Genomic DNA, 144,179 nt, shown 5'->3' with positions numbered 1-144,179 from the left:
ATGACATTAACAGGAGATCCTTCACTATCCGCTAGTTCATCATTCCTCTACAACACACACACACACACGGACAGCATATTTACGTGTAGTAATGTTGTTATGTACAGTCCACAGTTTACACCTAATAGGAATAATTACATAATAGGGATCAATTCTATTTATTAATGTTTTTAATCGTCTTATTGTTCATAGACGATCATGAAGAAAAATCATACTACATATTAATTAAAATCTTCATACGGAAACCAAACGTAACTAAACGCAACCAAATTTAACGTAACGTACCAAACATGCTTTAGATATGATTTGGCTCTCTTATGACGGATACATTGGATAATGACGTCTTAAATGAAACAACAAATTTTACCAAATACGAATTACTGTAATTTAGTTTAAGTTGTAAAGTAAGAAAAAGGTTATCGCTATTTGGCAAATACATTAGTTGTGTTTTAAAGCCCAATCGCCGACAAGCCCTATTTAGAGTGACACACACACACACACACACACACACACACACACACACACACACACACACACACACACACACACGGGTATATGTGTAATAATATAACGTCATTATATCGGGTCAACAGATGATGGTGAATATGTTGACAATGGGTCAGTAAGGGTCAGGTCATGCGACAGTGTTGACAGACTCGCGTGGTGCGGTACATCAGCACAGCAGGACAACAATTTGGTGATGGCCCACAGGGCCACAGCTATGGCCACCTGTACACTGTGGCCGTCCACGTGATGGTGTAGCGAGCGCCTGCCTCCCTAACGCTACCTGATGGTGAACCCTAGAACTACCTCTCATCCCTCACTGTCCTCTCTTTCAGTTTGTACTACAACAACTACTACTACTACTACTACTACTACTACTACTATTAATAATAATAATAATAATAAAGTTTGTTTCCAAGCACTAGATACATATATCATTAAATCTCATCTTACGGCATATAAGACAATATATAGCGGACTTCATCTCGCATAATTTACAATCATTTTTGGCTCGCTGTCATATAAAGGGTGGGGAGGTCAATGTTTGATAGACGAGCAACTTTGTTAATACTTGTAGTGTCAGTTCCTTACAACAGAAGACACGGGTAAGTAGTTTGCCTTAGGCCTGAGGGTCATAATACTCAGTGCTGTAGAGACGACCCACCTTATCCCATCTCTAAGGACACGGCCATGACCTGCTGGCTCACGGTTATTTAGGCTGACGTTATCGACCTCGGGTCACCGGGTGTCACTGCTTATCATAATCATGACTTTACTACCCATACGTCACCTCGGCCTTCACTCCCATAGTGGTGGTGGGGATGTGTGCAGGTTCACCCCAAGACTCGCTCTCATACCACTGTGGTTGTGCCCTGATCCAAGGACGCTTAAATGCGCTACTGTAGAGGGTTGGCAGGAGAGCCACTGTAAGCCTGTGTCCTGGCTGACATTGGTCGCCTTTGTAAGTAACGGGTTTAATTGTTTGTTGGGAGGGACAAGAAGTAAAATTTCTGGACACAACTCGTGGGAAGAAAAAAATCCGGGACGCCGCTGACCCACACCAAGCCACTGGCGCCCACAAGACGACTGAGCAAAAATGATATCGAATAGATACGCTGTGCTCGGTCAAATGACGTGTGTGTTGTGTGCATTAAACAATAAAGATATAAAGTGATTATTGTAAAATTTCAAAACTCTTCATTGCAGTGTGTTGAGCGGCTGTTATCTGCTGTGCCGGACTGTCAGCACAATATCCATCTCTAAGTCCTATAAAAATAATTTGACCAATTTTTAAAATATTCAATAATTAACGACTTAATAGATTCAGAAGTCTATCTTAAATTAGTTTTTGTTCTCCTATTTCAAATAAATGTTGTGTTTTGTTATTATAGTGAGACTGATCCTTATTGTGAGAGTTATTTTGAATAATGAAACGACATAAAAGTTTCAAAATTCGACTGAGATTTTGACTACGAAAGAAGATTGACCAGTCCAGGGCTGAGACACCACAGGCGCCTGATAGGTTTCACTGACGCTCGTGGCAGTTCCATTTTATTTTAGATAAATAACAATTAATGATTTAAACTTCAATCTGTTTTTGCTCAATGAACCACCAGAACAAGGAGACTCACACACACAGTAGTTGTGGCCGGGGTAACTCTCATAACCCAGCAAAGTGGTGCGGCCTTATATTGTTCTCTGTATAATTGGTGGAACTTACCCCAAGATATGAAGCTCTTTGCCTTTGACTTACAAAATAAATAATAACTCCCACGTACACTGATAATGGAACGAACTTCTCGAATTACCTTAAAAAAACAGTTAATAATTTATGATCAACATGAGAAGACAAATTTCGGAGTGTTATTATTTATACTTCAGAAATGAATTACGGAGATCGCAATGTATATATATATATATATTTTTTTCTTAGTACAACATGTGACAATATTAACAAGTTCCGGTGCATGCCCATACTGTATACTGTGTCGACCAACTGTCCAGGGGTGAGCGGGTATCTGCAGGTCATTGTGAGAGGAAATATAATAATGTTATTAATTTTGGATTTGATAAACGTAGTGAGAATGGAAGGTAATGAGAAATGAGCGGTCGGGTGTGAGAAAGCATGGTGTCGGCAGGCGAGTCTGTGTTGGAGTGGTGGCGTCAATTCTTGGAATACTTGTCGCATCTCACATACTGGATGGCGGACGTAAATCTCTTGCATGGAGCGTGTACGCCTGCTCAGGTTACAGCTCCCTCGGCTCTAGCGAAGGCCACACCATCAACACCATCATGACTCGCATGGCATGCACAATAAATTATTCAATCGCAGATAAAAATGGTGTGGCAAACATGACTGTGACGCCAAGGTCAGGGCGGACAGCACGCCGTCCATCACTGGCGCGGTCACCTGCGGGGTAACTCAAGACAGAGACAACTGACACTGGCCCTGGACGCCCTGGCCTGGCGCCACGCATCACACACCATAATCGGCTCCTCCCGACCCTCACATGCACCACTAATTCACTCACTAGAAGTCAACGTGAAAAATAATAAACTCAGACGTCTAGTTAACGTACTTCATAAAACAAAAATATTTCACTGTGTGTCCCGATGTTTTGTACAGAATAATGACACCGCGCCACATACTCACACAGGAAGTCGGGGAGTTAGTCATCGTGTCACTGTACTCAGGTGGAAACAAGGACATGAATATTATTTTTTCATCTTTTACAGTTCACAGCGTCACCAGAGTTATGTATTTAGTCTGTTAATTGTTAGTTCTTCACACTGCTGTAAGACAAACACAAACCTTGTTATTTTAGCAGAAACATTTAATACACAGAAAAACTTTATTCTTATACTAAATGTGTAAGTCTTGGTCAGCTGCTGCCGGACCACAGGCTGTGACCGGAGTCATGACAATAAATCTATCTTAATATGATGGTTTGTTGTGACCTTCACACTACCGGTATGTTGTTACTCTTACACCAGATATAACAGAAGTATGACACATAACTCCTGTTTGACGACACCTGAGGCAGTGGCTACACGTGCGTACATTTTGTCGCCAACATGTGATCAACAAGAAGAAACACTGATGTAGTGCACGTGGCTGCACCCTACAAGAGTCGGAACCCTGTGCCTCATTTCGTCTTGTCAATTACATGTTGGCGACAAAATGAACGCTCATGTGGCCGCACCCTTACGGACTGGGACTGATGGAGCCATGGGTCACGGGGACTGGTTCTAAAGGAACAAGTGTGTCATGCAAGAGCATCTAGAATCATATAAGAGCGTTTTGGGTAACGCCGCGGCAGTGTGTCACCGAGAAGCAGCCTGGGTCACCCTGTTACTATGTATAGAAAGGTTACGTTCACTGGTCCCTTGTGAAACATGTTCCTCGCCGTCCCTTTAGCTCAAGATGGAGGCCCCCAGGGTTCTTGCACTACGTAAGACTCGCCCTCACTTGTTGGTTACTATTCATATATTCTCTGTTGCTCTTGACGCTGGAAAATTACTTGTCCTGGCTAAGGGAACTCGTTCAGAACAGCGGGGGGGATTATTATACAGGAAGGTGTAAGAGGAGGAGCAAGAGGTAGGAGGTAGGGCGAGGGAGGGAGGGGAATATGCAGGTATCGCTAGGGTGTGTCCAGCGCCGTCCCCAGCGGAGGTTGTGGCGCCACGCAGCCGACAAGACCATCTATCCCTGACCAAACTGGATCAGAGAACCGGCCAGTTTGACGACCCGTTGTAGGACAACCTGGCACCGGACGACCCTCACACCCTGATTACTCGCTGCCTACGTGCCCTGTCCACCGTGCAGGAGTGCGCGTGAGCCCTCGGGGGTTCCTGCGCAGGACCCCGAACACTAATAACAAAGTAGCGGTCGCTGGCCTGCGGAGGTGAAGCCTCGTGACACTTGTGTACTAGAGAATGACCAGTTTGTCTAAACGACTGAACAGTTAGTTATATAACACTGTTTTACCTTCTGTTTAACATTCATGAATATAACTGAAATAAATTTCATTCTACAAAGGCCAGTATAATACTACTACTAATAATAATATTAATAATAATAAAAATACTATTTATAATATCAATAATAGCAACAATAACATTAACAATAACAACATTACTACTACTACTAATAATAATAACATACCACAACAATCTAGATTATCATTATCTTGATAGCCACATTTAGACGAAATATTAATATGTATCAGTTCGTACTCCCCCTCTTAGCCTTACAGCACCCGGCTGTTGACGTAATAAACCTCACACCATATCTGTCCTACTTTACTGTTTACGTGAAACATCGGTGGTAGCAAAAAACAATCTTGTCTTACTCCGTCTTTAACAAATATTAGGTAGTTAGCCCACTGTTAACTTCTGCTTTAGCCTTGTTTACTGCCTCTTTCTCTCTCTAATGGTCGTAGTGAAGAACATGGAGGGCAGGGTATCCCTATAGGTAATGCCTGCGGTTAGTATTCAAGAAGCGTAATGATAACCCCAGGGCGTGGTAAATGCTTACGGATATTCATAGGGATTCCCGATGGATTAGTGAAATGTTCATGAGAAGGGAGAGAGCGCCCTAAGAGCAAGACATGTGAAAAAATACGTTCATAATTTATACATATACATGCATCTATATGTAGCACGTGTTAGAACAAATCGATTTTTTTTTAGAAATTTTGCTAGGAACATCAATGAGTTTAAAAAACTATTATTTACCGAAGCGATTTCGCTCACAACTCTCCTAATGGGGCATTCAGGTGATCGTTTGCTGCTTTAAGACTGATTACTGTATGCTTTAGGTGAAATATACGGTACTGTATTAAACTTATATTTAGGGAAATAATTAAATTTCTCTAGGCATGAACGAGTCGAAATGATTCAGCATTACTCTAGTACACCAGGAAATATGCTGAGGCTTTTAGTTCCCCAAACTCCAAAATGATGAACGAGAATTTCCTTTCTTCACCAGAATGGTTGTGTACACCAGTTAATTGAATTGCAAGGGGCTACTTAACCGGGAATTCTCGGCTAGGCAGACTGAAGGTTACGTAGCCGGATGTTAAGTTAGGTTGGAAAAGTCATGTATCTTGATATATGTGTCGTTAGGTTTGGTTCCAAAGGTTCTTTTGTTTTTTTGTTTTTTGGTTATATTAAGTTTGGTAAAAAATAATTCGCCCACAATATTTGGGATGTTCTTGAGAAAAAATGAAAACAAGTTTTCTTCTATTGAAAAGTTTCTCAATGTTGTTCATTAACCCACTCACGCCTTCCAAAGTTTTACCTGGCATCTCTTTAAAAAATGTCAGTAGTCGTTGGGGTTTTCTTCTATAGTATTTCTGCTACAAACTGATATTAACGGATATACATGTATAGTGGGAAAGACCGCCACTTTTCACATGTTGGCAGCCCTCTAGCACGATGCGCGGGTAAGTGGAATACTCGTACACACTACTGTACATCGACGGTGTAAACATTCCCTACCAGTTGAGACTTCTTTTACGGATACCTGCCGCTCCACGTTCTTGAATACAACCCTAACCCTCATTATCTTAACTCTCACTTCCTTACTTTCACCTCTTCTTCACTCTCTCACCACATTACTTTCACCGTCTCTGAATACTTTATTTTCATTGACTTTCTCTTCAATTCCCATCACTTGAATTTCACAGCCTCTCCCTGTACACACACACACACACACACACACACACACACACACACACACACACACACACACACACTCAAGATGAAATATATACAGAAGGTTGGAGGCAAAACTATGATCAATAAGTTTAGTTTCTTCTTGGTGGTATGGTAGAGGTCACGGTCACACGTCACCACTGGTAAACATGGTCACTGCAGGAAGAGGCGAGGGACGAGTGTTGTTATTATCTTACCGCTTTGAAATAGATGAATTAATATTAGTTAGATGTATTTTCTGGTATTATTATTGTTCATTTTATCTCTCCTGTGTCGTCCGATGTTAGCGGTCATCGAGAATACATTAAGACTTTTTTTTAGTTTAATTATGTGAAAGTTTCTCGGCTAAGTTGAAGCTTAAAAAATATTTTATACGATAATTATTGTAATATAAAAACGACTTATAATCAGTCCAGCAGATAAACATAATACAAATTTTGAGTAAAATACATCAATGATAATTTAATTAACCTCACCTGATCCAAGTAAACATAAAGTACTTTAACTCAGGTATGGTATGTTAGAGAATAACGTTCTATAGTAACTAAGTCAATTTTACCACGCGTGCACTAATTGCCACGGATTTATAACAACACAATAAATAACAAAATATCCTTAGCAAGACGACCAATGTTTCGGGTCATGATCGGAAAATTATCCCCAAAACACACGATATGTATATGAGTGTGACGTCAGTTGTTGGTGTGGGTGGAGGGCGTCAACACAGGGAGCAGAAGCTCTCGTCACCAGCAGCTGCTACACCACTTGTCGCTGGTCATGAACAAACATCACAACAGTCATGAGAGATATACAAGACTGTCACAGCTAAGAAGAACAAGATTTAAATAAACAAATACTGAACGTGGCTGAGTAAATCCTTTTTCATTATCGTAATTATCGTAAAAAAACAAAATCAAGTCTACCAAATAAGCGCTTCTAGCGATCCGAAACTGAAGAAATGATCAAATGAAATATAAAATATAAATATTTGTTGGTTTCTTAATAGGGAACGATAACGGAAACGGAGATCGGGCGAGTGAGAGGAGAGTCGGAAGACCTGACGGAGACAGAACGACCCTACAGGTGTACCCGGTCTGGCTGCCGCTAGGTAATGGTAACTGAAGGAAGTGTGTGAACTAAACTCTACGGTAAAGTAACTCAGTGTTTCATCAGTTAAGTCGTGCGCGTATTTCCTTTTTATACTAAGCTAGAAATATTTGTAATGTAGAAAATATAAACTATAGAAATAAGTAAATTGTTATATAAACCAGAAGGAAGTTAAGCTCCCCGACCTATTATGATGTAACACAAACCCAACTAAACCTAACTGATCCTTGAGAATAAAGATTGAAAGGTGAAAATAAACCTTGGTAATGGACGGAAGTGTGAAGGGCATAGTAAGGGTTTGGTCATTTCAAGATTGAGCCCTAACAGCTAAAACGTTTGTCGTGCTCCTTGACTCCTCAGTCCAGGGGAGGTGACGTGTGGAAGAAAGAAGGACTTCCCGTGAGTGACAGACTTGGAAATAATATTCATTCACCTGACGATGCCTGTCCTTGCTTAGAAATCATATTATGATATCCGTCGCTCTGGGGTTAATATCTGACTATCCGGTCGAATAAAATAATATATATCATGAAATATTTTAAAGTTCGTTTGCTCTTGTATAACTCCTTCTACTCACAGCAAACTATCTAATGACTCAGTTAGTTCTAACTGTTAACTAATGATTCAGATGCTTAGTTTTATCAAAGAATATAAGTGCTGCCTAAATTATCCCTTTCTGTTATTGTTTACATATTCGTACACAGGACAAGCTATAGTGGTTCCGCAAACCTCTTTCACCGCTCACCCTTGGACCCTTGTCTACGGGTATCAGGAAAGCTTTCTTACGCTTCACCGAGCCGCGTCATGTCACAAGTGTGTTCGTATTTACCGGGAATGTTTATACAGCACCTCACAAATATATTAAAATAAAAGGTAATATGAGAATAGGTAACTAAAATTGTTTCTGATATCGCTTGTCCGAGTCACTTCAATGTGGTCACCTCTCAGGTCTACAAATGATTCTTTTTAAGATCACACCACCTTCAAGTTATTTAATATAGCACTTGGGTCTTACACAGTCGTTTATAGAACACAAAACTGAGCGAACTTTCGAAAACTCTGCCAGAAAGAAGTTTTAAAAGGTGTTTCAGAAGTCTATGTCAGTGTACTGGAAGAAGATTATATCTTCAACACAAAGTTCATTGAACTATGAGACAACATCAAGACCTGTCCAGGAACGCCAGACAGACTCACCACCACCTTCCATGGACTTAGAAATGTGTCCGTGTAACTTTAACCTTTTATATAACGTGACCGGAATATTGGTTCTTACCTCAATTTCAAGGTGGGTCGTTGTATATTACCTGCCGCATTGTCGGAGCGTGACGGTGGCACCAGACGGGGGCGGCACTCCAGACTAGACGGGGTCACATGCCACGACCCATCTCACAGAAAAGGTTCTTGAGGAAGGTCAGTGGCAGGTCAACGTGACTCATAACATCTCTAAGTCATCCCCCTACAATAGTCTCAAGCCAGCTACCGCATCACGAGTCACCAGCAACACGTGATCACCCCCCCCTTAACTTTACACTAAATATTCACACAAGCTAACGAAGGAGTTTGCGTTACAGGGATACGTTCAATTCATTTTTTTTCGGAAATCTGAATCTCAATACATTGAGGAGCAACTCTTTATTAGACACTATGGACAGCATCAGTACTAATGTAACGTAATCTAACCGAACGAAATTTATTTTAAGTTTGGTTAGGGTGAAGAAAAATGTCATAAATGAAATAGAGACAATTTCACATTATAATGTTTTATATTTATGGTTTATGAAAACAATTCTAAAACTTTATTCCTGATTACAAGAATCCTACAAGACCTACAGTAGTTTGATGATCATCGCTAAAACTCTTGACGTGTACAATCAAAAATGTTCACGACTGTACAGTACCATTGTTAGTTACGGTCTTTTCTTTATAAGTTCACGCTAACACGATGAAACATTTGACTATCGAGGTGAGATTCATCCATAACTAAAATATTTCTATAAACAAGCACAATAGAACTGAATCTCTTGTTTTAATAATAATCTCTGTAAAAAAAAAAATTATATATATATATATATTCTGAATTTTTCCCTGACAATATCTCACGCTGGTTTATGTTTTTGATTTGGTATATTTTCAATCTTAGGATTTTTCTTAGTTCAGCTGTTGCATGCTTCTTTCTATCATGTCTAACGCATATCTATCATGCGTTAGCAAACAAATAAAGAGGGTTTCAGTTTATGACAATTCAAACCGGTTTCATTCTAAGAGTGACATAACCATCTACCAACACCGACGCTGTAAACACTGGTGGAAGAATGACGGAACACGGATACATTCTTCTGTGATATATGAACAACTTTACCATCTATATTTAAGTCAGTAATTATGTCAGTGTTAAGTTTATTCAACCTCTTGACTCTTCCGATATAACAATGCATTGGCTGAGACTAGATCCTACATAATGTATGGATCCCAAGCATGAGAACTCTTACACCCTTTCACTCCTACACCCTTCCACTCCTACGCTCTTTCACTCCTACGCTCTTTCACTCCTACACCATTTCACTCCTACACCCTTCCACTCCTACACCCTTCCACTCCTACACCCTTCCACTCCTACACCCTTCCACTCCTACGCTCTTTTCACCCCACACCCTCTTCCACCCCTACACCATTTCACTCCTACACCTTCCACTCCACACCCCTTCCACCCTACACCTTCCACTCCTCACCCCTTCACTCCTACACCATTTCCTCCTGCCCTTCCCCTCCCTACGCCCTTCCTCCTGCCCTTACCTCCTACGCCCTTCCACTCCTACGCTCTTTCACTCCCTACGCTCTTTCCTCCCTACGCTCTTTCCTCCTACACCCTTCCTCCTACCTTCCACTCGCCCTTCCACCCTACGCCCTTCCCTCCACCGCCCTTTCACTCTACGCCCTTTCCTCCTACACCCTTCCTCCTACGCTCTTTCACTCCCTACACCCTTCCACCCTACACCCCTTCCACTCTTACACCCCTTCCACCCTACACACCCTTCCCTCCTACGCCCTTCCCTCCTACGCCTTCCCTCCCTACGCTCTTTCCTCCCCACCCTTCCCTCCCTACACCTTCCCTCCCTACACCCTTCCCTCCCCTACGCTCTTTCCTCTCACCCTTCCACTCCTACCTTCCCTCTACACCCTTCCTCCTACCCTTCCCTCCTACACCCTTCCCTCTCTGCCCTTCCACTCCCACACCCTTCCACTCCCTACACCTTCCCTCCTACGCTCTTTCACTCCTACCCTTCCCTCCTCCTCCCTTCCCTCTTCCCTTCCTTCCCTCCCTACGCCCTTCCACTCCTACATTCCCTCCTGCCCTTCCACTCCCTACGCCCTTCCTCCTACGCTCTTTTCCACTCCTACACCCTTCCACTCCTACACCCTTCCACTCTTACACCCTTCCCTCCCTACACCTTTCCCTCCCTACACCTTTCACTCCTACCTCTTCCCTCCTACACCTTCCCTCCTACCCTTCCTCCCTACACCTTCACTCCTACACCTTTCCACTCCTACACCCTTTCACTCCTACACCTTTCACTCCTACACCCTTCCCTCCTACACTCTTTCACTTCAGGCCAAAAGACATCCTGGATAAACCTAGAAGCAATCGCCATCTCCTCTGACCGATGATTCTGTAGCTGACAACAGGGCAGGCCTTTTTACCAGTGATATAAATTGAAAAAAAATGGTTAAAATTGGATTCAAAGTTAACGTTGTGAGATAGATGTGTTGTTTATATGTGAATTCAAACAATTCGTCAGATAAACAAACTCTGGTACTTTTACTATAACCGCCCCCCCGCTTCCTTCCTTCCTTCCTTCCTTCCCCCTTTCCTTCCCTCCCTCCCCTTCCACCCTTCCTCCCCCCGCCTTTTCCTTCCTTCCTTTCCACCTTCCTCTCCTCAATGTCACTATTCTGTCCAAATTTTAGCTTCCTAATCACGTTTATAAAGTGTCTGAGATATCGCCTGGACACCTAACACCCACCTGGACATTGAACTAATATTTACAAAACCAAGTCATATATAAGATATTTAGAGGTGAAATGATGGAGAGGTTAGTTGATAAAATAAGAAGAGAGAAGGGGGGTTGAGGAACAGGAGAAGAGGGGTCGATTGGATCAGTCAACCCCGATAAACATTTTGTGTGGTGGGCCGTGTTCGCCAACCCTCAGATATTGTTTCTATTTTGTTAATAAATTCATCTCTCTTCTGGCAAGTACCTTAACTTGTAACTTGAGTCTTGGTCTTTACATTCGGACACAATTTATGAGTATATTCTAGGCATAATAAGGTTACATTAGTGACGTGTAAACAGGTAAAGATGTCGTAAGAACTGTACAGGTGTATGGGAGTAGAGGAGTGGAGTACTGTACACACACACACACACACACACACACACACACACACACACCACACCACACTTTGAAGCGATCGGGCTGGAAGTGAACGAATGAATGTGCAATTATAAATGAAAGAATTAAAGAAATAATTCCTAGTATATAAAATCATATCTCTAACTATATCGGGAATCTTGATTTTTATCTTGGTGAGGGTAGAAGAGACGACGAGTATTCAGACAGACACCAAGACACAACCCTGACGCCACACACACACACACACACACTTGAGACTGGTGGTGCCTGAACGCTACCAACTACTCCAGATAATTCGTCCTTAATCAGCCCAGGTAGTAATTTGTGTGGCACTATTACAGGTCCGAGCAGTGCCTGGTATGCGTGTCTTGACATTCTTTTTTTTTCAGCTGGAGTCCCTTTGAGGATCTGAGGCTACAGGTTAATGACTGTCTGACTCAGACAACTGAACGACTTGCTGACTTATCAAGAGACACTAAGTAATAAAATGACTTATTGTATCTATTGCCTAACTGATTCAGTAACTACTTTCTTCACTTACTGAATGGTAAAATAAAAATGAGAAAATTGACAAGTTTTATTGACTGTCTCATTCATTTGTTGATTCATTGTGTCCCTGACGACATAACTTACTAATTAACCCATGAAAAGACTAATACTTTATCTTACACACCTTTCTGATGCTCTAACACACCGTCCTAATGTCCAGGGATCAGTGGCTCACCTTCCACACCGCCCACTTCTCACACCTCCTCCCTCACACGCCTTGGAGAAATTTATCTGTGCAATTATAAAGCTTCTTTTTTTTATTATTTTATTATTATTATTATTTAGTAAGATAGTGAGTACCAAACTGCGTGGGCGAAGAGAGTGGGTGGGGAGGGGGGGAGGGGGGATATGGCTGTAATGTGAGGAGAGATGTGGCTGTCATGGGGAAGGGAAGGAGAGGAGGGGAGGGGAGGGTGATATTACCGTCATGTGGGGGAAGGAGGCGGCCAGGTAGGTAGGCAATCATTTTTTTTTTAGATTGAAGAAAGTCAGTTTGTGTCGAGTGTGTAGTGAGGAACATTTTGTGTTCTCTCACTCAAATTATGTCTTTCCTGTCTAGTCTCTTTTTGATGGCGAGAAGTGAAGGTCATTATGCCTGCAGTGTTTTTCTGACACGTGTGAACATTATGCTACTTTTGGTCGTAAGATTTGATAAATATAGTTAAGTTTTCATTCCTGTTCTACATAACGAGAGTCATGTGTGGCTTATTGGGGTTCCTTAATGTGTTAGAGACAATTTTTGTCCTTCGGATATGATGTTGGTCACCTTGAGGGATGGTGAGGCACCTGTAATTACTGGGTCATTGATCGCCTGTGACGAAGAATTGTTGGAAGGGTCATCTGTTGGTGTGATAACGACCTGTACTATACAGTACATGTTGGTAAAGTCGTCATCACCCAGTATGGCGATGAATACTGATGATGCTTTGACTACTCCCAGTGGTTCACATGACAGCGTGATGCGGAGTTGTCAACCAGCTTGTTGTATTTAGGTGTGTCACAGGTACTGTACGTAAGTCACAAATAGTCAGGTGGATTGGAGGAGTTAAACTACTGTTCCTTGGCTCCACCTCCTACGGCTGGCAGGGAGGTATTGTTTATAGGGTGAGGACGAGTGTTCACTACTTGGGCGAATAACACTTCACTATTAACTAGACAATGTGGTGGTTCTTGAAGGTCTCATGTGTTTAGTGCCTTAATTTAAACCATTAATTAACTCATGTACAGTACTATGGTAACTTGTATAGAAATTTACTAATCAAAGTTAAGAACGCTATTAATTAGATTTTCAGAGTAGGTCATACAAACTCACGTATGATGTGAAGTTTAATAACAGGGAAAAACAACACGGTACTCAGCGCCATTCCACATTTTAACAGGTGTTGTTTTCCCGTTTGTCAAATAGGCCTAAAAGTCAGGACTATAGGGGAGGGAGGAGGAAGAGGAAGAGGACGAGGCAAAGGAGGAGAGAAGGAGGTAGGAAGGAAGGAAGGGAAGGGAGGGGGTTGAGAGGAGGAAGGAAGGGAAGGGAGAGGGGGTAGGAAGGTAGGGAGGAGGACGGAGGCAGGTAGGTAGGGAGGCAGGTAGGTAGGAAATTAACGGTTAACAAATTTATTGACAAAGCTTTGAGTACAGTTTGTCTATTCTGAGTAATTCAGTCAGGTCTTGACACTGAGGGTGGTATCACTTCTCACTGCCACACAGGACAGAGGTTCATACACAAAGACATACATCATATAGGTAGGGAGTGAGGAGGGAGGAGGTAGGGAGTGAGTTAGGTAGGGAGTGAGGTAGATAGGAAGGGAGAGACGGAGGTAGGGAGAGAGAGAGAGAGAGAGAGAGAGAGAGAGAGAGAGAGAGAGAGAGACGGAGGTGGTAGGTAGGGAGAGAGGGAGAGAGAGAGGAGAGAGAGGGATGAGAGGGAGGAGAGGAGGGGGAACAGGCCTACACAACAATAGTAAGGGGGAGGAGAAGGAGTCAGTGGCTGTGGGACCCAGGAACACAACAGCCTCACGTTACAATGCAACTAAAGGAATATAAGTCTTCAGTAATCGGAGAGACCATCGATTTGGTTTGTTAGTAAAAATAGAGACAGAGGATCGGTGGGAGGAGCACCTGATAGCCTAGGACTATTGTGTTAGGTCAGTCGGGAGGGGGTGTAGAGGGGTGAGGGGTGTGAGGGGTGAGGGGGTGTTGAGGGGTGAGGGGTGGGGGTGAGGGGTGAGGAGGGGTGAGGGGTGTAGAGGGTGAGGGGTGTGGATGGGTGAGGGGTAGAGGAGTGAGGGGGTGTTGAGGGGTGAGGGGTGTAGAGGGGTGGAGGGGGTGTGTGGGGAGGGGGTGGGGAGGTGAAGGTGTAGAGGGGTAGGGGTGTAGAGGGGTGAGGGGGGTGGGAGAGGGGTGAGGGGTGTAGAGGGGTGAGGGGTGTTGGAGGGGTGAGGGGGGGTGTAGATGGGTGTGAAGGGGTGTAGAGGGGTGAGGGGTAGACGGGTAGGGGTAGGGGTGAGGGGTGTAGAGGGGTGAGGGGTGTAGAGGGGTGAGGGGGAGGGGAGAGGGGGTAGATGGGTGAAGGGGTAGAGGGTGAGGTGACGGGTGAGGGGGTAGAGGGGTGAGGGGGTGTAGACGGGTGTAGAGGGGAGGGGTGTTGAGGGGGAGGGGTAGACGGTGAGGGGCGTAGAGGGGTGAGGGGTGTAGAGGGGTGAGGGGGAGGGGTGAGGGGTAGAGGGGGTGAGGGGTGAGGGGTGTAGAGGGGTGAGGGGGGTGTTGAGGGGTGTGAGGGGTGTAGAGGGGTGAGGGGGGTGTAGATGGTGTGGGGGGGGGAGGGGGTGTAGGGGAGGTGAGGGGGTGTTGAGGGGGTGAGGGGGTGTAGAGGGGTGAGGGGTGTAGAGGGGTGGGGTAGAGGGTGAGGGGTGTAGAGGGGTGGGGAGGGGTGTAGAGGTGAGGGGGTGAGGGGTAGAGGTGAGGGGTGTTGAGGGTGAGGGGTGAGAGGGGTGAGGGGTGTAGAGGGGTGAGGGGGTGTAGAGGGTGAGGGGGTGTAAAGGGGTGAGTGTAGAGGTGAGGGGTGTAGAGGAGGAGGGGGTGTAGAGGGGAGGGGTAGAGGTGAGGTGAGGGAGGGTGTAGAGGGTGAGGTGAGAGGGTGAGGGGTGTAGAGGGAGGGGTGGGGGGGTGAGGAGCATAGATGGGAAGGAAGTGGAAAGGCGAGAAGGAGAGAGAAGAGAGGGAAGGAACGTTGTTTATCTTGTACTTTCCTTCTTGTACAACGCCTTCAAAATAACTTTCTTTATATACAACACACGCATCGTCAATATATAATATATAACAAGTATAATCAAACCGTACATATATATATATATGTAAAGTTATGTAAATTAAACATACATAACTCTATACGCACGTGAAACACACATATGTACACCACACACATATTATATATACAGTATATATTGAATCATAAGGGGCACGACTGGAGATAGAGGCTATATCGTGTGGTGAGGATCAAGGAGGGCAGGCGTGGTGGTGAACAGCAGGGCAGTGGGAACAAGGAGGACAGGGCAGTGTGGTGGGAACAAGGAGGATAGGGCAGAGTTCTGGTGAGGAAGGTTTCAGTGTGCAGTAACAGTCGTCAGTCAACAAGGTGAGGTTATCAGGGAGCCCATCACTGCTACCAAGACCAAGGCAGTGTTTCCCAAGCGAGCACATGATGACGTCACGGCTCACTTGACACGACGTCCCCCACACCTGACCGTACACAACCATACGGCGTCCAGGAACCTGTCTTGACTTCTCCACTTATATATTCTCTCAAAATATTCCCCAATTAACCCACTCACAAAATATATATTTGATTTTACGATTTAAAACTGATAGGATCTGAATATTAGAATTTTTAAGACTAAGGTTATACAAGGTGAAAGCTCTGTTCTAGGTCACTATGGTTGAGCAGGAGCTAGTTTACACTCTCGGTGGATGTGATAACAATACATTCACGGTTGGACAAGGTAGACCAGGTAAACTGTGTCCTTTGTTTGCTCCCAGGTACAACATTACATTCACAACTATGGTATGTGAGGCTGAACTTCAAACCAAGAACGGCAGTGAAAATAGTGAGGCCAAGCATGATACAGTGTCGCCAAGCTTGACACAGTGTCGCCAAGCTTGACACAGTGTCGCCAAGCTTGATACAGTATTGCCAAGCTTAACAAGGTGTCGCCAAGCTTGATACGGTGTGGCCAAGCTTGATACAGTATCGCCAAGCTTAATACAGTATCGCCAAGCTTAATACAGTATCGCCAAGCTTAATACAGTATCGCCAAGCTTAATACAGTGTCGCCAAACTTGATACAGTGTCGCCAAGTTTAATACAGTGTCGCCAAGCTTAATACAGTGTCGCCAAGCTTGATACATTGCTGCCAAACTTGACACAGTGTCACCAAGCTTGATACAGTGTCGCCAAGCTTGATACATTGCTTCCAAGCTTGATACAGTGTTGTTAAGCTTGATACAGTGTCGCCAAGCTGGGGCACAGTGCCGCCAAGCTTGATACAGTGACGCAAGCTTAATACAGTGTCGCCAAGCTTGATACATTGCTGGAAAGCTTTGCACAGTTTTGCCAAGAATGATACAGTATCGCCAGGCTTGATACAGTGTCGCCAGGCTTCATGCAGTGTCACTAAGCTTGATACAGTGTCGCTAAGCTTGATACAGTGTTGCTAAGATTGATTCAGTGTCGCTAAGCTTAATACAGTGTCGCTAAGCTTAATACAGTTTCGCCAAGCTTGACACAGTGTCGCCAAGCTTAATACAGTGTCGCCAAGTTTAATACAGTGTCGCCAAACTTGACACACTGTCGTCTCCCTGTTCATTGTTAACATTTCCTGTACACTGATAAGCCTCCCTGTACACTGTTAACCCTCCCTGTACACTGTTAACCCTCCCTGTACACTGTTAACCCTCCCTGTACACTGTTAACCCTCCCTGTACACTGTTAACCCTCCCTGTACACTGTTAACCCTCCATGTACACTGTTAACCCTCCCTGTACACTGTTAACCCTCCCTGTACACTGTTAACCCTCCCTGTACACTGATAACTCTCCATGTACACTGTTAACCATCCAAGTACACTGTTAACCCTCCCTGTACACTGTTAACCATCCATGCACACTGTTAACTGTACATCCCTCCATGTACACTGTTAACCATCCATGTACACTGTTAACCCTCCCTGTACACTGTTAACCATCCATGTACACTGTTAACCATCCATGTACACTGTTAACCCTCCCTGTACACTGTTAACCCTCCCTGTACACTGTTAACCCTCCCTGTACACTGTTATCCCTCCCTGTACACTGTTATCCCTCCCTGTACACTGTTAACCCTCCCTGTACACTGTTGACCCTCCCTGTACACTGTTAACCCTCCCTGTGAAGACGAGAAATAAAATAAGAAGGAATAGTGAAGCAGAGAAATAAGAATGAGTAGTAAAGCAGAGAAATAAGAATGAATAGTGAATGGGAGTAATGTTAATATGAATGGTGTTATTTACAGTAAGGGATAAAATTGCCGAAGAAAACAAGCATATGTCTAAACAGTTATTACGAAATTGAAGAAACGTCGACCAACGAGAGGCAGCATTATGGGGAGTGGTTATGTGGAGGACCGTCTGGATCGTTGGACATTGTTGTGTTGCTAGGAGCAAACTCAGAAGAGGAAGATAAGGAGGAGGAGGAGGAGGAAGAGGAGTGAGGTCAAGCTCAGAAGAGGAAGATAAGGAGGAGGAGGAGGAGGAATAGGAGGAGGAACGAGAGGCATCTCAGAAGAGGAAGAAAGGGAGGAGGAGAGGCCGGCTTAGAAGAGTAGGAAGCGTGGGAGGGGCAAATTTTGAAGAAGACAGAAGAAGAACCTAATTCTCAGCCGTTTTCTTTGATCATCTTGAAATTAATAGCTGGCAGGAGAGAGACGCTTTGTTTGTAAACATTAAGTCACCATCTGTAGGTAATGTGAATATCGCAGACTTACTTGAGACGAGTGACAGCTGGTAAGTACAACAATTTAGATAAACAATATTATTACTGTGGTTATGAGGGGTCACATTATTATACCTTGATGTCACCTCTTTGTCAAACATTCTGGGGTTTACCGACACTATTTAAAATACAGTGTGTGTGTGTGTGTGTGTGTGTGTGTTACAGTAGACAGGGTGCCACCATCATGTTGTTATGACCGTCACATAATATCTCAAGGGCCAAGTTCACTGTACGCTGACTCCTTTGTTCCTCCGTGATCGTTTTGTTTGTTTATTTCTCGAACACATATCTCGACCATCTGTTGGTGACTGAACCTCAATACTCGGAGAAATGTAAAGGAAATTAGAAAATTGACTTCATATTTAAGACTAATAATATTTTATTCAGTCTGGTAGGTCATACAGGCTACCTGGTGGTCCAGACTGACAAGCTACTGTTCTAAAAGGTTTACTCCAACATGGAAGCCGCTTCATCATCCTTCAGTAATCACCAAAATCAACATCCTGTATCATCCTATGTAAGTTACATTGGGATCAAATTACTATAACGTGAATGGTGTCCTGAAGTGACAATAGTCTGTGTGTGAGTTTCGTTGACTGTTCAGGTTATCCTCAGTATAGCTTCTAGTAAGGAAACAGCTTTATAAATTGGAGTTGTCGTATCTCTCACACTGCTGGACCCTCATTCAAGACATCCACAAGTTTACAAGATGATACACAATAACCACACCTTACAATGACCCTGATAGAATATATTTCCTAGATTGTAAAAGATGTTGTCTAGTGTGCAGGCTAACAAGAGCTGGCGAACGCTGCTGGAAGACTCTGGTCCCCTGCACCACAACAAAGAACCGGTCAGCCCACCTGTTGATGACCTTACACAAGTAAACATTTCTTGCGATTTTTATATCGTTTGGGTCTTTTTATAAGGTTTCATTGTCCTATCACGTGTTATGATCTCGTGGGGAAAAAAAAGAGACAAGTTTGTGTTTTTTATTTTGTGGTAAATGTTAATGGCAGTAGCCAGCAAGAGAGTCTGGTTAATTAGCACCAATAAACTCATAAGATAGAGACGAGAAGAAGGTTTTATCAAGCTCAATCAGTAAGATCAAAATTTTACAATGGGTCTTAATTTTTTCTTATGAATTAATGTTTTTGCCTAAATTTAAAGTGTACTAATTCTACCACACCTATAAGATGTGTTATACAACTATGATAATCATAATGTACAGCACTTTAAGATATGTGGTGAAGTACAGTGTTACCCTGTACTCATCCATGTTGACACTTGGATCCCTTCATTCACCACTTATTATGTTTATTAGGGAGATATGACACACACACACACACACACACACACACACACACACACACACACACACACACACACACACACATGCAGAGGACAGCCATGATAAACGTGTAGCCGAGCGGGTCATGTGTGGTGAAGGTGGCGCTCGCTCGGCCACCAGTTCCGTGACAATATCCGTGAGGACAATACCAACAGCTGTAATTCCCAGATCACAAGATGTAGTCCACGTGAGGAAGAGCTGGAGGTAGTGGACGTGTCAGTGGAGGTTATCCTTGAGGCCAGGCACCACCACCACTACTTAAGTCAAGATATAACTGGTTCACCCTGGACAACGCGTGCCAGACGGCCTTAACTAGCGATGCGGGTATTGTGGCTTGCCCAGACATACCCAGGGTGTCTCCCAACTACTGCTACCCCCTCCCTCATGACCCTCCTCCACCACTACTAGCCTCTCCCTCATGACCCTCCTCCACCACTACTACCCCCTCCCTCATGACCCTCCTCCACCACTACTACCCCCTCCCTCATGACTCTCCTCCACCACCCACTACCCTCATGCTCCTCATGACACTCCTCCACCACTCACCCCCTCCCTCATGACCCTCCTCCACCACTACTACCCCTCCTCATGACCCTCCTCCACCACTCCCTCCTACCCCTCCCCACTCACTCCACCACCCTCCTCCACCACTACTACCCCTCATGACCTCCTCCAGACCTCCCTCAAGACCCTCCTCCACCACTACTACCCTCATGCCTCCCCCCTCCCTGACCTCCTCCACCACTACCCCCCTCCGACCTCCCCACCTACCCTCCCCACATGACCTCCTCCACCACTCCTACCCCTCCTCATGACCCTCCTCCACCACTACTACCCCTCCTCATGACCCTCCTCCACCACTACACACCCCCCTCACGACCCTCCTCCACCACTACTATCCCTCCCTCATGACCCTCCTCCACCCACTACTACCCCCCCTCATGACTCCTCCACCACTACTACCCCCTCCTCATGACCCCTCCTCCACCACTACTACCCCTCCCTCATGACCTCCTCCACCACTACCCCCTCCTCAGACCCTCCTCCACCACTACCCCTCCATCATGACCCTCCTCCACCACTACTACCCTCCCTCATGACCCTCCTCCACCACTACTACCCCTCCATCATGACCCTCCTCCACCACTACACCTCCTCATGACTCCTCCACCCACTCACTACCCTCCCTCATGACCCTCCTCCACCACTACCCCTCCCTCCGACCCTCCTCCACCACTCCCTCACTACTCCCCTCTCATGACCCTCCTCCACACCACTACCCTCCACCACTACTACCCTCCCTCACGACCCTCCCCACCACTCACACCCCCTCCTCATGACCTCCCCACCACTACTACCCTCCCTCACGGCCCTCCCCACCACTACTACCCTCATGACCCTTCCCCACTATGAGCCTTCTTCACCCCCTCTGAACACACTGTCTGACTCCTAACGCCTTCTCTCCCTCATTCCTCATTCCTCTCCTGTCCTGTCATCCCATCCCCCTCGATTGTTTCTTAGCAGTAGTGATATTTTACCTCTCAACAGTGTCAGTAGCAACGACCTTGTCTAGACTACTTTTGTCCATCACTCCTGTAAACGTCATCCCACCCTACCCCCCCAACCCTACCCATCCACCTCCTCACTCTGTTCACCTCACACTCCTTCCAGACACGACCAAGAGAGTGTGAGAGAAGGTGACTGACCAAGAGAGTGTGAGAGAAGGTGACTGACGAGTGACGTGTGAGAGAAGTGACTAACTGGATACAGACGTGTGAGAGAAGGTGACTGACCGAGTGACGTGTAAGAGAAGGTGACTGACCTAGAGTGACGTGTAAGAGAAGGTGACTGACCGAGAGTGATGTAAGAGAGAAGGTGACTGACCGAGACAGACGTGTGAGAGAAGGTGACTGACCGAGTGACGTAAGAGAAGGTGACTGACCAAGACAGAAATGTGGAAAAGGGAAACATTAAAAGAGTGAAGGAAAATGAAACCTTAGTTAACCTGCCAAGGGGTCAGGTCACATCCTGTTGACCTAACCTAACCTGCCGAGGGGTCAGGTCACATCCTGTTGACCTAACCTAACCTGCCGAGGGGTCAGGTCACATCCTGTTGACCTAACCTAACCTGCCAAGGGGTCAGGTCACATCCTGTTGACCTAACCTAACCTGCCAAGGGGTCAGGTCACATCCTGTTGACCTAACCTAACCTAACTCACATTTAACAACAGTAAAAATAGCATATTAACAACAGGTAACAAATAACAGAGGTACAAAGATCAACAACAAAATGTATCATCTGGATAACAATATGTAAACAACAACAGCAACAACAATATATCCACAAGAACAACAATAACAGTGATAGCAACAAAAACAACAGTAACACAAAAACAATGGAACATCAGCAAATAACAAAACAAAAAGTACAACAATAGCAACAAAAACAACAACAACATGCAAAAACAATAAAAATAAATACAACAATAGCAGCAAGAACAATAACAACAATAACAAGTACAACATTAATGAGAACAAAAGCAACAAAAGCAGCAGTAACAGCAGTAATACCTCAAGTAACAGCACAAGTAACAGGTCAGTCCCCAAGAACTCTTATACCACGTCTAGGATCAGAGAGTCAAGTCAGTATTCATGGTAATCTTTTGGGTTATATTATAATGTATGCTGTTTATACCCTGGCTTGTTACCTCCTTGTGTCGTCCTGTGTGTGTGTGTGTGTGTGTGTGTGTGTGTTTGTGTGTGCGTATTTGAATATAAATCTACTTGTGTAAAATGTTCGGTAAATTGTGAAATATGTGAAAGTGACGTGTTAGAATATATCTTGTTATGGGATTTACTTCAGGATAAATACTAAAGTAACTCCTATATGCCCTTGATTAAGGTGGTGGCCGTGGTAGAAGGCAGATGAACACTGGGGTTGCGCTAAGTTCCACTGGGTTCAAGTTATCATGAAACACAAAAGCTCCGTTTATTGATTTACAAGTCGCTGTAAACAACAATAGTATTTCAGCCAACTGTAAAAAATCACTGAAGTAAACAGTGAGAGACGTAAAAAAGGTCCAAACTAACCAAGAAACAGCTGATGGATGTCCAGTATGTCAGGACACTACAATATATCATTGGGTGAAATGTCCGACCAAAAGCTGGAGACAATATAGCAAAGAAGAAGGACCTGATGATGGTTGTGGTCAATAAATATTAAAAGAACGCAATAGACCAACGAGATACTTGACTTTATCACGAGAAAGTAATGTGAAAAAAGTGAAAGTGGGTCCCATTGGCGTGACTGTCCGTAGGGACAGTGTGAACACAACACAGGGTAAACTAAGCCTTCAGTACACAATTTGCTTACTACTAACAGGAATGTAATTAATAGCCAACGTGGTGATGTATTACACTAGAAACTATTAACAGTCACATAGCGAGTATTAAATCAAGTGAATGTTATGCTTTTACTGATGGTTCTGTGCAGACAAACACAGGTAGAACAGGCTGTGCTTATGTAACATACAAAGAAAAGGAGATGATAGTATCAAACAAGCAAAGGCTGAACAACTGGGCCAGCACAACACAAACTGAACTAATGGGAATCTACTTAGCTACAGGCTACCTTAAAGAAAGTGGAGGTGGGGTGATATTCTGTGAATCCCAAAGTGTTTTGAAATCAATGAACAGACCGCAAGGTTCCGTGTCTAAAGATGTCTGTGATATTAAAAGAAATGTGATAACTGCTAAGAAGAACTAATTTCGTATTAAATTTGTGTGGATTTCATCCCATGTTGGAATTAGGTATCATGAACGTGCTGATAGACTGGCCAATGAGGCATGTACTGTACGAAAGAAAATGTTGACCGTGACCTTGGCCTGTCCAATGTTGTACTTAAAAACATTCAAGTCAGAATCATGAACTCTGATCTAGAAGAAGTGAGACATGCAGAGAGACCTGGCAGTTGTAGCATTAGTAAATATGACAAATTTTGTGACAAGAGGTACCGGTATGGCCAGCATAAGGACAGAACCAGACAATGTGATGTAGTCTTGGCCAGAATTAAGCTAGGATACAGACACATCTGGCAAGTTAGTAACGCTGTACCCATACCGGAACACTCAGCATGTAAACTTTGTGATAAACCTTTAAAGCATACACTTGAACACTATATTATTGAATGGAACATTGTCAAAGACTTCAGGCCACCTGGCTTATTGTATCATGAACTTTGTAATTACTACTTTGAATCGGGGGTGCTTGAGGACATTCCTGCTGTCTATCCAAATTTTGCTAGGCCACACTGATTAGTCCTCAAATAGAATATGACTACTGTATATGAGCCACTATCCTGCGTGGCAATGAACAGTGACATCACCCACATGACTCTGACATACGTATGCTACTAATGAATTCGGTCTATTTCTTTGTGTATGAACCCCTCTCCTGCGTAGCAGTGAGAAGTGATACCACCCTCACTGTCAAGACCTGACTGAATTACTCAGAATGGGCAAACTGTATTCCAAGCTTTATCAATAAATATGTTAACCGTTAACCGTTCGGTACTCAAAGAGGCAGCATGGCCAGTACTGCTCTCAACTCAATTCTCTTCCCCAAGTTGTAAACATAGGTAACCATTTACAGCTGGCTGAACTGAGAGTACTCGGGAATCGAACCACTGACTCATTGAACAGGAGGCGAGTGCTGTATCCACTCAATACAAGCTGTTAAATAAAGAGAACATGAGGAAGTGGGTGGTGGCTGGTGAGTGAAGAGCCAGGAAGCAGACCGTGCGCGAGAGAGACCTTCACCCAGTAGCGAACTGAGATAAACAAATAACAAAATTATGCTCTACACCTAAAAGAAGTTGTTATAAATGTACTCAAATATATTTTCTTTAGTTAATTAACCGAGAGCAATTTTGTCTGATATTTTAGTAGTGACCAGATTTATTAAGATATGCATGTTATTTACCTTTGCCAGCCTGTGTCTGTCTGTCTGTTTGTAAGATATCTCGAGACTAGGTAAATTGATTCTAATGAAAACTCGAAAATTAATCATAATTGGATAAAGTGACGATAGTTATAGAAATTGTTTACATAATTTATGCAAATAAAAAACCCGCTTATTATTATCATTATTATTGTTGTTAGTACTGCAGTGAATGTAAGTGTCCGTCTTTCTTTTCTCCAGCAAAACATATGTAAAAGTGTAAATATACGAACTCAAACTGAAGTGTAGTCAATAAGTATGTTTTTCCCGCCATTGCTGTGAAGTTTCATAGCTTTGCTACTAGGGGTCACAGAGCCATGGCAATCAACATGGCGTATGATAACAACACAGTGTCAATGCGGCTAAACAAGCGAGTAATAATTGAGTTTCTTACTATGGAAAACAGTATCTATTGGCATTCACCGGCAAATGAAAATTGTGTACGGTGATGATTGTGTGGACGAGAGTTTCCTGTTCGTCCTTGGGTTATGCGTGTGGCTGCTGCAGGCTTGGTCATGCCGAACTGCTTGATGAACCACAAGACGGAAGACCACAAACAGGGCCGATGAGATAATCAAACACCGCCGCCTCTCTCAGCAAACACTCGCTACCAATTTTGGCATTACACGTGGGCGGGTACAGACAATGTTGCTAATCTTGGCTATCGAACAGTGTATTCATGATGGGTTCCCAGAATATTGACTGATGGAATGAAGGAGAGGCGGATGAAGATGAGAGCTGGGTGCACCATCACGACCCAGCAGGCAGAAGACAGTCGGTGGAATACCGTCACAAAGGCTCACCAGGTACAACACTTGTTCAAAACCCAGGAATCTCGCGGTACGATGTCGGACGGTAATGGTGTTGTAATTCACGCCAACTGGTATCACCATTAACCCTTGAAAGGATGAAGGCATAATTTCGAAGAGTTGACATTCAGATCAGGTCCTCTAGCCTAACAATGTGCGACCTCCACCAGATTTCCACTTATTCCCTAAATTTAAGGAACATCTTCGAGGATGACATTTCTCTTGGGACGCTGAGGTAAGACTAATTGTGTGGATCTGGTTCTGTCAACACGATTCAGATTTACCGTGAAAGCATCAAGTCACTGCCACGGTATTTTATGTTTTATATTGAAATGATTTATTTTTTATTTTTTATTATTTCCTGTTTGAGACATAAGATCTGTTGGAAATAATACTATTTTCTTTGACTAAGTTCAATACGAACATACAGTAATATCTAGTTTTGTAAACGGGACTTATTTTATCCCTCTGAGGTTAGATTTGGGCAGTGTTCACGAGTCACTGCCTCCAACACGTCTGGAGAAGATAATATGTGACAGTATAGTGCTCAAGATGACACACATCCCATCACTCCTACGTTGTTTTTACTGTATCTTACAACCTTCAGTTAAGCTTGGACACACCTTCAGGAGTCAGGCGCTGTATTACCTATAAAAAGTTGACAAACATATATGTAAACTATGAGCGCTCCTAGAACACTGCTGTCATCTGTGGGCTGGGTGTAGTGTGGGGCACTGGGCTGGGTGTAGTGTGGGGGACTGTGGGCTGGGTGTGGTGCACTGTGGGCTGGGTGTGGTGTGGGGGACTGTAGGCTGAGTGTGGTGTGGGGCACTGTGGGCTGGGTGTGGTGTGAGGCACTGTGGGCTGGGTGTGGTGTGGGGAACTGTAGGCTGGGTGTGGTGTGGGGCACTGTAGGCTGGGTGGTGTGGGCACTGTGGGCTGGGTGTGTGTGGGCACTGTGGGCTGGGTGTGGTGTGGGGCAGTGTAGGCTGGGTGTGGTGTGGGGGCACTGTGGGCTGGGTGTGTGTGGTGTGGGGACTGTGGGCTGGGTGTGGTGTGGGGCAGTGTAGGCTGGGTGTAGTGTGGGGCACAGCACTGGGTGTGGTGTGGGCAGTGCTGGGTGTGGTGTGGGGCACTGTGGGCTGGGTGTGGTGTGAGGCACTGTGGGCTGGGTGTGGTGTGGGGCACTGTGGGCTGGGTGTGGTGTGGGGCAGTGTAGGCTGGGTGTGGTGTGGGGCACTGTGGGCTGGGTGTGGTGTGGGCACTGTGGGCTGGGTGTGGTGTGGGGACTGTAGGCTGGGTGTGGTGTGGGGCAGTGTGGGCTGGGTGTGGTGTGGGGCACTGTGGCTGGGTGTGGTGTGGGCACTGTGGGCTGGGTGTAGTGTGGGGCACTGGGCTGGGTGTAGTGTGGGGGACTGTGGGCTGGGTGTGGTGCACTGTGGGCTGGGTGTGGTGTGGGGGACTGTAGGCTGAGTGTGGTGTGGGGCACTGTGGGCTGGGTGTGGTGTGAGGCACTGTGGGCTGGGTGTGGTGTGGGGAACTGTAGGCTGGGTGTGGTGTGGGGCACTGTAGGCTGGGTATGGTGTTGGGGCGATGTGCGCAAGGTTCCATCTCAAGGTACTTCTGCCTACCCAAATCTTTTCCCTAGACTTGTTCTCTGTGGGAACCCTTGCCACAGTGTTATTGCTCCCTAAAACAACTTCCAGTACTTCAAAACATCTAACTTTAATTATCACTACTACTGTGGGACGACTCTGCCAATAGGCTTAATAATGCAATCTGTCTGATCTCTTCCTATGGCATTCATATAGATAAAAGATGCAGAAATATAACCACAAACAGTGAACTAAAGTAAACCAGATATATATTATGTGGAAACAACTGACAAACAGAAACACAAGAGGCAGGCAGGGTGTGAGTGAGGGAGGGAGGAGTAGGTCAAGGAGAAGGCTGCTGGTGGTGGGAGTCTTACACACAGTTAGTGTCAGATCAGCCTGGAGGGTTAGAGGGAGGGAAGGGGGTAGGGAGGGCAGGTGAGGGAGAAGTAAGGGAGCGAGAGAGGGAGTTATGGTGAGAGAACTATAGGTCGGGGGAAAGGAAGCTTGAGAAACGTGGGAAGAAGAAAAAGAAAGTAAGGGAGAGGCGAGAAAGGAGGGAGGAAGTCGGGAGTCGGGAGGGAGGGAGGGTGTTGTTATAACTGACAACACTAGTATCTGGTCGAGGCAGCTGGGATATAGTCTATATTTAGCTGTATGATGCTTGTATACTTGCACGACCAGAGTATTTATATCTCAAGTGTTCATGCGGGAGGTAGCTATCGTGCATTACTTCCCTGGCCTCTTTAAGCAAACATCTCGTAGGCCGCCAGGGATGCGTGTTCTGTTAGATCTAAACACAACTAACACATAGGACGTATATTATGATTCAGTAGTGCCTGTGGTGTCTCCTTAACATGGATTATAATGACGTGTATAGACAAGACACATACACGATCACACACACGGAGGCATAGAATCTCTCTCTCTCTCTCTCTCTCTCTCTCTCTCTCTCTCTGTGCTTCATCTGTTAATAGAACGTGAACCGGAAACTCATGATAAACAAATAATGTCTTTCTTTTTTGATTACCACCTTCGGAAACACACACACACGAACGTACACACTCACACGTACACCCTCTATACTTACATTATGCAAGAGTAGAGGTTAAACAAAACAGGTTCCTTCATGGAGTTGAGATCAAGCCTTCATCTGTTGGCGGTTGACCCTTGTATATACTGAGGGTGAGGAGAGGTTAGGGGTTAGGGTCGAGGACGTTGACCCGCGTGTTGGAGGAACAAGGAGAGGAGGAATTGGTAGAGGGAAAGGAGGTGGGGGGGTGGAAGGAGAGAAAGAATTGGGGAAGGGGTAATGTAGTTATGACGTGAGGGTGGATGTGTGGGGAAAGGGTAAAGGGGTACGGTCCACTTACTATTAGTAGCCAGGCAAGACGATGGAGAGAGGTGATATAGGGATGGAAGGAATGAGATGATGGCGGGAAGGACATGTTGGGGTAGAGGAGGTGAGTGACAAGAAGCTCTAGTCAACAGGTTTTGATGAAAAAGGTGGAGATTGAGTGAAGACAAGAGTGAGGTGAAGTTAACTGTGGTGGCCTGTAGTGGTGATAGCGATGTGGTGGTGTGGTAGTGGTGGTGTGGTGGTGGTTGTGATAAAATTATGTGTTTGGTTATTATTTTCTTCCGTTTCAGCTACATGAGGTGGGGGGTAGGGAAGGCAGGCGAGTGGCCGTCGTGGTTACGCCCAGGAGCTGTCAACACTATACCTCAAATACCAATTGATTTTAACCAAACTTATTTATAGACGAGTTCGATGATCAGTAATTCATGTCATCAATATCCTGAGTTATGACCTCTTGACCTCTTGGATTTGTTTATGTTTGGGAACTTCAGCCTGGGTGATGTACAGTCCCCTTCACTAGTGTGTTTACAGGGGCTCGCCATGTTTTGTGCAGTGTGGCAACCCTGTGTTTGTTTACATTGGACAGAAGGAAACTCGCAATAGTAAACACACTATGGAATCAATGTAAAACAATATAACAACAAATCTCAATGTAATGATTTGTGGAATGTTTATTTGACGAGCCCCTGTAAACGCACTAGTGAAGGGGACTGTACATAATAGCATCAATCCACAACATAACTATTTACAAAGTTTTAATATTCATTTCCAACTAAAATCATTCACAACTCTTCGTGAACAATACGAGTAGTGGTTGATTAAAAATAAGCATCACTGGAACACGAAACGAATGACTCAACTGAACACACTTCAAACACGGATATAGAAATACTTCTCTAACAGACATCACAACGCCCACACAGAACCATTAATAAGAGTCTCAGGGTAGATCATCCACGCTACAGTAGTGAAGGGAGTGGCTGAATCACGCTACAGTAGTGAGGGGAGTTGCTGATTCACGCTACAGTAGTGAGGGGAGTTGCTGAATCACGCTACAGTAGTGAAGGGAGTTGCTGATTCACGCTACAGTAGTGAGGGGAGTGGCTGAATCACGCTACAGTAGTGAGGGGAGTTGCTGAATCACGCTACAGTAGTAAAGGGAGTTGCTGAATCACGCTACAGTAGTGAGGGGAGTTGCTGATTCACGCTACAGTAGTGAGGGGAGTTGCTGAATCACGCTAAAGTAGTAAAGGGAGTTGCTGAATCACGCTACAGTAGTGAGGGGAGTTGCTGAATCACGCTACAGTAGTGAGGGGAGTTGCTGAATCACGCTACAGTAGTGAAGGGAGTTGCTGAATCACGCTACAGTAGTCAAGATCTTTATCTTTATGTCCAGGAAGGAAGTCACTGTCAAGAAATTGTATATCGCGTAAGGACGTATAACTTCCCCTTGACAGAGTAACTGGGAGCAAGACCTGTGAATTGATATATAACTTATTCAAATTATGATGATGAATGATAACTAATTTTGGAGTCATTGTTTTGTCTGTGTGTGAGTGGGCGGTGGGGTGGGATAGGTTGTGTGTGGGGATCTGTCTGCAGGATAAAACTTTAACGCACTCTGTAATTGATATTTTAAGTATGGAAGTAACTGTTAGGTGAAGTGAAAGGTCAATAGTGATAGTCACAATCTCCTGAATGAGGAAGAGGGTTTAGAGCAGTAAGGTATCCTAAAAGCCTTCTCACAGCGGCATTGTAGCTTGAGGCAGCGGGGGTGGATCCGGTGTTTAAAATAACTTGGGATGTATCATACGAGGAACTGCTGGCTATTGGTGTCACAGGAGTTACGACCAGCCAGATGTATGTCAGTGTGAAGTGCTGTTGCTTGATGGTCACAGGAACTGGTTATGTCATATATAAAAAAAAAAATGAAATGTGAAATCAGGAGTGACCAACGACAGGGAGTGAAGGAGAAGGACGGAAACTCCAAGACAATAAATAGTTCGCTAGTTTTCAGCGCTAGTGTGTACGAGTTCCTATTGGTAAAGACTATTATTTGAGACACAGTAATATTGTATAAAATTAAATACTATTATTTTTAGCAGAGAGAAGGAGATCATGAGAGTAGACATGTGTTAAGAAAGATTAGTTATTTACCCTCAAGGAGCCAAGGTTATATACCAACCATGATGGAAGACATTAGTGTGTTCAGTAACTTGTATACTTGGTCATGTCTGCCCCCCACCTCCTGCACTGTAGCCATCTCTGCCTCCCGGCACTGTAGTCATCTCTGCCTCCCGGCACTGTAGTCATCTCTGCCCCTCCGGCACTGTAGCCATCTCTGCCCTCCCGGCACTGTAGTCATCTCTGCCCCTCCGGCACTGTAGCCATCTCTGCCCTCCCGGCACTGTAGTCATCTCTGCCCTCCCGGCACTGTAGTCATCTCTGCCCCTCCGGCACTGTAGCCATCTCTGCCCTCCCCGGCACTGTAGTCATCTCTGTCCCTCCGGCACTGTAGTCATCTCTGCCTCAGCTGCCTCCGGCACTGTAGCCATCTCTGCCCTCCCGGCACTGTAGTCAATCATCTCTGCCCCGGCACTGTAGTCATCTCTGCCTCCCGGCACTGTAGTCATCTCTGCCCTCCGGCACTGTAGCCACTCTGCCCTCCCCGGCACTAGTCATCTCTGCCCTCCGGCACTGTAGTCATCTGTGCCTCCCTCCTGTAGTCACTGCCCCTACTGGCATCTCTGCCTCCCCCGGCACTGGTCATCTCTGCCCTCCCGGCACTGTAGTCATCTCTGCCCCTCCGGCACTGTAGCCATCTCTGCCCTCCCTGCACAGTCATCTCTGCCCCCCAGCACTGTAGTCATGTGCCCTCCCGGCACTGTAGTCATCTCTGCCTCCCCAGCACTGTAGTCATTCTCTTAGTCATCTCTGCCCCTCCGGCACTGTTGTCATCTCTGCCCCTCCTGCACTGTGGTCATCTCTGCCCCAGCACTGTAGTCATGTCTGTCTGCCTCCCGGCACTGTAGTCATCTCTGCCTCCCTCCCGGCACTGTAGTCATCTCCTGTCACTGTGGTCCCTCTCCAGCACTGTAGTCAGCACTGTAGTCATCTCTGCCTCCCCGGCACTGTAGTCGTCTCTGCCCTCCCCGGCACTGTAGTCACTTCCCTCCTGCACTGTAGTCATCTCTGCCAACCGGCATTGTAGTCATCTCTGCCCCATCCCCCCGGCACTGTAGTCATCTCTGCCCCATCCCCGGCACTGTAGTCATCTCTGCCCTCCCCCGGCACTGTAGTCGTCTCTGCCAACCGGCACTGTAGCCCATAATTGTAGTCATCTCTGTAGTCATCTCTGCCCCATCCCCGGCACTGTAGTCATCTCTGCCCATCCCCGGCACTGTAGTCATCTCTGCCAACCAGCACTGTAGTCATCTCTCTGTCCCATCCCCGGCACTGTATTCTCTGCCAACCGGCACTGTAGTCATCTCTGCCCCATCCTCTGCCCCCCCGGCACTGTAGTCATCTCTGCCAACCGGCACTGTAGTCAGTCCCAGCACTGTAGTCATCTCACAACCGGCACTGTAGTCATCTCCCCCCCGGCACTGTGGTCATGTCGCATTGGCTTCCTCCCCACTTAGTATCTCATCACCTTAACTGTTTACTCTGTCCCACACCCTTCAGGTTATGGGAGAAACACGTGACATCTGATTTCTTCGTTTGAGGATTTATAATGAATCTATATATTACTCAATGTTTATCATGTCGAGAAGATTCCCATGAAAGAAGACCGCGCTATTTACTTTTATAATGACGTCAAATAAACAGAATATATCTATCTCAAAATATGATGACCATGTTTGACCAAGGTGTAGTTATCTTCGTGGACCAAAATATCACAACTGTTTACGTTAAAACAAAAAAGATGTTGCCTTCCATGAGAGAGATGTAAATAACTCTCCTTAGATTTGTGCTAAACTTCTCTTCATCGTCAGCAAGGATCACAACAACCTGCTGTGCTTCAAGGCGGGATATCACATAAATCTTTGTTTTATTGCAAGGAGCATACGAGTGTTCCCGGCCGGTCGACAACCCCAGCCTGCCTGCGCCTCTAACGGTGTAACCCAACCCTTATTTTGTCCTGACTTATTTTAATAGTTCTTCCTCCTCCCTCTCTTCTGTTGCTTCCTTAAGCCATTACCACGGATAGGGGTGAGGTAGGTATGTGTTACAGCCACAACTGATCTACCTGTATGTATATGACAATTATGAGTGAGCTAAGTTATACGCAAGCGACAACTTTGACTGACCTAAGTAAATAGGACAGCTATAACTGACCTAGATAGATGTGAGAGCTATGACTGACCTACAGTAGGTACACCCGGTAAAAAGTATCTTTCAGGAGGAGTCCGAAGAATTTGGAACTGAACAATTGTGTTGTCTCGCTAGGGTTGGTAGGCGTGATTGTGAGACATTTCCTACTTAATATGGTAGGCCTAATTTAGTTATTTAATTCTTAATATAAAATAAGTTCGTTCCAATGTGATAGGTGAATAACAGTTTGCCTGAGGGGCCTTTATCAAAAACTTTCGTTCGTGGTGTCATTTTGTTTCGAACGAAAATTGTAAAGATAATTTTTTTGTACGGAGTGTTACATGTGACAGGTGAATCTAGGAACGGGTCATTGTGCCAAGCCGGAAGAGTTAGAGGGCATCAACAGCCAGTCAAGTAGTATCTGATGACCCTCATGTGTATATTATATTATATTATATTATATTATATAAGTTTATTTAGTTATTATTTTATTAGTGTGTCAACCCAAGACATTTATATGAGAGATTTAAGAGGCGGGATTAGCCGGGTTCTTTGCCAAGGCACCGAGTTATGTGTAAACAAAGAACTCCAACACCTACAGCCCGACCTTGTGTCACCTCCACCACTCACGTGAGTCTTAAACGGTGCTTTTGCCAAGGCACCGAGTTATGTGTAAACAAAGAACTCCAACACCTACAGCCCGACCTTGTGTCACCTCCACCACTCACGTGAGTCTTAAACGGTGCTTGACCTACATCACTCATTGGCTTAGATATCAGATCAAAACAACCTTGTAACTTATTGTACATCTCTTTAAAGGTCTTTAAACTGTTCTTTCAAGATTATTTACATCCATACACGTGCAAATACGAAACATTTACTTCTAATTGGAATTTGATGTATTTTGACAATTAATTGAAACACATCAACAGTATATATATATATATATATATATATATATATATATATATATATATATATATATATATATATATATATATATATATAATATAATATAATGTTCCTTCACTATTTTCCTTCATAAGTTCGTTCACCCAGCAAAGTTCATCTGTACGATTGCCAAGCAACTGTCCATTCATAATGTGTGGGAGTGGCCAGGTCTTTTATCTGATAAGGTGCAGCTCCCACCTGGTGAAGTGTGGTGACCCCTGCACCATCTGCCACCCGCCTACTACCTACATGTCACCCACCAACCTGCCATCCGCCACCCACCTGACACCAGCTACGCACTTGTCATCCGCTACCCACCTGCCATCCGCCACCCACCTGCCATCCGCCACCCACTTTTCATCAGCCACCCTCCTGTCATCCGTCACCAACCTTCCACCAGCTACCCACTTCTCATCCTGTCACCACCCACCCACCTACCACCCACCGTTCCACCTGTCACCCACCCACCAGAACTATCACTAAACGCAACACACCCATAACCAAATGCCCTGCATCCACCACCTACCACTACCATCCACCACCACCCACCACACTCACCACCCATCTCCACCACCACCAGCACCCACCACCCACCCCCACCACCCACACCCACCACCCCTCATCCACCACCCCTCATCCACCAGTCCTCATCCACCACCGAGTATCACTCCACGTCATTGTTAGGGTCGAACTTTGAAATGAACAAATGTACTTAACTGAAGGTCAGACAGACAGAATAAGAGGTATTGGAAGTTAATTGGTACTTAGCATATACCATAATTAAATAAAAAGGTATTGGGCAACAGTGACGCGGTATGATGATTGCCGCCATGAGAGCATAACTGCGGCTGACTGACTGACCAACATTACTGAGTAGACACACATATGAAAACATTCACCGCAATGAAGTGTGAATATGAAAATAAAACAGTTTTTAATAGGGTTCGAGTTGTCCCGATTATAGGAACAGTGTGACTGCAGCTTTTAGTACACAGGGAGCCCGATACAGCACTTGACCTTCTTCACTTCCTAAACTGTAAAGTTAGGTGTACTCCCTTAAAGCTGGGCGAGCCTAATACCCCGGAATCGAGCCAGCGTCACTTAAGACCAGAGGTGAGAACTCTATCCACTTGGCTACCGCGCCCTTAATTGAAAGTACATTTACCTAAATGAAGCATCAGTAAGACATCAAAATTGTAAGTCATGATGGCGCCCTACAGAGAGTATTGCCAAACTCTCTCTGTTCCTGCTAAAACCAGACACGACACAGTGATAGTTTGTTTTGGTTCGGGTAAGCCTGTCGTGGCCACTCGATAAAATCTCAACCTGTTAAGCTCATGGTAGATTTTATTTTGTCTATATTCAAACAACCGTCTTCTAAGTTTCTCCAATTAAAATGTGTATATTACATGTGTGTGTATCTGTCATAGAGGACTGATGAGTAAAGAGGAGCCACATTGCCCTAACAACATGGTCCTTAACAGTAAATAATAAAAATCAAGCCAGGCCGTGAGCCACGTGAGTCAGGCGTCACCTGTCGTACACAAGATGAGAAAGAACAGGTTTACATCCTCCTACCTGTGAACGAGCTGGAGACTATAAATTACAGTTTAGCTCATAACGCCTGTTCTAACTAGTAATAAAAAGATAAATCATTAAATACAATGCTCATGTGATTTTTTTCTAAACAATTCAGACTGGGTTTATATAGATGTGAAATAGATAATCATAAAACAAATTATATATATGGTATTATTAAACCGAACATCATATATATATATATATATATATATATATATATATATATATATATATATATATATATATATATATATATATATATATATATATATATATATATATATATATAAGCAGGAGGACGCCGCCAAGGTAGGTGTGCGTGTGAGGTAGAGCGCGGCGTCGCCCGACCTTCCCCAGTCATGTCATCATTCCATGGTACAACGCCGCTAATCAATAAGTAATTGTCATTGCATGCCGCCGCCTCATTTAGTAATGATTAACTCAGGTAAATAGTGTTGTCTTATCTAGATAAGATAATCATTACAAGATTAACTCCATGGTCAAGTTTTCCTCACCCGAGGCGCTGGCTTGATCCACAGTTTAAGTCTAATGAACCTATTGGATGTTGTAGACGTTTTTTGCCTCTATATTGGCTAACTCTTTGATCCAATGCCTGATGTGTACAGAAAGCAGTGTGTAGTGAAGGTACAGCAGGGTGTAGTGAAGATACAGCAGGGTGTAGTGAAGATACAGCAGGGTGTAGTGAAGGTACAGCAGGGTGTAGTGAGGGTACAGCAGGGTGTAGTGAAGATACAGCAGGGTGTAGTGGTACAGCAGGTAGGAAGGTACAGCAGGGTGTAGTGAAGGTACAGCAGGGTGTAGTGAGGGTACAGCAGGGTGTAGTGAAGATACAGCAGGGTGTAGTGAAGGTACAGCAGGGTGTAGTGAAGGTACAGCAGGGTGTAGTGAAGATACAGCAGGGTGGAGGTACAACAGGCAGGGTGTAGCGAGAGTGGAGGTATAACAGGCAGGGTGTAGCCAGGGTGGAGGTACAACAGGCAGGGTGTAGCGAGAGTGGAGGTATAACAGGCAGGGTGTAGCCAGGGTGGAGGTACAACAGGCAGGGTGTAGCGAGGGTGGAGGAGGGTGACGACTGAATCTAAGGGCAGGCATCACTACTCTGCTTCAATGTGTTGCTGTACACCCTACCCGCCACCTCCTTGGTCCCGCCCACTTCACCCCTCGCTCCGCCCATCGCAAGCCCCGCCCACCACTGCCCTCTTCACTCCTCCCATCTTCCACCACCTCCTCCTCCTCCTCCTCCGTTCTTTAATTCACTCCACTTCCCTTGTAATGGTTGTTAGTGTGTTTTTAATTATCATCACACGTCAACCAGCATCACACGTCAACCAGCATCACACGTCAACCAGCATCACACGTCAACCACTCTCCATCTTAACAATTCAAAAAAGATTATTATTCCCACCAATGTCATCACTAATACTATCGACAAGACGTGACCACTTACTTTACTACTACTACTACTACCACTACTAATTACACTACTACTACCTAACAATATCATGCAGTTCATAGTCACTACCACACCACAACCACTACTATACAGCCAGCACCATAGACTATACCACTACCACTCCCACCACCACCACCACCACCACCACTATATCACCATCTTTCCCACAAACACTATTCCACCATCACTATACCACCACAGCCAGTACCACCACACAGCCATCACCTCCACACAGCCACTATCACCACCACACAGCCACCACCACCCCACAGCCACTACTACCACACAGACATCACCACCACCATCACACAGCCATCACAAACCACACAGTCATCAACACCACCACACAGCCACAGTCATCACCACCACCACCTCACAGCCATCACCACCACCACCTCACAGCCATCACCACCACCACCATACAGCCATCACCACCACCACCATACAGCCACCACCACCACTACCACAGCATCATAATGAACACATTAAGTAGCTTTAGTACCCCACCGTCACCCTCAAGTGTCAGCTCATCAGCATCCCCTAAGTGGTGCCTCGTGTCGGCCACTCGAGGACCACCACAAGGAAACATCACTATGAGTATCACCAATAATAACACCAACTCTCCTTCACTACTACACACTCTTATTATAACTCAGATCCATAAAAAGCTCAGAGTGCTATAAATAGTAGTGGCCCGGTAGGCGTGGTGACCATGTGGGTTTAGCGCCGAAGGAAGCAGATTTGCAGATCGAACAGTTCCACATTTGTTCGTCGGCAGCTCAGCGGTGGGGCTGCCCTCCCTCGCTCTCGGTTACCTAACAGTTGACACAGCGACAAACGCGTGCGTGTGTCTCCTGCATACCGTGAGCATGGAAAAGGGGAAAATGTAATTGTGTGTGTTAGGGACAGGCTGTGTGTTGTTGGTATACGCAGGATTCCCCGGAACGAGTAAGGAGGGAGAGCTCCTTCATGAGAGGATCACCCGTGGTCAGGTAGCAGCAACCTACGCCAGCACGACACCCGTGACCACGCCCACGACGGGCTCTGAGTGGCTCGGAGCCTTCCTTCAAGTACCTCAACAGCCAATAGCAGAGAGAGTTAACGCACTTGAAAAGTTAATTGGTTCGACTATCAACAAAGACACGCCCCTTGTACTGGTAGCGATTAACTCCCAGACCTAATGTATAAAAGCGCTTGTCAATCTTGAAACGGGTCTTATGGGTGTGCCGTGAAGTAGTGTGTGAGACGCTAGCTAACTTTGCAAACATGCAGTGGACGCGCTACCTTCTACTGACCCTGGTGCTACTGCAGGCGCTGACGGAAGCCAAACGCAGGAAGAATAACAACAGAGCGAGAGAAAATAGAAGAAATCAACTTCAATCCGATAGAACACGCAATACTGAAACAGGGATGATGGATGAACCACAGCCGCCACGGGAGGTAACTGAGGTTCCTCACCACCGTGGGGAGCACCAGCGTTCTAACCACCACCATCGTTCATCACAGCAGCAACAGGAGCAGCACCATCAATCGAATTTCCAACTTCCTCTCGAGGAGGAATACGACCCGCTGCCCTCAGAACAAATATATTGTCAAAGCTGTTATCAGTTACAAATGCGTAAGAACTTGAGGTTAGCACAGATAAAAGACAGAGTGTTGACAGCTACGGGCCTATTGACCCCTCCCAACATGACCGGAGTAGTGATATCTCAAAATCCAAACATCCAGGGGATTATAGAAGAAATGCGGACGTCGGTACCTCAGACAGCCTACATGCAGGAGCCTCCGTACAATGACGACGAGCCAGAGAGCAAGACAGAGAAGATGTTCTCCCCCGTAGAACCAGGTAACAACTACTCCTCACATTCAGGTAACTCTTAGTCCACAGAGGTTTGTCCCCCTGAGGGCCGGCGACCAACCCATACACTTGAATTAGACTAAAACACCCCCTGGCGCCCTCCATTATTGTATTATGAGGTATTGGATCTTGTTGACATATAGTGTTGTCTGTTGTTTGAAGTGTTTATAATAAATGTTTTGAAGTTTCCATTTGGCTACTAAACCTTCCTTCAAAGAAAAAAAAAATATTTCACATATAAACATATAATTAATTCGAGTGTATGAAGGCCCAGCCTACTTTTTAACTTTTGACATAGCTTCATATTGCTTCTGGCGACCAACTGTTCAGTTTCACGCGAGGACAGCCTGTAACTACCACCCCTCCTCCTCCCCCTCCTCCCTCCCTCCCTCACACACACACACACACACACACACACACAAACACACACACCTCCAGCCCCCACCCCTCCCCTTCTCCCCTCCCACCTCAACGCCAGTGTAAAATCCAGAATTATTGACCAGCTTCAGACGTGGGCAACAAGCGGGCTTACGCACGCCACCAACTCACTGTATTGACCATTTATAAGGCACTATATTGATCACACTGTGCATCTGTACTGCGCGTGCCAGGGCTCTTGTGGGGATTTAATGCTCAACGTAGTCTTCTGTTTTTCTCAATATGCACTTAGTAAAAAACACACAAATACATACAAAACAATCTCTCTCTACCACAGCAAGTGACTACACACCTGCAGCTAATACACCTGCATCTAAAAACACACTTGCAGCTAACAACACAGCTGCAGCTAACAAGACATTTACAGGTAACAACACAGCTGTAACTAATAATAGAGCAGCAGCTAGACCAGTAAAGCGTAACAATAACAACCAAATGCCCGAGCTTGTGTACACCTGCAAGACTCACGTTCTTATATGTGTATACGTTACGCTAAATATATAATGATATATCAATAATTATATGAAACTTGGCAGATCTTACCTTATATAATTCAGTATAATGTTATTTTATGAGAGCAGATGAGGTGTTAAATGGAGAAGAGCAGTTTTAGTGATACATTAACTAATTCCCAATAAGTTTTAACAAGAGAAACGTTTTTGCCTTACAAGAATAACTCTTATGTTTATGAATATTGAAAATTAGTTAATAATATTATATTGTAAAGTAAGTTCTCTTCCATTTAATGTTATTGAGTATCGTAATATAACAAAAGTATACTTAATTTAGTTAGGTTAGGTTAGTAATCATGGTATTCCTATATAGTTTGTGTTATGATTATACTGTATATTCGTTCGTCATTTGTTTAGATGTCTCCAATTATTCGCCAAATGCATCTCGTGTATCGCCACATCACATACCAGGAGATAAAGTTATTTTCAATAGAGTTAAACAACATAATACTGAATATCACTAATGATCTTTCTTCCATTGATTTTTTTTTAATATATCACTATTAACTATTTCTTTATTCTCTTATAAATATCTAAATGTAGAGTAAATGACTACAACAATTACTGAACCGAGCCAACACATCACACAGAAGCTCCTAAGACGGTGTTGTAGATTGTTTTTACATATACTACCACTATCTTAAAGGTCCTTCTGTCAGCCACCACACTACTCCCCCCACTACTACACTTGTCTGCCTTTTAGTTCATGTCTCTCATTCCAGACGCATTATATCATCTTAATCACACTGTTAACTTAGCACACACACACACACACACACACACACACACACACACACACACACACACACACACACACACACACACACACACACACACACACACACATATACACACACACACACACATCTCTTATACCCCTAATCACATTATCAATCTCGACCGCCAAAGAAACTTGTATTCTTCTAACACACTCTCTCTCTCTCTCTCTCTCCAGACTTTTGCCATTACAGTTTTACCTCTCCAGGCACTCTGCTCTCCACTCTAGTATACTTTGGTACTGCCAATAGTACTCTTTATCTCATTACCTAAACTCTTACATTCTTTTCAAAACGATGTTTTATGTTAAAACGTCCACACCCCTGACCTATGCACTGTACACTTCCATTCTCCCAAGTGATGTACAGTCCCCTTCACTAGTGCGTTTACAGGGGCTCGTCATATAAACATTCCACAAATCATTATTTTTGAGATATTTATTTTAATATTGTTTTGATTTGACTCCATAGCATATTTACTGTTGCGAGTTTTCTTCCGTCGAATGTAAACAAACACAGGGCTCCCACACTGCACAAAACCTGACGAGCCCCTGTAAACACACTAGTGAAGGAGACTGTATATACTTGAATGTATTTATATCTTTCCAAACACACATTTCATATCGTGCCAAATGTCCACGAAAATAGATGACGTCAACCTTAGACTGCACTCCTCCACACTAGATTCACCTCCACACTGAGACACACACTTCCACACTAAGACACACACCTCCACACTAAGAAACGCACCTCCATACTAAGACACACACACGTCCACACACACCTCCACACGAAGACACACCTCCACACCAAGACACACGTCCACACTAAGACACACACCTCCACACTAAGACACACACCTCCGCACTAAAAACACACACCTCCACACTAAGACACACACCTCCACACTAAGACACACCTCCATACTAAGACACACGTCCACACTAAGACACACCCCACACTAAGACACACACACCCTCCACACTAAGACACACACCTCCATACTAAGACACACGTCCACACTAAGACTCACACATCCACACCAGACACACACCCACACTAAGACGCACCTCCATACTAAGACACACGTCCACACTAAACACACACCCACACGAAGACACACACCTCCACACTAAGACACACACACACCTCCACACACACCTCCACAAGCACAACACCACACACACCTCCACACTCAAAACACCTCCACACTAAGACACACACCTCCACACTAAGACACACACCTCCACACTAGAACACCTCCACTCTAAGACACACACTCCACTCTAAGACACACACCTCCACTCTAAGACACACACACCTCCACACTAAGACACTCCACACTCAAGACACACCTCCACCTAAGACACACCTCCACTCTAAGACACACCTCCTGCCTCTAGACACACCTCCACTCTAAGACACACCTCCACACTAAGACACACACCTCAATTATAAGACACACCTCCACTCTCTAAGACACACCTCCACTCTAAGACACACACTCCACACTAAGACACACACCTCCACTCTAAGACACACCTTCACTCTAAGACACACCTCCACCTCTAAGACACACACCTCCACTCTCTAAGACACACCCCACACTAAGACACACACCTCCACTCTAAGACACACCTTCACCTAAGAAACACCTCCACCTAAGACACACACCTCCACTCTAAGACACACACCTCCACTCTAAGACACACACCCTCCACTCTAAGACACACCTCCACACTCAAGACACACCTCCACACTAAGAAACACCTCCACTCTAAGACACACACCTCCACTCTAAGACACACACCTCCACTCTAAGACACACACCCACTCTAAGACACACCTCCACACTAAGACACACCTCCACACTAAGACACACCTCCACTCTAAGACACACACCCACATTCTAAGACACACACCTCCACACTAAGACACACACCTCCACTCTAAGACACACCTCCACCTAAGACACACACTCCACTCTAAGACACACACCTCCACTCTAAGACACACCTCCACCTAAGCACACCTCCACACTAAGACACACACTCACACTAAGACACACACCTCCACCTAAGACACACACCTCCACCTCTAAGACACACACCTCCACTCTAAGACACACTCCACTCTAAGACACACCTCCACACTAAGACACACACCTCCATACTAAGACACACCTCCACTCTAAGACACACACCTCCACACAGACACACACCTCCACTCTAAGACACACCTCCACACTAAGACACACACCTCCACTCTAAGACACACCTCCACTCTAAGACACACCTCCACTCTAAGACACACCTCCACACTAAGACACACCTCCACACTAAGACACACACTCCACCTAAGACACACCTCCACTCTAAGGACACACCTCCACACTAAGACACACACCTCCACACTAAGACACACCTCCACACCAGACACACCCCACAATAAGACACACCTCCACACTAAGACACACACCTCCACACCAAGACACACCCACACTAGACACACCTCCACAATAAGACACACTCCACACTAAGACACACACCTCCACACCAAGACACACCTCCACACTAAGACACACACCTCCACACTAAGACACACCTCCACACTAGACACACCTCCACCAAAGACACACCTCCACACTAAGACACACACCTCCACACTAAGACACACCTTCCCACTAGACACACCTCCACAATAAGACACACCTAACACTAAGACACACACTAAGACACACCTCCACACAGACTCTCTAAGACACACACCTCCACTCACACACCTCCACTCTAAGACACACACCTCCACACTAAGACACACACTCCACTCTAAGACACACCTCCACACTAAGACACACCTGCACTTAAGACACACACCTCCACTCTAAGACACACCTCCACACTACACACACACCTCCACTCTAAGACACACCTCCACTCTAAGACACACCTCCACACTAAGACACACACCCACTCTAAGACACACCTCCACACTAAGACACACACCTCCACTCTAACACACACCTCCACACTCAAGACACACACCTCCACACTAAGACACACCTCCACTCTAAGACACACACCTCCACACTAAGACACACCTCCACACTAAGACACACACTCCACACTAAGACACACCTCCACCCACACACACCTCCACACACATACACCCACACTAAGACACACCTCCACACCAAGACACACACCTCCACACTAAGACACACACCTCCACACTAAGACACACACCCACTCCCCAACACACACCTCCACACTAAGACACACACCTCCACACTACACACACCTCCACTCTAAGACACACTCCACACCACACACACTCCACACCAAGACACACACCTCCACACTAAGACACACTCCACCCTAAGACACACCTCCACACTAAGACACACCTCCACACTAAACACACCTCCACACTAAGACACACACTCCACACCAAACACACACCTCCACACTAAGACACACACCTCCACACCACACACACCTCCACACCAAGACACACCTCCACTCTAAGACACACCTCCACACTAAGACACACACCTCACACTAAGACACACCTCCACACTAAGACACACACCTCCACACTAAGACACACACCTCCCACACTAAGACACACACCTCCACACTAAGACACACACCTCCACACTAAGACACACCTCCACACTCAAGACACACCTCCACACTCAAGACACACACCTCCACACTAAGACACACACCTCCACACTAAGACACACACCTCCACACTAAGACACACCTCCACTCTAAGACACACCTCCACACTAAGACACACACCTCCACACCTAAGACACACTCCACACACCTCCACACTAAGACACACCTCCACACTAAGACACACACCTCCACACTAAGACACACCTCCACACTAAGACACACCTCCACACCAAGACACACACCTCCACACTAAGACACACACCCCACACTAAGACACACACCTCCACACTAAGACACACCTCCACTCTAAGACACACCCCACACTACACACACACCTCCACACTAAGACACACCTCCACACTAAGACACACCTCCACACTAAGACACACCCACACTAAGACACACACCTCCACACCACACACACACCTCCACTCTAAGACACACACTCCACTCACACACACCTCCACTCTAAGACACACCTCCACACAGACACACTCCACACAAGACACACCTCCACACTAAGACGCACCTCCACAATAAGACACACCTCCACACTAAGACGCACCTCCACTCTAAGACACACACTTCCACACTAAGACACACCCCACACTAAGACACACCTCCACACTAAGACACACACCTCCACTCTAAGACACACCTCCACACTAAGACACACCTCCACACCAAGACACACACCTCCACTCTAAGACACACCTCCACAATAAGACACACCTCCACACTAAGACACACCTCCACCCTAAGACACACCTCCACACTAAGACACACCTCCACACCAAGACACACACACCTCCACCTAAGACACACCTCCACACACACACACTCCACACTAAGACACACCTCCACACCAAGACACACACACCTCCACTCTAAGACTCCACCTCCACTCTAGGACACACCTCCACACCAAGACACACCTCCACAATAAGACACACCTCCACACTAAGACACACACCTCCACAATAAGACACACCTCCACTCTAAGACACACACCTCCACTCTAAGACACACACCTCCACTCTAAGACACACACCTCCACTCTCAAGACACACCTCCACTCTAGGCACACTCCACACCAAGACACACCTCCACACCAAGACACACCTCCACACAGACACACCTCCACACTAAGACACACCTCCACTCTAAGACACACCTCCCACTTAAGACACACCCTCCACACACAAGACACACCCCCACACCAAGACACACCTCCACTCTAAGACACACCCCACACTAAGACACCTCCACACTAAGACACACACCTCCACACTAAGACACACCTCCACACTAAGACACACACCTCCACACTAAGACACACCCTCCACTCTAAGACACACACCTCACTCTAAGACACACACCTCCACTCTAAGACACACACCTCCACTCTAAGACACACACTCCACTCTAAGACACACACCTCCACTCTAAGACACACTCCACTCTAAGACACACACCTCCACACTAAGACACACACCTCCACCAAGACACACACCCCCACTCTAAGACACACCTCCACTTAAGACACACTCACACTAAGACACACCTCCACACTAAGAAACACTTCACTTAAGACACACACCTCCACACTAAGACACACACACACCTCCACTCTAAGACACACACCTCCACTCTAAGACACACCTCCACACCTACACACACCTCCACTCTAAGACACACACACCTCCACTCTAAGACACACCTCCACTCTAAGACACACCTCCACACTAAGACACACCTCCACTCTAAGACACACCTCCACACTAAGAAACACCTCCACTCTAAGACACACCTCCACTCTAAGACACACCCTCCACTCTAAAGACACACCTCCATCTCTAAGACACACCTCCACACTAAGACACACACCTCCACACTAAGAAACACCTCCACTCTAAGACACACACCTCCACACTAAGACACACGCCTCCACTCTCTACACACACCTCCACTCTAAGACACACCTCCACACTAAACACACCTCCACTCTAAGACACACACTCCACACTAAGACACACACCTCCACTCTAAGACACACCTCCACACTAAGAAACACCTCCACTCCAAGACACTCACCTCCACACTAAGACACACACCTCCACTCTAAGACACACCTCCACACCAAACACACCTCCACTTAAGACACACACTCCACTCTAAGACACACCTCCTCTCTAAGACACACACCTCCACTCTAAGACACACCTCCACCTTAAGACACACACCTCCACACTAAGACACACACCACTCTAAGACACACACCCCACTCTAAGACACACACCTCCACACTAAGACACACACCTCCACCTCTAAGACACACCTCCACACTAAGACACACACCCACACTAAACACACCTCCACACTAAGACACACCCACACTAAGACACACCTCCACACTAAGACACACACCTCCACACTAAGACACACCTCCACACTAAGACACACTTCCACACTAAGAGACACCTCCACACTAAAACACATCTCCACACTCAAGACACACCCACTCTAAGACACACCTCCACTCTAAGACACACCTCCACTCTAAGACACACCTCCACTTAGACACACACCACACCACGAACACTTCCAACTAAGACACACCTCCACACTAAACACACCCCCACACACGCACACTCCACACTAGACACACCCCCCACACTAAGACACACTTCCACACTAAGACATACCTCCACACTACACACACCTCCACACTAAGACACACCTCCACACTAGACACACCTCCACACCACGACACACCCCACACTACACACCTCCACACAAGACACACCCACACTAAGACACACCCCCACACTAAGACACACCTCCACACTAGACACACCTCCACACTAAGACACACCTCCACACTAAGACACACCCACACCAGACACACCCCCACACTAGACACACCTCCACACTAAGACACACCTCCACACCAAGACACACCCCCACACTAAGACACACCCACACTAAGACACACCCCCACACTAAGACACACCTCCACTCTAAGACACACCTCCACACTAGACACACCTCCAAAGACACCTCCACACTAAGACACACCTCCACACTAAGACACACCTCCGCACTAAGACACACCTCCACACTAGACACACTCCACATAAGACACACCCACACCAAAGACACACCTCCACACCAGACACACCTCCACACTAAGACACACCCCACACCACACACCCACACTAGACACACCCTCCACACTAGACACACCTCCACACTAAGACACACCTCCACACTAAGACACACCCCCACACTAAGACACACCTTCACACTAGACACACCTCTACACTTCCAATCTGTATTTTCACTTCTCAAGACACCCACTTCACAGATACATCCCTTACTTTTCTCATACAACTCTATATTACTTTCAACGTATGCTTATACCACCTGTGGCATTCGTCATTCATTCAGGCATACGTTATTTTTAGACATAGAGGGTGTCCCAGCAAAATGCCCTTGCCTCCTCTTCCCTGCCTTCTCCCTGAGACACTGTGAGTTGAGGGAGGAGGGGGATATTTTTCTCGGACGCCCTATATACTTGGGAGTCACAACGAAAACACTTCCTTACAGTACCTGATACAATACAACACTTAACTTATATGGTTATTCTCAGGTACACCTCTTACACTCCACCCATACACCCAATGCACCTTTACCTTACCAAATACACTTACAGCTCACCAAATTCACTTACAGCTCACCAAATACACTTACAGCTCACCAAATACACTTACAGCTCACCAAGTACACTTGCAGCTCACGAAATACACTTACAGCTCACAAAACATATCAACTACTCACAATATACCAACGACTCACAATATACCAACGACTCACAATATACCAACGACTCACAATATACCAACGACTCACAATATACCAACGACTCACAATATATCAACGGCTCACAATATACCAACGGCTCACAATATACCAACGACTCACAATATACCAACGACTCACAATATACCAACGACTCACAATATACCAACGACTCACAAACTATCCCACAACTCGCATTACACTCTTAAGTCATACACATTACTCAATATACTTTCAGTTCGCGCGCTATATTTATGGTATGTCAAGTAAATAAGAATAAGAGTGTGTCCGTTTGTGCTCCAGATCCAAATGAGTCATATACATCAGTTTATATATGTATGTACACTCCCAGCACCATATATATATTGTTTGTTATGCATAGATGGGAGCTCTCTCTCTCTCTCCAACAGTTCACGTGTTACTTTTACTCAGGTCAAAATATTAATTGTCGAAATAAACTCGTCATCCAACCCCTATACACGTGATATCCACCACTTATCCCCATAATTACACGTGATATCCACCTTTAATACCGGTGTTCAACCGTCACAATACACTCGTCAACCGTCACAACACACTCGTCAACCGTCACAACACACTCGTCAACCGTCACAACACACTCATCAACCGTCACAACACACTCGTGAACCGTCACAATACACTCATCAACCGTCACAACACACTCGTCAACCGTCACAGCACACTCATCAACCGTCACAACACACTCGTCAACCGTCACAGCACACTCCAGCAACCGTCACAACACACTCGTCAACCGTCACAACACACTCATCAACCGTCACAACACACTCATCAACCGTCACAACACACTCGTCAACCGTCACAACACACTCGTCAACCGTCACAACACACTGTCAACCGTCACAACACACTCGTCAACCTCCCCTCGTCAACCGTCACAACACTCATGAATGACAATAAGTGTCTCACCATTGCGGTTACCGGGCACATTACAAGGGTTAACCTCTCACACACCACATTAAACACACCTAACACCCGCCATCTCTCACTCAACACACTCCTCCTCACTCAACACACTCCTCCACACTCAACACACTCCTCCACGCTCAACACACTCCCTCCTCAGTCAACACACCTCCACACTCAACACACCTCCTCACCAACACACTCCCTCCACACCAACACACTCCTCCACACCTCAACACACTCCTCCACACTCAACACACTCCTCCACCTCAACACACTCCTCCACACTCAACACACTCCTCCATACTCAACACACTCCTCCTCCTCAACACACTCTTCATTCAACACACTCCTCACTCAACACACACTATTATTCACCACGAGAGTCATCGTCCACAACAACAGTACTATCATCCACCATAACAGTCATCATCCACCATAACAGTCATCATCCATCATAACAGTCATCATCCATCATAACAGTCATCATCCACCATAACAGTCATCATCCACCATAACAGTCATCATCCACCATAACAGTCATCATCCACCATAACAGTCATCATCCAACATAACAGTCATCATCCACCATAACAGCTATCCACCATCCATCCACTCACAGCCATCATCCACCAAACAGTCATCATCCACCATAACAGTCATCATCCACCATAACACGTCATCATCCACCATAACAGTCATCATCACCATCATAACAGTCATCATCCACCATAACAGTCATCATCCACCATAACAGTCATCATCCATCATAACAGTCATCATCCATCATAACAGTCATCATCCACCATAACAGTCATCATCCATTGTCATCATCCACCATAACAGTCATCATCCACCAACAGTCATCATCCACCATAGCCATCATCCACCATAACAGTCATCATCCACCATAACAGTATCATCCACCATAACAGTCATCATCCACCAAAGAACCATCATCCACCATAACAGTCATCATCCACCATAACAGTCATCATCCACCATAACAGTCATCATCCACCATAACAGTCATCATCCACCATACAATAGTCATCATCCACCATAGCGGTCATCATCCACCATTACAGTCATCATCCACCATAACAGTCATCATCCACCATGACAGTCATCATCCACCATAACACAGTCATCATCCACCATAACAGTCATCATCCACCATAACAGTCATCATCCACCATAACAGTCATCATCCACCATAACAGTCATCATCCACCATAACAGTCATCATCCACCATTACAGTCATCATCCACCACAAAAGACGTCATCCACAACAACCTAATTTTCACTAAAAAGGAAATGATTTCATACCCCGACCGTGTGTATATTTGACACATGCACACACTCACGCATACACATACATATGTACAATCAAAGACAAAAGTCGTGTCGCGGTTTTGTACAAAGATTAAATATAACTCGTGAAACATTATGACAGCCCCCTACCACATGGCAGAGCACCAAAAGTTTAGCTCTTCGGCATATGTTTTCACCAAATTTCACGACACGACCTATGTCTTTCATTGTACATACACACGCGCATACATACATACATATATACATACATACATACATACATACATACATACATACATACATACATACACTCAAACTTACTCACAGAAAGACAGAAAAACACACACACACACATGTAAGCACACAAACAGGCATACATGTACACAAGTGAGCACACAAACAGACATACATCCACATGTAAGCACACACACAGACATACATGCAAACATGTAAGCACACAGACAGACATACATGCACACTTGCAAGTACACACACACACACACACATGCACACTTGTAAGCACGCACACACACACATATAAGCAGACACACGCACACACACACACATACATGCACACATGTAAGCACGCACACACAGACTTACATGCACATATGTAAGCGCACACACACAGACATACATGCAAACATGTAAGCACACACACATCCATACATGCACACTTGTAAGCACACACACACACACGTCAACAAGCCCACATCTTCTACCATAAACACACTAACCCCCTCAACCTTCACACGAGATTCTAGTTGCATAAGAAACAACGTCACAACGAAGGCCCATTTCAACTTAAGCTGCTGATATACACGTTAAGTTACCCTAAGTAGAAACAAAGTGAGTCTTATCCTTGGAGGGGTGAAGGAAGGTAGTCGTGTGTGAAGCGACAATTTGCGCAGGACTTCACGTAAGGCAACACTCACCAATAACTGCGCCGCGCACTCCTCCCTCTCACTCTCTCGAGCTGCCGTTGCGTAATAGTCATGAGACATCATGTCATAATACACGACAACAATGCATCCACAACAGCTGATACACGGTGAGTGTGTGTGTGTGTGTGTGTGTGTACACGCACCGGTATGTGCACCTGTGGTTCCACGTGCTTGCTGCCTTGGAAAAAAGTCGACTTAAATATATAATAGGCGGGTGGGAGTGTTACCGGCGGAGCGTGTGCATCAAGGGGCATATGATCACCTTGGAGCCTGTATACCTAGGGGTGTGTGCACCCCGGGGCGCGTGCACATATGTAAGTGGCCACCACTTTATGGGTAGTCATTAAGCCTTTGGTGTGTGTATACGGGTAGTGGTGGGCGGCCTCCTTGGGTACAGATCTCTGGGTACGCGCTCTATTGCGTCGTCAGCCATACAACATATTACGGCGTTAATTGCTCCACAAAGGCGGGTGGAAGGGGGCCTCGGAGGCTTCGAGGGGGAGACAGGAATGCATTTTCTGAGTAGACCGTAGAGCCGTCCACCTCAACTCGATCCTTCATGAATCTAGCTCATTGATGTCTTCACCGCATAGCTCTCTCTGTCCCTCGTCCTTTTAATTAAATGATGCACGCGAACGTTGAAAGCACTTTCTTTCGTATTTTCAAATACCAAAAGTTCAATTGGGCGGGAGATGACGCGTGGCATGATAGGTCAAACGCAGAGTATTGAGCCAGGATTTACCCGGCAATCATTAAAGGCAGCTTCAAATTGAATGGCCTGGAAGGTGGAGCACGTTTGGCCTTCCAGTCTCTGCCTGTCTGCGAGGGCCCTTCTCTGTCTGGAGCCGAGTCATTAGGTATGCCGTCCTTGACCATTTATGTCGAGAGAGTATAGGAAGATAGGAAAAAGAGTTAATAAAAAATAGTGAAACAAATCACAAGACAAATGTAGGTAATGGTGTAAGTCAAGGAGAGACGATAGTGGCGAGGTTGTGAAGGGTCGATATGTTGTGTCATGTTGTCCGGGGCTATAGCCTGACTGCAACCAAATATTGATTTTCTTCACTATTCCTCCCCTTCCATGTATAGGTTTATCTATTGAGCGTGTGTGTGTGTGGGCGGGTGTGTGTGTGGGCGGGTGTGTGTGTGGTTGTGTAGGCGCGCGCGCGTGTGTGTGTGTGTGTGTGTGTGTGTGTGTGTGTGTGGGTGCAGTGTGTATGTGTGTGTGTGTGTGGGTGTGTGTGTGGTGTATGTGTGTGGTGTGTGTGTGGTGTATGTGTGTGTGTGTGTGGTGTATGTGTGTGTGTGTGTGTGTGGGCGGGCGGGTGGGTGTGTGTGGTTGTGTAGGTGCGTGTGTGTGTGTGTGTGTGTGTGTGTGTGTGGGGCGGGCGGGTGTGTGTGTGGTTGTGTAGGTGCGTGTGTGTGTGTGTGTGTGTGTGTGTGTGTGTGTGCAGTGTGTATGTGTGTGTGTATGTGTGTGGTGTATGTGTGGGTGTGTGTGGTGTGTGTGTGGTGTGTGTGTGGGTGTGTGGTGTATGTGTGGGTGTGTGTGTGTGTGTGTACGTTTTATACAGAGAATTTACTATTAATTCTATTTCTATATGGATTTTTCTCATGTTAGTCATAGCGTATTTGAGAAAATTATTTTATGTTAAAATTATATAATTTCCAGGCAAATATCGCATGACTCTTATATCACATGCTTAAGTTAGATAATACATCTGTCTGTTACGTAACATTGGCGTAATTTAGTGTCAAGAACGAGGATTGTCGTGCAAGACACACACAAGTACAACACGACAGCTGTTAACATCAGTTATATAAACACATCTGCAGCTGAACACACACAAGTTTATTAAAACATTTGCATGTGTTGTTAAGAACTTAATTACCTGTATCTAAAAAATAATGACAAAAATAATATCTAGAACTTTCATTTGGCGTTAACTGATGTATGCGTTGTGCAAAATTATAAAATGAAAGTTACATACACACACACACACACACACACCTTAACATACATCTGGTGCGAAACTACTGCGAGAAACATAAATATAAATATAAATCATACGTGTCTGGTGTAAAAGAAGATCATTTACAGTACACCATCATCTACGTCTTTCACCATAAATCTGCATCTCGGAAGATATTGTCCGACCAAACACGCAGGTGTTCCTAAACATTCACAACTTTTATCATGTATTTAACCACAAGAATATTTATTATACTTGTGGCTAAATTCATGTAAGGTGGTAGAGAAAACTGTGTCTCCTCCTCCTCACCACCACCACCTTCACCAACAATACGTGTCTGGTGGTGGAGTAGAGGCGTCTCCTCACCACCACCTTCAACATCATTATTTCTCATGGTACATTCCCTTAGAAAGTAAACTCTTATAAAGGTTCGTTTATTGGTAAAAATATGTATATATACTCATAAAAAAAGCAATTGAACTTCCTGTAAGAAATTGCATGGTCTCTTTGCTCAATATAACGTTTTCGTAAGTGTTATGTACAGTGTATGCATCCAATTGCCTTCGCTTTGCACCAGTAATACCGAGACAGCTGTCGACGCTTGCTTGCCTTAAATATATTGATGTGTTTTAGTTTATCTCATAGATTTACTGCTGTCACCTTGACAGTGTAATGTATGTAGAAATGTTATTGTTATGTCATACACTTTTGTGCTTTTGTAGAGTAAGGCAAATGACGGAGTATGATGCCATCATTCACGCTGTAGTGCCTTCCTTGACATCATACCTGTAATTAGTTTAGGCAGGTATTATCCCCTGTCTTCACTAGGTACAGTATACTTCATGTTTGTTTCAGTAAGTCCTATGTTAAGAGGATCACCTTAATACACACTAAAATCTCTTGGATACCTGTGTTGTTTTGATGCATACTGTCACTTATACTTATGAAAAAGTAAACTATTTCTAGTGATGTATTATCTGAGGTGTTACACACAACAGTCACACCGAGTACAGTATGTTCTCTATAACAACACCAAGAAACAACTCCGAGAAGTACAGTATATTTAATGTCCAGAGTTTATGTGTTCAAGCTTGATGCAGGATGACGCCCACATCCTACATTCAGGTGTACACGGTAGTCAACCTGAGCTAATTATCCACTGAGCTTCACGGTAACAGCTAAGTGGAGCTTTCTGTCGGTTAATTACCCTCCACTTAAATCAGGCTTAACTATCTGGTCCAGGACTTAATCAACATGGAAAAATGACACGCCATGAATCTCTCTCTCTCTCTCTCTCTCTCTCTCTCTCTCTCTCTCTCTCTCTCTCTCTCTCTCTATATGTAGAGTACCTTCATTGATTATCTTATCCTACGGAGTACTGCCACCTCAACCATTTTTCTCTTTTATTACTTCAAGTTTGAGACTCTTTGACAAATTTTTGCTTCAACTCAATAGGTTCACGTAAGTGTTTATTGACCAGTTGGCGCGGGGGCGTCACCCAGGCGGCGACCCACTGCCCCGCACCGCCCACCATCACCACAACTAAACTGTATTTATTCACGTGTGTTGTATATATTATGATAGCAGGCGTCAAGCGTCAGACAAGACACTCAATTACTTGCTACACAAAACTTAATGGCATTTACGCTACTTAATATCCTCAGTGCCAGTGGCGTTAACTTACGGTCAGTGGCACTCATAGTGAAGGTTAGCGGCACTATTACATATACTTAGAGATAAAGTGTCTCTACTACACATATTGAGGTTAAAGCAACTGTAGAGATCACACAATACTGTAAATGTTCACAAACTCTAAATAAACATAAAAGTTGACACCAAACACAAAGGTAATTGAAGGCTTTAAATGAGGAAAGAACAAATCTGCCTCATTAGTCTCGACACTTAAAGATTTACGGCACAAGGTTATTAACGTGTGTATATCACCTATCTGGTCATCTACTTTACATTTCTATATTTTGACCATAAATTCTTAACCAACCTGAAGGAGATCTTGTGTGGGATGTTGTTGCCAGTACCACAGACCACACCCTGGGTTAGTGGGGTGTATGACCTAGAGTTCAGGAGTAGCCCAGGAACACCGGACAACACGCAAGCTGAACTCATTAATTGATACTCTGGAAGACGATCCGCAAATCGATTAACATCCAGGGTCACTCACTGATGACTGCTGGAGGGGATACACACACACACACACACACACACACACACACACACACACACACACACACACACACACACACACACACACACACACACACAAAGCCGAAGTTAGTAGATAAAACATGCAACACATTGGGAACCTCTTATGAAATTTTGATGAGAGTGAAATGAGGAATCCATCTATTGTGTTCGATCTGCACCTCCGTCGCCTACCGGGGGTTCCTTACCTCGCTCTCTCTCTCTCTCACACACACCTTCACCGCCTCCTTCAGCAAACATTAGTCTTGGAATGTATATAGATAGAAAATCAACCAATTAAATTGTACAAGGTATCAGCAGCTAGGATAAATAATACCTGTAGATTGTAGAAGTATTTTATTTATTACCTAAGAGGTGTTGTGAAGTCAAAATACCTGTGAGGTTTATCTATTTTAATTCTTTGATAAGACTTAATTAATAGAGGTAATTTACTATTTATTCCGTATCTTATTTGTCTAGTTATTAAAGTGAGGAGTAAAATATATTTGTCTATGAAGTTAGTTAGTTCTTGAATCATAGGTTATAGCACACACACACACACACACACACACACACACACACACACACACACACACACACACACACACACACACACACACAGCCCTTGCAACGCCTAATATTGATGTAGGTTGAGTGAGCCAGTGACCAACCTCTCTTAATCGATAATCTTATAGGTGATAATTTCTTACACACGCCCCCTCTCTCTCTCTCTCTCTCTCTCTCTCTCTCAACTTTTCCCCCTATCATTCCCACCTACTCATTCCCTCTCTCACCTCTCTCCTCCTCTCCTCCTTACCGCCTCTCTCCCACCCCTACCCTCTCCTCCTCCCCTCTCAGTCTCACCGTCCCCCCCTTTCCCTTCTACCCCTCATCCTCCCTCTCACTCCCCACCCTCTTCCCCCCCCCCCTACTACTAAATATTATGCATATAAATATATATTTAAAATGACCTGTAAAGTGGTAACAGTTTCCTTTGACTCGTAACGTAAGTATGGATACTTGTTGACCAATCAGAAGTCCTAGTGCATTTTTTTATGCTTTTCTGATTGGTTGGGGTGGTCATGTCATTAAGAAATAAGATATTTTCTGGCTAATTCCAATCGTTTTTCCGAGAAATGTTCCGACCTCTCTCTCTCTCTCTCTCTCTCTCTCTCTCTCTCTCTCTCTCTCTCTTGTTTTCACTTTCTTTCGTACTTTCGTATTCTCTTTCCCTGATTTAACACTTTCTCTCTTTCTCTTTTCTCTCTGTCTGTCTGTCTGTCTGTGTTTCTGTCTGCCTGCGTGTGTGTGTGTGTGTGTGTGTGTGTGTGTGTGTGTGTGTCTGTCTGTCTGTCTGTGTGTGTGTGTGTGTGTGTCTGTCTGTCTGTCATCCTAAATCAACTCTTATCGGAACCAACATTTAGATTGCAATAATTAGGAAGGAAAATAATTTGTATCAAGAAATTATTTTAGGTTCGGGAGACCATAGGTTCGGGAGACCATAGGTTCGGGAGACCATAGGTTCGGGAGACCATAGGTTCGGGAGTCCATAGGTTCGGGAGACCATAGGTTCGGGAGACCATAGGTTCGGGAGTCCAAAGGTTCAGGGCCGGGTTATAGGTTCGGGAGACCATAGGTTCGGGAGTCTATAGGTTCGGGAGACCATCGGTTCGGGAGTCTATAGGTTCGGGGAGACCATAGGTTCGGGAGACCATAGGTTCGGGAGTCCAAAGGTTCAATAACTTAAGGAACTATTATTTTAAGTAAGTCTCCGTTAGTGTAATATCAACAACTCTTGTGTGTGTGTGTGTGTGTGTGTGTGTGTTAATGGTCACGTAAATTCAGGTAATTACGGTTAAAAGTTTATCGTGGCATTTATTGCACGACACTTCAAGAACACAATCCTATTTTAGTACCGTCTTATCTCAGTGTTCAGGAAGCTCTTGGTGTGAAGATTAATAATAGCGTGTGAGTCAGGCCATAGTTATGTGAATCGATTGGTTATTATTGATGTTCTTGCATATTGGTCGAAAGTTCCACTAGGGAAGAGGGACATTATTGCCCATTGGTCGAAAGTTCCACTAGGGAAGAGGGACAATGTTGCCCATTGGTCAAAAGTTCCACTAGGGAAGAGGGACATTATTTCCCATTGGTCAAAACCACATCCACCCGATGAGAGGACCAGACCACAGACTTAAAGAACACCTGGGTGAGGAAGTGGCAGCAGCAGGTGAGGTGAGGTGAGGTTTTCTGATGCTCCTTGGGCGGCTGGCGTGTGGCCGGTCCCCGCGGCGGGGTCGGGCTGCACCACTGACAAAGAAAATCAATGAAGGAGAGAGATTTATAATTGTTACTGTGTGTGTGTGTGTGTGTGTGTGGAGCCGAGGGGGATAACCTGAATGTTGCCTTGGCTACACTTACTGCACCGGTATTGATAATCTGGTTCTCTCTCTCTTTCTCTCTCTCTCTCTCTCTCTCTCTCTCTCTCTCTCTCTATAGTTATTCTTATATTTTCTCCTTACTTTCTCTCTACTTTCTCTCTGTTCCTTGTAGGTAGTTGTATTTCTCTTACTTTCACTTGATTTTATTTGTTATGGTTCGTCAGTTCATATTTCTTTACCTGCTCATATATTCTTGACTTGTTCTTTTATTTATATATGTTATTAACCACCTGTTGTTGTTGTTGTTGTTCTCGATATCATTGTTGTTATTGTTGTTTACTTTATTTACTTTCCTTTTATTCCTGTTAGTTACTTTGTCCCTCGGTTATATTAACTTAATAATAACCTCAGAATGTTTCCATATATGCTGTGTGTGTGTGTGTGTGTGTGTGTGTGTGTGTGTGTGTCGGTATAACAGTCATATCTTGGTAATAAAGAAGAAAAACAAGGCAGCTACAGACAATTTTTTACGAGTATTTAAAGCTAAAATTTGACCAAAATAAAAAATAGACTAAAAATCATTGGTATCCTGGTACATAAAATGATTATAATGGTAATGATTATTTATATTCTGAAATATATTAAATACGCTAAATTGTTTGTTATTTTGTGTAGTGAAAGACCCCGAGTGTTGTTTGGCCTCTGTAAATGTAGTAACTCAACACCACATGCAAGGTCTTCTTAACCTGTTGGTGGCGAAGGTCAGTACCACCACACACACACACACACACACACACACACACACACACACACACACTCTGTAACAATCTCCTAACACGTGTATCTCTTATGTAAATTGTTAACATTATATATAACTAACAATCCCTCTTGATCTGACTTTCCTCGTTGGTTACCTGGTCATTTACCTGTCTGTAATAAGTTACCTGTTGTCACCACCGCCTCAGTGTTATGCTCGTTGAAGATAAGTCATTCTTAACGATGTGTTCACGTGGTTTAATCGTTCTACTGAGGCTCCTGGTTAAGGTTGGGTTAGGTTCATCCCCCAACGATCCCCACCCTCCCCTGGCTAAAGGTATCAGCAAATTTTTCCTCTCAAAATTATCTCAGCTCTCTGGGGGCAGACCAAAGACTCATATGAAAGTATCAGTAAGGTAGTATGAATTATTAGGTGAGGTTTTTAAGGTTAATTCACCTCACCAAAAGGTGTTGTGGCAGAGTGGTATACAGTGCTCGACTTCTATCCTAAGGGTAGCTGGTTCAATCCCAAGGAAAAATCTCAGTCTATCCAGCTGTAAATGGGTGCCAAAATTTATAGTGTGTCAAGTGAAGAGCCGGCCACACGGGCTCTTTCTGGCACCTGCTTGTGTGTCATAATAAACTGTCAAGCGATAAGCTGGAATTAAAATCATCAGATCTTATCAGACGAAAGCTTAGATTATTAGTGTTTCTTTAAATCACCAGGTCCTATTAGGTATTATTAGGGCCATTACGTGACAATTAGGGATCATCTAAGTCATCATGACTCATTAAGTGTTCAGTGGTGGTTATTAGTGATACCTGCCTCGACCACACCTGTGAACACCTGAGAAACCAAACGACTTTGTTTATTTCACCAAGTTAATCTCCCTCTCCTCACCCTTCTCACATTCTCCCCTCATCCCTCTTTCGCTTTCTCCCATTCTTCCTCACTCTTACCCCATTCTCTCTCTCTTTCTCTCTCATTACCCCTCCCTTATTCCCCCTTCAGATGGGAGGCAGAAGGAAGTCACAGAGGAGAGGTCAGGGGTTATGAAGAGGCTGATAATAAGTAAGTTACTAGAAACAACAGGAGTGAATTTTAACACGAAGTCAAGGATTTCTATTGACATGGCATAGGCGATTCAGGTGTATAGAGAAATAATACGGTGCTGACAGTCACTTTAGGATAAGGATTGGGTGAAGGAGAAAGACTGGATGTGCAGAGGATCCACTGAGGTCGGAGATACGCGAGAAGAGGCTCAGGAGTCGAACGAGATAGATAGCTGTGGTGACAAGAGGGATGTGGACCCGAGAAAGAGCGGAGGCAGGACCACACTGACCGGAAGGAGTGTGTGTGAGGCTCATGCTGTTGGGTAATGATGGGAGGGAAGTTGTTCAAGTCAAGGAAGTATTCAACTTTTGGTGTACTTGGTAGTGGTAGTGGTAGTAGTAGTAGTAGTAGTAGTTGTAGTAGTAGTTCTTAATATGTTACAAGTACAACACACACTCCACCCCGTTGCCTCCCCTCCTCCACGTATTCACAGATGTATGCGGACGACTCCTGCCCCTCACTAGAGACTAATCAATACACTATGTAATTCCGCATAAAAATGTTCCAGACACTGTCTGTCTGTCTGTCTCTGCGGGTGGGAAGAATGAGTCAAGTATTTTGCCGATGTAATTGTCCAAAGTAGAGCACTCACCGCCAGGTCATTTGCATAGTTTCAACAGTGTGTAATAACCCCGTGACCGAGTCCTTCCTTAACCCTCGTCATGGTCACCCCCCTGGGCCACTCTCCGGGTAACAAGTGGGCTGGTCTGCCTCTAGGGTGACAAGTGAGGTAGGTCTCTCTCAAGGGTGACAAGAGGGACAGGTCCTCCCCGTGAGTGAAAAATGAGGTTGGTTCCCCTCAAGGAATTACGTCCCCTAAGGTGACAAGTGAGGTACCTTTCAAAGGAAGGAGGGGTCGAGGTCATCACCGCTTTGGGTGGTAGGTGAGGTAGCCCCCCCCCCTCCAGCCACCCAGGAGAAAGTAAAAGTAGGCCCCCGGGTGACATATAACACAGACCCTCTCCTTAGTGACGAGTAATTTAGGTCCCCGTCCCCTCTCCCTCACCGCCCCGGCGAGATAGGTCTTTCCGGAGTTGAGTTAAGACCCCCACAGGTAACAAGTGAGGATGATCCTCCCCGGGGGCAGGAAGAGTGAGGTGTGAGTCAGTAGTGGTCGGGGGGGGGCTTGACCCATGAATACCTACTTCACCCTGAAGGTCACGGTGTAGTTACTCACCCTGGATTACTTCGCCTCATTATCAGGCACGTGTGGAATGTTGGCTTAGCGTGGTGAGTGTGTGATAAGCGAGCACAACTTTAATTCACACACACACAATTTTCTCAGTGATTTTAGGTGCCGTAGTCTTGCCACGCCCACTCCAAACTGGATCACCATATGGCAACATCCTCCTTGCCAAAGCTGTTGCCATATGGGATCATGAATTATGAAACTTTGTATAGCAACAATAGACGGAGAGGATGTTGTTATATGGGGTAAATGAAATGCGGCCATATGGTAACCTTCTCCTCTTAAGTGTTGCCATATACTGTTCCTGTCATTCCTTTTTCCTAGTAACCTTACAAGAGAGACAGCGAAAACTACCTCATTAGCATGGTTCACCCGTTCGACCCTACGACTGAAGTGTGTTTAGGGAGAGTGAAGGTGTGGGAGCGTAGACCTTGAGAAGTGTAGATATGTTTTCCTTGGTGTTAATAAAAATTCTTAAACAGCTTATTTCATCTGATCATTAAAGACCCTAACACTACTTGGGGGAGGGGTAGGTTAGGTTAGGTTGGGTTAGGTTAGGTTAACGTTAGAGTGGTTAATGTTCAGGTGTTTATTACGGATTAATCAACAACTAGGGAAGGGGATTTACTCGGTATAAAGTTTGTGAGTGTTGAATGTGTAGTTTTAGTGAAAGACACACACACACACACACACACACTAGTATGAATGGCCATAATCTCTTCAACTATGCTCAAAGAACCTCCCACCATGTCTGAGTTTAATCTAATACGACATTGTTTTAAAATTCCACTCATTCCAAGTGACTCAATATACCGACTCAATATACTGACTCAATATACCGACTCAATATACTGACTCAATATACCGACTCAATATACCGACTCAATATACCGACTCAATATACCGACTCAATATACCGACTCAATATACCGACTCAATATACCGACTCAATATACCGACTCAATATACCGACTCAATATACCGACTCAATATACTGACTCAATATACAGACTCAATATACAGACTCAATATACCGACTCAATATACTGACATCATACTTTGTCAGCCATTATAAGTTTGTCTTGTGTTGTGATGACGAGCTTGTTATCATCTACATATACACGCATATACATACATACACCCTCATACATACACCCTCATATATACACCCTCACAGACATAAACCTTACTGGTAGGAGAATGTAACGGGGTCTTATTCTCTTGTGTATGATACTTGTTACACAATTATTGATAAGCATAAACAAGAAGACCTTCATAAAACTGCACTGACACGGAGGGACTATCACACACACACACACACACACACACACACACACACACTAAATATACGTAAACAACAAACAGGTAAAAACATACATGTCCGGCCGCTTATATTTACCTACCTACCTAATTAACCTTCGGGTCACCAGTGGCCACGGCGGGGAAGTAGGCCGTGTCACTACCCTCAACACACCTGTGCGGTACTTACACGCTATCAACCACACACACACACACTTACTGTGGTGGTCTACGTACACATAAGAGTGGTGTCATGCACAATCAGAATGGAGGCATGGCGTGCTGTGCATAGTAACTAGCATGACTATGCATGCAAGTGTAGAGTTTAATGGAGATAATTGGGGCAGGAGCGAGCCGGAGCGGCGACCCCCACCAGACAGTCGCCACCTGGGCCACACCTCCTGTGTTAATGCTCATTATTAACATCTGACCCACACTACTGCCCACCACAGCTACTCTTTACTATATTCTACTTCACTTATACGACAATATGTATGTACTGTATATATACAAACGCAACTTATCCTAACCTTACCAAGTAGAGTTAACTTTATATTCCAGTGTTGTAAATCTTATAGAAATAACCTGGGGGTGTGTGGGGGTGTGTTACGGATGTCTCTTGTATTTAAGATGTTCCTATATTATGTTATCATTACTGTACATTGGCCGAGATAAGATACTGTTAAAGTTAAGTGAGGCCAACAGAGAGCTCCCGTTGTGACCACAGACATCGGTGTGGACGAAGATGTTAAACACAGGGGCAGTAACATTGTCAGTTAGTTGTCCGTCTTTATCCCCAACAACAAGCCAACCCAAGCCAAGCCAAGCCAACCCAACCCAACCCAAGCCAACCCAACCCAAGCCAACCCAACCCAACCCAACCCAACCGTAAGTAACCCAACTAAGCCAATGACAGCAAGCCAAGCCAGCAACAGCAACCCAAGCAAGCCAAGCCAACCAGCAACCCAAGCCAAGCCAACCCAGCAAAGCCAAAGCCAACCTTAAACCAACAACCCAGCAAACCAACCGTAACCCAGCAAGCCAACCCAAGCCAAGCCAAGCCAACCCAACCCAACCCAAGCCAACCCAACCCAAGCCAACCCAACCCAACCCAACCCAACCCAAACCAACCCAGCCTAACCTAATTTAGCTATAGTGTGGTTAAGTTGGACTAATAAATGACGTCTTAAATGAACTAGAACAAACTTTACCATATAGGAATTAGTATTCATTAAATTATGGCAACAGAAGCAAAAAAAAAATGTCATTATTTGTGGTGAAAACGTCAGTGGTGTTTGAAGGTGTTATCTGGTGTTTACTCTTTATCTACCTTAACACACACACGCACACACACACACACGCACACACGCACGCACACACGCACACACGCACGCACACACGCACGCAATAAATCTTTACCATATCCGACAGCACTTCCCATTTCCTCCCATACGAATTGCCGGTGTCCCTCTTAAACTTTACTTGGGCGGCGACTCTTTACCCCCACCCCACCCTCTCTACTACCATACCCATCACCCCCTCCCATTAACCATTCCCCATCACCCCCCATTGTCTCTCGGTTATATATACAAACACAGTCACACACTCCAGACGAAGTATTTTGGTATTAACTCACCCTTTAGGTATTGACTGATTAATTAGCCAATCAGGAGAGCCGTACAACATCCCTAGCCTTCTGTCGTCTACTACACCGTCTGTGATTGGTTAAATGATCAGCCGGTGTTGGATGTTAAAAAAGAAAAGAAAAAAAAGAAAAACCGAACGATCGCCGAGGAGTAACACTGAGGTAATTATCTGTTATTGTGACGACCAAATTATAGAATGAGGATGGTTGATGGCATCCCGCCTTCTTGATCCACTGAAGAAAATACAATTTACGAGAAAATATAAGTGTTTGGTGATGTTTTACGAGAGTTTTCGGTTGCTACGGAGGGTGAAGACATTACGTGTTAACCCTCGACCGAGTTTTTACCCGTGTCCTTCATTACCAACACTCCTAACATATTTATTCACGATTTATTACCCTTATATATTATTTTCCATTAGATATATTACGTTAATATTAATGTAAAACCTGTCATGGGTTGGAGACAAAAGACGATCGACCTCCGGTGTACAAAATATTTTCCCTGAGCTTTCTAATGATCGTATACATAAAACAGTTATATCATCAAATAGTCTTTATCACATCAACAAAAGTAAGAAGAAACATCACAACAAAATATCTGGCATGAGTGAGCTAGACGACGATGGCGATTATTGCGTCATAGTGATAATGATTATAGTGTGCTAGTATCTCTGATGTCTCACTCGGCAGCTGGGGGAGAGAGATATACAGTAATCACGTAGATAATCATGATAATAAATATTAGTGGAAGTTATCGGTATTAAGCTAAGTGAGGTATAGTTGGGTTATTTTAAGTTATCGCAAGACATCCTAAAGGGAATGAAGTCAAGTGTAATATCTGTCTATTACTCTACATGAAGTTATAATAATAAGGATTTTCCATCATCTCGTTAAGTGTGGTTGTGTAGTGTTGCCGGGACGCACCTGACATCATCCTACAACACGTTCTACAGGGTCAACAACACTGACCTATTATTAATGGTCGGTCAGCCTCCATGTGCGCTTGTGTGAATTATTTGACCGTGTGTGTGAGTGTGTGTGTGTACGTGACGCAAAGTTCGTGCTAATCCCCTGCAATAAGAGGGTGTGTGTGTGTGTGTGTGAGGCAGGTGTGTTACTTACCTGACCACACTAACAATACTAGTTAACCTTCAATTAATTATCTTATCATACAGGTAGACTATGTTTTCTGATACACTCCACTAAGTTCGTGTGCAGTTGTTCTTTGAGAGAGTGGAGTAATAACAAGCCGCTGTACATAGACCAGAAAGATGTTACGACAATTAACCTGCCCGACGCTATACAGGTGCGCAGGTAGAGCAGTAGTACATCATTATAAGCCTATATAGATGTTATAATCTCTCAGTATTGTAACCTTTAGAATCGGTGTAGCTATTGCAGTATTCCACAGTTTATTGACTATAGTGGTAGGGAGGGGAGGGGTGGTGTGGTGTGTGGGGGGGGAGTACACTACCCCTCGAGCAAAAGATAGAACGATCAGAGCAAGAACTCCTCCAAAGACTCCCACCAGATAACGACAACAACCATACATGGTTCCCAAAAAGTTACCAAATCTCAAAAGGTCCATTACCACCCCCGATCAACAGGCCAGGCAATAGACAACCTCCCTAGACCAGCATCCGCCACTAGGGTCGGCGGAATATGAAATGAGGCCCTTATAACACTCATATATGGGATAGGGTAGGCTGTCTAGTGCCTGTGTCGACAGACAATAACTAACCCATGACACAACCCCAACACACTATTAGCTTAGCTAGGCGGTCATCCCGCCCTCTCTTACCCCCTCATAAATTTCTTCAATTTCCGAACTATAACTTCCTTCCGCCACCTCTAATCTTCTTTCACCCTTCCCCTTTCTCTACACAAAAAACAAAAAACAAAAAAAACACCTCGAGCATTGTTCCTTATAAAGTGAAATAAACTACAACTTTTCCTCCAGTCTTTACGTTATAAATCTCCAGAGTTAATTAATGGGTGAGTGTAGGTAGGAAGTACGAACGTTTGTTGTGTATAAATAATGATGTGTTTTATAAGGAAAATAATATGGTATGTATGTAATGCCCAAGAACACCTCTAAACTAGAAGCTGATTTATGGCGAATTTAACAGATTATTTGTTATTTGAGCGTAAAATTCTTGAAAAAAAGGGATCACACGAAGAGTCAACACCCCCAGCTTATTTGACCTACAAGATTAACCACCATAAGCTTAACCTAACCTAACGCCAAAAAGCTTAAAAGTCTACCAGATTCGGACCCCTTCCACCCACGCCTCACAGGACTAGTTTATTGTGCATCCTATTTCAGTACATCCCGTGGTAGGTGAAGAAGAGGGTAACTGTGTTCCGCTCGTGACCTGGAGGAGTCATGGCTCAAGGTTATTGGGTTGATGAAGTGCTAAAACACCTGGGACTTCGTGGGTTGAATCTTCAGTGAGGACCCTCTTCTTTACACCTCCTCCACCCCGCCACGGGTAAGAGGCTATCGATCTCCCCTGTGTGTGTGTGTGTGTGTGTGTCAAAAGTAGTAAGTCGGTCTTCGTGAAACTTGGTAGATGGGGATTGGTGGGTTATCAAGAAGACATTAACTTGGATTTGAAGGTTAATACTAGGATAAAGGTCAGAGTTCAAGGTCACGAAGAGAACGGCCCAATAAACCAATTTTAGATGAGGGCAAAATATGTTGGCCAGGTAATGAAGGTGAAGGTGACATAAAGGTCAAGTTCAGCAGGTCAAGGATCAGCGTAACCACTCTAAACCAGAACTATAACTTGATACTACCACAATAGTTAGGTTAGGTTCGGGCTATTCTGTGGATCAGTGTCATAAGGACCACCAAAGTTGTATTATTGTTTTTCCTCCGTTAAATTTCCATTCTATACACAAAAACTCTACTGCAGAAAATCCCATTAAAATAATAAAAACATAAAAAAAAGAAAAAGCGACCCACTAGACTCTCCTCCCCACACTAAGCTAATAATAATCTGTCTCGAACGCTCTTTACTCGTTCATCTTTTATCACAGTAAGTCCCTTTTTAGGTCATTTCTAAGTTGAATTCACAACCTCTTAATATAAAATACTTAAAAAAAAGTAAAAGGATTCTAGAAGATTTGGAAATTTTGTTCGTTGAGATGATAGCAAAAAACAATTGACGGTCATTCTATTATTATTATTATTTATCGTAAAATATCTTCCACAACTTTACCCATAATTATCTTTGTTTTACGTTAAACTGTAGAAGAAAAATAATTAGGGCACACAAAACACTTGCATATAACCAGTCTTCGTTCCTTTAGTTAGTTTGACGAGAAAACGAAATGCCTTTTTAAACTGTCGCGACCAAAATAGTTACCCTTCGATTTTTCTTTACTGTCCCGAAGAAACTTCTTAATAATAAATTTTAACCAAAACATAAAGGTCTTCACTGTGTATCTGTCCACCTGTTGGTGTTGTGATGGTGGACACGTGGGTAGTAGGTCACGTTACAGGACCTGTGAACACATGGTTACTTACCTGTATGTTGTCTGCTGCTGTCACCACTCACTAGAGGAGGACCATCCCTCACCACTCACTAGAGGAGGACCATCCCTCACCACTCACTAGAGGAGGACCATCCCTCACCACTCACTAGAGGAGGACCATCCCTCACCACTCACTAGGGGAGGACCATCACCACTCACTAGAGGAGGACCATCCCTCACTCACTAGACCATCCCTCACCACTCACTAGGAGGACCATCCCTCACCACTCACACCATCCCTCACCACTCACGAGAGGAGGACACCATCCCTCACCACTCACTAGAGGGAGGACCATCCCTCACCACTCACTGTCACTCACTCATTCCTCACTCACTATAGGAGGGCCATCCTCACCACTCACTAGAGGAGGACCATCCCTCACCACTCTCTAGAGGAGGACCATCCCTCACCACTCACTAGAGGAGGACCATCCCTCACCACTCACTAGAGGAGGACCATCCCTCACCACTCACTAGAGGAGGACCATCCCTCACCACTCACTAGAGGAGGACCATCCCTCACCACTCACACCACTCACTAGAGGAGGACCACCATCATCCTCACCACTCACTGGAGGAGGACCATCCCTCACCACTCACTGGAGGAGGGACCATCCCTCACCACTCACTGGGGAGGACCATCCCTCACCACTCACTGGAGGAGGACCATCCTCACCGCTCACTAGGAGGACCATCCCTCACCACTCACTAGAGGAGGACCATCCCTCACCACTCACTGGAGGAGGAGGACCATCCCTCACCACTCACTGGAGGAGGACCATCCTCACCGCTCACTAGAGGAGGACCATCCCTCACCACTCTCTAGAGGAGGACCATCCCTCACCACTCACTAGAGGAGGACCATCCTCACCGCTCACTAGAGGAGGACCATCCCTCACCGCTCACTAGAGGAGGGCAACTCGTCCTCACACAGGTATATCAAGGTACTGACCTCCTCCACTAACAGGCTGGACCTCGTCGTCTCTGAGTTAACAACACAACGACCACACGACAAGTTTCTACTCATTGACGACCGTCATGGTGGTTGGATCTGCCTTTTATCTTAAATATATAAGATTTATGTAGTGTACACCGCCCCCCTGCACCCAGGTCCCGCGCCAAGCTTATGACGGGTACAGTAATCGGATCACTCTGTTTGGTTGTTTACACCGGCTTTTTATTTTGTCCGGGTCATATCTCAGCCACTTCTAGAGGCCAGTCCCGCACCTTGTTGTGGTTAACGCCAGTCGATTTTATTCAGCTGAGAGGAACCTCTGGCCGCTAAAGGGTTAGACATGGATAATAGTGACTGAGTAAATTAGCATAAACGGTTTACTGTTTTTTAGTTTGTGTATTCCATGTGTTTTATTTATACAACTTCATTAACGAACTTACTAATATAATTGATGCTTTCGTTTATCCCGCTGTTGCAATGGTTTATGAATTAACATGACAAGAAAGAGGAAGGTGTGATGGATACTGACAGTGTCACTAAAAGACAGACAGCTTTAGTAAACAACGATAAGGAAGCAAGAGCAGCAGTGACGTGTATCAGTCTGGCGATGATGACAGAGAGGCAAACTGTGATGGTCTGGTTATGTGGGACGGCGAGGTGAGGGGGAGCCAATCAAAGGGAAGTGATCAAAAGGATGACTGAAATTGAGGTGGATTGACGTAGTTGAAAGAGACGTAGATACATCACAGTGAGGGTGTCAGGGGTTGAAGGTTGAGAGGCAGAGAATAATGTCAGAAATGGTATTCGAGATGTCGCTCCTCTAACCTTGAGGTAATAGTTAAAGAATAATTAAATATCGCTCACAGACAATATCTTAATATGGTTTTTATTCAATAATCAACGACGTTGTTTACCATTTCATGCATACAACTTTTTCATCTTTATTTCAATGATCATATTTTCTGTGCTTCATGTTTTCCCATAGTTATAATAAAATTCAGCGTGAAATGTTCTTGTTACCTGGAGTACAAATTAGCTGTTCATTTACCTGTATAATGATATTAGTGTTGGGTGTTATGGTATTGTACTTCATGCATAGTAAGGTGTTAACAGCATTGACCTTGTATTGCGAATGATTGTAGTAGTAGTAGTAGTAGTAGTAGTAGTAACCATCTTACACTCTTACAGCCAAGCACATTAACACACGCGGAAACTACAGGATAGCCAACCCTTACCTGCTCGTGTTCATTCAGTCAGTAAGTTGAAGTATAATTAGATATGAGCATTATATCGCTTCACTATAAGTTACGAAGATGTTTCAGGATACGTTAAAATAGTTCTATTGAAGGCAGTACAGTATGTCAGCCACGTCAGTAGAGTATGTCAGCCACGTCAGTACATTATGTCAGCCACGTTAGGCAACAGTGCAGGTGTCGCACATGTGACTGCGTGAGTTTGCTGTCGCATGATTCACTGCATTCTCAACTTCCTCCGTAGCATGAATGGCCCTGTTATATAAGCATCTGTATTTGTCCTTGAAACGATTACAGAAGTTATCCTAACCCGACATTTTCATCCACGATATTTTAGAATTTTATTAAGAAACTTCCTTCCTCTTTCTATAATCAATCTTATGACCTGGAAAAGTTGTATTAGGTAATGTTGTCACTGGACCTTGTACCCATCCCACAGCCTGGGGCCACGTTCAGCTCTCCTTAGGTGCATCAATCTATTACTGTCAATGCAGTCTCAGTGCTGTACGACAGTTTGGGAGGACGTGTAGTGAGTGTCCAGACCTCTCCCAGCTGGTGATCCACGTATGTACACACACACTCACACACATACACACACACACTCACACATCTTGTAGTTCGTCAGTTCTGGCGTGTGCGATGAACTTTTCAACCCCTATCTACCCGTTACTTCCCCCTCAATGTCACCAGGAATTACAGACGCTGACCTTGACTGATTAAAGAGAAAAACAATACAAACGGAGATAGGAATGTTAGCTTAGAATGTGTCAACAAATGGAACAATGACAGATGAATTGAATCACTGAGTAGCGGGGGGGGTGGTTGAACGTTACAGGAATATTGTGTTGGTGGCTTTTCCTTGCCACCAACACTCTAGATATGTCCAGAACTACTACACTTGCTTCACCATTACAGTCCTTGGGTTGGCGGAGTGAATGTACTGTACGAGGAATAAAAGAAGAGCTCATAAATAAATAAAACCTAACCTTCTAGAGGAGTGAAAGTTTATTAAAAAGACATCCAATAAACGCTTAAAATTATATGTAATAAGTAGTTATTATTAGCTGCTATACGTCTCTATTTTAAGTCATTGTTTTTCCCGTTTTTCTGTTCATTATAATCGCCATCGTCTGTCATACACCAATGTTTCACAGTCAAAGATAAAAAAATAATCACAAAACGTTTACTATATCTTGTCTTGGATCGATCGCATATGCTAAAGAAAATTATTTTGTAATTTATCCTTCATTATCAACTTAGCAATGATTAAAGTTCAAACGCTGTCACAGGATTAGCATAGCTATCTTAATGTTTTTTTTTTTACAGCTTATCAATTTACACACAGCCATGTAATAATGTTTACACGGGGTTGGGAGGGATGTGGTTCAGATATTTACACGGGGTTGGGAGGGATGTGGTTCAGATATTTACACGGGGTTGGGAGGGAAGAGGGTGAGAGTGACTTGCAAAACATGGGGGTGAGAGTAGAGGAGGTTGAAGGCCAAGGAGGAATCACATTCAAGTAGTCGACGACCCTCAGCCATTAAGGGGTTAGTAAACAAGGGTGGTTAGAAGGTCGTAAGGTGATGCTGAGTCCTCCTCTCCAGGGAGTGAAATGACATAACACCAGTTACTTCACTTCTCATTGACAAATTTATCTTATTCCTTTGATTTACAATAAGTTTCCCTGGCGAAGGAAATTTGAGGCCGAAAAACTTTAATTTCTGATTTGTATTTATTTATTTATTTATGAGAACCGTATAAAGTGACGGAAGATGATAGTTTGTTAGTCTCTTAATGTATGCCTATTCAGTGATTGAATCTCATAATCCGACGACGAATTTGAAAAAAAAACCCCAAACATACACAGAAAACTTAAAACTTAAATTGATATTATATGATTCAGCATGAAGTCATCTCACCCAACACGTGGCCACACACACACACACACACACACACACACACACACACACACACATGAGCATTTTTTTCCTTTTCTATTTTATTCTTCTGGGCTTCATCCTCTCTAAGAACTCCGTCTCACTTTTATAAATACTTCTTTTAAATTTTCTGCACCGATAAGTTAAGTTGAACAGAACCTAACCTAACCTAACCTAACCTAACACACACACACACACAAGCTGGCAAGAGTCACACAGTCTGAGTCACTATACAAGGAGACGAAATAAACAACGCAACGTTACACGCGCGAGCCATGGGTGTAGTAGTAGTGGTTATTTTTTTTTAATTTCAATAGTTTATTCCTTGATAGAGGAAGCGGGATCCTAGTGCTCTCACGAGGTACCCCTGTACAATAAGACACCAGAATCATCTGGCAAGTGTCACAAGTATATACAGTATAAATATCATAAAGGGGCTTACTAAAGCCTAAGGAAGGAAGGAAGGATATTTCTTTCACACATTATCAATATTATTTATATAATATCTGGCCAGTATGGGGAGGATCATCGTGTCTCCGTCAGGGGGTCGTGGAGTGGTGGTCCAGCAGGAGTCACGGAAGCGTTGTGTGTGGGGACATCTTAGGAGGTAGTGGATAAGGGTGCGGCTGTCGGGTCTTCTGCATAATGCACAAGAGCGTTGCTCAGGGGATGCGGGGATACCAATCTCCCAAGCAAAGTCATACCCAATGATGATACGGGCAGCAATCACGTCCCTTTTCCGTGACCCTTTCCCAAAGACATACGAGAGGTCAGGAAGTTTATGGAGGACGTCGTACCAGGTGGGCGGGGAGCCCAGGGGGATGGCTGCTTCTCGAGTTTATCTCTGTTTGTGGCGAATATGGGTCCTAAGTTGTAAAAGTGTTCGAGGAATAACGTAGTCAGGTGTGGCCTTGTTACAGCCAGTCTTGGCAAGGCCATCTGCTGCCTCATTCCCCAAGATACCGACATGACTGGGTATCCATAGGAATGTCTGGACAGCCTGCATCCTGAAGTGTGGATGTTAACCCTCGTATTCGGAAGATGAGGTCCTTATTTTCCCTGATCCAAATGCGATCCCGTCGAGAGCAGACCTGGAATCGCAGCAGACAAGCAAGGGGCAGAAATCATTTGCTTCTTCCTCGGCGAGAAGGGCAGCAAGGAGGGCTATCAGTTCAGCCTGAGTGGAGGATGCCCCGTCAGAAACTCTGAGAGAAAGTTTGATAGGCTCAGGGGCATCAGGACGGGAGATGTAGACACCAGGGAGACAGACCAACAGCAGGGGTATTAGTGGTTATAACGAACAAGAGACTGCTAGGGTTGAAAATTTCCCTCTGCCAGTCAGTCAGTCAGGAGAAGTGTTCATAGATATGCTTAATACAGATTCTGATTTACAACAATTGTTGATAGTTTTCATTATTGATTTATTCTGCCTTTGATACTGATTTACTTCTGTTGTCATGTTAAGTGCTATTGATGTTACTGTTATTGTTGTTAATTTTAGTGTTATTCTTCTGTTATTATTATTATTATTATTATTATTATTATTATTATTATTATTATTATTATTATTATTATTCTTATTCATAATAATATTATTAATATTGTTGTTATTATTATTATTATTATTATTATTATTATTATTATTATTATTATTATTATTATTATTATTATTATTATTATTATTATTATTATTATTATTATTATTTTTATTATTATTGTTGTTATTATTGTTGTTGTTTTTATCATTAGTATCAGGATCATAATTAGTGATATTATTATTGTTTGTATTGTCATTATCAATACCAATTACTACTATTATTAGGACTTTCCACTTCCAGATGGAAAACTATTGTTGTCCGTCGGCTGTACATATTCTAACTTTGAATAGAGGAGTTTGAAGGCTTGCCCCTCAAAATGAACTAATAAAATGGTAGGTCCTACAACAAGTTTTTATCTCCTAGTAAATCATTCGTTTAATAGAACTACAGCAATTTAGTAGACACATCTGCTCCTGTGTTGGTCAAGTCGTATGTGTGTAAGGCTGTGGCTGTACCTGTACTGTGGAGGTATTTATCTCTCACTGTTAGAAGGGGACAATGGTCGGTGTGTCAATCATAGATAAAGGGTGTCTGCCTCCCTCCCTGCCTGCCTGCTCCTGCCTGCTTGCTCCCTGCCTGCCTCCCTGCCTCCTTACCTGCCTGCCTCCCCTGCCTGCCCCTGCCTCTCTACCTGCCTGCTCCTGCCTGCTTGCTCCCTGCCTGCTTGCTCCTTCCTGCTCCCTGTCTGCTTGCTCCCTGCCTGCTTGCTCCTGCCTGCTTGCTCCTGCCTGTCTGCTCCTCCTGCTCCCTGCCTCCCTGCCTCCCTACCTGCCTGCCTCCCTCCTGCCTCCCTGCCTCCCTACCTGCCTGCCTCCCTCTGCCTGCCCCCTGCCTCTCTACCTGCCTGCTCCATGCCTCTCCCCTCCCTGCCTCCCTGCCTCCCTCCCTCCCTGCCTGCTTCCTTCCTCCTCCTGCCTCCCTCCCTACCTTGCTGCTTCCTTCCTCCCTCCCTGCCTGCCTGCCTGCTCCCTGCCTCCCTCCCTTCTCCTTGCCTCCTTCCCTCCCTCCAACTCACAGTGTCTCAGGGAACAGACAGGGAAGGAGGGAAGGAGGGAGGGAAGCAGGGACATTTTTCTGGGACACCCTCTATATACAGTATGTGTTTTATTTCATTAGGGTTTTGTATAGTGATGGTTAGTCGTGTGGGTATTTGAGGCCATTGAATACAACTGATGTTTACGGTCATGCGGTGATGTTTTGGTTCTCTCGAAATATAATGTAATTTGACCCGAAAAAGAACTTCAGGTTATTATTATTATTATTATTATTATTATTATTATTATTATTATTATTATTATTATTATCGTATTTGTTGTTGTTTTAGTTATTGTTTATATTATTAATAGACAATAATTTATTAGTATTCTCCACATAGCTTGTAGGAGTTGAGGAGAAAGAGGATAAATTTTATACATTTAATCGTCACCATATATCTGCCACACCACACCACACCACCAGGAAATTACTGATACAATATTTATATTGGTCAGTCCTTATACCAGTTGAGGAGATGAACAACCATGTGGGGGTCATCACTACTTGTTAGCATAAGTGTCGTAACTGAAGACTGTCATGATTGAGTGGTGTGCCGAGGGCTGTCATATGAACGAGTGGTGTCACAACATTGTCCTAACTCACAAATCATCTTAACAAGGAGGAGAGAGTCGTAACAAGGGTGGTTATACTGTACCTGTTTAGTGTTGGACCTTTGAATTAGGGAACTTTACCTGGTGAAAGGAAGGTGTGTGGCCCTCCCTTCCCAGGCTGCTGCCTTCACTGTGGTACTGTGGTGGTGGTGGTGGTGGTGGTGGTGTGGTGGTGGTGTTGGTGATAGTGGTGGGTAGTGGTGGGTGGTGGTGTTGGTGGTAGTGGTGGGTAGTGGTGAGTGGTGGTGCTGGTGAGTCGTGGTAGTGATGGGTGATGGGTAGTTGTGGTTGGTGATGGTGGTAGTAGTAGTGATAGTGGTGAGTGGTGGTGGGTGAAAGCATGGGTGAAGGCAGTGGGTGAGCAGTGGGTAAAGGCAGTGGGTGAAGGCAGTGAGGTGAAGGCAGTGGGTAAAGGCAGTGGGTGAAGGCGGTGAGTGAAGGCAGGTGGGTAAAGGTGGTGGGTGAATGCTTGGTGAGCAGTGGGTGAGGCAGTGGGTGAAGGTAGTGGGTGAAGGTGGGTTTGTGAAGGTGGTGGGTGCCGGCAGTGGGTGGAGCAGTGGGTAGAGGCAGTGGGTGAAGGCAATGGGTGGAGGCAGTGGGTGAAGGCAGTGGGTGAAATGGGTAGGCAGTGGGTAGGCAGTGAGTGAAGGCAGTGGGTGAGACGGTGGGTGGAGGCAGTGGGTGGGCAGTGAGTGAAGGCAGTGGGTGAGGCAGTGGGTGGGGCAGTGGGTGGAGGCAGTGGGTGGAGGCAGTGAGTGAGGCAGTGGGTGAAGGCAGTGGGTGGGGCAGTGAGTGAAGGCAGTGGGTGAAGGCAGTGGGTGAAGGCGGTGGGTGAAGGCAGTGGGTGGAGGCAGTGGGTGGAGGCAGTGGGTGGAGGCAGTGGGTGGAGCAGTGGGTGAAAGCAGTGGGTGGAGGCAGTGAGTAAAGGCAGTGGGTGAAGGCAGTGGGTGAAGGCAGTGGGTGGAGGCAGTGGGTGGAGGGGAGTGGGTGAAGGCAGTGGGTGAAGGCAGTGGGTGAGACGTGGGTGGAGGCAGTGGGTGGAGGCAGCGGGTGGAGGCAGTGGGTGAAGGCGGTGGGTGAAGGCAGTGGTGAAGGCAGTGGGTGAGGCAGTGGGTGAGAAGGCAGTGGGTGGAGGCAGTGAGTGAAGGCAGTGGGTGAAGGCAGTGGGTGAGGCAGTGGGTGGAGGCAGTGGGTGAAGGCAGTGGTTGGAGGCAGTAGTGAGGCAGTGGGTGAGGCAGTGGGTGGAGGCTGTGGGAGGCAGCGGGTGAAGGCAGCAGGTGAAGGCAGTGGGTGGAGGTGGTGGGGGTCAGTGGGTGAAGGCAGTGGGTGAAGGCAGTGGGCGAGGCAGTGGGTGGAGGCAGCGAGTGAAGGCAGTGGGTGAAGGCAGTGGGTGGAGGCTGTGGGTGAAGGCAGTGGGGGTGAAGGCAGTGGGTGAGGCAATGGGTGGAGGGAGTGGGTGAGGCAGTGGGTGAAGGCAGTGGGTGAAGGCAGTGGGTGGAGGCAGTGGGTGGAGGCTGTGGGTGAGGCAATGGGTGGAGGCAGTGGGTGAAGGCAGTGGGTGGAGGGAGTGGTAAAAGGCAGTGGGTGGAGGCAGTGAGTGAAGGCAGTGGTAGAAGGCTGTGGGTGAAGGCAGTGGGTGGAGGCAGCAGGTGAAGGCATGGGGTGAAGGCAGTGGGTGGAGGCAGTGGGTGAAGTCAGTGGGTGGAGGCAGGTGGAGGCAGTGGGTGGAGGCAGTGGGTGGGCAGTAGGTGAAGGCAGTGGGTGAGGCAGTGGGTGAAGGCAATGGGTGAAGGCTGTGGGTGAGGCAGTGGGTGGAGGCAGCGGGCAGAGAGGCAGTGGGTGAAGGCAGTGGGTGAAGGCAGTGGGTGGGAGGGAGCGGGTGAAGGCAGTGGGTGAAGGCAGTGGGTGAAGGCAGTGGGTGGAGGCAGTGAGTGAAGGCAGTGGGTGAAGGCAGTGGGTGGAGGCAGCAGGTGAAGGCAGTGGGTGAAGAGGCAGTGGGTGAGGCAGTGGGGGAAGGCAGTGGGTGGAGGCAGTGGGTGGAGGCAGTGGGTGAGGGCAGTGGGTGGAGCGGGTGAGAGGCAGTGGGTGAGGCAGTGGGTGAGGCAGTGGGTGAGAGGCGGTGGGTGAAGGCAGTGGGAGGAGGCAGTGGTGAGGCAGTGGGTGAAGGCAGTGGGTGGAGGCTGTGGGTGGAGGAGTGGGTGGGGCAGTGGGTGGAGCGGTGGTGAAGGCAGTGGGTGGGGGCGGGTGGAGGGCAGTGGGTGGGGGCAGTGGGTGGGGGCAGTGGGTGGAGGCAGTGGTGGGGGGCAGTGGGTGAGGCAGTGGGTGGAGGCTGTGGGTGGAAGGCAGTGGGTGAAGGCAGTGGGTGGAGGCTGTGGGTAAAGGCAGTGGGTGAAGGCAGTGGAGTGGGAGGCAGTGGGTGAGAGCAGCGGGTGAAGGCAGTGGGTGAGAGGCAGTGGGTGAGAGGGCAGTGGGTGGAGGGCAGTGGTGAGGCAGTGGGTGAAGGCAGTGGGTGGAGGCTGTGGGTGGGGAGGCAGTGGGTGAAGGAGCGGTGGGTGGAGGCAGTGGAGTGGAGGCAGTGGGTGGGGGCAGTGGGTGGGGCTGTGGGTGGAGGGCAGTGGGTGGGGCGGTGGGTGGGCTGTGGGTGGAGGTGGGGGAGACAGCGGTGGGTGGAGCAGTGGTGGGGCATTGGGTGAGAGGCAGTGGGTGGAGGCTGTGGGTGAGGCAGTAGGTGAGGCAGTGGGTGGAGGCAGTGGAGTGAGGCAGTGGGTGAAGGCAGCGGGTGAGGCCGGTAGGTGAAGGGAGTGGGTGAAGGGCGTTGGGTGGAGGCAGTGGAGTGAAGGCAGTGGGTGGGGCAGTGGGTGGAGGCAGTGAGTGAAGGGTGAAAGCAGTGGGTGGAGGCTGTGGGTGGGGCAGTGGGTGAAGGCAGTGGGTGAAGGCAGTGGGTGGAGGCTGTGGGTGAAGGCAGTGGGTGAGAGGCAGTGGGTGGAGCTGTGTGGGGTGGGGAGCGGTCGGTGAAGGCAGTCAGGGTGAAGGCGGGTGGAGGAGGCTGTGGGTGGAGAGGGCAGTGGGTGAAGGCAGTTGGTGGAGGCTGTGGGTGAGAGGCAGTGGGTGAAGGCAGTGGGTGAGAGGCAGTGGGTGGAGGCTGTGGGTGAGCAGTGGGTGAAGGCAGTGGGTGGAGCTGGTGGTGAAGGCAGTGGAGTAAAGGCAGTGGGTGAAGGCAGTGGGTGGAGGCAGCGGTGGAGCGCGGGTGAGGCAGTGGGTGAAGGCAGTGGGTGGAGGCAGTGGGTGAAGGCAGTGGGTGAAGGCAGTGGGTGGAGGCAGTGGTGGAGGCAGTGGGTGGGGGCGGTGGGTGGGGCAGTGGTGAAGGCAGTGGGTGAAGGCAGTGGGTGGAGGCAGCAGATGGAGGCAGGGTGGGGCAGTGGGGTGAAGGCAGTGGGTGGAGGTGGGTGGAGCAGTGGGTGGAGGTGGGTGAGGCAGTGGGTGAGGCAGTGGGTGGAGGCAGCAGGTGGGCAGCAGGTGAGGCAGTGGGTGGAGGCAGTGGTGAGGCAGTGGGTGAAAGCAGTGGGTGGAGGCAGTGGGTGGAGGCAGTGAGTGGAAGGCAGTGGGTGAGAGGCAGTGGGTGGAGGCAGGGGTGGAGCAGGGTGAAAGCAGTGGGTGGAAGGCAGTGGAGCAGGAGCAGTGGGTGGAGCGGTGGTGGAGGCAGTGGGTGGAGGCAGTGGGTGGGCTGTGGGTGGGAGGCAGTGGGTGGAAGGCAGTGGGTGGAGGCAGTGGTGAAGGCAGTGGGTGAGAAGCAGTGGGTGGAGGCAGTGGGTGGAGCAGTGGTGAGGCAGTGGGTGGAATCAGTGAGTAAAGCAGTGGGTGGAGCAGTGAGTGAAGGCAGTGGGTGAAGGCAGTGGGTGAAGGTAGTGAGTGAGAAAGTGGGTGGAGGCAGTGAGTGAGGCAGTGGGTGGAGGCAGTGGGTGGGGCAGTGGGTGAAAGCAGTGGGTGGAGGCAGTGGGTGGAGGCAGTGGTGAAGGCAGTGGGTGGAGGCAGTGGTGGAAGGCAGTGGGTGGAGGCAGTGGTGAGGCAGTGGGTGGGGCGGTGGTGAGAGGCAGTGGGTGGGCAGTGGTGGAAGGCAGTGGGTGGGCAGTGGGTGGGCGGTGGGAGGGGTGGGTGGAGGTGGGGTGGAGCAGTGGGGTGAAGGAGTGGGTGGAGCAGTGGTGGGGCAGTGGGTGGAGCGTGGGGAGCGGTGGGTGGGCTGTGGGTGGAGGCAGTGGGTGGAGGCAGTGGGTGGAGGCAGTGAGTGAAGCAGTGGGTGGAGGCAGGGGTGGGTGGAGGCAGTGGGTGAAAGCAGTGGGTGGAGGCAGTGGGTGGATGCAGTGGGTGGAGCAGTGGTGAGGCAGTGGGTGGAGCTGGTGAAGGCAGTGGGTGGGTGGTGGGTGGAGCAGTGGGTGACAGCATTGGGTGGAGGCAGTGGGTGGAGGCAGTGAGTGAAGGCAGTGGGTGGAGCAGTGAGTGAGAGGCAGTGGGTGGAGGCAGTGGAGTGGGGGCAGTGGGTGAAGGCAGTGGGTGGAGGCAGTGGGTGAAGGCAGTGATTGATGGTAGTGAGTGAAGACAGTGGGTGAAGACATTGGTGGAGGGCAGTGGGTGAGGCAGTGGGTGGAGCAGTGAGTGAGGCAGTGGGTGGAGGCAGTGAGTGAGGCAGTGGGTGGAGGCAGCGGGTGGAGGCAGCGGGTGAGGCAGTGGGTGGGCAGTGAGGCGGTGGATGGAGGCAGTGAGTGAGGCAGTGGGTGGGCAGTGAGTGAAGGCAGTGGGTGAAAGCAGTGGGTGGAGGCAGTGGGTGGAGGCAGTGGGAAGGCAGTGGGTGGAGGCAGTGGGTGGAGGTGTGATAGACAACTCCTCGTGAGTGCCACTAGTCATAATTACAATACAACGCAACACGATGTATCGACTTCCTGCAAGCACGTGTAGGGTCTGTTGATAATAACTTACTACTATCTTAATACTTTACATAATGCATTCTGAAGTTAAGTGCCTAGTTCTGTGTATTATTATTATTATTATTATTATTATTATTATTATTATTATTATTATCATCATCATGGATACATATACACAAAAACCATACAAAACAGTTCAAACTTACGCATTTGCATTCACTTACACTTACTCACAAAAGCATGCGTATATATACCCATACATATAACCTATACTGTACATTCATACATAAATGTACAAGACATACATAAATACACACACATATGCATATATATATATATATCCACAAACACAAATACAAGTACAAAAATAACGACATAATTACATATAGCAGACCTACATACTGACATATATACAAGGTGTACATAAATAATTACCCTCAAAATAGTGGTAGACCAAGCTTTAATGAGGGTAATCATGTATGGAAAACCCTGCACATAAACATACATGGATCTACGTTAACTTGTGCATAAAGAGTTAAATGTATACAAGCACACAAATCAATAAACACGGATCTATATACATACATACATACATACATGCATACCCCATCACTAGATCTATGTATTAGTTACTCCGAGTAGGATTGACCCCTCACCCCTTATCCCCCCCCCCTCTCACCCCTCACCCCCCTCTCACCCCCACCCCTTTACCCCTCACTCACTGTACAGTCAATATTATGAGATTCTGGGGATTTTGGATAACACAGGCAGCGAAGATCGATAATAAACATACCTTAGTTTTAAATTAAGTATTATTAAAGTTAGAACGAGAAGGTAGTTTTGATTATGCTAGTATATACAGTCCCCTTCACTAGTGCGTTTACAGGGGCTCCTCATATAAACATTCCACAAATCATTACATTGAGATATTGTTTTTTAATATTGTTTTACTTTGATCCCATAATATGTTTACTATTGCGAATTTCCTTCTCTCGAATGTAAACAAACACAGAACTGCCACACTGTACAAACCCTGAGTAGCCCCTGTAAACGCACTAGTGAAGGGGACTGTATATTGTACCAAAGTCATGTACATCTCTATTGTGGGTCTGTTATCATGAAGTAACGTGAGTGGGGATTGAGGTACAGGACATAAACTCACAAGCACTTTTCTAACTTTGTCTCTCCTTGTCGTGTGAGAGGTGATCCACGACACTGATCAGTACTTGATGGGAACTAGCTGGATTAGATGGGTCACGGTCTAGACTTTTTAACACGATTGTTAACTTGAGGAAACATTGATCACTGAAGACACTGACATAAGCACTAAGTGGCGACGAAAACGTGGTGATAAAAGCATGTTTTTATATGTCATAGTAAATAACATTATCCATAACGTCGTTCGTGTAGTACTAAATATTTGTCTCATTATCTTCCGTACTAATACTTTTAAAGCGATTGTTTTTATACATTAAACTTGTGTGTACGTGTGTACAGGGGTATGTACACAGCTGTTTCTGTATTACTGTGCATATGTGTCCAAGTCTAATATATATATATATATATATATATATATATATATATATATATATATATATATATATATATATATATATATATATATATATATATATATATATGTACAACATATGAATGGCGCATGAATGAAAGCGTAACGTCTATGTAAAAAAGGCGACAATAAATTACGAGAATGAGTACAAGAGCAAGGAGTTGTGATGCTGTTTACAACGAAAGCAAAAGGAGGTCAGACTACTAATGGAACGCTGTCCATCCCAGCTATTGTTGGGCATCTTTCGCTACGTCTCGTCTTGAGCAAGGCCAGACCAGTACACCAGCACCCACTATGTAAACTTATCTTATATCCATAAAACCAGAAGTAATCGACACAAGTCGTCCTACATATTAAGATAAAAAATAAGAACAAAGTTTGAATGCGTAGGCACGCGGATAGGGATACTTGAACCCGTTATAGCACTGGTGATGTACAAAAGTTGTGACGGAGTTGAACATTCAGCAACTAGAGAACTTGGACACGTCCTTCTTGCAACCAGGAGTCGTCTAACATCTGCCTGCCTCCACGAATAATAATGAGGGGGTGGGGGACAGACAGTGCCACCCGCCACACACTGCAAGGCCGTCGATCACCTTGAGATGTGCCTTGTGTTTGGCATTAGGGCACTTCATCTCCCCGTGCCCTTGTTGCATGCTCGCCTGTTCCCTCTTCAATTAGTTGGAGGAGCTGGCGGCTTAGCGACAAGGGGTCAAGAGGTCGCTTTTTGCAGCTGTTGTCACCATAAGTGTCCATGTCTGGCTCTCTGATAAGCTCGTTACTCTTGGCTTGTTGCTGAGAGCCAAGATTCACCCTCCACTCTATTTGGGGAACCGTGTCGCACTCAGGTGGGGCGGGTTAGCTCTTGTTTTTGTACATGCAAGGAGGAGCTCTTAATGTAAGGAGAGGGACGGGTGTCAGGGAAGTAGGTCGTGACTCCCCGCTGTGACATGTGTCCTGGTGGTGGGGGGGGGGGCTCTCTTGCCATGGTCGCCGCCTCATCATTCTCACTCTTTTTGCATTATTCTCTCTCTCTCGTGTGCTCATTTTACTGTTATTCTCAAACTAGTTTGTTTTCATTAGTTTGACCAGTCGAATATCTCATCTTCTTAATACCGAGCATAAAATATGAAATGAATTCCCTTCACTACGTCAGCGGGTTTATGTTATATCTGCCGTGTTTATGTTCAAGTGAGTAAAACAACTTTTTCCCTTCCCAAAAGTTTGTGAGAATGAAGCAATGCGGGCAGCCGAATCCTCTTTGGCAGTTTGATGTGATGGAGGAGTAGTTTAGCCCATCGTAATCGATGGTGTGAAATTCTAGACAAGAGAAATTCGCTTCAGAAAACACCACTTGCTTCTTAAGGTCATCTGTCACAGGTTCGTAGACTCCAGTAATGAATTTTTCTTGCTAGCAGTAGGTAACAACAGTGTCTGGTGGATGTAAACACTGCTTAGTCTTCAAAATGTTTCCTCAGTATGACAACATTTCATCATCACTTACGCCAAAGTGGTAAACGTTATCCCCATTGAAGATCACCCTGTTATCATTCACAGACGAGGATAATGGTGATGCTGTCTGGCTTTTCCTCAACAAGAGTCAGTTAGTGAAGCCGTTACGCTGGCTTACGTGCTTTTATAATATATCTTGATAATAGCTGGAGGTAGACAAACCTACATACGTCACGTCTTGGTTAGGGTCATCATGTACTGTCCTAGCACCAATATTTTTTTACGGTATGAAATCATTAAATTTGAGATATCTCCTTTAACAAATGTCTCTTTAGCACCTTAGTATATATTTGATTATTTATATCGAGCAGTCATGTTTGTTTCTGTTATCAAACCATCCATCGTGAGACACTTAAGTTTATAAGAGGTTGATGAGAAAACAATAGATGGAATATTGAAACAGTTAAGAGAGACGCGTCGGTAACAGAGAGAATGGGATGAAGGGGTAACCTAGATAGGAAACAATGGTTAGGTTGGGCCGCGTCTTGTCTCTCCCTTGTTCATAACTTCCGGACAGACAGACAAAAACATTCGTAAGATTATCTCCCAAGGCAGTGAGTGACAACAAGGTGTGTGTGTGTGTGTGTGTGTGTTCGTCTAGTGCCTACGTCAACTGTAAACTCCTTGGGCGACACGAGACCCAGCAGGAGGAACCGTGAATGAAATTTACTAGATGGTCGTGTGAGCGTGATGCTATGAGTACTAAGGCGACCTGTGGTGTAATGGGCAGCATCCTCGCCTCGCAATGCGAGCGGACCAGGGCTCGATCCCCGGGCAGGGTGAAACTATGGGCAAGTTTCTTTACGCCATTTGCCTCTGTCTACCCAGCAGTAATTGGGAACCTGGATGTTAATCGATTTGCGGATCGTATTCCGGGGTTATGGTTAGCCAGTGCAGTTGGCGAGTTGTCCAGTCTTCTCGGACTATTCCTTGTCACTGGGTCATGCAGCTCGTTAACTCAGGGTGTGATTGTTGTGTTGGCGACAGCTTCTGCACCTTAAACAAATTCACGTCTAGGTGGCCCTTGGGCCAGCCATCCTCGTTACACGAGGAGCAACCATTATATATTTATTAGTACTAACAAGGCTGGAGTGGGAAATACGAGGGTGGAGTGGGAAATAAGTGTCTGGAGTGGGAAATTCGTGTCTGGAGTGGGAGATACGTGGCTGAATTGGGAGTGACGTGGCTGCAGTGGGATCTAAGAGGCTGGAGTGGGAAATAGAAGGATGATAACCAAGGTTCCTTCCAGAATGATAAGAGGGAGGAACCATCACCTCCGTAGCCCAGGGGGTCGAAGGGAAGAAGAGGAGGAGGAGAAGGAGTGAAAGGTGGGGGGGGTGTTCAAAGTGAAGAGGAGGAGGAGGAGGGAGAGGTGGGTAAGGGTGATAGACGCCAAGTGATGCTGTGTGGACAAGATGTATTGGGAGTATGTGAATCATTAGTAGGAGGGAATGGCGAATCATAATAGGTAGGAGGGAATGGCGAATCATAAGTACATAGAGACGAAAGTGAACAGACAGGGAATGAATTAGTTTATATAACCAGTGGACAGTGTGTGTGTGTATAGTACCAGATGAAAATGAATTGGCGATCTTATATAATTAGTAGTGGTGGAACAGGAAGTGTTTTGTTTTTCAAGATTAGATCACTGTAGAGAGAGAGACCTTGTACTCGTTTTGTACTTAAGAGAACGGTTTGGTACTACGGGGTGGAAGCCACACTCTATACGCGGGTGGGAAGTAAGTGGGTACTTTTATTCACTGTAAATAAGGCTGTAAGAAACTCAAGGGTAAACTACAAACCAGGAAGTGTTGTGACATAATGGAGGTAATATAATCCCCAGGGAAGAAAGGCGTGTGGCAGGGAATGGGGTGGGGGGTGGAGGTGGTGGGGGGGGGGGGGTGGTGGGGGGTCACTGTCACCTCAAGGAAGTGTGACAGAAAGGGAAGAAAGGGGGGAGGCGTCACTACCACCTCCTCCACACCACCACATTGGCCTGCTTAAGTTTCTTAAAGTGAGTGATAACGTACAGGGAGCTCTTCTTCTTCCTGCTTAATATGTTTCTGAAAAGTTTCTAAATTATAGTTTTGTGGATTTTGATGTATGCAGTGTGTGTGTGTGTGTGTGTGTGTGTGTGTGTGTGTGTGTGTGTGTGTGTGTGTGTGAGGAAGTGGATGAAGGTGTTAGAATTCTTGCACTTTATGATAACCTGTTTATATGGTTTGAATTAATAGGGTTTTCCCGGTGGGTGCCACACTGTGTTTGTCAGCCATGACTGGTGGGCCTGATGCGGCAGACAGCATTTTTGTTGGTGTAGTGTTATTGTGGACAACCTCCTTCACAACAGGTTCTCCCTCTCCCTCACCCCTACCCCAGGCACCGCCACCACATCACTGTACACAAAATCTTGCCCATGTAAATATTAAGGATGAATATTTATACTCTTGCTGTCAGCCCCTTTCCATGTCGTGTGTTGTGTGTTTACGAGATGTATGTGACCATTATGTGTCGGAGGAGAGCGGGGACGGCTTGCTGGGTGGAATGAAGGGGTCACGGCCCTGCTGGTGACTCACCCGGCCAGCCCCACGCAACCCTTCCCTCCTCTTCTTTACCTGACAGCATCTACAAATAGTTGCTACGTAACGCCGTCTGAGCCCACCAAAACATCACCCTCCGCTCCCACCATACCCACTTTAGCGACGTCTCCTGCTCCATCACTACCAGTATTGAACCCCGATCAATACTAACATACGTGTTAGATTAATGGACACATTAAACACTGTGTCACACGTACTATTGTAGACAAGCAGTTGCAGAGGGCTCAAGGTTTTCCCGCACCTCGGCATTTTAACACGAGAACAACATGATATAACCTTAATCTTCAATACTCGTCTAGCGTTGTTACTGTCTTCGCTGGAGGTCTCGAGGTCCCTGGGAGAGGGAGAGGGTGAGGAGAGGAGAGCTTCTCAGGTACAAAAATTTTCTCGTCGACTTAATATATCCTGTATCACCATAACTTAGACGAGGGACAATTAGTGTGGACATAAATGCATACAACAACAACAAACTCAGTAACCGTACAAGATGTAGCAGTCATTCTACACAACACCGTTCTCATCGTCAACAACATTAAAACACATAAAAGACTCTAGGAAAAGTGAGTTAAGTTATCGTCCGTAAATCTATTCAACTGAGAAACCAATCACATTCCACGGAGCTTAATCTCCCCCCTCCACCAGACGCACCTATACCCCTTTTAACACTCGTAGATACCAAAGGACATCTTACTGTGGTTATGGTAGAGTGATTTTCGATAAGGTTGTTAAATGTGTTGATGTTATAATGTATGACGTCAACAATACAAATCTGTATCTGTTGTATTGATGTGTACGCTGTGCAAAGCCGTGTTTAGTTGTGTATGCCCCGTTTACCTTTCTACTACATGAAAATTCATTAACCTTTAGCCATTGTCAGCCGTGTAGTCTTTATATTCCGTGTAGACCATCGGCCGTATTCAAGATGGTGAAGCCTTGGGTATCCCAAGCGGAAATCACGGCCGTAGGAAATGCATATTTGGATACCCTATACTTTGCGATCTTGAATACGGCCGGCCTTATGTAAAGTCCTGTCTAAAGTCCTGTCTCCTCTCCTCCTGATCCAGTGAACCCCGATATTCAGACTCGTGAATCCGAAGAATTTATGGACTTAACAATACATAATAATGGTTCGGGTTCACGAATCTGAATCTCGGGAGTTCGTGGAATAGCTTAGGAGACGATAGGACTTTTGTGAGTGATTGTACAACGTGTTCGTTTTTAAGACTGATCTGAGTGTTGTAGTTTCTTTACGAGCTAAACTTTCTGGAGTCACTTATAAACATATTATCTGATTACGTATTATTCACCACCTTGTACCATCGTTGTTTAGTTTGTTGTTATTATTATTTATATATTTTTTATCACGTGTTTTCTATTATGCTTTAGTGAATAACGTGCAGTGACATCTTTTATTGCCTTATTTTTGTTGCATCTGTTAACGCTGTTGTTGTTTTTGTACTAGTGTAAGCTGTTAATGTATATAAATAACAGTACCCCGAATTGTGTGCAACAGGAATAAAGCTCCATCTCTTTGTCATGTTATCTTCACTACCGTACTGTCGTTAATGTACATGTTGTTAGGGTATCTCCTACTGTTATTAGCGTAATAATCACTGTTATTAAATTTGGGTTCAGTGTTCATTCTTTACCTCTCTCATAAATGTTCTCCCTATTAATGGTCTAACCACGAGACCACCGAGCATATATATATATACCTTCCTACGTGATGCTTCAAGTTTACGCTGTAATTTATTTTAAGATACATGCTGTTCAAAGGGTAGTAGTCAGGAGTCTCTTGTTAGTATGCTTCTGTAGTAGTTGCTCTGTCATAGCCTCTACCAGGTGTTTTAAAGGTGAAGGAGACAACATAAGGTTAAATTTAAAGAAAACTAAAAAAAAAATGAAAAAAAAAAAAAACTCACGTCGTACGTCTTCCAGGCTGCCGATATTGAATAGCGAGGGAGAGAGAACTGCAAGTCGTCCCGTCCTGTTGTGGAGAAATATATTGCTTGTGTTATGGGCAGCGTTTACACAGTCCTCATGAACTTCATTTTTGACAGTGGCAGACATATCGTGATAACTCTCGGTGGGTGAGGCATGGGTGGGTGAGGCAGGGGTGGGTGTGAGGCAGGGGTGGGTGGGGGCAGGGGATGGGTGAGGCAGGGGTGGTGGGGGCAGGGGTGGGTGGGCAGGGGAGTGGGTGGGGCAGGGGTGGGGTGAGGCAGGGGTGGGTGGGGCGGGGGTGGGTGAGGCAGGGGTGGGTGGGCAGGGTGGGCCAGGGGTGGGTGAGACAGGTGGGTGTGAGGCAGGAGTTGGGTGGGGCAGGGGTGGGTGGGGCAGGGGTGGGTGGGGCAGGGGTGGGTGAGGCAGGGTGGGTCGAGGCATGGGTGGGTGGGGGCCTTGGGGTGGGTGCCGGGCAGGGAATAGATTCAGACAGGGGTGGGTGGGGGCGCCAGGTGGGTGTGGGGCATGGGTGGGTGGGGCAGAGTTGGGTGAGGCAGGGGTGGGTGGGGCATAGGTGGGTGAGGCAGGGGTGGGAGCAGAGGCAGGGGTGGGTGGGAGGCAGGGTGGGTGAGGCATAGGTGGGTGAGGGCATAGGTGGGTGAGGCAGGGGTGGGTGGGGGGAGGGTGGGTGAGGCCAGGGGTGGGTGAGGGCAGGGTGGGTGAGGGGGCAGGGGTGGGTGGGCATGGGTGGGTGGGGCAGGAGTTGGGTGGGGCATGGGTGGGTGGGGCAGGGGTGGTGGGGCAGGGGTGGGTGGGGCCAGCAGGGGTGGGGTGGGGAGACGCACTTGGGTGGGGTGAGGGCAGGGATTGGGTGAGGCAGAGGTGGGTGAGGCAGGGGTGGGTGAGGCAGGGGTGGGTGAGGCAGGGGTGGGTCAGGCATGGGGTGGGAGGCATACCACTATTTATTGGTGTATTTTTCTATTGATATTTATGGTCTTATCCGTTTGTGAAATTTTTAAAAATCAATAAGTGTTAAGGTTTCATTGCCGTTAACTGCTCACTTTCATCGAAATTAGTTCACCTGTGTGGGATATATATTGATAGCTGCGACATTATTAGTTCGTCTGTGTTGTACAAAATTAATTCTTTATTAGATAACATCCAAGTAGTCAATCACACACACACACACACATATATATATACACACACACACACACACACACACACATATATATATACACACACACACACACACACGTGGACTCGTCCCAATAGACCCCAAACTATACTAACCTAACATAATCATCAAGGTTGTGACCCGTTAAGACCAGGGCAAACGTGCGTTCTATAACACTCACAAATGCATGCACATACACACACGATCATATATACAGTATGCATGTGAGTGAACACGCATACAAGGCACGCTTCACTCACCAATGCATATACGCGTGCATTCATTCATTCGTTCACACACAGAACACACACACACACACACACACACACACACACACACACACACACACACATAAATAAATATATATATTTCCCCGGTTTATTAAGGTGTATTATCATATTAATGGTTCTACTCGTGGTGTCAGTGTCTGGTTTTAAAATAATACACATAATATCTCAATGTTTGACGGTATTTAGCCTCAAAGTGTTATATTGGCGTTTGTTAGTGTATCTCAGCTCTTGTTCATTGTTATATTTACTGGCGTGTTGGTGGAGGTTGCTGTCATATGTGTCATGATACATTGCTTGTTTATCATTGTTTTCCACACGTCACTTTATGTTGTCCAGTTGATGTGTTGATAAAGTGTTTGTGTGTGTGTGTGTGTGTGCGTCAGTGTTATGCAGAGTGTGAACCAATACCACCATCATCATCACCTTGTAATAGAGACATTTTCACTTTTCATGAGGTTCCATTCACATCTTTCCCTCATAGGAAGACTTTTATGTATAATGTTAGAGGCTGCGGGTAGGGTGGGGTAGGTTCAGCATCGACTGGTGTAGACAAATACAATATAAACATATAATGACCAAGTAATTTAACACAAATTAATATTTTTAAAGCTTAAGGTTATTTCTAAAGGCATCTGATAAACACATCTAACACAAAGTACATAACAAGTACATGGTATGATGTGAGGCTTACTGAGGGTAGAGGTTAATACAGATATACCTTATGAAGACGAGTCATCAATATATCTAGATACTTGGGGGGGGGGGGATTATTTTCCGATATAATAAGTAATACGACTCAACAGTAACCGGTGAGTCGGGTGAGTCAGTAGTGAGTCCTTGTGGTGATGAAGCCAATGTTTTGACTTGTGTTTGCGTGTCTCTCATATTGAAGGATGAACCAGAAATATAACATTAGTGTATGTTGTGATCTCCATGTAGTGTAAAGATCGAGTCAACAACATTCCCGACAACCTGTGTAACTCATCATGAATGGAAGCAGCAGCTGACAGTAACACCCTGCTACTTTACCTGTTCCTTCCCACCTGTACATAAACCCTTTAACGTTGTGTTGGTTTGATTGTAGTTGTTCTCCACCAGGGTCCGGTGTTGTATAGTGATCATATTACCTGATTATATATATATTGCCGAAATTCGAATTGACTCTCTCTCTCTCTCTCTCTCTCTCTCTCTCTCTCTCTTTTTATCTCTTTCTCATCTGCGTATATTTCAAAGGCGTCTCAGGCAGGAGGATGGCTGGTGTGTGTGTGTGTGTGTGTGTGTGTGTGTGTGTGTGTGTGTGTGTGTGTGTGTGTGTTGGTCACTGCACAACCACACACAGAGTGTGTCCGCCAGAGATAGTCACCAGAATGCATAAAACAAAATTGGTGACTGGGAGGGGAGAGGGGGCGTCATGTAGTCTGGTCGTAGCGCCTCTGTCCTTGTTTAACAGTAAACATAGACTAATGTCATTAACTTCAACGTCACACCTCCCTTTCCTATGTGTGTCCCTCCCTCTACGCCCCGACAATTAGCACCGATCCGTCACGACATTATCACTTGGAAAATGAGAACAAACTGTGAGTCGGTGTGAGTTACGATACAAGGTAAAAGCGGCGTTATGAGGGAGGGGGGGGGGGTTAGTTGGGCTAGTGATCACTTCACCATGGCGGCGGGGGAGCTCAGTCTCCCCAGTGTCCATACCTGCCCTCCAACCCTTCCCATCCCCCTCCCCGGCATGCAGTAATTATCCTTCCACCCTCCCTCCCTTCCTCCCTCCCTCCCTCCTTCCTTCTTTCCTTCCCGCTTCTAATTTCTCCTTACCTCCCTGCCTCTTTCTCTCCTTGCCTCCTTCCCTCATTGCCTTCTTCTCCTTTCCTCTCGCCCGCCTTCACCGCCCCCTTTCCCTCCTTCTCTCCTTCCATCCCTCCAGTCCTTATGCTCCCTCTTACTCCACTTCCTTACCCCACTGCACACCTTGTCCCAGTTACGTCAGGGGAGGGAGGGGAGATATGAGGGAGACGAGGTAAAGACGGGGGGTACCAGAGCACACTCACAGAGGTGTGTTGGCGACATATGAGAGAGAGAGATAAGAGAAAGGTAGATGTGTGTGTGTGTGTGTGTGGAGGGGTTAAGATGTGTGTGTGTGTGTGTGTGTGGAGGGGTTAAGATGTGTGTGTGTGTGTGTGTGTGGAGGGGTTAAGATGTGTGTGTGTAGTGATGTTTGTATTGATAAACTAAAGGTCTGTTTCCCAAACAACTTCACTACGGGGCGCTACTTTTAATATTTTATTTGGCTAACGAGGGTTTAAGGTACTTGTAAGTAATAAACGAATAGATACCTAAATATATTTTCTCCCACAGAATATAGAGTAAGCACCTTGTGTTATCCCTGTGTGTCAGTAATAACACCTTCAACAACATGAGAGAAACTCCACTATCAACATGGACTCTGGTGTGCAGCTAAACACAGGACCATCTGGGCGGCTGAGTTAGATAAACCACGTTTTCTAACATACTTGGAGGTGGCAACAGACGGGTCCAGCTTTCAATTTTTTTCTTCCTAGAAAGCTGGATAGTCTTAACCTGTGTAAACTTGAATAAACGACTTTCACGCGCATGAGAACGATTTTTGTGCATGCGCGCTGCGCACTGAGCCTCAACGAGTGACGTAATGTAAATCTGGCGAGAAACAAGGAGAAATTTTTATCATTTCCTTAGTTTCTCGTTTTAAATCACCAAAGGGGTTGGGTCATGGTACAGTCACCCAAAAAAGTCCTGTTACGAACAACGAACCCCGAGATTCAGACTCTTGAATCCGAAGCATTAATGGACAGAATAATGTATCAGTGTCTACTGCTTCGGGTTCACGAGTCTGAATCTCGGGGTTCGTTGTTCACGACAGGACTTTTTTGGGTGACTGTACCTTCAGCAGGGCGGGTGATGGAGGCTACGATGCTGTCATTTATAGTAACCAAACCTAACTGAACCAATCCTAACACAATCTGAAATGGTTAGGTGTGGTTGGGTCGTACCTAGTGCATAAATGGTTTAGCATCGTATCCTAGCTTCACTTTCCTCTACCGTGGCGCCCCCGACACTACAGCACCTACCTCAGGCTCACGTGAAGCTGGTTGCTGTAGTTACCATAAAAACAAACAGCAAACATTGATCCCTCGCCTGTAATAGTTCATTACCTCCCCTATCTACTTGGCTCTAATTCCCCGCCAAAACCGACAAGTTGCTCTCCATACTTACTCATTCAGTGGCCAGATTTGAGGGGCCTCACTCGTCACCAAGGTAGACATGACCCACACAGTCATCACGTGAACCTACACACATACACTCACTTATCATTGTGAAAATATAATGAAGGGGGAAAGTGACCTTGGCGCTAGTTTGCCGTCACTCAAGGCAGTACACGAGAGGTAAGGAGATGTGTTACTGACCATACTCGGTTAAACAACTGGGTGGAATTAGAAAATAAATCAACACGATAAATATTTTTTTAGATTTATGTATTAGAAAATAATTCAACTGTCCATCGTCAGTGAAGGGGATTATTTAATTCAGACTCGCCGACAAGTCGTCTTGAACACACACAAAAACAACTCTACGGATTTTCATTTATCGTTTCCCGTGTTTTCATATATGCAATTTAAAAACAAGCATACATGTGATATTAAACTATATATATATACAGGGTGTTCCGTAAATACTTTTCATAAATCACGGTGTATATTCCTGAGATAAATGACTAAATGACCAAATTATCAATTCTCAATAGTTTCAGAGTTACAGCACATGACAGGTTTGGTAGTTATGTGATGAAACTTACGGTCACCTGAAATAAAGCTCCTTGATTTCTACCTGTGGGGTCACATAAAAAGCAAGGTGCATGTTACAGAGGTTCGCAAACCATGAGGAATTGTGGCACCGTGAGTCAGGAAAGTGTGACGAGCGTTCGTAACACCCCTGGAGTCTTTGAACGTGTACGACACTCATTTGTGTGACGGGCTGAAGCCTGCATTGACCAAGAGGGACGGAACTTTGAACATTTGCTCTAAACGTTAATCCCAGTACAAATCATATGGCTTGTGACATTATTATTGTTAAAAAGCGACACAAACAGCAGTGGATGCTTCATTTACACCCCATATACTGCAGGTTTTATCATATTAATACCAAACCTATCATATGTTGTAACTCTGAAACTATTGATAATTTGGTCATTTAGTCATTTATCTATATTTATGTCTCAGGAATATACACCGTGATTTATGAAAAGTATTTACGGAACACCCTGTATACTAATTAGAAGTGAATGTGTGAGTATATGGTGTCTGTGACTTCCGGTGCAATGGAGGAAGCACTCTGACATGTTACCTGAGTTACACCTGACCACACACAGAGCTGTGAGGTCACAACAACGTCAGGTCCCGGTACTGTATGTTTCTTCTGTTGACAAAAGTTGAGTTTTCTACATAGACTCAAGTTCATTTTCTGTGTGTCAAGTTCCCTAGATAGTGTGTCAAGTTCCCTAGATAGTATGTCAAGTTCCCTAGATAGTGTGTCAAGTTCCCTAGATTGTGTGTCAATTTCCCTAGATATAGTGTGTCAAGTTCCCTAGATTGTGTGTCAATTTTCCTAGATATAGTGTGTCATGTTCCCTAGATATTGTGTCAAGTTACCTAGATAGTGTGTCAAGTTCCCTAGATAGTGTGTCAAGTTCGTTAGATATACTGTAGTGTGTCAAGTTCCCTAGATAGTGTGTCAAGTTCCCTAGATAGTGTGTCAAGTTCGTTAGATATACTGTAGTGTGTCAAGTTCCCTAGATAGTGTGTCAAGTTCCCTAGCTATAATGTGTCAAGTTTCCCAGCTATAGTGTGTTAAGTTCCCCAGCCCAGCGTGTCAAGTTCCCAGTTTTAAGTGTTAAGTTCCCCAGCTGTGTAAGCAAGTGTCCCAAGTTCAGCTTTAAGTTTTAAGTGTGTCAAGTTCCCAGTTTTAAGTGTGTCAAGTTCCCCAGCTTTAAGTGTGTCAAGCTTTAAGTGTGTCAAGTTCCCCAGCTTTAAGTGTGTCAAGTTCAAGTGTGTCAAGTTCCCCAGTTTTTAAGTGTGTCAAGTTCCCCCTCCAAGCTCTTAAGTGTGTCAAGTTCCCCGTGTTTAGAAGTTAATGTCAAGTTCCCCAGCCAAGTTCCTTTAAGTGTGTCAAGTTCCCCTCAGCTTTAAGTGTGTCAAGTTCCCTAGCTATAGTGTGTCAATTTCTCCAGCTTTAAGTGTGTCAAGTTCCCCAGCTTTAAGTGTGTCAAGTTCCAATTTTAAGTGTGTCAAGTTCCCCAGCTTTAGTGTGTCAAGTTCCTCAGCTTTAAGTGTGTCAAGTTCCCCAGCTTTAAGTGTGTCAAGTTCCCAGTTTTAAGTGTGTCAAGTTCCCCAGCTTTAGTGTGTCAAGTTCCCCAGCTTTAGTGTGTCAAGTTCCCCAGCTTTAAGTGTGTCAAGTTCCCCAGCTTTAAGTGTGTCAAGTTCTTTCCACACCCCTTTCATGTTGCTTGTTCAGGTGTGTTCGTTATGTTTGACTCATTCCTGATTTATTATTATTATTATTATTATTATTATTATTATTATTATTATTACTCATTGGTTTTTTTATTTATGTTTTTATTCTCATTATCATTATTCTTATATTTTCCTCAATATCATTATTATATTATTATTATTATTATCATCCTGATGGTCATACGTGTGTCGACAGTGAGTGACGCACATCCTTGTCGCTACACGAAAAGCTCAACTGAGTGACCACAACACGGCGTAGCGCACACGTCAACCTACCCCCTACCACCACCAACCACACTGAGAATCCCCAAATAAGTAGCTTTTTGCAGAGAGCAGACGCTATATATACAGTATATGACGTGCGTCTCATATTGCAGTCACATGTAGCGGTTGGCGTCGTGCACATGTGCAAATAACAGTTCTGTTGTTGTCTCACTTGCAGCACCCCCCGGACTCCGCATACCACCAGAAATAGACGTGCTCTACTTTAAACTAAACCACGAGCAGCTGGGGAACCGGGTGAAGAGAGCCATCCTCCACGTCTGGCTCAAACCCATGCACTCCGAGCTGGACCGCACCGTGCCCATCACTGTATACAAGGTGTCAAGGCCCGAGAGTTTGGGCGGCTTCATCAGGACCAATGTGAGTCTCACCCTTCCTCCATTTACAGGTCTCCATGTGTTGCTACTGAAGTCTCCATGTGTCCTCTCTGTTGCTACTGAAGTCTCCATGTGTCCTCTCTGTTGCTACTGAAGTCTCCATGTGTCCACTCTGTTGCTACTGAAGTCTCCATGTGTCCACTCTGTTGCTACTGAAGTCTCCATGTGTCCACTCTGTTGCTACTGAAGTCTCCATGTGTCCTCTCTGTTGCTACTGAAGTCCATGTGTCCACTCTGTTGCTACTGAAGTCTCCATGTGTCCACTCTGTTGCTACTGAAGTCTCCATATGTCCACTCTGTTGCTACTGAAGTCTCCATGTGTCCTCTCTGTTGCTACTGAAGTCTCCATGTGTCCACTCTGTTGCTACTGAAGTCTCCATGTGTCCACTCTGTTGCTACTGAAGTCTCCATGTGTCCTCTCTGTTGCTACTGAAGTCTCCATGTGTCCACTCTGTTGCTACTGAAGTACAGTCTCTCCATGAACCATGTCCTCTCTGTTGCTACTGAAGTCTCCATGTGTCCTCTCTGTTGAAGTCCCTCCACTGTTGCTAAGTCTCCATGTGTCCTCTCTGTTGCTACTGAAGTTCCATGTGTCCTCTGTTGCTACTGAAGTCTCCATGTGTCCACTCTGTTGCTACTGACGTCTCCATGTGTCCTCTCTGTTGCTACTGAAGTCTCCATGTGTCCTCTCTGTTGCTACTGAAGTCTCCATGTGTCCTCTGTTGCTACTGAAGTCTCCATGTGTCCTCTCTGTTGCTACTGAAGTTCCATGTGTCTCTGTTGCTACTCTCTGCGTTACTGAAGTCTCCATGTGTCCACTCTGTGAAGTTCACTGTTGCTACTGAAGTCTCCATGTGTCCACTCTGTTGCTACTGAAGTCTCCATGTGTCCTCTCTGTTGCTACTGAAGTCTCCATGTCTCCATGTGTCCACTCTGTTGCTACTGAAGTCTCCATGTGTCCCTCTGTTGCTACTGAAGTCTCCATGTGTCTCTCTGTTGCTACTGAAGTCTCCATGTGTCCACTCTGTTGCTACTGAAGTCTCCATGTGTCCACTCTGTTGCTACTGAAGTCTCCATGTGTCCACTCTGTTGCTACTGAAGTCTCCATGTGTCCACTCTGTTGCTACTGAAGTCTCCATGTGTCCACTCTGTTGCTACTGAAGTCTCCATGTGTCCTCTCTGTTGCTACTGAAGTCTCCATGTGTCCACTCTGTTGCTACTGAAGTCTCCATGTGTCCTCTCTGTTGCTACTGAAGTCTCCATGTGTCCACTCTGTTGCTACTGAAGTCTCCATGTGTCCACTCTGTTGCTACTGAAGTCTCCATGTGTCCACTCTGTTGCTTCCTGTGTCTCGATATATCTGTCCTCGAGGTCTCCGTGTATATTATCCCTCACCCTTTTAGGTCTCCAGGTATGCCAAGTCCTCTCCCTCTTGGGTCTCTCTGCTAGTCAGGTTCTATTTAAGTCAATCGACACTAAAAGTGAACTAATTAAACGTGACACAACACCTGCGAGGCGACCTTCACCCCACAACCTGTGTACCGACCTATCTCCCCCCCTACCTGTTGCATCGAACACTCAGAAAAAAATAATCGCTCAGGTGAAAATCTATTTATTTATTTTATTTTTCTATACGTATAAATTGTGCTTTTTTTGGTTTATATATATTTTCTTGTTGTTTTTTACGTACATTACATAGTTCCTCGATAAACAGGTACAAGTTGACATATAAGTTACCTCCGAACAGGTTACCACATTAAAGGTCATGCATCTACTCTCGTCTATGGGGGGGGGGGTTTATTTATAGGTGGGTATTATCCATGTAAATAACTTACAAATAGATAATTTAAATAACCGGATCACCAATAGGAATATTTACAATTATTTACAAACAGTGGGTATAAGGAAGGTCTCTCTCTATATATATATATATACCCAGGACACCACCAATGTTATTAGTCCCATTGTTACCATTAGTATAACCATTATAGGTATCACTATCATCAACCCAACTACCATTATACTCAGTAGACTATAATTTATCATCTTGGTTGTTGTGGGCGCCAGTACAACAATTACCCCTTGACGCGTTTCATATATGTTCTTGTTTTGGTTTGCATCTATGTATAGTGATATGGTTCATTAAGTCCCCAGCTTTCTGTATGTGATGCTATGCTGTTAATCTGCCACCAAACATTCGGACATGGGACCTGTATGTGATGCAATGTTGTTAATCTGCCACCAAACATTCAAACATGGGACCTGTATGTGATGCAATGTTGTTAATCTGCCACCAAACATTCGGACATGGGACCTGTATGTGATGCAATGTTGTTAATCTGACACCAAACATTCGGACATGGGACCTGTATGTGACGCAATGTTGTTAATCTGCCATCAAACATTCGGACATGGGACCTGTATGTGATGCAATGTTGTTAATCTGCCACCAAACATTCGGACATGGGAAACATTCGGACATGGGACCTGTATGTGATGCAATGTTGTTAATCTGCCACCAAACATTCGGACATGGGACCTGTATGTGATGCAATGTTGTTAATCTGCCACCAAACATTCGGACATGGGACCTGTATGTGACGCAATGTTGTTAATCTGCCACCAAACATTCGGACATGGGACCTGTATGTGATGCAATGTTGTTAATCTGCCACCAAACATTCGGACATGGGACCTGTATGTGATGCAATGTTGTTAATCTGCCACCAAACATTCGGACATGGGACCTGTATGTGATGCAATGTTGTTAATCTGCCACCAAACATTCGGACATGGGACCTGTATGTGATGCAATGTTGTTAATCTGCCACCAAACATTCGGACATGGGACCTATGTGATGCAATGTTGTTAATCTGCCACCAAACATACGGACATGGGACCTGTATGTGATGCAATGTTGTTAATCTGCCACCAAACATTCGGACATGGGACCTGTATGTGATGCAATGTTGTTAATCTTTGCATGGGATGCATGGGACCTGTATGTGATGCAATGTTGTTAATCTGCCCAAACATTCGGACATGGGACCTGTATGTGATGCAATGTTGTTAATCTGCCACCAAACATTCGGACATGGGACCTGTATGTGATGCAATGTTGTTAATCTGCCACCAAACATTCGGACATGGGACCTGTATGTGATGCAATGTTGTTAATCTGCCACCAAACATTCGGACATGGGACCTGTATGTGACGCAATGTTGTTAATCTGCCACCAAACATTCGGACATGGGACCTGTGTGATGCAATGTTGTTAATCTGCCATCAAACATTCGGACATGGGACCTGTATGTGATGCATGTTGTTAATCTGCCATCAAACATTCGGACATGGGACCTGTATGTGCAATGTTGTTAATCTGCCACCAAACATTCGGACATGGGACCTGTATGTGATGCAATGTTGTTAATCTGCCACCAAACATTGGACATGGGACCTGTATGTGATGCAATGTTGTTAATCTGCCACCAAACATTCGGACATGGGACCTGTATGTGACGCAATGTTGTTAATCTGCCAAACATTCGGACATGGGACCTGTATGTGCAATGTTGTTAATCTGCCACCAAACATTCGGACATGGGACCTGTATGTGATGCAATGTTGTTAATCTGCCACCAAACATTCGGACATGGGACCTGTATGTGATGCAATGTTGTTAATCTGCCACCAAACATTCGGACATGGGACCTGTATGTGATGCAATGTTGTTAATCTGCCACCAAACATTCGGACATGGGACCTGTATGTGACGCAATGTTGTTAATCTGCCACCAAACATTCGGACATGGGACCTGTATGTGACGCAATGTTGTTAATCTGCCATCAAACATTCGGACATGGATGGGACTTTCATTACTCAGACAACATCAGCAATGTAAACGGTTTTAACTCTCCCATTGATTGAGACCCTAACCTTGTGTACACCTCATAGACTGCCTTGGTGAGAACATATTTAGCTTCGTTATGTTCAGAGCCAACATGACATAACAAACTAGTGCCAATGTAACTACGAGTAATAACAACAAGGTAATTAAAGTTCTTTGGATAAACAATAACATCGCATGGATTCTCAACAACTGGCAGGAAGCGAAACTAATTTTTTTATTAGTTTCGCTTCCTGCCAGCGATGTTAAATTTAGAACATCAGTAACAGAACGGTGTGTGTGTGTGTGTGTGTGTGTGTGTGTGTGTGTGTGTGTGTGTGTGTGTGTGTGTGTGTGTGTGTGTGTGTGTGTGTGTGTGTGTGTGGTTGTGTGTGTGTGTGTGTGTGTGTGTGTGTGTGTGTGTGTGTGTGTGTGTGTGTGTGTGTGTGTGTTTGGTTGTGTGTGTGTGCTTCCTTTATTAGTTCCTAAATAATTTACTCAAATTTACTTTCCCACTTTCACACAGTCCAGCATCACCTACACACATTATGTAAAAATAAATAATAATAGCAATGAAAAAAAAAAGAAAAACTCTTGAGAATTGATTATAAATATTATCTAAGTTTTGTTTCGTCTCTTGTTGTGTGTTTAAGACCGAGTGTGTTACTTACAACATTTAGAATCTTACCATTTCTTATACCATCACCTGACGTACCTGTTCTTTTTACACTAATTAATCAAATGTAATCACCTTTCACTATTAAAGGGATTTTCATGGGGATTGGGATTAACTTTTCTCGTGATTTTGTTTAATTTTTTTTTTTGAAGGGGGGGGGGATTTGTTTCGTTTCAAGGGATGTTTTCTAAAGGGCGAAATAACGCAGCCATGACACTGTATAATATTCTTGCTCACCCTTGTTACTGTTGCTAGGGTCCTGAGTCTCAGTAGCCCCATCGTTTTCATTTTATATATTATTAAAGACTCAAAGGGTGCGGTGGTTTAGTGGATACAGCGCTCACCTTGTGTTCGTAGGGTCGTTTGTTCGTGCTTAGTTTACCTACCTGTGATTGGCTACCTAACTTTTCATATGGAAAGTGAAGGTATTCGAGTGGAGTACTGACCACACTACCAGCTAAGTACAGTATGTTCTGTTTTGTAACCACACTGTCCCTAACGAGCGGGTCAGGTCTATGGAAGCCATTTTTACTTTCGACGCATTCTTTTAGGTGTTTTTGGAACGTGTGTGTGTGTGTGGGGTTGGCAGCATTTTATAGTGTTAGCAACAGTATATGACTGTTACATCAACAAAATATGATGACTTTCAGACTTTTGTTCATTAGTATCAGCAGAACTACGGGATATACCTGGTGAGGTGTACAACGGTAATGATTCTAATATTCTGGAAGATCTCCTAGACTCGACATCTTGAGGAGGCGCCACAAGCGGTACTCAAGGGTTAGGTTCAATCTCGAGAAGCAGCTTAGAGTATAACCAAAGCTATTCAGAACACTCAGTAGAGATTGACGTTAGATATGGAAGGTGTGGTATAATGACTTACTATCAGGTGAGGTTGATAAGCACTTCTCACGACTCACCTGACCTGGGACCTCCTTTTGGGAAACATTGGTAACCTGAACAACAATGATCTTATAGGTGCTCCATCCACGGACAAAATATACTGATAGTCCCTCCACTAACAAGGTTATTGGGGGTAAATATTATAAACACGAGCATCAGTCATTATGTCACTCATAGCATGATGACAGACGTGGTCAAGTTCTCTTTCCTGACGAACGAAAATTATATTATCCATTAAAATCTGAAAAATCATCGGCCACAGGGATAGTTACCACAACCTTATCCATAAACATTAAAATTGTGCCGTAAATCATATTAAAAGTTTTATATGACTTAGTATACGAAGCTGGCTCCATATTTCTTAGATGTTCACGACCCAAGTATAGGTGTACCACAGGGGAGGGGGGGGGGGCTCCTCAGGTCTTTATTGCCCGCCTCCAACCGCTGGTGATTAATGGTGACGGGATAAAGGTTAGCTTAATGATGGACAGGGTGGTACAGTAGGTTAGGTTAGGTTAGGTTAGAGAAGGACAGGGTAGTAAGTTAATACCATCTTAGGGAGGACAGCGGGAGGAGATGCATCATCGACCACGTTGCTGATGGTCAAGAGGCTATGTTATGGCGATTAGTTGTTATTGTTACACGACAGACTGGCCAGGCTCAGAGGCCGACTGTCCTAGTGTGATTACCTCACATACACTGATGTTTGGAGTAAGGAAGTGGAGGACGTAGAAGGAGGATTTAGAGGTAATTACTAATATTAATAATAGACCGGTGTATGTAATTACGATTTTCTCCAATAATCATAAATATAACGTAACATTAGTGTGTACCAGTAGCAACAACCCGGACCTTCCCATACGGCTTCCCCTTCCACCCCTTCAGAAATGTTCCTCTTGATTGAAAATAATTTAAACTTTGGGGCGTCGAAGGGATCCGTCCACTACATGAAAGTGGTTCTGAGAGTCCTGGTTTTATCAGGATATTTGGGCTGTGGTGTTGGTGATCACAGTTGGTCATAAAACGTCTTGTGAGGATCTGCGGCAATAACAGTACTCTGACACACCGCTGACACACACACCTCTAACACACCTCTGACACACCCCTGACACACCCCTAACACACCTCTGACACACCCCTGACACACCCCTGACACACCTCTGACAAACCTCTGACACACCCTGACACACCCTTGACACACCTCTGACACACCTCTGACACACCTAACACACCTCTAAAACACCCCTAACACACCCTTGACACACCTCTAAAACACCCCTAACACATCCTTGACACGCCTCTGACACACCTCTAACACACCTCTGACACCCGACACACCCTAGCAAACCTCTGACACACCCTAACACACCCTTAACACACCCCTAGCACACCCTCTGACACACCCCTGACACACCCCAACACACCCTTGACACACCTCTTGACACACCCTCCTTGACACACCCCTAGCACACCTCTGACACACCCTGACACACCCTTAACACACCCTAGCACACCTCTGACACACACCTGACACACCCCTAACACACCCTTGACACACTCTGACACACCTGACACACCCCTAACACAGACACACACCTCTGACACACACACCCCTAACACACCCTTGACACACCTCTGACATGTGATGTGTAACTATGTACATTTATGTGCGTGTGTGTGTGTGTGTGTGTGTGTGTGTGTGTTCCTTCTCGTCTTCTTCCCGTACTTTCCTACTCTTCCTTCTACTCCTCTTCCTCCTCCTCTCCTTCCTCCCATTCCTCCAATATTAATCCCCATCCTTCTCTATTTTCCCCCATTCTTTCCCTTTATTTTCCTCCTCTTCCTCTTCCGTTATTCCTCTCTTTTTCTTTCCCTCTTACCTCCCATTCTCTCCTTCCCTTTCCACCCTCCTTAACTCCTTTTCCGTGAGTCCTCTTCCACCTCTTGTTCCTTTCCACTATTTTGTCTCCTCTTCCTCTTCCCCTCTTTATCTCACTTTCTTTTACCTCCCTTTCCGTCTACTCCCAAGAAAGGGGTTAAGGGGAGGAGAGAAGAGGGGAGAGAAGAGGAGGGGGAGTAGAGGGCAGAGAAGAGGAGGAGGAGTAGGGGGAGGTAAGAGAGAGAGAGAGGAAGTGTGAGGGCAAGAGGAGGGCAAAGAAGAGGAGAGAGGAAGGAGGGAGAGAAAGAAAGAAGGGGTTTAGGTGATAGGAAGGAGGAGGAGAAAAGAGAGGAGAGAGGAAGGGGTGGGGAGAAGGAGGAAGAGGAGGAGAATAGGGTGAAAATAAGGTGAAAAATGAGTGAAGAGATGAGATGAGAAAGAGAAGAGGGGGAGAAGAGGAGTATAGGATAAGATTAAAGAAAGGGGGAAGAGGGAAAGGAGGGGTGAAGGGGAACACTGGAAGAACAGAAGAAGGAACAGAAGAAACAATAGGGTGAGGGGAAGTGGAATAAGGGTAGAAGGGAAAGAGGAAGAGGGTAGGAAGAGGGGGATAGAGAATAAGGGGGAAGGGGTAAAGGGGAGGGGGGGGTCTGTGTGTGTCTTTGTTTTGTCTTATAATGAATTACACTATGGCGTGTTGTATATGCCATAATCATAGATCGCAGATACAAAATAAACTACCCAGGTTGAATTCGGAACGAGTCATTCTCCAGCGTATGGCAATCCTGGAAATCGCTATGATGAAAGCCCACACAGCGAACGTGATTACCCAAGGAGCAATTTATGTCCGGTAATAATCCTTCCTATAGATGGAGGGTGGGTAGTGGTGGTGGTGGTGGTGGTAGTGGTGCAGAGAGAGAGAGAGAGAGAGAGAGAGAGAGAGAGAGAGAGAGAGAGAGAGAGAGAGAGAGACCACGGTATTTACCTTATCACTCCCCTCTATTTTCCGCTCTCCATTTTTTTTTTCATTTATTTATTTATTTTTTTACTCCTAGAGGGGGTTTGGATCCACCCTTTATGTTACGTAACCGTACCCAAACCAAGACTGATCCTGTGTAGAGAGGGAACGAGGCCAATGACCGCCACGGGCCGTACCTTTCCTTCCCTTCCCTTCCCTTCCCTTACCTTATCTTACCTTTCCTTACTTTTCCTTTCCTTTCCTTACCTTACCAGTACGGTCGATCACTCAAGCCGTCGCTTCCTCAGCCTCACAGCCTTAACACACCTTCAGTAGCCAGCATTACCACTACTCCCCGGTACAGTAGTGAATGCTAGCAACAGCGACGATAACTTACGGTGGAGGCCTCGGCAATCACAGTAAACAACACCTGAATTATAATAACCGCAATAACAGCAACGGGAGAACATAAAACAACAATAACAACACCCACGGTACAATAACCACAATAACAGAAACGGGAGCACAAACAATATCAATAACAACAGTGGTCAGAGTGATAACAGTTACATAACCCACAGCAAAGTAGGGGGTTAAGGTGGCTGCCGTCCATAGCGCTAAGTAGCAACAGCAGTACAGTAGCACCATCACCAGTTACAGTATCAGTAACAGCAACGTCGTGAGCAGTGGGTAGGAGTGACAGTAGCAGGAGTTCAATGATAGCCACAGTATTAATGGAAGTAATGCTAGTAGTAATAGTAGTAAAGAAAGTAAAGAGGGGTGTGTCGGTAGCCTGAGAACCATGATTTTGGATGGATATTTAAGTTTAATTCTAATTGAAGTTGTAAAATATTTAGTGTTCATGTAGACTCAGTACCTTATATGGCATAATGAAATGAGTTAAAATTTAAGACGTGTTCTTATAATGACGCAGTTTTAGCTGGCATGTCAGGAGCTGTTGACGTCAATGTGAATTAACGAGTCATAATGAAACAGTTTTAGCTGGCATGTCAGGTGCTGTTGACGTCAATGTGAATTAAAGAGGATCTCTTTTGGTTAAACAGTAGCGTCGGGCGTGTGCGTTGCCATGCGGTTGTATTATTCTGAAGTTTTTTACTTTGTTAAATGTGCCGCAGGATTTGATTTTACAATTTATTTTATTGAAAATACATACAATAACACTGAAAAGGATATGATTGTATTTAACTTGTAAAAGGTTTTGTGAATATAAAGTGTATAGGTGGTGTTACAAGTGTGGCAGGAGGGAGCTCCCCGGGGGGTGGTACCTTCACCTTGGTGAGGTAAGCTACTCTGTGAAGGTAGACGGCTCCAAGGGCTTCATTATTACCTATTTTCCTATCCATCCTCCGCATGCCATTCATATTTTTGGGAAGATGTTGATGATGAGGCTGAAGCCTGTGTCGCCGTCGACAGAGCCTCCACTCACTGCATGACGGATGGGTCAGGGGAAAGACGTCCTTGTTGGACGCCATCCAGAGAAATCATCATCAAATTCTTCAACCAGCTTAGACTTCGTGAGACAGGAGGGTGGAGGAGTAGTCGGATGGCTCCAAGTACTACGTGTCTTTACAGCAGTTTGAAGACATGCCGATAATCTAGTTACATGTTGATTTAATGCCAGGAGAGAGGCGGCTGCTTGCTGGAAGACAACACCAGGTCTGAGAAGTGTATGGGTGAGGGTTTCTCCGACAGTAATGGGCCACCCACCCTCCTCAGGCCACAGCTCAATACACCGAAGTAGTGAGACTTAGCTTACCAAGGAATCAAGCCAACCGACCACGTATACTTGTTGACGAATTGTCGGACCTCGGAATGCAAGAGGCTCGGTTAACTGATTCCACGAACTAAGTCAACTGTTGCTAATATTACGAGTTTTAACGCCTATATTAACCCCCTGTTGAGTTTGATGGTAGTAATGTGAATACTTTATATACCTCTGACTCTTGAAGTACGTTGGTTCATTCTATACTGGGAGGAGGGGGTCAGTATAAAGCTTAATGGTAGCTTATATTCACTATAATGATATAAAACATGGTATTTTCTCACCATAATGTTAGATTGAAGTATACGTGATGCAAGGCTGTGACGTGGGTGTGATGCAAGGCTGTGACGTGGGTGTGACGCATGGTTGTGACGTGGGTGTGACGCGAGGCTGTGACGTGGGTGTGACGCGGATATAACATTTGTGTGTCTCTCCTCTCATCCCCTACACCTACCCATCTCTCCCTCACTTCTCTCTCCTTCTTGCCTCACCCCTCCTTCCCTCTCTTCCCTTACCTCTCCCCCACTCCCTCCATTTTCCCTCACTTCTCCATTCTCTTACCTCACCTCTCCCTCCCTCCTGCCTTACCACACTGACGATTATGTTTGCAAGATGTGAATTGAATGGTGTGTTTTTTCGCCTTTCTTTGATATCTTTATTGTGTTTTGTGTTTATTATTATTACTATTATTATTATTATTATTATTATTATTATTATTATTATTATTATTATTATTATTATTATTATTATTATTATTATTATTATTATTGTTATTATTATTATTGATAGCAGTAGAAGAAGTAGTAATAGTAGTAGTAGTTAAGGTAATGAAATTGCGGCGAAGGTGTGGCTATTGGGGGAAGCTGGAGGCCATTAAAAAAAGCAGTAGTGGTGGTAGTAGTAGTAGTAATAGTAGTAGTGAGGCCGTTCTCCTGGTGGACGCTTGAAACGCATTCAACATATTTAACCGCAAGGCCGCACTGCACAACATCAAGATCAAGTGTCCAAGCCTTGCAATGTATGTTGAAAACACCTATAGGAATCCATCAGACCTTTATATAGTAAACACCAAGGCTCTAAGAAGTGATACCATAATACAGTCAACTGAGGGAACAACGCAGGGGGACCCTGTTGCAATGGCAATGTACGCAATAGGCCTATCAGTACTCCAACACACAATAAAATTTGAAACAACCAAGATCAAGCAAGTGGCGTATACAGACGACCTTAAAGGAGCAGGAAAAGTGGAGGACATCAAAAAGTGGTGGGACCTGATAACATCACGAGGTCCACAAACAGGGTACCACCCAAACGCCAGCAAGTCCTTCCTCATTGTGAAGCCAGAACATCATGAACGGGCAATGGAGGTGTTCGGTGGAAGTGAGGCCAAAATAACAAAGGATGGCCAAAGACGCCTCGGTGCAGTGATCGGCACGACGGACTTAAGACCGAGTACGTAACGGGAAAGGTGAATGAGTGGGTTAGGGAAATCCAAGCTCTGTCTGATATTGCTAACACAGAGCCACATGCGGCTTTTGCTGCATTCACCCATGGAGTCAAGCATTGCTGGAACTACCTGATGCGCACTATCCCTGATATCGGACCCCTCCTCCACCCTCTGGAAGAAGCTATCAACATCAATCTCATTCCCAAATTAGTGAAACATCTTCACTTAGCCCCAGAAGAAAGATCACTCCTTACACTACCACCGAGATTGGGAGGAATGGGATTGTCCAATCCAGAGGAGATTGCTGCCACCGAACATCAAAACTCACTTTAGCTCAAAGCAGCCCTCACTGACCACATAATAGCTCAGAACGCAACAGGCGTGGTGGATACCAGTGAAGTAAACAAGATTGGACAGTCCATTACGACAGAACGACAACACGGCCAAAGTGATAAGTTACAGCAACTGATGCTGCAAGTACCAGAGAATTTGAGAAAAAAGTAGCTATAGCGCAGGAGGTGGGCACCTCGAACTGGTTAACTACGTTACTGATAAGGGCAAATGGTTTCAGTCTCAATAAACAAGAATTTACAGATGCCATTGCTCTAAGGTACAGTAGGCCAGTAGAAGGTTTGCCCTCCCAATGCGTGTGTGGACGGTGAGAATTTCCAACATAGGTCTTCAAATACATCCACCGAAGCCCATGTTGACGTCAGTGCTCGAGGATTCTGGACGCGGGGACAGCGAGCCTTCTTCGACATCAGGAATTTTTATCCCATGGCCGCATGTCACCGTAACTTAGCTCTCGATGCTGCACACAGGAGGAACGAGAACGGCAAGATAAGGGCATATGGGGAGAGAATTCAGAACGTTGATCAAGACAGCTTCACTCCTCTGGTGTTCACAACCTCTGGTGGGATGGGACCAAGTGCAAGATGCTTCTACGCCATACTCGCGGAGGTACTATTCGAACAGAAGCAGCAGCCCAGAAGTTATGTTACAGCCTGGAAGAGATGTCGACTGTCCTTCTCTCTCCTTAGGTCTGCTTTGCTCTGCCTCAGGGGAACGAGAGCATCGGCCCCAAAGCCGACAACAGTTGCAGATATTGACTATGAGGCAACAGTCACTGAATGCCGCATAAATCTGCGGCTCAACTAACTCAGCACAACTAGGATAGCTACTTATGTATTAGCATATTTAATTTTAAGGTAATAAAACTGCGGCGAAGGTGTGGCTATTGGGGGAGGATGGAGGCCACGTAGTAAATAGTAGTAGTGGTGGTGGTGGTGGTAGTAGTAGTAGTAATAGTAAATGGCGGCAAAGGTGTATTAGTAGTAGTAGTAGTAACAAAGATCCGTACTTGAAAATGTTTTTGGATATCAGTCACACTTTCCCATACTATATAACCAACAAACCTTGACATACGAATACTATCGTTCTTCGTGTCTCGTCTCTTTGTTCACCCGTCCTGTTATCCGACAGTTTCTGCTTTTAAATAAGTCACCTTAGGGAGGCTATTGACGTGGCTCCTTCACATTCATCTTATGCTTTCGTCCAATCAATCTTTTGTACGAGTGTTAGGCACGTGTTCTTGACCTACTTTTCAAGGTCATGTGGCGTGAGGGGGTGACTTTACATCTTGCAATCCTCTTGTTTATCATGGGTATATATAACATGGAGGAGAGAAACGTTATGTTGATTAACTCTCTCTCTCTCTCTCTCTCTCTCTCTCTCCCTCTCTTTCTTTCTATAAACAATAACTAAACACCACTCTTTCAATTCTTGACCAATCAATTTCAAAGTTGGTGGAGTTGTGCGTCAGTCCAGTTTTTTTATTTGCCTTGTTTAACTGTTTTATCGGATCGAAGGTTAAACAGAGCAAACACCTAATTTTAAGTGACTTTTCCTTCACACTTAGATTAATTAAGATGGATGATGGCACAAAAAATGTCCCTACCTCCCTCCCTCCCTGCTCCCTGCCTCCCTCCCTCCTTGCCTCCTTCCCTCCCTGTGGGCTCCCTGCCTCCCTCCCTGCCTGCTCCCTGCCTCCCTCCCTGCCTGCCTGCCTCCCTCCCTCCTGCCTGCCTGCTCCCTGCCTCCCTCCCTGCCTGCCTGCCTCCCTCCAACTCACAGTGTCTCAGGGAGCAGGGAGGGAAGGAGGGAGGCGGGGACATTTTTCTGGGATACCCTCTATATACCTTGCTATGGACCCCTAATCGTGACTTCTATAGCAATGACCTTTATCAGTGTTAATTATTTCAAAGGTTTAAAATTCCATAAACTGTCTCCTATAGAACGTTCGTGGTCCGTTATTTTATCATTATTTCAACCACAGATAGCATACCACATGCCGGTCACAAATACAACAACTAAAATTACAAAGCTACGTCCTTGTTAGAGTTGAAACAAATAAGATGGATTGAATTTTAGATAAATAACCTAAAACCACCGAGTAGGACCACTGGGCTTTAACCTCTGTAAGATGGCTAAGACAAACTAAATAATCCTTGTTGAAGACCATTCTACAGGGGCCAAAGGTCACCTATAAGTCATGAAGGATTACGTGTTGTGTTGACAAGTTGCAGTAATCTACAAGTGTTGAGCTCTTTAGTTTTATCATCAACAGTAATATACCTGTAATATAACACCTCATATACCACATACTGTACTGTACACCACAACATATAAATAGGCCTATGACTTAACTGAAACACTCTAGTTCACAATTGGCTTCACACAGGATGTTAACTACCTTGTACAAGACTTTTCCTTCACTCAAGAAAGAGTTCATTACATCACGGGTAAGAGCATTATCTGACTGTACTGGTGGCCGCATCACACACACACACACACTACACCAGCTGGCTGACCTTGTGGTAAACTGTACATCGTTGGCTATTGTTTATAGGCCATTGATACACGTATATACATATGTAACTAACCACAAACCTAAAGCTAAGTCGTATCTACAGGAGGTGACGACGGTATCTGAATCCTTCGACGCTCGGAAAGGTAACTGGGTGAAGATCGAAGTGTACAAGTTACTACAAGAGTGGCTCAATAAACCCAACGACAACCTGGGGCTGGTGGTGACTGCCTACGACTCACAGGGTAGACAAGTGGCCGTCACCGACCCCAATGAGATGCCTTCTAACGTGAGTACCTAAGTATGCTGTTGTTGCCTTACCTTGACTACCTGTCGGAGGGAAACTAGATACATGGAGAGAGAGAGAGAGAGAGAGAGAGAGAGAGAGAGAGAGAGAGACTTATCATACCCCTTAACCTCACCCTCACACTTTAAAACCTCCTAACTTAAACCTCTCTCGAAGCAGTTCACGTCAACCCCGTAGACTTATTTCAGCATTCTTCTCCCTTAACCACCCCCCCCCGCCCCCCCATTCTCTTCCCTCTCTCCCTTCTCCCTACCACCTTAACCCCTCCACGTCCCCCTCTCCTCCCTACCACTACCACCAGCTTTACACAACATGGTAGGAATGTGGTGTGAGGGTGTGGGTGGATTCCTGGCTTAAACCGTCTGAGGAAATGGTAGTTGAGGGTGATAGTGGTAGTGGTTGTTGAGGGTGATAGTGGTAGTGGTTGTTGAGGGTGGTAGTGGTTGTTGAGGGTGGTAGTGGTTGTTTGATAGTGGTAGTGGTTGTTGAGGTGATATAGTGGTTGTTGAGGTAGTGGTTGTTGAGGGTGTAGTGGTTGTTGAGTGGTAGTGGTTGTTGAGTGATAGTGGTAGTGGTTGTTGAGGGTGATAGTGGTAGTGGTTGTTGAGTGGTAGTGGTTGTTGAGGGTGATAGTGGTAGTGGTTGTTGAGGGTGATAGTGGTAGTGGTTGTTGAGGGTGATAGTGGTAGTGGTTGTGATAGTGGTTGTTGAGGGTGATAGTGGTAGTGGTTGTTGAGGGGTGATAGTGGTAGTGGTTGTTGAGGGTGATAGTGGTAGTGGTTGTTGAGGGTGATAGTGGTAGTGGTTGTTGAGGGTGATAGTGGTAGTGGTTGTTGAGGGTGATAGTGGTAGTGGTTGTTGAGGGTGATAGTGGTAGTGGTTGTTGAGGGTGATACAATGTGACTAGGGAGGTGGTGGTAGGTAATGATATTGCCGGTTATAACAACAACTCCTTACTGAAATAATGACAACAACAACAACAACAACATCAAGAGCAACTATAATAATAAAAACAATAACAATAACAACAACAACCACAATGATAATAATAACAGCAATAATAACAACAATAGCAATGATAACAACAATAGCAATAACTACAATAACAACAATAAGGCTACAACCTAACACCTCACAATATCTCCCTGTTACCTACCGGTGTAATGGACGCACTAACTCACCCGATACCTCATGAGTGTAAGAACAGAATGTATCGTGGTCTTAATCCTTCTACTTATTGACCTTCATCCTCCACTCACCGTCACGCCACCTACTTCACAACATTAAATCTGATATCTTTTTATTTTGTATTTTTAGACGCGAAGAAAATGGTGTCCAAATTAACGCTATAGGAAGTATCGGTAAATTGATCGTTTTAAGAATATTGGTCATGAGTGAGTGAAGGGAGAAAGGTCGCGTTCACAGGGCTTTGTTGGTGTCATTCCTCGCAGCTGTAGATGAAGTGTAAATTATTCACTAACTTTAATGGTCTATAGCTATGTAGTACTCAAGACCACGACACACTCGACCAACGTTCACGCAGGTTTAGTCGTTTTTCTGGAACCAAAGTTAATATAGCTAGGAATTGACTCGTTTTCCCCATAATTGTAAGATTTCAATCAAATAAGCTATCAGATTATTTTGTTTTGGTTATATGTGTATATATAATGTATGTATGCATGTATGTATGAATGTATGTATATATTTAAGAACAAGATTAGATACACAACAGTATTACTGGTAACGTACAGAAAGTATGATAAAGGTGGTGGAGATGAGTAATACTGTACCTTAATACTGATACACACACACACACACACACACACATATACAGTAGAATCAACGCCACCAAAAGTTAACCTTCTTTATCACCTTGAATAACCACCACCACCACCACCACCATCACCACCACCTCCACGACCACCACCACCACCATCAACAACAAAAACAATAACAACAACAACAATAAAAGCAACAACACTCAGGTGACAGTGGCTGAGTTACTTCCCAAATGCCCAGGTGAACATAACTCACAACTCTTCACCCACCAATATCCTACAACTAATTCATAACTTTAACCTTTACTTGTAGGTGGTTTAACGAACAACTTTTGTCTTTATATTACAGCTCTTGTCTGGTTTAACTTGTTCTAGGTACTTTTGAACATAATCTGGGTGCACGATAAACTAGCTGTAATCTGCGGCAAAAATTGAGAAAAAAAATCAATTCGATCAGGTAACCAAACAATAATTCTTCTTCTTCTTCTCCTTCTTCTTCTTCTTCTTCTTCTTCTTCTTCATTTATTTATTCCTCTTCTCGTGCACTACAGGAAGATCTACGAGAGATTATGTGGTAATAATTTACGCATTAATGTTAGAATGTTTGACTCTGAGCCAAGAACTAAGATACACTTGGCATATTATCCTACCCGGGTGTGTCAAGGTGAAGTTCAGACGTAAAGGTTGCTGACCCACAATGTCCATCTGTCAGTGTGTGTGTGTGTGTGTGGTTGTGTGTGTGTGTGTGTGTGTGTGTGTGTGTGTGTGAGATCCTTTGGTGTTGTCGAAATGTTCCCTGGGGGGTTGTAGTCACTCCTATCATTATTCTTATTCTTATTAATAGCAGCAGTAGTACACACACACACACACACACACACACACACACACACACACACACCAGGAAGAGAGGGTGAATGACCTGGCCTAGCAACCAGTCCAGCAAATAAACCTTACAATATCCTACAATGGGTCACTCGCCCTACACGGACACACCATTACATATATCTCTAACCTCTCACCATTATGGGGGTATTGGTGCCAGCTGTTGTAATATCAGAATCTGTCGATGGCCCGCTATTGTTGAAACATTGGATCCCTCTCTGATTGTGGTGACATTGATGGTAATTCCTATTCACAAGGACCAGTTTGGCTCGGATGTAATCTATCCTTAAGACTCGTTTACATTTTAAGTGGTTTATGGCAGGTGAGGCCCACGACCCGCGGTACAATTACGGAAAACTCACTTCACACCATTAGTTAGGGTGAAGTTATCTCTAGGCATAAGAGTTAACCCTGGCAACGGTGGTGTGTGTGTGTGTGTGTGTGTGTGTGTGTGTGTGTGTGTGTGTGTGTGTGTTCCAGCCAGAGTAAGAGGACGTGTCTCCCTCACACTAAAATAATCCACATAGCCTCAAGTGTTATTATTCTTCAAGTCCAACAACTAAGTCAAGAGACGGTAAGGTGTTAAAGAAAGTTAAGGTCCCTTTAAATGAATTACAAACCCTTTAAAAAATAACGACCCTTTAAAGGAGACAGTAACCAGTTAACCAAGGAGGTAGTGTGGTCAGGAGTCTTTATGTACTCTCCCAGTTTAAAAGTTAAGCACTCCTTCACAGTTGAATGGACTGGGGGTGCCCCGAGCCCAAGCCAGGAACATCAACGGGGACGAAAGGGTTGTATCCACCGGGCCTCGCCTCGCCTCACCTCTCACTCTTTGAAAGAGATAACGACCTCTTAAGAGGGACGCTGACGCTCTAGAACACAACAAGCATTAGAAACATAACCTAACCACACTTATATTCTATCTTATTTGTCGCAGATAACTACCCAGTGTTGGTCATACCTTATCCTCGTGTTCTGTAGATAGTAAAGCATAGTATATTACCTCGCAAATATTACGACATAGCGAGTGCGTATTACGAACGTTTAGTTACATCCTTGAATAGTTAGTATATATGTATAGGGATTATCTTAAGAACATGTTAAAAGGTACACCAGCTGGTAGATCAGCAGAATGGGTCTTCACACCAGCCTCACTCTGCCACCTCGAGCACAACACACACACTAAACAACCCTGGTGACGGCGTCTCTTATCAACTCTTTAACTCTTCCATGAGACGAAGACATTCTTACAAGTTTTCGTTCCGTTAGACACATAATCCCTGGTGTTAATCCTGGGAAAAACAGACCAGTAAACACAATCACATTTTATTTATAATTTGTTCACAGTTTCTCTTGGCATTGTTAATTATTTCGCGACTTTTTTCTCTTCTTCCCACAAAGACATTTATTTAAAGTGGCTCTTGTGTAGGATAAGTGTTGTGTAAACTTTCACTCATATTATTTTGATAGTTGACCTTATACGGTGGAGCCGTGTGCAGTACATGTTGGTGCGCAGGACTTAACGGGTTTGATACTTCGTCTGCGGGTTATTGTTGAGAAAGATTCGTATGAAAAATTCGAGAATATCGTCTTACTAATACTGTTTTAGGGTCCATCTGCATATTGCGGCTAGAGGTAACTTTTTTCTGTAGGTCCTGTTGACGTGTTACGCTAGTTATCATGACCACGTGTGCTGCAGACTGATATCTTAACTCCATTTCACTGAAGCCGTAATAAATTCCATCTCTTGTGTCAGGTTTCATAGTTTCAAATTTCCCTTTCCCTTAGCTGGACAATATTGGCGTCTGTTGACACTTTTGGGAACTACAAGTCACAGGTCCTGATAAGTGGATGAGTCAGGTACTTAATAAAGAGTGAGTGAAGCTGATATATATGAACGCTTGCTAACCATCCTTCCTCCCGTAGGCGCCGCTACTGGAGATCCACACGGAGGAGACGAGGAAGAGTCGGTCTCGACGTAACAGTGGCAACAACTTCTTCTGCACCAACAACAAGAAGGAGTCGCGCTGTTGTCGCTATCAACTCGTCGTCAACTTTATCGAGTTAGGTTGGGACTTCATCGTCGCCCCCAAGACATACGAAGCCAACTTCTGTAACGGTGAATGCCCCTTCCTGTACGCCCACAAGTACGCCCACACCTCGCTCGTCCAGAAGTTGAACAGCAGCAACGCCCATCACGGCCCTTGTTGCGGCGCCAGGAAGCTGTCGCCCATGAAGATGCTCTACTACGACCATGACCATAAAATCAAATTTGATACCATCCAAGACATGGTAGTAGACCGCTGCGGCTGCTCCTAAGCCTATGCTAGGTATCCACTACTAAACCGTTCTTTCCAATAAAGATCTGTGATGGAGAGTAGATTTAAATTAGGCTCGTATTCCAGTGTCCAGTCCAAACACAATTTGTAAACGTTGTTATTGTTCCCTTGTAAATACTGAACAAAAATCCTTTTAATATCAATGCAATTTATAACTAAAGTATCTCACTCTTATGTTTACGAAGTAAGAGTTATTACACACCACTACTCAGTCAACTAGCGGCCTGGCGGAAGTGTTGTGCGCTGTTCTCTCTAGAGGCAAAACTAAAATTTAAAACGCCGTGATTTTTTTGTGTAGATATTTAGTTACACGGCTGGTTAAAATCTCCATACATTAGAAAAAAAAATATTTGAGCAGTATTACCTTGTACGGAGTTCTATGTACATGTCTTTAGGAAATTTTAGTAATACCAGAGTAAAATCAACCCTGAGTCTCCATATTCCACTAAGAATACCGTAGCGTTCACCAACACTTGTGATCTCAAACTCATCGATTCATTAACAAGATGAGGACAACATCTTGGTGACCATTTCATTAGTCCAATAAATGTCATCATATTTTTTACAACGTAGAACTAATCACAAATATCTCCAACACTTACACATGTTAAATTGTTTGAACTATTTCTAGTTTTTGATACTTTGCCGCGTGGAGAAAAATACCATAGTTACCATCACAAGTCAGATAAGTACTTTGTCCATTATAGCTCGTAAAGACATTGTACGTCAGGTATTCTTGACAATATGTCTGGGCTGCACCAGGTAACCTAATTAGCATATTTACGCTAACTCTGGTGATCTAAGTAGCATGTGTAAACTACGCCAGGTACCCTAATTAGCATGTCTGAGTTTAACCAGGTGCGCTGGACGATATGTCTGAAATAAGTGTATGGCTATTCTACTTAAGGCCCACTACCAGTAGCTAACAGTTATCATCAGATCAAGACGTGGTGTATTGGTCTGGAGACTGGAATGCACACGCCCAACTTTCTTTGCTCTTCTGCTTTCACCAAGAATGAACAGTCCGTTGCAAGGGCTTACTGGAAAATTGAAGGCCACGTGCTATACTGTACGTACCCAGGTGCCCCGGTGTTTTATTTTATTTCATTTCTTTTCGTGGATTACGAAATTCGAAAATATTTTTATCTGATTATATTGGCCTCCTTTACTTCTGTTTCTTCCCCAGACTTACTTGGATATTTCTTTAGGCCTACTTGAATGATTATGCACCTGGGCAAGGGTTATATGTGAGGTCTTGTAGTCGTAAATTTGCGGGCGCTATTGTGAATATGTCATGGGACTGAGTGTACATGTATACCTATGTGCATAATCCTTTTACATCTATGTGAATATACCTGTAGGTCCATGTGAACGAGTCTATAGAATATAATGTAAGCCTATCTGAATAATCATGTGAGCCTATTGTCAATAACACTGTGAACCTCTGACACTCCCTTAAAGGACGTGATCAAGAGACTCGGTGGTCTGACACTGGTGGTAGTCTCAAAATTCCAGGTAATTCAAAAAAAAAAAAAAAAGATTCTATTCGCAACACACTTAGCAGCTTTGAACACAAGAATCCCTTAAAATTTGCAGCCTCACATTTTTCCAATCATGTACTTATCTGTATGCTAACACAATATTACTTCATCCAGCCCCATACCCGGATTATACCCGGACTAGCAACACAGGCTAGGGTGTTCTTCCGTTGGACTAGATAATCTTAACCACAACAACAGAGCACTGGAGAGGAGACCGAATGTTTTTGTAGCTTTTTTATATATATATAGATGCAAATTATTTGAAATTCTGACGGGACTCTCATGACGTGCACGCCTGTACGTCATGTTAAGCTCCACAAAAGCTCAAATGAACGAATGGATAATGATGACCACTGTTGTTGACACCTTCTGCGCTTTTTTGTGCTTCTAGCTTGCTGTTGTTGTGTACATGACAGTGAGAACGTTGGTGGATATCCAGTGGTGCGTTCGTGGAGAAGATCCATTAATGTGTTCGTGTAGGAACTCCACAAGTGCGTTTGTAGAAGGGATCCACTAATGCCTTTGTGAAGCTCCACTAGTGCGTCTGTGAAGCTCCACTAGTACGTCTGTGAAGCTCCACTAGTACGTCTGTGAAGCTCCACTAGTACGTCTGTCAAGCTCCAGTTCTGTGTCTGTGAAGCTCCACTGGTACGTCTGTCAAGCTCCAGTAGTGCGTCTGTGAAGCTCCACTAGTGCGTCTGTGAAGCTCTACTAGTACGTCTGTGAAGCTCCACTGGTACGTCTGTCAAGCTCCAGTTCTGTGTCTGTGAAGCTCCACTGGTACGTCTGTCAAGCTCCAGTTCTGCGTCTGTGAAGCTCCACTGGTACGTCTGTGAAGCTCCAGTTCTGCGTCTGTGAAGCTCCACTAGAGCGTCTATGAAGCTCCACTGGTGGGGATCCACTGCTATTGCCCGTCGTCTGGCGTTCGTTCGCCTTCTAAGGAACAACCACGTAATTGTGTTCATAAAAGTGTCGTACAGCGATTATCGAAGTCTTACAAGCACTTTCTGTCCACAAAAAGTGCAAAGTACAAATAAAACAATTCGTAGTTAAGAAATTTATTTAGTATAAGATTGTAAAATAAGCTGAAACACTTTATTAGAAATTCTTTTGTTTCAATCCTGGCGGGACGTCTGATGCGCACTGTGGTGTCGGCCGTGAGGTAGCATATGATATGATAATGGCTGACTAACACAATAAGGATGTGTAGTACTAAGTAAACAGGTGAATATGTCAATGGTTTTCGTTATTTTGTGTTCGGGAAAAGCCAACATTGAAATCAGAAATATAAAACTAATTTCTCAGTGTCTTTTGCTGATGTTCATATATTATTCGTTTCTTCAGAAATAATTAAACTACAGTGTAATTTACCAACCTTCTTACGCACTTAAAGACCTTAGTTGTTGGCGGAACTATAACGTCAAATTACAAGCTGTCGGTGTAATAATGTACTTCTGTTTTCTGTCTTTATATAACAAGGGCACAGTTTGGCCGCTGTACATGGCCAGATCTTCCCTCCCCTCACCATCATGGACAGACCATTCCTCTCCCCACTATCATGGCCAGACCTACCCTCTCCCCACCACTATGGTCAGACCATTCCTCTCCCCACTATCATGCCCAGACCTACCCTCTCCCCACCATTATGGTCAGACCATTCCTCTCCCCACTATCATGGCCAGACCTACTCTCTCCCCACCACTATGGTCAGACCATTCCTCTCCCCACTATCATGGCCAGACCTACCCTCTCCCCACCATTATGGTCAGACCATTCCTCTCCCCACTATCATGGCCAGACCTACCCTCTCCCCACCACTATGGTCAGACCATTCCTCTCCCCACTATCATGGCCAGCTCCTCTCCCCCCACTATCATGGCCAGACTCTACCACCCATCATACCCTCTCCCCACCACTATGGTCAGACCATTCCTCCCCCTATCATCAGACCTACCTCTCCCACCACTATGGTCAGTGACCTACCTCTCCCCCACTATGGTCCATTCTCCCCACTATCATGGTCAGACCCCTCTCCCCCACTATGGTCCATTCCTCTCCCCACTATCATGGTCAGACCCTCTCCCCCCACTATGGTCAGACCATTCCTCTCCCCACTATCATGGCCAGACCTTTCCTTCCCCCACCATCAAGGCCAGATCATAAGTTTTTGTATTTAAGGGGGGACGTTTTGGTGACCGAGAATGTTATTAACATTTCACCAGCTGATGAAAGAAGACCTTATGCAAACACTAACTTTTCACTTTAGTTCGGTTTACCATTATGCGACCCAACACTATGAACTAACCCCCTTGTTGTTAACGCCACCACCCACTTTACTTAGTACGGTCATCTACCACTAAAGTTTATATTGTTCTTATATTTTGTTCTTGTGGATACTTTCTCCCGCCTGTATAATCACTTTGTTTATCTTAGTGATGAGGCAGCCCTTTATCAGAGAACAACAGTCATCAACCCAGGTCCACACACCTCGGTAATACATTTTATATTTAAGAAGATATTTTTATCAAGGTCTCCGGCGTTTATGAGAGTCAAGTATCGTCACCAGGGCCCCGCTGTCCTTAGCTCGCCATATATCCCTCAACTAGGCCTACTGGCATGCTGAGGTCAACCACCTTCAGCGAGGCTTACTTCCTTCTCCTAAAGTTCGCCAGACGCTTCTCTACACCCTTATATAAACCTCTGCTTCTCTTTACCAAAGTCTGTCGCAGTTTATACAACTTCTTCAGTACTGATCTTTCTAAGGTCTACTTCTCTATGGCTCTTACTAAGGTTAGCTCTAACACAACCCTTCCTCAGGGTTCACTAGAGTGCTCACTCAGACTGGACAGGTAATGAGGCGGGGTGAAGGAGGAGGCGAGTCTGAAAAGATTCACTGGGTGAGAAGGGTACAGTAAGTTACGTCTGAATGGCTGGTAACGAGAGGATTATGTTACGTGGTAGGCCTACCTGATGGCCAGCAGACGAGAACTGTAAAGAGGGAGGTCTATTGCTCCTTAAGCAATTAACTGTGAGTGGTAACAGAGGGCGACCAACTGTACTATAAATAGACTCTGACGTGAAGTAGGTACAGGTCACTTGTGGTCCATCGTCATGTATTAGAGAGACAACCAGACGTCTCCTGTAGACACAAAGCTCTTTAAGTATTGTACCGACCAAGGAACAAATAAAATTAACTCAGCGAAATTTAACACACACAAACATTCCTGATTTAACAGAGTTTATTTTTTATTTAATTTGAAACATGTACATTACAGACTGTGATTATGAATCCTTATCATGGGTAGCTTAATATTTATAGTTTATCATAAATAACAATTTGGAGTTTTATATAATTAAGAAAAAGATGATTTGGATTAAGATGTTTCAGGTGCAAATATTCGTATTGCTTTGTGAGCTTCATAGGTCAACTTTTTCACATATCTCCATAGCTATTTTCCACATACAAAATGCCATTTCTTCCAAAGTATGTTGGGTACTTTTCAAAAGCACTAAAACTACTTATTAAATATCATCAGCAGTTCGCTCTTACTGCGGCGTCCCTGCAGGCAGAGAAATCCGGTCGTCTCACTTTATGAAAATATCTGCTTGGCTTTCCAAACAAACCCCTTTGAGATGGTCTAGCTTTATGCTAGAAACAGAACATTGGTTATATAACTTTACAAAAGCTGTAAACCTTAATGAAATTGCTACAATTCCTCGTAAGACTTGGTGATGAACTACTCTGGCACACAAGGAAAGTTCTAGAGTCCTCTGTGGTAGGCAGAAAGCTTCACAAACTACGTGACGGTTGACTATAAATTCATCGTTGGCTTTACTGTAGTTAACAGACGAGCACTCTGATTGTCTAAGATAATTTGTTATAAACGTTCCTATTGTACGATTTTATTCTGAATATTTTCCTAAAGAACACTGTTATTGTGTGTACATTAAGGAGACAAGAGATGATGACTCACAGTTCAACACTTCGCACCCAAACTCTCTCCAGTTGACAGTGTATTTACAACCATTCATCCGCTCTGAAAAAATCAGTTCTTCAGGTCACATATTCAGCGATAAGATACTTAGACTTGGGTAAACTAGAGGCAGTGTGAGTGACTGGCTGGCGGCGTCACACGGACTATCAGAAGACGTCCTGCCCATCAGACCATTAGACGTCCCGCGGATTGTACACCACAAAATTGTCTTTAATGAAGAGGGACGACGTGGGTGAGAGAGAAAAAAAATAAATAAAACTTGTACTGTGTGTTTGTATATACGCCCTTTGATCTCACTAGAGTTTGTGTATGTTTACAAATATTTCTATACAGGCCTTATTAAGCTTCGTGATTTTAGTATTGGATCCGTAGTGGTGAGGGTTGGCAGTGGACGAGATGTTCTACTCTTCTGCTTCTCCTCGCTCATATTTTGTAAATTTTTCTTTGTAATTTGTGTAAGGCAGTTTAGCGGCAGATAATATCTTACGGAGATATTAACTGTGGGAGACAGAGGAGCGGCTGACCCAGCTGACTCGGTCTGTCATCACTGGAGTGTGTAAACAAGAGTTTCATCATGGATAATATATGTTGGATACGCATCACTGTGTGACTTAGTGAGACTTACGAAATACTTAAAATTTAATTTTTTTTCTATAATTATTCCCTGTGATAGTGTGTGTCTACCTTACCTTAATCTGCTATTCAAGGTATTGTAATATACATATATTCATATATACTTTTATCATCTAGTCCAACATACAATTTACTGCAGAGTAAAATATGTAATCCGGTCAACGGTGTTTTAATTGATTCCTTATAACTTATTCTTACAGTTTGTGTATACATTGTCGGTGAAATGTGCTTGTGTGCGTTGTCCACACACACACACACACACACACACACACACTGGACGTGATATATAGAGAGAGGGCGTGTGAGGACGGCCAGGGTGTATGACTCACGCCTCCATCTGTCGTGTAGGAAGCTTGTGGAGGCAGCAGCAGCAGGGTGTGGACACGACCCTATACGTATCATATAACACCACCGAAAACACTGAGTGAATGTCTTAACTTATCTCTGTATCTAAAATAAACATAATATGTGGAGTATTTAACTTATTATATTTCAATCAATATAAAACGTAAGAAATATCTGCAGAGCTTCAACGTCATGGGCAGTAAATAACTCAGGTCAACTAAGAGAAGTTGATCTTGTTATATGGTTGAAGCCTGACATGCAAGTTTTAGCTTCAACAACATCTAAATCTATACTAGAACTGCCGTTGACCCACGAGGGGTGTGTGTGTGTGTGTGTGTGTGTGTGTGTGTGGCGGCCCATGACCACCCTACCCACAGCTGGTATACCCGAGACGTGGGCCACACTACCCAGCAAGGTCCATCAGTCACGTTACACAAACTCTCTACAGGTCCCTTACGTAATGCTACGAGGGCATTCAGACCAAAAGTGCCTGACAACCAGACCCTCTCCTTACCACCTACTCTCTCTCTCTCTCTCTCTCTCTCTCTCTCTCTCTCTCTCTCTCTCTCTCTCTCTCCACACACATTACAAATTTAATATAATTCCCAATTCCTTTAATTCTTAGCATCTGAAACCAAGAATTATATACACAGAGGGATTAAAACCTTTGAGAGGAACGACAGAAGAGGATAATAAGAGTGAGACTTAGTGAAGGAGGAGTGTCTGATGGTTGGAGTTTTAGTCTAAGTCTCTGTGATAAATATAAAACACTTGACCTTCCTCGAGTGAGTGACACACCTCGCCCTCAGTATTTACAAGTCTACGTTATTCATGTCAGTCTTCTGTTTAATGTCATAGTCAAGTCCACTATAAGCCTTATATTGAGTCCTCTCTCACCCTTACCCTTATTACATTATATAATATAAACATATGGATTTAAAACTGACACTGATGGTGATTGTGGTGGTGGTGTGGTGATTGTGGTGGTGGTGGTGGTGTGGTGATTGTGGTGGTGGTTGTTGGTGGGTGTTATTATACATTATATTCATATAAATAGATGAATATTTTTTTCTATCAAGTGTGGAGTTGTAATTACATAAGTATACCAATACTCCAATCGACACTGTACCGAATAGCGTCCTGACACTACGAGACAGATTCGAACGGTCTATCATCAGATCAGGAAGGATAGGGGAGGGTGGAGGGACAATTCCAAAGCAGCAGAGGCATCAAACCTTTACTGCTGGAATAATTAAATTTGCCACACCCCCCCCCCAAAAAAAAGGAACCTTAAACCCCCCAAGTCTCACAGCTAAGTCTAATCATTTATCTTCCTTGTTTGGTGAAGTACCGAGTTGATGATGTGGGTTAATTAGGAAGCCGGCACAGTGTAATTAAGCGCTGTATCGTTATGGGGAACACCGAAGAGGAAAGTGATTAAGTTAATGATTTATACAGATTGTAATCAAAAACTTCTCCGATACAAAGTGACGTGTTGAGAATGTTACACAATATTTATAGGTTGGTTCAATTAGTGTTCTTTACATCCAGCTTCGTGAGATAACAACCCGGTATAGTCCTCAACCATTGTTACTTTACGGCATTGTTAACACACCCAGCCAAGTAGGTGGACTTTTTCCGTTACATATTATCTATAACGTCTCCAGAGTCATTTAACACCTATAGTGGTCCTTCTTCAAATAGAACCCCAACGGATATGAGAAAGAGAGGTACAGACAGATAGACAAATACTCTCCCTGAGTGCCAGCCAGGTGACAGTGTTTACGCACAATAACCTCACAATGATCTGTACGCTAACTGTTTCTTCTAACTGGAATTAAGTGAATTTATTGATTAAAAAAAATCTACATGTAAATCGGATGTCATCTTCGAATGCTGTACTGTGATACCAGTACGATCTTAGGTCTTGAAGCAGGACATGGGTACTCTGCTCCCGGCGTGAAGGAAGTGCATGTTACACAACAACGTCCTTCACAAAACATAAACAATTTGCAGGACCAGAGTATTGGTCAGCCGGATCTTACTAAATTACCTGTTACGCTCTACCACTTGTAATTAATGATCCTACAAAAAATCTGATTAATCTATAGGCAGGGAGCAGAATGAAATGATAATTATGGAGCGGTTGCCACGACAACCTCCAACGATCATTGCGTGATGTCAAGAGGATCAAAATCTCCTAACCAAGAATCGATATGAGCCAGGAAGCTCCTCTTCCCATCCTGGAACATACAGTATATGTTTGATTCTCGTGGCCAGAGACACTTCACTACCGTCACAGATATTGGCAAGAGTCTTGTGTCTCAAGGAAACAAAATAGGAAATATGTTATTAATACCATGACATAAAATAATGTGATTGATGACGAAGTGAGGGTGCATAATGATAAGGATTTAGTCAGGGCCAACACGCACGCCTAAGTAGACTTATAAGTTGACGTGAAGCTCCCGCCACACGTCAGTCGCTGGCCTGACGGGGTGTAGGCTGTTGCTCATCCCTGTGCCTCTAGACCACACAGGAGGGTTAGGAGTCGATCAGATTGGAAATAAATTGTACGCAAATGCTGGTCCTCCAAACTCTTAATCGTCACGGGTATCTGCTTGAGCTTCCACAAATCACCAAGACAAACTTTCACCAAAAAAAAAAAGAGTTCCTTATGCTGCGATAAGCGTGACTAGTGATACCAATAAAGCATCAGTTCATTGTGAGTGAAAACGTTTAGAAATATAAGAGGTTCGACTCAACGTTACTTCAGCCAGCATAGCCCCCATAGCCCACAGTGACCATACCAAGCTTAAGTCCTCCGTCATTCACTCAGGATCTTACTCTTACACCAGATTTCAGTGAACTTAAGCACACGTTAAATGAACTTGAGTAACATCTATGCCTTCTGTTACGTAGACGACCAAGGTCTCGTGTTGCTCGTCAAGTTGATATGAAGTAACACTCTCTGCTTTAAAAGACCTTCCAATAATTTATCTTTTAGTATAGGACATAAACCAAAGTGTTTTGTGTAAAGCCGCGTATGACTTATGAGACCACAAGGTGTTCTTTATGTGTAAATCAGAAAACTACTGACAATATAGTTCACGTTAGAAGCTCCTCGTCCAAGCTCTTTACTTATGTTACATTAGACGACTGATTCCGTAATTTCCACAACGAGTCATCTTGACCCATTCGGTGTGGCGTGTGTTGGTTACGACGCCCACCGAGGTGAACGATGCAGCCTCACATATTCGTGACGAGCGCCCCCGAGGACGCTCCCGAGGACAGCACCATCAGCAGTGGTACGAACGCATCCTACTCCAGCCAAGGTACCAACGGCCACTCCGGGAGGCTGGGTCACCTCAGCGTCCCCACCTGGGAAACAGCACGTAGACCCTCCTTCCTTCCCAACGATACAGAGATGAATATCCGCCCAAAAGTGCGCAAGATGTCCACTTACGACCTTAGCATTAACGACACTATGTTCACCGACTCCTTAGAGTCCTACATTAACGGAGGGGCTCATGAAGACTTGGTGGACAATGAACCTCCTCCCTGCCTCAGTTACATCACTCAGTGGGTCGTCGGCGACGTTCAGTACATAACAGACTTCTTGGACCGCTGGCCATTTTTCTCCTTCATCCTCCCTCTTAAACTAGTGAACGCCTTACTGCGGACACTGGGAGCGCCCATGTTGGCTAACAACCCGTTCAGTGGCGCTCTCATACTCTTGGCACTGTTGCTGGAGGCCCCCCTGGTGGCTGTCTGGAGCCTTGGGGCAATTCTAGTGGCCCTCTTGATGGCACTCGTACTAAGGCAGCCGCAGCACATTATCTCCAGCGGCCAAGTGACCCAACACGGGCTCCTGCTAGGTCTCCTGGTAGGTCACTCCATGACCCACCACCCTGAACACCCACTGTTTGCTGCAGCTCTCGCCCTCACCCTCACCGCGGCCATCAGGTTAGTCTTACAGCACCAGGCACACGTCATTCACTACTGTGATTAGCAGTCGTAGCCATTGGTAACACTCATCATAGGTAACACTCGCCATCATAAGTAACGCTCCTCATCTAAAGTAACGTTCATCATCCTAGGTAACACTGTTCATGAGGGGCTTCATAGCCTATGTACTTGACTACACTATCATCCACGCTACAGTGCCATCTCCGGTACATCTCCTACTCTACACTATATCTACTAATCTACTGTACGCTTCATCCACTACACATTGCGTTAGTGTGTGGGGTAATTGAATCAAGATTGAAGTTGAAGCAGTATAATCAGCCGTAGTTTACAAATGAGTAGGGTGAGGGTACCGGCTGTGTCCGTTCAGTGTCATAAGGATCTTAGTGAACCAGTCAGAAGAATTGTTTCCCAATTACAAGTAAAAATGGTCTCTCTCTCTCTCTCTCTCTCTCTCTCTCATTATATCCCCCTAACTCTCAACCAACTTATTGTCTCTAAACTCCTTTATTATGGTTGTAAAAAAGTTGCCGTTATTATATACAATACAATATATCACACTCCTTTAAACATGGCTGTTGGTAGGTTAACATGATACATGAGAGGGATTAATATTGTCCCACACACATATTCAGTGATGCACAATAACTGGTCATCCTAACGTGTCCTGTCTGTCCCCACCAGCGTGATTCTGGGCATCGCTGTATCCACCTGGTTGTCTCAGACTAATTTACCTGGACTGACTGTGTCCTATATCCTGCTGGGGGCTGCCTTGTGTCAGGGCCTCGGCTACCATGACTTCTCTACAGCAGTCACTGTCGCCTTCCCTAACACCACCATCACCCCGAGTATACAGTGGTCCATGGTCAGTCATGTACTGTGTCGTATAATGTGTTCTCTATGTGTCGTGTCATGTCGTGTCATGTACTGTGTCATGTCAGGTGGTCTTTTTCAGTGTCATATCACCTCTTCTCTCAGTGTCATGTTGGTCTTGATGACGTAGGGTTTATGATCATGATTCATGACCAACGTTTCCCTATGATATACTGTACATGATTTTCCTATATCCTCAAGTGAAACACTGGGAATATATGACACATTTGTAACGTATAAAAGGCTTGGGAATGGTATATGTTCCAGGTGTTGTATCATGTGTGCTACAGGTGCTGCAGGGTGTGGCGCGGGGAGCTGGTCAGGTGTACGGGTGTGGTGGCCTGGCTCCCTCCTGCTTGGTGCTGGCGGCCATGATGGTTTTCTCTCCTGTGGTCTTCCTCCAAGCCGTCCTGGGCACCCTGCTGGGGGCCCTGTGTGGTCAGTGTTCACCTACAGTATGTTGTGTGCTCACCTACAGTATGTTGTGTGTTCACCTACAGTATGTTGTGTGTTCACCTACACTAAGTTGTACAGGTGTATTGGCGACTCATATGCCCCTCAGGTGTTTTACCTCCCCATCTGCCCTACAGGTGTGTTATCTCCCCATCCGCCCCTACAGGTGTGTTCGTGTCACAGCCGCCGTACTCCGAGGTCTACTCTGGGGTGTACGGCTGCCACAGCCTCCTGACGGGTCTCTCTCTGGGAGGTTTCTTCTTCGTGCTTAACTTCTACTCTAGTCTGACGGCAGCTTGCGGCGCTGTCTTCTCCGCCCTCCTCTTCCATACCCTCCACAAGGTTAGGTTAGGTCAGTCTAGTCTAGCTTAGGTAAGTTAGGTTAAGTTAGATAAGTTAGGTTAAGTTAGGTTAGTTTAGGTTGGCTTATTTGCCTTTACGTTAGGTTAGGTTAGGTTAGGTACTTGCCTTTATGTTAACTGTGGTATTCAACCCCTCAAGCCTTTATCAAATATATATACTTGTTGAAAATTTGCGGTAAAATATCTCGGTTCTCTCTTAAGATTCGTTCGTTTGTATGTGAGTTTTTGGATGAGGTGAGAAGCGCTTAAATAATATTGATAATAATAATAATAACGTTTATATTAATGATGATAGTCGTCGTAATAGTAATAATAATAGTAGTAATAATAACCTCTTTCTATTTCTCTCTCTTTAACACTCACTCACACACTCTCTCGCTCTCTCTCTCTTTAACGCTCTCTCTCACACACTCTCTCGCTCTCTCTCTTTAACACTCTCACCCACACACTCTCTCGCTCTCTCTCTTTAACACTCTCACCCACACACTCTCTCGCTCTCTCTCTTTAACACTCTCACTCACACACTCTCTCGCTCTCTCTCTTTAACACTCTCACTCACACACTCTCTCGCTCTTTGTTTCCCTCAGAGTTCAATGCCAGTGTTGACAACGCCACACGTGGTCGCCACATTAATATTGCTTCACGCCAGAATCCGCGGAGGTCAGCTCAAGCGAGTCGACCTTATCTACCTGACCTTTCCCGAGATGCACCGCAGACTCTTCCGCCCTGGCAACGCTATCGAGGACTGTGCCATCGCCTGAACCCTCTCCGGCACTCTGTTATGGCACTATTGACACCCAACCCAACCCTTAACCTCATCTTAATCTACCCTCAACTTTAACCTCAACCTACTCTTAACCATACAAGCTTAAGTTAGGTTAGGCTAGGTTAGGTTAGGCTTAGGTTAGATGAAGCGAGTAGTTTTATCTTCATTATTTGTGACGGAATAACACCTCAGTTATTGAAGGAAAATAGAAGTTAACATAGAGGAGGAGCTGATCACTTGTGTGTTTTATATCTTAACCCCACACACACACACACGCACCCACACACACACACACACACACACACACACACACACACACACACACACACACACACACACACACACACACACACACACACACACACACACACACACACACACACACACACACACACACACACACACACACACACACACACACACACACACACACACACACACACACACACACACACACACACACACACACACACGCACACACACACGCATACACACACGCGCGTGCACACACACACAGACCTCGTGGTGTCCCCATGATGCTACGACAACACGTAGTGAATGAGTTGCTACAGCATCATGTGATGCCCCTCATAACACCATCTGTGAGGGAATTACTACACCACATCAGGCCCCTCATACACCATCTGTGAGGGAATTACTACACCACATCAGGCCCCTCATACACCATCTGTGAGGGAATTACTACACCACGTCAAGCCCCTCACAACACCACTTGTGAGGGAACTAGTACTCCACGTGATGCCCCTCATAACACCATCTGTGAGGGAGTTACCACACTACGTGTCTGCTGTTCAACACCTCAGCTCACATGATCTACGTGTGTAAACATTAATCTGTATGTTCACTGTATGTTCCTTCACCTTTCTCTAATGAAGGCTTTTGTTAAACCACCAATGTATGTAATAAGTCGTTTATGTCCAATGTATATTTTCAGCCTTCGGGCTGCAAACTTTTTCAATAGACCGTTTATTATTATTATTATTATTATTATTATTATTATTATTATTACACACACACAACACACACATTAATGTATAAATACAACAGGAGTTTCAGGGTTCATTTCCTTTGGTGATTATTATTCACTATCATTCATTCCCATTTGTTTTGTTATTAATAATCGTTATATGTACTTACATATGTATAATATTATATGTATATATTGTATGTATTATAATGTATGTATTTGTGTATTCGAGTAGGCTATGAATTATGTAATTTTAATTTTTTTTTTAATTGTGTTTTACCCGGAAATATTGTAGGGCTCCGGTTGTAACGCTTGGCCAGTTAAAATATATCATGGATCACCTGAAGATTGGTCCCCCCCAGATTATTTTACCTTAGGATGAACCACCCTAACTTAACCTAACCTAAGCTAAGCTAACCTAAGCCTAACCTAATCCCTCCATCAGGTAATGTTCGTGTTAAGGTATTTAGTTACATAGCCACATCAAGGCCAAGTATATGTTGATCAAGTAGGGTTTGTCTTGTGTACTGTAGATCATGTTTAAGGAACCACTAGTCTCATGTATCCTTGTACCTGTGAATATTATAAGAAGAGAGATACTTCACTTTACAGTAAATCTTATAGTTTATCCTTATCCTGAATGATTGAGGTACAATTGAACGTTGAATAAGGCGACAAGGGTGACTGTGTGGGGCTCATTGGGTATAGGAAGCTCCATTCACAACATAAATCATTGTTTGTTATGCCTAAACCGCCAATGCTTCTGCTGAGTCGATGAAAACTTGTTTGAACATTTTACGGAATATATCAGCCAGTCTACCTATCAGTCACGGCTTTCTCATAGCACGGTGTCACTGGTGTTGCGGCTGACCAACTTATTATCACGTGACTCGCATTGCCTCCTGACTAAGGTGGAGACACTTATCCAGCCAAATACTAGGGGTCCTTCGGAAAGGGTTTACAGTATACTGGATATAAAATATTTCTTGAAAATGGAATTTATAAGATACTAAAACTATTGCTCTTTCAGTAGAGTTGGGAAGAGTACGACGGACGACCCTGTTTTCAATCTACAAGTGTTTGTGTTTATACAGGCAATAGACCGTCGTCCACCAAGTACAGTATTACACTTGCCTAGTACACTTATTTGACAGTTGACATACAATAGTTAAGTCTTAAATGGATAATGTAGTTCATTTTCTTCCTTTAACTTTACAGAAAACGAAGTTAAAATTTGGGCTATACGGGTAACTCTGATTCTTAGTAGGGCGGCAGACTCCCCAGAAAACATGAGATCTATCACAATGTAAGAAGACCACACTGTATGTTATCGCCACGCACAATTATAAGCGCCGGCCACACTTTAAGCGAGGAGAATAGTTTACGAAGCGAGATGGAGCTGGTAGCAGCTGTGTGAGAGCCTGAGGGCAGACTATCGCCTTCTACTGTAGAGGCAACATCTTGATTCTCGTCAGCCAACATCTTCCTGCAGGACATTATATTTGTTCTCGTTGGTCTCACGTTAGACTCGTAAACGTGAGTGTGATTGTGAACTGTTGAATCCTCTGAGAACTCTAAATAACTTCAATAAGTGTATTTATGTACTGTATATTGATCACATTATTCAAACTGTGTGTCCTGATGTATCAGCAGTTGTTATATGTGAAATGCATTCAACAGGTTTTGACCGAATTATACTCAACGCGCCAACGACAAGGGTCTTATTGTCCTGCACAAGCCAAAATCGCTCCTATGAGCGATTACACTGTAATTATTATCATTCAGTTAGCAAAAAAATTCCAAAATGGAGGTAAACTGGAGGTACAATTTAAGGGATAAGAGTACCTCACCAGCACCACCAAAGTGTAGGCAGTTACCTAATGTACTGTACTGTACATCTAGGTTATGAGGTACAAGTAAATGGTGACAATGTGATCAGTGACTCTCCCTAAGGCAGGTCCCTGACAGTGGGACAATGTTGAAGAGTATTAGATGTGGGAGTGGTGCACAGTTTGGAGGAAGAAATGTGACCCAACTAACACACCAACAGTGGGTCTACGTGCGTTGTACGAGCGGCCCTTAGGCTACGTCCCATGTGCGAGCGTCCTGCGGCATCGAGCGACCGCGAAGAGTTCGCGAGCGACCAGGAAGAGGGAACTAGACGGGCGACCTGGAAGCAGCAATCAAATGTTTTGATCGCCGCTTCATCAGTCACGCGAGTCCGCGCATTCTACACCAAAACTAAAAAAGGTTATGCATTTATTTTACACTATTTACAGCTTGATCTTGCCAATATATAAGTCTTGTGGACTATTAAAGTAGCTGAAAAATGTCTCTTATTCTTTGCAGAAGAATGTGAAGCATTGCTTATTGTAGAGGGCGCTGTGTTATTTGCAACTGTACATTCATGAATTGCACATGACTGCCTCCAGACGCTCTGTTTCAATGATGATGAAATGGAAAATTGTAGCACACTTTACAATATCAACAGCAGTATCGACCTTTGTTTCAAGTGCTTTATTTAAAATTCTCCATTTACTTGTACAAATTCCAAATGCACACTCTACAACACACCTGGCACGTGACAATCTGATCTGAGTCTACAGCACAAACACAATCATATTCAACCCCCACGCTCCGTCAGTATCACAAGAGCTTAGGTATTAATCTCAGCAACCTCCTCTGGAACTAAAGTAACATATTCCCAATACTAGAACTCTTTATATCATAATTCCTTCTAATTACCGAACATTTGTATTACTGTCCTCTGAGGTGCCCACAACATTTTCATTGTTCGAGATGGATCACCTGCTCGTGACTCTCCTCTTTTATGTTGCGTCACAAGTTTTTATGACTTTGGTGTTATTTACACAGTTACCTTAAGTGCAGGACATACCTTTAAACTATATAATTCTAGACAGCGAGTGTGTAACACAAACAACACGTAAGGGGTCACTTACGTAAATCTTTTTCTATTCATCACGTTCCTCCACTGAATTGAAATTCTTATAGAGCAGCATCATAATGAAGCCTATAATGTGGAGGGGAACATGCGCATGCGCAATGAGAAGGAGGGGTGTGAGCCACTCCACCACTTCCCTGCTAGTCCACCCAACACGGAGGGCTCTGCCATAGACACTGGTGCCTCGCCTCGTGAACACTCCTGGCAAAAGCAACTAACTTGCGACTCATTAAGTGGAGACAACAGTGAAGTGGGTGGTCCAGTGTTCAGCCAGTGACCGTGGCTCACCCATACCGAAGGACTGTTTAGGACATAACCCGCCCTGACTACCATTGTGATGAACTTTGTCCAGAATCCGGTAAGTTGATCGGAGATTGACACACACACGCCTTGCTAATTATTTATAACTCTAGGAACTGAAATTTCAGTATGGGATTATGGTAGTATTACGTTAAAACTACTATAGTATGATTAGATTACCTTGGTTGGATGTTGTTGCCACTCCCAAGGCCTGCCAGGGTAATTTCGGTCATGGAAATTAGTACAAGTTGTCGTGGACACTGGCAGTCAGAGGAGAAAGGTTAGGACGGCCGGGAATAAGTCTCCTGCAAGTATTAAAACTATTCTGTAACCTTTTATTTATCATAACCTCAATACACTGTTATGGAAAGCAACATTCTACTTAGTACAAAAACAATAACAAAATCATTAATCCATATCGTAATATAGAATAAATTACATTACGTATATATAAAACATATAAAAAAAACATCAATTTACTTTTATCTCAAGGAAATAATACAAAATATAAATAACAATAAATAAAGGAGTTATCCACGTTATTACCTTCATATGGTAATGTGTACTATCCTTTACCTGCATCATTAGGTTTCTTATATATCTTTTACTAAACATAAAGATCAGAAATATACTGGAAAAATATCACTGCTAGACTGATTCACTGAGGCGATCACTGCTAGACTGATTCACTGAGGCAATCACTGCTAGACTGATTCACTGAGGCGATCACTGCTAGACTGATTCACTGAGGCGATCACTGCTAGACTGATTCACTGAGGCAATCACTGCTCTACTGATTCACTGCGGCGTCGTCCCCTTTTACCACAGGCTTAAGATATCAGACAGGAAAATCTGAACTGATCTTATATTGGCTCGGGTAAACACAAAACACAACCCTTGATACAGTTCTATCAATATGCAGTGAAAGTTCAGAGCACACGGTATACATACATTCTAGCAAGTACTCCTTCTATTATGAAATATATCCACACGTCAATTCACTCTTACTTCATACATACCTTATACAGCCTAGGCTAAAATTAGCTTCATCACAGCCATGAAACCCGGATATATACCTTTTAAAGTTATTAATTTACCTAACATGTCATTACCGAAAAGTGTTTATTCTATCATTGCTTTATAATTAGAATTCAGGTATTTCTTAGTAGATTTCTTTCATTAAATTCGACACTATAGGAGTTGCTTTTCTTTTCTTTTGGTTATTTTCTTCATTTTTACTCATTTTTTTATATTATCTTTTTTTTTTCCTGTGTGATTTTCGGCATTAACTACCAAGACGTGATGAAAGGGTCTCTCTCTCTCTCTCTCTCTCTCTCTCTCTCTCTCTCTCTCTCTCTCTGGCAAACCATCCCATAGTGTCCTTTGGTATACCTGTGGTTGTATGAGACAGTTCCTGTGACTGTGAGAGAGAGAATGCGATGGTGTGATTGTCATCTACTCTTTAACATGACTATGGTGTTTATTTACACACACTACTACTTTGCTGTCACTCAGAATCGAGTATGACGATCATCCAGCTATGATACAATGATATAAGTTATTAAGGATGTCACCTAGGTTGGTGAGCCTTGAGGTGACTAAAGAGGCCGATACGGGATCAGCAGGGTCGTCCACAGATGTTGCACGTGTGGAGGGCTACATCTGGTGAGGGAGGGGCGGCGGCAGCGTCTTTCCGGCCCTGGTGCTTGTCTACCTCGGTATGCAGTCGGGCTAACTCGAAGTGTTGACTTGTGTGGTGCTCCTCCGGGTGTTACGGTGTGGAATATTCGTGTCCCAGGTGAGGGGGTCGATTTGGCACTTTTTCAGGTTTGTATAAGGACTATCCTTCTACTCTTTTCCGTTACCTGCCAGCTTTGCGTTAAGTAACAGTAGCTGATTTGGCAGTCTACTGTCGTCCATGCGGGTATCATGGCCAGTCCCCTCCCCTCTCACACACATAGAGAGAATGGATGGAATATTAAATAAGGCCCTTAAAACACCACACACATGGGTTGACACACTTGTCACCCGTCAGTGAGACAAGACGTGCCCCGAATGCGCTCCCGGTTTTAGCAGCCAGGCCGAGTCTGTTTGGCCCTGCCCCTCCCCCTGCTATATCCCAACACCCTACCAGCCTTACTACACCGGGATCTATTCAGTAAAACATTCTAGTGATTAGTGAACGATTGATTACCGAGCAGTGTTCCTATAGTGCACTTAAGGAAAAGCACAAAAGCACAGCAGTGTGACTGGACCCGACCTAACCTGACCGGGACTTTCTCAGCAAAACATTCAAGTCATCAGTGCCATAAGTGATTATCATACAGTGCCCCGATAGTGCACCCCAAGGAAAAGTCAGACAGTGGGCACTTTATCGGTCACCTTTAAAGTGCCAGTGACAAGGACCACCGCGGTGTTTACATATATCGTGAAAACTGTGTCGGCGACCCCAAGCACCAGGGACAAAGACCCACGGTCTTTACGACTGACAAATATTAACAGATGTCTACCAGTGTCAGTGGCCCTCAAAGTGCCGTCAGTGACAAACACTTCCGTCCGCCCACAACAGATATCAACAGATGGCCACCAATCACTTACTCCCGACGCACTCTGTACCATCTAAAACGTGGGAACGGTTATCCTGATGGCAGTGTTATCGCGCGACTCAAGTCACTGAACATATTCCACGCGCGTAGCCGTAGACAAGGCCGTCATACACATAAGCCCATTAGAACCGTAACCTCCACTTGGAAACCGGAGAAACCCACCCCTGACAGACCGTACCACTACACTGAAGTTCCACGGATATGGTATGATCTCCCGTCTTTACTGCTATCCAACGTCACTTCCCTAGCTAACAAGTTCGACGAGCTGGCAACTACAGTCAGGTCAGCCGCCGCGAGCGTCGTTGCCATATGTGAGGCTTGGCAAATTGTGCCTGAAACGTGTCATATTGAGGGATATCAACTCTTTCATCACCTTCGTTCACATAGAAGCGGAGGGGGCGTTGCCCTCTTCTGTCAAGATGACCTACGCCCGTCACGCCTGGATGTTCAAGTCCCAGCAGATGTGGAAGCATTATGAGTACGTGTTGTGCCACCAGCGCCACACTGCTTCCATCATAATCTGTGTGGCATACCATCCGCCTCGCTCACCCACCAGAGACATTCTTATCAATCATCTCATTACCACCTCAGACCACCTCAAAGTTAGGTACCCATGTGCCAAGTTAGTATTATGTGGGGATTATAATGAAATTGACACCACTGATATCCAGGACCAGCTATCACTATCACAAGTTGTGACCTTCCCCACACACGGTCAAAATACCCTTGACCTTATCTTAACTGACTTAGCGGACCAGTACCAACCACCTCAACCAATGCCTCCTATCGGGTGTAGCACACACTTATCAGTGCTCTGGTCCCCAGCTGCCACTCCCACTCAAGTACAGAGACCCTACATCAAGACCTACAGGCCGATTACTGACTCTGCAGTGCGCCTCTTCGGGCAGTGGATAGTTCACCATCCCTGGACTGAAGTACTTAGCGTGGATGACGTGGAAACCAAATGGATAAATTATACCAACACCACCACGGAAGCTCACCACCACTTCTTCCCCGAGAAGTCCGTCAGATCTCACCCAGCTGACTTGCCCTGGATCACACCTCGGATCAAAAGACTTATGCAACAGAGAGACAGAGCCTTTCATCTCAATGACCACACGCTACAGGTCCCTTCGCAACCGAGTCATCCGCGAAATACGCACTGCAAAGAAGTCCCACTACCCAACCAAATTACAACACCTGAAGCAGACCAACATCAGTCAATGGTATGGTAAGCTTAAAGAACTCTGTGGACTAAACAATAAGACACACCCCCTCCCCTTCCTTAGCCATCTCACTAATGTTGACGCAGCTGAGCAAACAAATAACCATTTCGCTACTATATGCCAGACGCTCCCACGGCTTGACACAACCACTCTCCCTGCTTACCTACTAGCCCCCCTTCCCACTGACTTGGTAGAAGAATTTGAAGTAGCAAAACGCCTGGACAAACTAAAATTAAAATGCTCTACCACCCCCATTGACTTACCAATGAAACTCTTCAAGGAGTTCTCCCCGGAGCTTGCTAAACCCCTATGCTCCATCATCAATGCTTCTCTCAGTCAAGCCAGATGCCCAGCTGACTGGAAGACCTCTTATGTATCACCAGTGCCCAAGTCAACCAGCCCACAATCCTTAAATCAGCTACGACCTATTGCAATCACCCCAATACCCAGCCTAATCTGTGAAAGTTTTGTGTTCGACTGGGCTTATGCTGATATTGCAGGAGTCGTAAACCCTCAGCAATTTGGCAACATGAAAACTTCCTCCACCACTCACTGTCTTGTCAGCTTTCTCGATTACATATACCGCCATCTCGAGAAACGAAAAACGTCTGTAGCTGTCGCCTTCATTGATTTCACTAAAGCATTCGACCTAGTCGACCACAATATAATCATCAACAAAGCTATTGACCTCGGGCTTCGGAGAAGTCTTATACCATGGCTTACAGACTTCCTCAGTGACCGACGTCAAGCTGTACGCTTCCGAGGGGCTGTCTCCACCTTTCAGTCACTCACCTGTGGCGTCCCCCAAGGCACCAAGATGGGACCACTCTGCTTCCTTATGCTCATCAATGATGCCCTAAGAGAAACCCCTGCTCGCTGGAAATATGTCGACGACTCCACCATTGGGATCAGCGTCAACAATTCTGCTCCCGACTATACCGCCCTTCAGGATTTATTGAACAGTCTCCAAAACTGGGCCACCAACAACCATGTCACCATCAACCATACCAAGACCATGGTTATGCACATCAACCTCTCCTTCGACATTGTCCCACCTCCTTCCATTACTCTAGGTCCGAACACACTCCAGGTTGTAGATTCCACGAAGCTCCTCGGCGTCACCATAGACAACAAACTAAATTGGAAACCACACGTCAGTGAAGTTGTCAAATCCTCCAGTTTCCGTTTCCACCTCCTCCGCCGACTCAAGTCCCTCGGAGTTCCTGCACCCGAGCTTCTCAGTGTTTACACAACATTCATACTTCCCAAGCTCACCAATGCCTCCCCCACCTGGTCTTCCTCCCTAAATGCCACACAACGTAAACACCTAGAAAAACTGCAAAAGAGGGCATGCAAGATTATTCTCTCCCCTTCCTACTCCACATATCAAGAAGCACTCAACACACTGACCCTTTCGACTCTCACTGACCATCACCACGACCTCATCTGCAAATTTGGTAAGAAGCTTCTACACCATCCTCGACACCGGCTCCTACTACCACCTGAGATCCCTAGCCCGAGAATTGCTGTTCGACACCACAACCGCATCCAGCCCATACGTGCACGAACTGATCGCTATAAGAACAGCCCAGTCCCAACCATTGTAAAAATTATCAATAACTTGTAATAAACCAGTGTATTGATTCCCAGTAAACACTACTCCTTGCACTGTCACTATGTTGAAATGCACTGTAGTTTGAGCTTTTCCCCATCTAGTTATTATATATCTTATTTGTATCACTTATGTTACTTGTATATTATTTGTAATTCGAAACCCATTCCCCAAATATGTAACTGTATATTTTCAGCCTTCTGGCTGCCAAGCTCTTTCAATAAACCGTTAATTATTATTATTATTATTATTATTATTGATGTCTAGTGCCTCTACCGACAGACAATAACTAACCCATGACACAACCCTAACACACTATTAGCATAGCTAGGCGGTCAGCCCGCCCTCTCTTACCTCCTCCTAAATTTCTTCAATTTCCGAACTATAACTTCCTTCCCCCACCTCTAATCTTCTTTCACCCTTCCTTTCTCTAAAAAAAAAAAAAAGAAAAGAAAAAGGGAAGGGCACCTTGTGCAGCAGTATTAGTAGTAGTTATCGATTGTCTATAATATAATCAATCTGCACAGCGAGGCTATACCCAGTGTCCTCCCGCCACGACAATCACTTCGTCGTCTTATGTCCAGAAACCACCCCTCCCCCCCACCCAACCCCTTCAGCCTCTCTTGTTCAACACCTCACTCCTGGTCAACACGCCACAAATGTTAGTCCAACCTCTGCTCTAAAACTTAGCCTCGTAGCACTATAACACACTACGATGATCCTAGCAAATAGCCTAGGTCTTGGAGCTGATAATTAACATTTCATTTATTATCATAATCTTCAATTTACGTACTGAACAAGGCGTATATTCCGCCAGCCTGGAGTGTGGGCGTGGATAGTGGGTGACGCCCCCGCAGTCAGAGACACCTTGGCCAAGTTTAGATGGGAGTCTCCCGCGGTGGTGCTGAAGATCGTCGAGAGTGTGCTGAGGGGCATCGCTCAGGTGGGTGTGTCATGCCTTATCTCCCTCACCTCACTCATGGTGTCTCCTATAATATAGGAGATGGATGTAAATATTTGTGTAGCACTAATGAAAATTCTCAGGTGTGGGTGTTGGTGTAAATGTGGCTTTATAGCGAGGAGTGTATACTTTCGTATGTATTTATTTGCATTCATGTGCAAATATATGAATGTGTTATAAGTGCACACAGCCTAGAAAGATAAGCTTATTCCATGATCAACACTGACAAGACAACTGTCAGGTTAGGGATACCTCACTATGTACAGTTGGCATCATAGGAAGAGAAAAACTTTGTAGCCGATGGAGACATCTGTATCTCCTCGAGATAATTGGTAGTATTTTGTTTATGAATGAATCACTTTGATTTGTCTGGTCAGAATGATTCACGCCAACTGTACTGTACAGTACTCGTATATCACCCATCTGTATGTCGACTCTAGATGTTTGCTGGTGGTGAAGGGTGGTTACTTCCTCACTCCTGCTGTATAATGCTTGTTAGTAGCATAATACTGCCTCCTCATCCTCTACAGAAGTACTATCGTGGACAAAAGTTCGCTCCCTGTGGTGGAACTGAGTCACAGGAATGAGTTTCCGAACTGTCTTACCCTGACTGTGTGCGGGTGTGCTGTTTTGTCTCATTTGGGGTCGATACTGCTTCAGTTTTGGAGGGAGCGAACTTTTGTCCACGATAGTACAACAAGAATTACGAGTGCTTTATGTATTTTCTCGGAAAGAGAGGAACTGTGAATAACAAGGTTATAATAGCGGTGAACGGTAATAAAGTCAGAGAATAAAAGGCACAATTAAGGTAATAAAACTAAAAATATTTTAAAACAGTCATTAGCTGACAATACATGATTTTTACATATTGATGCACGTAAGTTAAGTTAAGTTAAGTTAAGTTAAGTTGGGTTAGGTTAGGTGACTTTTTCCTGTGACTATTTTTCCTGTGACTTTTTTACCTGGATTCACAATAGCCACTCCCATCAGCTCAAGTTTGGCACAACCAAGGTCTATTATACAGCGTGATTCAGCAGAGTACATTAAATTGAAGGATGAATTCCTTGGATAATTCTAAACCACAATGTCTCTATGGTAAAATACCAGATTCTGCATAGTTCCCATGTTAGAACGTTTGTTAGAACGAACATTTCTTAATAAACAAATCTCAATCAACTATCACTATGGTTTACGAGAAAATGCTTGACTTACGATACTGTTGCTAATGCACCAACCTTCACTGACTACAATGTTTTACAGTTTAGTCATGCAGGTAAAAAAAACACGTTAACAGTAACCTTGATTCTGAGGGACACCTGCAATACCAAGACCTGATGTTTTTGTCTTGCTTTTATAGGAAGTATTACTGGCGATTAAAAGGCACAATTCATCGATAACTGTTTGCAGACAAATTATAATATACCCGCTACTTTTAATCCTAGTCATCGTAAATTGAAACGAGAAAAAATTAACGGATATCAAAATAAAACTTTGTTTATTATTAACCTAATATCACTATTTCTTTGTTATCCTTTTAAATTATTTTTTTTAAATGAATTTATTCCTACCCACGTTGCTGCTGACACTATTTAAACTTACGTCATTTCATAGGTTGTGTTTGTAAACAATCCACTATCTGGACTGCTCATCCTGATTGGTCTGTTCTTGAGTGACGTCAGTTGTGGCCTGGGAGCTGTCGTGTGCTCCCTCGTCGCTGTGTTTGTTGCCAAGGTGAGTACTGTATCTGTGAAGGTAGGATATAAAGTTTGATTAAGGGGTTTCCTACTTAAAGGGTATTTAGGGTAGGGTAAGCTTTGTATTTACCTTGAAGGGGTTTCATGGTAGGAGGCGTCGTCTCCATAACTACGCTAGGGAAGCTTTTTAGGGAAAGATAGGAGGTTCTACAGTTTATATAAACTATTGGCAACAATGCCAGTCCATCCCTGAAATTGTCATGCTCACAACATCCTGCTTATGGACGTACACCGTAAGTACCGAGGTCATTGTGTCAGTGACTAATTAATCAACTGTATCCCAGACCAGATAGAACCGAACCGGACCTGACCTATCCAAACCTATCCTAACCAGACATGACATGACAGTTTGAAGTCCTCCTTCAATTATAATGATCGCCAGTTCTGATAGGCCATAGTGACATCTTACATGGATGATTGCGGGGACGTTTCTGCTACTTTATTCTAGCTGAAGCGATATGTAAATTAATTATAGTTTTTATCAAAGGCGATACAGAAATCCAGCTGCGGGTACGTGATATAATATATTGAATTTACCAATAAAAAAAAGACGTAGGTGTAAGATGGGTGTTGCTGGGTACCTTAGAGTACACCAAGTTAGGTGTTCATCTACATGTACTTAATATTGTAACAGCTGCTGAACATGCCGGAACCCAACATAGAGGCAGGATTAACAAACTTCAGCGCCGTGTTAGTGGGCACCGTCACACCAGCCCTCTACCCCATCTTCTTCCACCAGCCTCTCTCACCACCCGTCTGGGGCTACATGGTGGTCGCTGCAGCCTTCAGGTCAGTTCTGAGATTCTCTACACCGTCTTAACGTTTCACTCTTCACTTCACTTTCCACCAATCTGTCATCACCGTCATTACTGAAATGACTCGACTCTGATACAACATAAACTTTGTCTGTTTGTTATGATGGAGGTTAGGATCATTTTTTTGGTTATTGGAACTTCCCTAATTATAACTCCTGTTGGTCTATTTTCTTAAAGCAAGAATTTATTTGAAGAATTTAGGATATCTCCAAAATTAGTGAGATGGGTAACTTTTTTTCTCTCCCTAACACAAAACGCACATACGCACGCGCACGCACGCACGCACACACACACACACACACACACACACACACACACACACACACACACAAAAGTTAAGATTGTTACTTATATTATTACAAATATATCTTGAGAACACAGTCTAATAGAAGAAATAATTTAGTCTGATTAATTCAACTTGTCGCGGGCAGCGTGTGTTTGTCGGGCGGCCTGGGGAAGATCTTGGGTGTTCACAACATCCCGTCCTACACCCTACCCTTCAACGTGGCCAATGCCATGATCTTCATAGGCATGAGGGCGGCGGGCTACGGTGCCAACCCCGCCACCACCGACAACCTGCAGCAGCTAGTGACGGACGTGGAGTGGAATCGGGTGAGGCTCTCCCCAGAGTTGTTGTTGTTCATGTTATAATGGAGGAGTGAACTTCAACAACTGAAGTCTTAGGTGCGTAGTCTATTTTAATATATTGCACTGAAAAACGAGTGTCTCCCGTAGGCATGACTACCCGTTAGAGGCAGTGTGGATACATCACACTGAATAGTAAGCCTTCAACACGCAAGGAGGCAACGTGGCAGGCACTTCATTCGACTGCCTCCACTTCCCTCAACAGTAAAATTGCCCACCAATTTACAGCTGGGTGGACTTGGGGTGCCCCAGGATCGAACCAACGACCCTTAGTACAGGAGACAAGTGCTGTAACCCCTCCATCTCCCAGTGTGTGTGTGGAAGGTGTTGGTTATCCCAGACAGTAGTGTCATGGCAGGAACACTGGTGACTCACTCCCCTCTAACATACTGCACCATACCAGTGACGGCGTTTGAAATATTATATAAATTGTTTCATATGTCCTATTACAGACCAAACGCTATTAATAAGTCAACTATTACTCAAATAAAATAAATATGACCTTGTTGGCGACAGGTGTGGCTTGGAACACTGCTGTCAGCCGGGCAGGTGTGGGCTGTAGAGAACGTGTGTTGCTCCGTCCTGGTGGTGGTGGCCTCCTTCATCTGCTCTCCTCTACTCACCCTCGTCACCTACACGGGAGGAGCCATCGCTACCTTTACTGGTCAGTGTCTCACCTGAGTCCTGCACGTTGTGACAAATATCAGTTATGTTATTAGGTCCATCTAAAGTGGAGCTGTGACGTCACCAGCTGTTTTGGACGCGATGGGGCAGCTCGTATTTATTAATTGATTTATGAAAGAGTATTTGTTTGCTTCATGGTCATTTTGACACGAACAAAATCATATGATCAGATTTGAAACCTTTGGAAATTATTTAGGATACATTCTTAGCCCCAAGAGTTATCCTCAGTGTTCTTGAAAATTTTAATCTTAAATCCTTACGAGTGTCAACGCAGCCGAAACATTTGTAAAAAAAATATAACAAGAGAGGCAAAAAACTTTCCTCGCGTATTTCAGAAAATTGGATGGAATTTCTTTCTCCATAGATAAATTCAATAGTTGTAGGGAGACCCAACACCAACTGTGGAATATTATAATGAGCGTCACAAGTAAACCACTCATCCACAACAGCTCTGTTAGTGTCGTCGGCGCCGTACGAGTTGGTGTACGCGGGCGTGTGGGGATACAACGGGTTTCTGTCTGCTGGTTCCATCGCGTTCTTCATGGTGATCACCCCCAGGACGCTCCTCCTCGCCCTTATCAACGTCGTCTTCACCACCTTCCTCCAGGCAACTCTCGCCCCAGTCTTCTCCCTCGTGAGTAACTTTTTTGAGTTTATACCTGCCGGAGCTGCGTCTGCTGTGGAATATGAGCTCGTTTGCGTGAATATGATCTCGGCTGTGCGAGTATGAGCTCGGCTGTGTGAGTATGAGCTCGGCTGTGTGAGTATGAGCTCGGCTGTGTGAATATGATCTCGGTTGTGCGAGTATGAGCTCGGCTGTGTGAGTATGAGCTCGGCTGTGTGAGTATGAGCTCGGCTGTGTGAGTATGAGCTCGGCTGTGTGTGCCAGTGTTTCACCAGCAGTTCCTTACCAAAGAGCCACCTGTCTGTAGTCAACAACTGTTTTTTAGCCATAGAAACATCTGCCATTGTTCATCATTACCTCAAAATCACCTGCTAATGTTCACAAGCTGTTCTTCTACCACAAACACAGCTGCTAATGTTCACCAGCTGTTCTTTTACCACAAACACAGCTGCTAATGTTCACCAGCTGTTCTTTTACCAGACACAGCTGCTAATGTTCACAAGCTGTTCTTCTACCACAAACACAGCTGCTAATGTTCACCAGCTGTTCTTTTACCAGACACAGCTGCTAATGTTCACCAGCTGTTCTTTTACCACAAACACAGCTGCTAATGTTCACCAGTTGTTCTTTTACCACAGACACAGCTGCTAATGTTCACCAGCTGTTCTTTTACCAGACACAGCTGCTAATGTTCACCAGCTGTTCTTTTACCACAAACACAGCTGCTAATGTTCACCAGTTGTTCTTTTACCAGACACAGCTGCTAATGTTCACAAGCTGTTCTTCTACCACAAACACAGCTGCTAATGTTCACAAGCTGTTCTTTTACCAGACACAGCTGCTAATGTTCTAATGTTCCAGCTGTTCTTTTACCAGACACAGCTGCTAATGTTCACCAGCTGTTCTTTTACCACAAACACAGCTGCTAATGTTCACCAGTTGTTCTTCTACCACAAACACAGCTGCTAATGTTCACCAGCTGTTCTTTTACCACAGACACAGCTGCTAATGTTCACCAGTTGTTCTTGTACCACAAACACAGCTGCTAATGTTCACCAGCTGTTCTTTTACCACAGACACAGCTGCTAATGTTCACCAGCTGTTCTTTTACCACAGACACAGCTGCTAATGTTCACCAGCTGTTCTTTTACCACAGACACAGCTGCTAATGTTCACCAGTTGTTCTTCTACCACAGACACAGCTGCCAGTGTTCACGATGCCGTTCGTTCTATCCTCCATTATCTTCCTGGCTCTGGCTACGTCACTGGGGCCCACCTCACTGCGTGTTGCCTCCCCTTCCTTCCCTGAACAACACCTCATGCTTTACGTCCAGGTGAGTCATACACGTCCAGGTGAGTCATACACGTCCAGGTGAGTCATACACGTCCAGGTGAGTCATACACGTCCAGGTGAGTCATACACGTCCAGGTGAGTTATACACGTCCAGGTGAGTCATACACGTCCAGGTGAGTCATACACATCCAGGTGAGTCATACACGTCCAGGTGAGTCATACACGTCCAGTTGAGTCATACACATTCTAGTGAGTTTGTTGACATAATTCT

At 44.8% G+C, this 144,179-nt stretch overlaps 3 protein-coding genes across 4 annotated transcripts in view; all 3 read left to right on the top strand.

The window, feature by feature from the left end:
- The first annotated feature begins 37,651 nt into the window (after positions 1-37,651).
- LOC121878724 (growth/differentiation factor 8-like) lies at positions 37,652-117,634 on the top strand. 2 transcript variants are annotated; one of them, XM_042385070.1, is made up of 4 exons: positions 37,652-38,616; positions 94,576-94,775; positions 109,300-109,482; positions 114,087-117,634. In XM_042385070.1, the coding sequence occupies exons 1-4, from the start codon at positions 38,013-38,015 to the stop codon at positions 114,477-114,479; spliced, it is 1,380 nt and encodes a 459-aa protein (XP_042241004.1). In that variant the 5' UTR covers positions 37,652-38,012; the 3' UTR covers positions 114,480-117,634. The 2 variants fall into 2 exon arrangements, with proteins under 2 accessions (XP_042241004.1, XP_042241005.1); XM_042385071.1 differs by having other exon boundaries at positions 37,658-38,592.
- Positions 117,635-124,254: 6,620 nt separating this feature from the next.
- LOC121878769 (urea transporter 2-like) lies at positions 124,255-127,431 on the top strand. The gene is made up of 5 exons (XM_042385182.1): positions 124,255-124,979; positions 125,667-125,847; positions 126,146-126,293; positions 126,475-126,650; positions 127,258-127,431. Exons 1-5 carry the CDS (start codon positions 124,255-124,257, stop codon positions 127,429-127,431), a joined length of 1,404 nt encoding a protein of 467 aa, XP_042241116.1.
- Positions 127,432-131,534: 4,103 nt separating this feature from the next.
- The window catches only part of LOC121878743 (urea transporter 1-like), a 13,360-nt gene continuing 715 nt past the window's right edge, over positions 131,535-144,179 (top strand). Inside the window, exons 1-8 of the mRNA XM_042385101.1 lie at positions 131,535-131,744; positions 137,948-138,073; positions 139,703-139,822; positions 140,480-140,634; positions 141,092-141,272; positions 141,822-141,969; positions 142,439-142,623; positions 143,811-143,948. Of these exons, the coding sequence (XP_042241035.1) occupies positions 131,724-131,744; positions 137,948-138,073; positions 139,703-139,822; positions 140,480-140,634; positions 141,092-141,272; positions 141,822-141,969; positions 142,439-142,623; positions 143,811-143,948 (1,074 nt within the window). The 5' untranslated portion in view covers positions 131,535-131,723. The remainder of the gene's footprint in view (positions 131,745-137,947; positions 138,074-139,702; positions 139,823-140,479; positions 140,635-141,091; positions 141,273-141,821; positions 141,970-142,438; positions 142,624-143,810; positions 143,949-144,179) is intronic.

Source organism: Homarus americanus, unplaced genomic scaffold (assembly GCF_018991925.1).
Source record: "Homarus americanus isolate GMGI-L3 unplaced genomic scaffold, GMGI_Hamer_2.0 scaffold2558, whole genome shotgun sequence".
NCBI lineage: Eukaryota > Metazoa > Arthropoda > Malacostraca > Decapoda > Nephropidae > Homarus > Homarus americanus.
This window is presented reverse-complemented; position numbering and strand designations above follow the sequence as displayed.

What these genes read in the sequence shown, in the direction of transcription:
- LOC121878769 (XM_042385182.1), top strand. Translation starts at nt 124,255, where the DNA reads ATGCAGCCTCACATATTCGTGACGAGCGCCCCCGAGGACGCTCCCGAG. An exon ending in CGAGTATACAGTGGTCCATG is followed by an intron (nt 125,848 to 126,145) that starts GTCAGTCATGTA and finishes TGTGTGCTACAG; the next exon opens with GTGCTGCAGGGTGTGGCGCG. An exon ending in CCTGCTGGGGGCCCTGTGTG is followed by an intron (nt 126,294 to 126,474) that starts GTCAGTGTTCAC and finishes CCGCCCCTACAG; the next exon opens with GTGTGTTCGTGTCACAGCCG.
- LOC121878724 (XM_042385070.1), top strand. Translation starts at nt 38,013, where the DNA reads ATGCAGTGGACGCGCTACCTTCTACTGACCCTGGTGCTACTGCAGGCG. An exon ending in GCGGCTTCATCAGGACCAAT is followed by an intron (nt 94,776 to 109,299) that starts GTGAGTCTCACC and finishes TCGTATCTACAG; the next exon opens with GAGGTGACGACGGTATCTGA. An exon ending in CCAATGAGATGCCTTCTAAC is followed by an intron (nt 109,483 to 114,086) that starts GTGAGTACCTAA and finishes TTCCTCCCGTAG; the next exon opens with GCGCCGCTACTGGAGATCCA.